General features: G+C 41.4%; 14 protein-coding genes across 28 annotated transcripts; 7 read left to right on the forward strand and 7 right to left on the reverse strand.

Annotated features, from left to right (window-relative positions):
* Positions 1–6,722: 6,722 nt before the first annotated feature.
* On the forward strand, positions 6,723–24,349 carry LOC136772881 (transcriptional regulator ovo-like). 3 transcript variants are annotated; one of them, XM_066726116.1, is made up of 9 exons: positions 6,723–7,319; positions 17,234–18,136; positions 19,124–19,664; positions 19,789–20,075; positions 20,171–20,394; positions 20,708–20,842; positions 21,018–21,317; positions 21,451–21,609; positions 22,030–24,349. In XM_066726116.1, exons 1-9 carry the CDS (start codon positions 7,163–7,165, stop codon positions 22,156–22,158), a joined length of 2,835 nt encoding a protein of 944 aa, XP_066582213.1. In that variant the 5' UTR covers positions 6,723–7,162; the 3' UTR covers positions 22,159–24,349. The 3 variants fall into 3 exon arrangements, with proteins under 3 accessions (XP_066582213.1, XP_066582214.1, XP_066582215.1); XM_066726117.1 differs by having other exon boundaries at positions 20,171–20,373; XM_066726118.1 differs by having other exon boundaries at positions 20,171–20,346.
* Positions 24,350–25,111: 762 nt separating this feature from the next.
* Positions 25,112–35,986, reverse strand: Nadsyn (NAD synthetase). Of its 7 annotated transcripts, XM_066726112.1 has the most exons (13): positions 34,913–35,044; positions 32,179–32,355; positions 31,931–32,088; positions 28,209–28,401; positions 27,881–28,136; positions 27,621–27,813; positions 27,067–27,547; positions 26,565–26,985; positions 26,281–26,489; positions 25,994–26,219; positions 25,751–25,927; positions 25,325–25,427; positions 25,112–25,253 (listed from the first exon to the last, which is right to left on the reverse strand). In XM_066726112.1, the coding sequence occupies exons 4-13, from the start codon at positions 28,352–28,354 to the stop codon at positions 25,225–25,227; spliced, it is 2,241 nt and encodes a 746-aa protein (XP_066582209.1). In that variant the 5' UTR covers positions 28,355–28,401; positions 31,931–32,088; positions 32,179–32,355; positions 34,913–35,044; the 3' UTR covers positions 25,112–25,224. The 7 variants fall into 7 exon arrangements, 6 of the variants coding, with proteins under 6 accessions (XP_066582209.1, XP_066582207.1, XP_066582210.1 ...); XM_066726110.1 differs by lacking the exons at positions 31,931–32,088; positions 32,179–32,355 and adding an exon at positions 35,150–35,985 and having other exon boundaries at positions 34,913–35,067; XM_066726113.1 differs by lacking the exon at positions 32,179–32,355 and having other exon boundaries at positions 34,913–34,959.
* Nna1 (Nna1 carboxypeptidase) lies at positions 30,544–34,930 on the forward strand. Its single transcript, XM_066725858.1, has 13 exons — positions 30,544–30,771; positions 30,840–30,992; positions 31,079–31,362; positions 31,442–31,591; positions 31,656–31,764; positions 31,835–32,080; positions 32,182–32,514; positions 32,589–32,816; positions 32,892–32,983; positions 33,066–33,294; positions 33,361–33,460; positions 33,534–33,921; positions 34,164–34,930. Exons 1-13 carry the CDS (start codon positions 30,544–30,546, stop codon positions 34,741–34,743), a joined length of 3,120 nt encoding a protein of 1,039 aa, XP_066581955.1. The 3' UTR covers positions 34,744–34,930.
* Positions 35,987–38,228: 2,242 nt separating the features above from the next.
* On the forward strand, positions 38,229–42,040 carry Cyp4g15 (Cytochrome P450 4g15). The gene is made up of 8 exons (XM_066725738.1): positions 38,229–38,379; positions 38,708–38,944; positions 39,031–39,228; positions 40,224–40,476; positions 40,574–40,778; positions 40,862–41,053; positions 41,133–41,370; positions 41,449–42,040. Exons 2-8 carry the CDS (start codon positions 38,716–38,718, stop codon positions 41,811–41,813), a joined length of 1,680 nt encoding a protein of 559 aa, XP_066581835.1. The 5' UTR covers positions 38,229–38,379; positions 38,708–38,715; the 3' UTR covers positions 41,814–42,040.
* Positions 42,041–42,175: 135 nt separating this feature from the next.
* Positions 42,176–44,198, forward strand: LOC136772733 (uncharacterized). Its single transcript, XM_066725859.1, has 5 exons — positions 42,176–42,438; positions 42,508–42,731; positions 42,802–43,221; positions 43,286–43,461; positions 43,817–44,198. The coding sequence occupies exons 1-5, from the start codon at positions 42,242–42,244 to the stop codon at positions 44,069–44,071; spliced, it is 1,272 nt and encodes a 423-aa protein (XP_066581956.1). The 5' UTR covers positions 42,176–42,241; the 3' UTR covers positions 44,072–44,198.
* Positions 44,199–44,441: 243 nt separating this feature from the next.
* Positions 44,442–48,961, reverse strand: LOC136772634 (protein starmaker-like). 2 transcript variants are annotated; one of them, XM_066725736.1, is made up of 5 exons: positions 48,357–48,961; positions 47,724–47,966; positions 47,506–47,646; positions 44,885–47,441; positions 44,442–44,749 (listed from the first exon to the last, which is right to left on the reverse strand). In XM_066725736.1, the coding sequence occupies exons 1-5, from the start codon at positions 48,459–48,461 to the stop codon at positions 44,721–44,723; spliced, it is 3,075 nt and encodes a 1,024-aa protein (XP_066581833.1). In that variant the 5' UTR covers positions 48,462–48,961; the 3' UTR covers positions 44,442–44,720. The 2 variants fall into 2 exon arrangements, with proteins under 2 accessions (XP_066581833.1, XP_066581834.1); XM_066725737.1 differs by having other exon boundaries at positions 44,443–44,749; positions 47,730–47,966.
* Positions 48,962–49,393: 432 nt separating this feature from the next.
* On the reverse strand, positions 49,394–50,801 carry LOC136772496 (uncharacterized). The gene is made up of 3 exons (XM_066725515.1): positions 50,541–50,801; positions 49,847–50,202; positions 49,394–49,585 (listed from the first exon to the last, which is right to left on the reverse strand). The coding sequence occupies exons 1-3, from the start codon at positions 50,607–50,609 to the stop codon at positions 49,489–49,491; spliced, it is 522 nt and encodes a 173-aa protein (XP_066581612.1). The 5' UTR covers positions 50,610–50,801; the 3' UTR covers positions 49,394–49,488.
* Positions 50,802–51,146: 345 nt separating this feature from the next.
* LOC136772734 (TWiK family of potassium channels protein 7-like) lies at positions 51,147–53,897 on the reverse strand. The gene is made up of 7 exons (XM_066725861.1): positions 53,562–53,897; positions 52,628–52,759; positions 52,361–52,550; positions 52,051–52,263; positions 51,789–51,938; positions 51,500–51,701; positions 51,147–51,421 (listed from the first exon to the last, which is right to left on the reverse strand). The coding sequence occupies exons 1-7, from the start codon at positions 53,895–53,897 to the stop codon at positions 51,238–51,240; spliced, it is 1,407 nt and encodes a 468-aa protein (XP_066581958.1). The 3' UTR covers positions 51,147–51,237.
* A 93-nt stretch (positions 53,898–53,990) lies between these two features.
* Positions 53,991–55,823, forward strand: LOC136772459 (TIP41-like protein). The gene is made up of 6 exons (XM_066725471.1): positions 53,991–54,265; positions 54,441–54,619; positions 54,691–54,870; positions 54,933–55,155; positions 55,221–55,379; positions 55,442–55,823. Exons 2-6 carry the CDS (start codon positions 54,441–54,443, stop codon positions 55,682–55,684), a joined length of 984 nt encoding a protein of 327 aa, XP_066581568.1. The 5' UTR covers positions 53,991–54,265; the 3' UTR covers positions 55,685–55,823.
* Positions 55,824–55,839: 16 nt separating this feature from the next.
* LOC136772460 (uncharacterized) lies at positions 55,840–57,863 on the reverse strand. Its single transcript, XM_066725472.1, has 5 exons — positions 56,926–57,863; positions 56,743–56,832; positions 56,500–56,682; positions 56,217–56,440; positions 55,840–56,152 (listed from the first exon to the last, which is right to left on the reverse strand). The coding sequence occupies exons 1-5, from the start codon at positions 56,987–56,989 to the stop codon at positions 55,880–55,882; spliced, it is 834 nt and encodes a 277-aa protein (XP_066581569.1). The 5' UTR covers positions 56,990–57,863; the 3' UTR covers positions 55,840–55,879.
* Positions 57,864–60,774: 2,911 nt separating this feature from the next.
* Positions 60,775–68,709, reverse strand: LOC136773058 (protein sprouty-like). The gene is made up of 2 exons (XM_066726418.1): positions 67,393–68,709; positions 60,775–65,500 (listed from the first exon to the last, which is right to left on the reverse strand). The coding sequence occupies exons 1-2, from the start codon at positions 67,436–67,438 to the stop codon at positions 63,693–63,695; spliced, it is 1,854 nt and encodes a 617-aa protein (XP_066582515.1). The 5' UTR covers positions 67,439–68,709; the 3' UTR covers positions 60,775–63,692.
* Positions 68,710–93,438: 24,729 nt separating this feature from the next.
* eIF5B (eukaryotic translation initiation factor 5B) lies at positions 93,439–122,766 on the reverse strand. 3 transcript variants are annotated; one of them, XM_066726412.1, is made up of 16 exons: positions 122,632–122,766; positions 121,745–122,232; positions 121,481–121,673; positions 121,065–121,397; positions 120,771–120,974; positions 120,245–120,702; positions 119,927–120,144; positions 119,645–119,847; positions 119,316–119,581; positions 119,155–119,236; positions 118,864–119,045; positions 112,738–112,814; positions 112,124–112,331; positions 111,669–111,764; positions 101,382–101,543; positions 93,439–97,111 (listed from the first exon to the last, which is right to left on the reverse strand). In XM_066726412.1, the coding sequence occupies exons 1-16, from the start codon at positions 122,663–122,665 to the stop codon at positions 97,004–97,006; spliced, it is 3,312 nt and encodes a 1,103-aa protein (XP_066582509.1). In that variant the 5' UTR covers positions 122,666–122,766; the 3' UTR covers positions 93,439–97,003. The 3 variants fall into 3 exon arrangements, with proteins under 3 accessions (XP_066582509.1, XP_066582508.1, XP_066582510.1); XM_066726411.1 differs by having other exon boundaries at positions 121,065–121,400; XM_066726413.1 differs by having other exon boundaries at positions 121,065–121,391; positions 121,481–121,675; positions 121,735–122,232.
* A 1,099-nt stretch (positions 122,767–123,865) lies between these two features.
* On the forward strand, positions 123,866–129,210 carry LOC136773057 (uncharacterized). 4 transcript variants are annotated; one of them, XM_066726416.1, is made up of 4 exons: positions 123,866–124,006; positions 124,330–125,430; positions 127,607–127,892; positions 128,094–129,210. In XM_066726416.1, exons 1-4 carry the CDS (start codon positions 123,995–123,997, stop codon positions 128,786–128,788), a joined length of 2,094 nt encoding a protein of 697 aa, XP_066582513.1. In that variant the 5' UTR covers positions 123,866–123,994; the 3' UTR covers positions 128,789–129,210. The 4 variants fall into 4 exon arrangements, with proteins under 4 accessions (XP_066582513.1, XP_066582512.1, XP_066582514.1 ...); XM_066726415.1 differs by having other exon boundaries at positions 124,330–124,711; positions 124,802–125,430; positions 127,607–129,210; XM_066726417.1 differs by having other exon boundaries at positions 127,607–128,365; positions 128,497–128,728.
* A 431-nt stretch (positions 129,211–129,641) lies between these two features.
* LOC136772289 (peroxiredoxin-like) lies at positions 129,642–131,180 on the forward strand. Its single transcript, XM_066725168.1, has 4 exons — positions 129,642–129,775; positions 129,974–130,075; positions 130,163–130,380; positions 130,464–131,180. The coding sequence occupies exons 2-4, from the start codon at positions 130,031–130,033 to the stop codon at positions 130,918–130,920; spliced, it is 720 nt and encodes a 239-aa protein (XP_066581265.1). The 5' UTR covers positions 129,642–129,775; positions 129,974–130,030; the 3' UTR covers positions 130,921–131,180.
* Positions 131,181–139,130: the final 7,950 nt, after the last annotated feature.

The raw sequence follows: 139,130 nt of genomic DNA on the forward strand, positions 1-139,130 counted from the left end.
GCCTCGGGCGTGTATTCCTGCCACATTTCCTTTGCTCGATCGCCTCGATCAGACGCGGCGGGGCGAGAGAGAAGGAGCTTCTAGTGGGATCTCGAATCGGCCCGAATTGGTCCGAGGTTACGCGAAGAGAAGTCGAGGATAGCCGAGGTACGACGAAAATCATCGACGAAGAACCGGGGGAGCCACCTTTCACCGTGAAAGAAAATCTCTCTCTCTCTCCCTCTCTCACCTCACGATTTCAACTCGCGCCAGGGTCTCTCAGGAAAAATCCCACGGCTTGCAAGGTTACGTAACCTGGAGGATGAAGAGGATGCACTTGTGCCTTGCTGCTGGCAGCGATTGAATGCCAAGTTTAATGGCGACGCGCTGTCCTCCTTTCGTCTATTTCCATTTCTATGAAGCGCTCGTGTCTTTCAAAGTCCATTCCCCTCCACTCTTCTTCCTCAGTCCACCAAAACACTGTCGATACACAGAGTTCCACTTTTTTCATCACCTCCCCGTCCTCTCCTTTTTTCCAAATTCTTGCGTAAGAGAGATCTTTTCTCGATTTGTTCTACCCATGCAGCAGCGATTTGCTTTAATCAATGGTTGCTGAAAGGCATTATTAGATCGTCATTAAGCCTCGAATATATTTCCGTTATGGCATACAAACTCGCAATGTCTTGGTTATGCACTCGGAAAAATATTCTCCGCGTAACTATCGGCCAATGATAACTTATCGAATGTTGACTTTTATATCGATTAACGCTTTGCGTTTGAATATTTGCAAACTTTCCAAAGGCGATGTGGGTAAAATCATGCCAACGTGAAAATCAGCTGAATATACATGTAATCTACGACTAACTATCTACTATATACATGCAGTGATTCTGATATTTTATTATCCCATTGGAAAGTTACTTGCATAATTTATTAAAGGACTGAATTAAGAGCCTGCACGCAATTTCGTTTATGAAAGGAATACTCGCGCGTCTTTGTATACAGGCACAAAACTATTATTTATGGGAGACGAGTATGCTTCGGTGTTTCGTCCACTGTTTTTCGGCTTGATTTTCGTGGGACAGAGTGACAAGTTTACGTTTGGCGGAGCGTCAAAAGCAAAGTATTCTGCGCGGAACGAACGACGTACCAGCCTATTCCGTGCTTCGTTATAGTCTATTATGACAATCTTGAAAGAAAAAAAAAGTACAGAGGGAGAGAGAGAGAGAGTATTACGCGATGCGACGCTACGTGGTTGGTCCTCTCGAATCATCGGAGTGTCATTAGTCTCGGAAGCTCTCTTTTTTTCTTTCCTCCTTCCTCTTTCCGCTCCTCTTTCTTCCCTATCCTAGAACCGGGAGTTCAGTGGCACTTGGTCCGAGAGTTCCGGTCGTTGCCCGTGTATATTTTTCTTACCACTCGTCTCTAGTGCGACTACCTCTTATGTCATCGGACAATTTTTTTTCGCCGTTCAATCTCCTTTCCGCCATTTTTTCCAGCCATTTCCGCCGCGGACCTCCTGGAAGAAAGAATAAAATATGAGAGTGAATGGACAGGAAAAGAGACCTAATTACGGGGAAAAGGAAGAGACGATTATTATTAGGAGGGTATTATTGGAATTCGATGAATTTTAAAAGGTGACAATTAGGGAGGGAAATGTCTGCAGTAGCGGAGGGATCCTCCCAAGGACCTTCTGGGCCTCTTTTAATGAGGGTCGTGCGAGGACGATTTGATTCCTTCAGAAATCCGCATAATTTATTGGCCGGCTAATCCTCGAGATGGCACGCCGGGTGGGTGTTGCACTGCTGCCTCTCATTGTTCGCCCTAAGACACAGGCTAAAGCTGTATTGTAAAATCGGTGCTTGCTTTGTGCCAGGGATACCGCAGGTATCTTCCTCCGACAGGATTATTCATCCTGCACGCGCAACAGGTAGTACAACACCTCTTGACCAACCACACAACACTGCACCTTTCTTCCCAATTCTCCACTCCACCAAATAACTATACTCCTTCGACTAACAATAATATCAATATAACCTGCATTTTTAATGTATAAATTAACCAACAACACTATTTCATTTTGATAACGAACTTTCCACTAATTTACCTTGATGGTACAATGACACTTCACGCGGTACTTTTTAATATAATTACTACATAAATAAATCTTTTGTACATATATACAGTGAAAAGAAAATGTTGGAATTCAAACAAATATTGTTGTGAATATACGTCTATTGTGATCTGTACTTAGTTTTGATAATGAACTGATTCAATCGACTAAATAATTATTTGAATAAAATAAAAAAATTATAATTTATTAAATTAAAGTCTTTAGTAACAAATAAATGTTCGTGAAGATACAGTACAAATCTCAATAAATCTATTTAGAGTAACATTTATTTGAATCAACTTTTCCTCATAGTTTAAGCTTACTTTTCCTTTACAACAGGCTTCTCTATTACTACAGATTCAATAGAACAAATTTGCTGGGTTTTCCAAGATTCACCCAAATATATTACAGTTACCTCTGTCTCGTCTACTATATATACTATACATATAGATATAGAAGCAAGCAAGAATGGATGAATACGTATTGTGATTTTCAGTAGTACAGCAGTGGGTTTTCAGAGGCAAGTAGAATAGTTAAAATTGCGAAAATGGATTTTTCTACGCGCAACGATCCGTCGTCGGCGGTTGGTCGGTTGCGTAAGCATCTCTCGCCTCGATCTTGACCTTGACTTTGGTTCTTGATTACGGACGCCATCGCAGGCACACGCGCCTCAAGTGCGCCAAACGGTTTCGCAAGAACGCCGACTATCCTGGTGCCCCCTCTGCCCCCTCCTCCTCCACCTCCGCACTAAGACCACCAGATGACTCTCGTCAGCCGTACTAAACAATGCACGATCATGCAACTATATCACTATATCCACTATAGGCGAGCACACGCTCTTCCCAGCAAAAGAAAAACATCCTTATCCCACCAGCATTTGCGCGATTAATTATAGCTAGTTCTCTTTATAAAAATAAGCCTGTTCCAAAGTGTCCCTGTGCATTACACTTTTCTTTTGACAGATCCCTAATTATACGATGAAACTCTCTTTATCCTTCTTCATCCGCATTGCCGTCTTTTCGAAATTTCCCTAAGCTTCGACGATTCGGCGCGAATCCTGGAATTTCAGGATTTTCAGCAGGTGGATTAAATTCCGATGCAGGCATAATGAGAGGTGAAATGAAATTCTAGGAAGAATGGGAGGGGTCCGATGAGACGAGACTTTACGAGAGACACGATCGGAGGAGAGTCGAGCGTTTCGAGAGGAGAAAGTAGGTTCTTTTCTCGCTGGACCACTTTTGATGGTACACGCGTACCTCTCGTAATTCCCGAGATCCTCCCGGACTCATCGATAACTTGGAATCCTCCACGCACGCGCTCCTTTATATATAATGTATATACAGTGCTTCAATGTGTAAGTGTATGCGTGTATGGGCATGTATATCCATCACCGTTTACCAGTCCGGTCATAAAATTATCTAATGGCACAGAAATGAATATTTATGTAACCGTCAATCACGCAAAACAATCTTAGTTTGGATTCGTAAGAATTTTCGACCGACGCTTAAACTCATTTTTCACGATTCCCCGTGTCTTGGAAAAATGGAAAATCCTTCTTCGAAGAATCGGAAAATTTGTCCCAATTCCAGCCGTGACTTTGAGAAATGGTGCCTGTGTGCGCTTGGCTTGAAAATCGGGACTCCATCTCGAGGATCTCCCCGCAGTCGTGTATATATATATATATATATATATATATATATATATATATAGGAAACTGGGGATTTCGGGAAAAACACCTTGCAGGTTTACGACCGTTCTCATAGTATGGAGAACTATATCTAGTCGATCCTATCTTGGTTATATGGGAAAGAAGAATTTATCTTTCCATTGCTAGAGCATATATATAGTGAAAAAAGGAAAACGCATTCTCGTTAGGGTGATTATCGTCGTCCGCCAATAACCGGAAAATTGTTGAACGCCGTGAAATATTTAAGCGTTTGTTTATCGTGAACTGATACAGGACACGTGGTTTTATTTATAGGCTGGTAATGTTAGAAGGAAAAATAATGCGAGAAAAAAGAAGCGCTGTCACTGTGAATCACAACAGATGCGACAAGTATATATCGAATATTGCGCAATAGCAACGAAGAGCTATTTCAGTTCTGTTATTACCACTTCGCAAGGCAGGTAAAATTGCATACGCAACTGCAAATCGTTGATGGACGCATCGCATGCAACTGGCTACCGCCGAAAGCTTTTCCTCTCACGAATCACCATTACTGGGGCATTACGAGTAGACCAGTTTTTGTGCGTCCGAAGAATTACTTATGGACGCATTTTAGGAAAGACAATGTGACTCCTCGAGGGGAGAGACTTTTGACCGGGCCGGAACTTTCCCTTTTGTGATTTGAGCCGCAGGTAGCGGAAAAGCTGGGCTAAACAAGAGATCAGCACTTTATTTTCCGCTTTTTCACAAAGTGTCCTTCCAAATACGAATGAATAAAACATTTTGCCCGCACAAAGCAAATAATAAGTGGCATCCAGGGACAATGACTTTTGTTGACAGAATATCATCATCAATCGCTCTTCGCAAGAGTTTTTGATAACTTCGATTCGATACGCTTGCGTGCCTCGATATTACTTTTATATATATGGAAGCTTAAAAATCGGACTGATGGACAGAGGTATAGCGTTGAATAATAAAACTTTAGCTGGATCGATAAAGTAAAATTTATAATGCTATAATGGTACTTAATATTTTTTATTTTGGTCGGTAATGTTCAATCATCTTGCGCTTGCCAAGGTAAATCTCGGTGAAATCTCCGTCGGCGTCTTTCACGGTGTAAGTTAGCATTGTACTTTGAAGGCCATGCACAAGGTGGACGTACCGCGAAGGTGATATGCAGCCAACAGAGTTATGGTGTTGAATCCCAACAAAAAGAAGTCTGCGCGAGCCTCATCCTATTCTCTCCATCTACGAAAGCTCTTGAAAAATCTATGGTAATAATCTTTCATTGTTCTTTAATGCGAATAATGCTAAACTTATCTTACCTTGTCCGAGCTGAGATCAAAGAGCCCGCTATCTCTGTTTAAAAAGGACTGTCTGAAATTTTCAGCTAAAAGAAAGAAAAAAGAGACGCTATTCAGGTTACCGAGGATGTAGTTGCTTCAATTAAAAGACGGTACGTGATGAGCGCAAATCGTTAAGGGAGCCTTGCACTAAACTATAGAAGCCCCTGTACTGCCCTGTAGGCGTACGTTAAATTTTCACGGAGGAAATTGCGAATTTGTTGCTTCGGGCTATGAAGGTAGGGAAACTTGTTACTTTTTGCACGGTTTGTGGCAGGATCTGCTGTAAAATTATCTGTAAATAAACTCGATTCTCGTTAAACCTTCCGGATGTCGACAATTTCAATATTTTTCTTAAAATATTATATAGTGCCAATTTATTTAATTATTGTTATATCTACACTATATCTACCGCTCAAGTTCAAGTAAATAAAAACTGTACTTACGGCAATTTGAGATACGCAGTGCGTAAGGGAAGGGAACGAGAATTGAATGGTTGCTTTACTGACATAAATGCGAGTTAGGTAGTGGGATTAATTATAAAAGCCAAAGGGAGCAATTAGGTAAAGGCAGACGGGTTCTATGAAATTCAGGGGAAGAAGAAAAGGATCGTTGAACCTACAAGAGTCTGGTAGTCGCGGGAGAGTGGTTACCGTAAAAACAATGCGGGAGTTCGAGGTAAAGTTGGAGTGTGTGTATAGAAAGAGAGCGAGAGAGAACGCCCGAGCTTGAGAGAGAATGAGAGGAAGAAGATGGATAGAGAGGGAAAAGAAGGTAGTGGCTCATCGGTGAAGAGCGAAAAGGATGAGAAAGGAGTAGATTAGCAGGCAGGCAGGAGTCTTCGTGGCTGCATGGCGACACACACCGTAGCGTAGAGGTCTCCGTTTACTCCGTTAGCCGCGCATGCGCAGTTTTAGCGGTTTGCTCCGATCATGACCGAAGAGTACCGAGTACCGCACGAATAACACGATCGTTCCCGAACATCGCCGAGTACCGCACGAATAAAGGTGCGTACAGACTTTTAAACTCAGCAAGACCTCGCACAACAACTCTCTGCATTTGCATTCGGCGAATCCATCCTGGAATAATTAGGCTATAGTAATTTATTAATTATCCAGGTACCTTACGTTGACCCTTACCAATTGATTTCGAATAAATGCAAATGAATATTTTAATGGTCCCCTGTGCATACGCACGTTCTGTCCATTTTCATGATAAAAATTGTTACGTTGCTGGAAGCTCTGCTGCTGGGAGGTTTATCATTATTTATCGCGATGTATTTATTAGAAACGAGTTTTGGAGAATGATGTTTCTTGGAGAAATGTGGATGGGGCTTTAAGATAAACGCCCAGCCAGGCAGAGAGTTGGCTTGGATCGGTGGACGAGCGGTGCCGCCGGTGCCGTGCCGTCGAGTTTACGGCTGCCGGCCCAATAGAGAAGGTGGGGGCTCGGACGGACTGTGGTTCTTCTGGGGGCCATAAAACATTCCTTGAAGTGGGAAGTGGGGGGGGGGAGGGGACCCGTAGGAAGTGGGGACCGCACTGCACGGCGCATGATTGGGGCCCGGAATCCCAACGGAGAATCGAGTCATACTAGTCAGTCGTTCACGAGAAGCCTTGCGATAGGTATCGTGACGAGCCGCTCTACGCGACTTAACATAACTGTAAACCCGTGATCTACCAAGAACCAACCCCCTCATCGAGCCCAACGATTCGAATGGCAAACAGCATTGGAGGCATGGATGCGGAGGATTTTTAATTTTCGAAACTGATGGAACGGTGACCAATGCAGGCTCCTTGTCAGCCTTTGGATTTCCGCATCCCCTTACGGTAGTCCCTAAGGATTTCAGAGCTAGCCGGCTCTGATATCTCGTGTCCGATCGAGATTGATCAGTGACAGTATTTCTCTTGTCGCGAAGATATTGAAAACCTTGCAGTTTTTGGATTAGCAGTCGTGATATTTCGTGGCGGACAGAGTGCGGCCACGGGATTTCCGTGGAATGAAATAGTGAAGTTTCGGGTGCAGTGACGTTCTTGAAAGGACCAAAGCTCAACCGGCAGGATGCCGAAAATCTTTCTTATCAAGAATCGGCTGCATCAGCAGCAATTACGTTTATTGGAGGCTCAACATCTTGGAAAGAGTCCGCCTCCTAACAGTGGCAAGGAAAGTCCACTTAGCAGCTCGGAACCTCTCAGTCTCATCGTCAACAAACACCAATGTAAGTTTTTCTTCCATTTTCCGCAGCGTGCTTCAAACTCGATCCGCCACTGTCACTTTTTCCAAACATATAGTGTCAGAAACGTGTCCAACGCGTTCCCGGACTCGATATGACGGGTTGGAGGAACGTTTCTGACATAACATCGGCCCTCTTCGACCGGACCTTGAAGATATGCGGTTTGATCCATTTTCTCGAAAGAATAAGTCGAAGATACAAAGGTTTGCCAACTCTTCAGGACTGGGATCGTCTCTTCGTGCAAAGGCTCGCCAAATAAAGCGAGGAACTCGCGCGCAGGAGGCGAATTCACCTGCAGCTGCCGGATAGCACAGGTGCCGTTGCAAATTTCAAGACTCGATCTCGATATATCAGCGTTAATTGAGAAGCGGACAAAAATACATGAAGCTTGCAATTGTTTCGCATATAAATCGCGTGCTGAGTTACCTTCGTGCAGCTATACATATGCCCACTATAGTTCTCTCACTTGGGTCATTGGATTATTTAATCTGGTAATTTACAACGGTTCATTTTGCTGCCAAATCGCATCAAAAAGGAGAGTCGCATTAATGAGACGCGCTGGAATGTGTCGAGATGAGGCAGAATAGAAAAAATATTCTTTTACTACTCACCACGTACATAAATCACGTTCGAGCAATCGCAACGATGCAATCCGAACGACTTGACCCTCGTGTCTGCCAATTCTCACTTTTTGCAACCTCATGCAAATTTATCCGTGCTTAAATTAATCCCAGCCAGGTTGAAACTGAAGAAATTCGCGAGGTTGAGAAGGCAGCAAAAAAGATTGTTAATGTAGGAAATAGAATGAAAGGCTTTTTATCGGTGGTAGTGCCTATCTATATAAGGCTGCAGACATGAAATTTATTTTTGGATGGATTTTTGTTGAATGGTATAAAGGATATATTGACGGAACAAGAGACATAATTCTTGTTTTTACTGGTACGGCAGAATATTTTCCGCTAGGTATCCACATGAGACTGCAATTGCGTAACTATTGACTTAGACGTCCTCAAACAACGGTCAGGTTTTTAAGCGTCTCGTTCGTCGATGAGCAACGGTATCCTGTGTTAGGTGACTCCATCCTTTTAAACGTACCGAACAATTTTATTTACCGTATGCAAATACAGAATATATCTTTCTTCCAATGCTGCGAGCTTCGTGCGATTAAGCAACAATCATTTTCCCAATAACTCCTCATCAAACATTCTGTTCCATTCTGCCTAAAATCATTAATCTCGCTGTTCAATGTTTATCTAACCATAAATGATTCGCCTCGTCGCTCGTATATTTTATCGAGGTGCTTGCTTGCAGTTTTCAAACTACAAATGCTCTTTTATCCAGCGCGTCCTCGGCCTTTCGAAATCGATCAGTCGATCCGAAAGATATGGTTTTCTCTGAAAGAAAAAGGCGAGAATCCTCACCTGTTACCTATTGCATAATTTGCAAGGATCCTCTCGTTAGGGTTTTCGTTCCAACTAGCTGAAGGATTCACAACGGTATAGTGAGTAGGAGGAAGGTGAGTGCCAAACTAAAACTGGATCCTTAAAACTGGTTTAGAAAACTGGACTCGGACACTCTTCTTCCTCTCCTTCTTCTTTTATTTATCCTTCTCCCTCATTTATTCCCACCCTTCCTATACTATCCTTTACCTTATCCTCGTCTCTCTCGTTTGCTCTTTCTATCTCTCGCATTTAATCGCGCCACGAGCTTCGAGAAACCAAAAGTCGATGCCCTGAAACTCGCAGGTGCTGCTCCCCAAACTTCAGCCGCTATGCAAGCGCACTTTGGAATATTACGATCATCCTGCTCAGGCGAATTTTTAAGCAAGAGTATTAAACTGTTACTTGTAAATATAATTACGCGATGAGGAACTTGCGACAAAACCTTCCAATTTGATCTTGAGGCGAAATATTCTTTTAATGGCTGGCGATCCGTTGAAATCACCCGCGTAGGAAAGATATTTCGCGTTGATATCTCCTGCACAAGCGGCATCTTTCTAACCATGCAATGCAGTACCACATAACGAGTCTCTTGAAACTCTTGACAACAAAAGAGAGTATTACAGGTTCGCTCCAACTCAATTCTTCCGGTGCTCGCAACATCATCTCGATCTGAATTTTCTTCTACTTCGCTGCTGGTTCTGTGAATTCGATCGAAGTAGAAGGGTCATCGTTAAAGGGAAAAAACCTGTGGCATAATTATTCGTTGTCTTTGGCCAGCGAACCATCAACGTGTCATAAACACGTCGATCGACGGGACCTTTGATGAAAATATTTACAAGTTTAGGGATTGAAACAGAAAATAAGGCGAAGAAGGATTTTGCTGAAAAAATAAATTTATAGAAAAGCATATAAATATAGGAATCTTGAAAGTACAGAACTTACGTGGAGAAATAAGAAACTTTGATGGGAGAACGAGTGATGCTGAACAGAAATTTGATAAGGTATATATTTATTATGGATGAGAGACGAATGATGAAACGACTGGTTTTCAGAGGCAAGTTCAAGTTGGATATTTGGTTCGTGGTTGCTCTTACGAATCGACGCAAGATTCTCTCGTTGTAGAAAGTTGCGCAACGTTATTGGCGAGTAACCTCAACACGGCAAGTAGTCTGGGGCCGTTCGCGCGACGGCCAAGGCGAGAGGAGCCTAGCGGCATTAGAAGCCAGCATCGAGCATGGCGTTGCACGGAGGCGAGAAAAGTGGGAGAGAAGGACGAGCTGCTTAATATAGCAGAAAACCTGAAACACTCGATCTTGCCTTTGCAGGAACTTCGATGCCAACAATCGTTGTTGCTTCTCTCTTTCCTACCAACCCTCAAAACCGATTCTTCTCGTATATCCGTCCACAATTTATTTTCTCTTTGAAAACTTGTGTACGCGAAGAGAAATATCAGCCAATATATCAATGTAAAAGCGGACTAAATAAATCAAATCAAGAAATCTTTTGGCACTGTGTAAATATCTCATTGAAAAAATTGTGAATATTAATAATAAATTAATCTTAATTCATTTCAATAAGAATATCTAAGACTAGTATGAAGAAGAAAAACAGTAAATAAACTCAGACTAAGAAAAAATGTTCTTATAACAATAACCCATTGATTTTCGTCCTATTTTTATCTCAAATCGAATTATTATTCAATTTTAGCAACCAAGTGAGTTCAACGACCCCACGTGTTATCACGGATCGCGAATGATCCAGAAAACCGAAGAGGGAATCGCATTTGTACGATTGTCGTGCAGCACACGCGCATTCCACTTATTCCTCGCGCGTATACCAAAAGCGGATCTCCAGCTTCGGGCGCAATGACGCGTTTTAAGCTCTCGTTCCTTTTTCCGTAATATACATAGTACATACACCTGGATGTCCTCGACGTAAACTGCTCTCGTGTCTAGGCGCCATTTTCCAACCATCCACCGATTCTTCGCGTTCCGTTAAAGCGACAAAAACGAGTTTAATCACCATCGAGCATACATTGTCACCAATAAGTTATATAACTTGAAAAATAATCGATTGGTGTCTCTTGCGTGCAATGAATGAACTGTGTCGTTAAAACTCGGCCAATCAGAGTCGCGTCATATATATATATATATATATATATACAAAGAAATAAAAACTCTTGTATAATTTCTACTACCATGCATTTCATGACTTCAGAGAAATTAACGAAAATATATATTCGTTGTGAATCGAAGTTTATGCGAGAGGTGGTTTACCATAAAGTGTATTTATATGTATAATATATACACATATATATATATATACAAGAGTGAAACACAGCGCGCGTGGCAGTAAAAATTCTTACGTCAGGTATAACTGTTTTGTGTCAGTGCTGGGATATAGCCAGTTGCAAAATTCATTGAAGCGAAGGCGGAATAGCGAGATGTGAAGTGTGTTCCGATCTAGGAAGAGAATTGGCTCGTACGTGTGTGCGTGTGTGAGCGTGTGTAGTAGCGCGCTACCTGTCGTTGACACGCAGGTAATCGCACGGCCGCTGACGTGCACCTGTGCCAAAGGCCACCAGGATGTGCAGCCATTGTGACGAATTACAATGCAACGCTGCTTCATCCTCTCCCCTCCCACTAAGTCTATATCTATATATATGTGTGTATATATACACACACATAGACGCAAGTCCCACCGAAATCCGCACGTCTTTTTACGCAGCCACTCAAATCCGAACCTTCGAAAAACTGTCTTTTTTACACTCTATAGAACATCCCCACCCCCACCCACCCCCGCTGTAACGTCGTCATTACAGAAATCGTCATCTCGACTTTACATAAGCTTCAGTTTCTACATAAGTCCGCAATACAGTTTATGCAACGAGAAAAATTCGAGCACGCGCTCATCTGGTTGAATAACTGTCTATACGCGGAGTATAGAAAGTTGTGGTGGTGCGGGGGTGGGGATGACAGTATCGATCGATCGGGATTGTGCAATTGGGTTTTTGTGAAAAACTTGAGGGACGTCGGTGGCTCTCGGTGGATAACCGTTCGGAGGTGTTCTCGTGTCGGAGGCGAAACCAAACGAAACAAACGAGAGCGGCCCTGCGTGTAGGGAACAGGTTCCTGTCGAAAGCAGGTATCGTCTGGGGAACAGGTACGATTACAGGGAGCGCTTCGTGGTGTGCGTTACTGCCTATACACATGTATATGTGTACACACGCGCCTTTTCACTCTCTCAGCGCACCGCGACGATGCGGGAGAGGCAACGCAAATACGAACACGAATACACGTAGACAATAACACACGTATGCGTGTCTGAATCGAGCGAGAGAGCCTAATGGCGCAAGAGGGCCGTGACCGAAATTCTTGCCAGGCAAGGGGGCCAAGTGCAGAAAACACTTGGATACCGATCTCTAAACTTGGTTCTCCAGCTACTAGATCGCATAAATATTTCATGCTATTACGCATATCGTCGGCTCTATTTAACCGATAAAAACCATCGACTAATCCTCCTAAAAATAATATTAGTTTGTCGATGGAGGTTAATCGTAAATATCTTTTTAAAACGCAATGTAATAGTTATGTACATTGTGTTATATATGTTGCAAGGAATGCAAATTATTGTTTTGCTAACGAGGTTAAAATTAATAGCACTGGTTCAGCGAGAGACATTGTCATAGGAGTAATAAAGATCTGTCAAAGGTGAAGAAAGCTAAAAAACAAAGCATCGTGCATGCGTTGACAAAATTGGTAAAAGAAAAGAACAATTTTCTGTCTGAAAAACTGTATACAGTGGGAAGAACCGTTTCACTTGGATTTCTTATATAAAAATGAACGATTCGACCTGAGAACAGAGACTACAGATCCGTTGACTGTGAAGCAGCGGTGTCGCAATTACTTGACATTGCTGAATAATTCAAGTTAGCTCAGCGTAGCACGACATACGACGTGATGCGACGCGACGCGCGAGCGTCGTTACTCAATAATTATTATACGAAGAGTCCATATGCATCGATATTTACTGCTGCAACGAACAACCGGTCCCCGTTGCACCGTTCCCCCCTCCCTTTCTATATATATACATATACATATATATATATATGTATATATATAGCTTCTGCGGCCTCCACGGCCCCACCATCTTTTCAACATCATTTTGTCTCATTTTACCTTCTCTCTCTCTCCATTTTCTCTCACCTTGTACTCTTCCTCGCCCAACTTTTATCCACCTCACCAACTTCAACCAGTACGAGACGCCATCGCTCCTCCTCCTCCTCCCCCTCCTCCTCCACCACCACCTCCTCTTCCTCTTCCTCAGCTTCTTTTGCGACTTTTCACCGAGTGCCAAGGTCAAACGTCGGCGTCACTGCCGTCCATTATCGACTCTACCTCGCGCAAACTCCTTTTCCTCACCAGAATCCAATACCAATTTTTTCAATTCTCTTATTTATTTCTGACTGCCGGCGTATCATTGATGCATGCGTATATTTTCACAATAATTATAGAATCTTTGCCCTTCTCGCGTATTTTCCCCAAGAATTTCTTCGTGATGAAAACTGAGACGTTTGTGCGGAGAAGAATGGAGAAAAAGGTTCGCTGGAGATCTCCCGCGGAGCCCTTTACCTGCTTGACAGGTTAGGTTTTTGATCCTCGCGAGCGAGGCGTCTCCCATGCACATATACGCTTGGTTATCCATCTGACAGAATCAGGGATGGCAGTAAATTTGTATTTCGTTTATTCTCGTATATATAGAGAGGATTCTATGAGGAAAATAGAGCTTTTAGGCGTAGTCTATGAATTTCTAGGATTCCGGAGGAGGAAAACGCACGCAGGAAGCTTCAAGGGTGTATAAATGATCGGATGGACTTCATTCATGTGTATAGTAATTGTGAACGGAGGGAGGAAAATAAGAGGTGATAAGCTTGTGTGCGTGTGTCCCAGCTACGTTAACTGGGTATCTACGTAGCGGTACCATGCGTGGGACGCATCGCACATCAAGGTGACACCACGTACGCACTCCATCCACCAGGTTAGGTAATCCACACCGCGTTATCACTTTTATACCTGGTCTCGCCTCATTGCATCTCGTTTTAGTCGTCCCTCTTTCTCGTATCAAATATTTCACCCTTTTGTTTATAACTTTTCTCATTTTATAAATACATATTTATTGATCAGTTTATTGTTTGTCTGCACTACTCCACTTGTGATACGGATTGGAATGAGAAAATCATGTTTTTTCTCTGTCCATCGGTTACCTTTCGTCACAGTCTTTTTGGGCGAGTTAAGAATGAAGCGTGCAAGTGGAGAAAGCCAGATGGCAAGGATTTCTGTTGATTTTGGTGCGGGGGATAGCCGGTGTCTGTGTAAATGATCCTGGTACCGAAGCCTCTGCGAATGGTGAAGGTGCTTTTCTGCCTCTGTGGTGAGGGAGGTAAAAGTATATTCGCCACTGAGGAGTGGTCTGGAGATAAATGATGTATCGAACGAGTGAAGATCTGAGAAGATACTTTTCAACATCTCTGCAAGCAAAGGTTAGAGTATCTTAAGCGGGATATCTGTTATAAATGACCTTTTATGCAGATTTTTTTATAAGATGGAAGAGTCTTTTATAAATTTAAAGAAAATATTTAACAAAATTGAATATTTTGTGTATAACTGAATTTCTTTGAACCAATTCAGAAAGAGGTAGCAACTGCTTAACCCAAAATTACAATGTGCAATGTCTAAGGCGCCCGAATATAGTCTGCGATTAAAGTTTAATTTTCTACCTTTAACAATCTTTTGCATCTCTGCAAAAATTATTCTGGGAGAGATAATCATTTACTTGAAAAGGTTCTTTAAAGAAGTGCTTATCATGCACCAAAGACTGATCTAGTGATAAGCGGTAGACATATATAGATATTTTAAAAATTCTAGTAGCAAAGATTACAAGGAATGATAAAGAAGCTTTAATCTTCCCAGGTGTGGAAAGACATTGAACAAATTCTATCCCTCGTTGAGTATTGGTCCAGCGTAAGTAGGTCGAGTATCCTTAAATACTCGTTTCATCTCTCTCGATTCAAGTATATACTCACAACTATCATTCTTTCTCTTTAAACCACTGTACATTACGATCTACGCATTAGGGAATTCGCGAAAATTCTGCACTCTAGCCTGCTATTTCGCCTTGTATTATTTCGAGTCATTGAAATGGCGATTGATATTTTTAGAAAAGGCTTGAAAGGGTTTTGCTGTTGAATCGAGAGGCTCCTGGGAGTACCGGTACCCGTATGAGATTCGTGATTGGGGTGAGGAGTGGGGACCATGAGGGGCAGAGGGGACTTAGGAGGGGACTCTTACACGCGAGAAAACGAAATGAGAAGCAGGACTCGCTCGTGATTGGAGCTCGCCCGTACCGAGGCAGGGACAAAGTATGTACTGCTGGCTTCTCTGGCAAAGAGTTCTATGTGTGCGAGAGAAATAGCAAACTGGAAAGAGAGAGAAGGAGGAGATTCACAAAGAAGAATGCGAAGATCGCGCTTATCACGAAGCGTCCGAGAACATTTTTGCAGACAGCGAATTCCCTCGGGTTACTCAAGGATCAGAAGGGGAAGATAAATAAGTCCTGAAAATTATTGGGACGATTATATGGGGGGAGAAGAGCGAAGTAAACGCTTTTAAAGTACAAGAGATTTTCGGTGTTCGCGTAACGAGAATTGCCTAACGCGCGACGGTCGGCCATTTTGGATCCTCCTCGTTGTTGACGCAATCCAAATTGCGCAAATCGAAAAAAAAGTCTGGGATTTGCCGAATTCGGGCTCAGGGCCGTATCCTTGAAGCCTCGCAACCTTCGCCTCCAACGTTAGAGAAAAATTGACGTTTCCCCATTTGCCAATTCCTTCATATGCGCAATCACGCTATAACCCCCCCCCCCTTCCTCTATCATCAAGTTTATACCATCTCGACTAATCAATGTAGAAGTCCAAATACTCTCGAAACGAGTTCGTACAATTTGCCATGTATTTCATCAACGAGTTTTCAAAGTGTCCCCGTGATAACAAATGCGATTTCTAGTCTATTTTTTTTCCAACGGTGAACCAGCTTTTAACATTCGCGATTACGATCGCTATAACGATCATTCTTGCAATTATCGCGTAGCCAAGATTTACGAGACACGCGGAGTGTTTTGCACCGGTTGAGAAATGGCTGACCCTGGTGGAAGCAAACACTATATATACTACCGGTCATCGAGAACTCTGACATTTCGAGAATTTTACTGGAACGTTTGATGGAACGAGCTCCATTTTGTTTCGTTGTCTCCTCGACGATCGGGCGATCCACGAGGGATCGGAATGATACGCTATACAAGGTTTTCCGGTGAAAAAGTCTTTCTCCATCGCGGCGCGAAAAAGAAATACGAGACAAAGCTGTTAATAATTCGTCGAGGAGCAAAAACCTCGTCCTCGAGGCCGTTGTTTCCTAGTTTCCGCACGAGCTGTTTTGTCCTCGTGCCGCATTCGCTCTGTCAAAGTCAAGAGAACGTTAAACCGGGGCTTTCCACGCCTTAAAACCAACCAATAAATTTCCCAACGACACTTAGACCGTAATCTATCCGAGACAGTCTATGCATATACGCGTTCAAGTTTTACATGCAAAAATCTCTCGATCTTTGCACAAAAAATTATTCGCGCGTTCATCGATAAATATATATGCCGCTAATCAGAAAATTTTCATCCAGTCGACACGGTGGAATAATAGAAAGCTTGGTTACAGTTACAGGGTTGCGAAGTACCGTTGTGACATTTCTTATCACTGTGTGCGTATGTTATTCGTATGGGCGCAGTATAATCGAATAAAGATTTAAGTATCCCTGGCAAATTTATTTATAGTTCACCGGTCCAACCGGTCCTCCAACAGCTTTTCCGAAGGATTAAAATCTCCCTGAACCGCACAACTGTTTCTTTCCCCATTCTTATCAATGTCGAGGTGGCGAAATATAAACCGATCATTCGGCTTTTTACGGAATTTTTTGAAGCTCCGTTGAGAAAAATATTGTTTTTTTTTTTCGGGATTAGAAAATGTCCGTTTGGGCGGAGCTGGAAGGACGAGTATTGTAGTACGGTTACCAGGTTACTCCAAGGCTGCTCGTAAATCGACAAGTATCTCGCGAGGACAGGGGTCGCGTTAAGTGCTGAAACGACGCTAACGCGCATTAAATATTCCGCAGAGCCCGCGGCGCTGGAATCCATTCCGATTCTCGGCTCGACCTCGGTAACTGCTTTTGCAACTTCTTTCCTTCTCGAAACCCACTGTATACGTTTACATTATCTAACAAAAAATATGTATACAATACACCGTGAACACGCGCGCGACTATGGAAATATTCTACACAAGAAGAAATAGAGTTGGAAATGAAATAAAGTAATAGTTGGATCAGAATAAAGTAAATAAGGAATTTCATGAATTTCAGATCGAGAAAAGACGGAGGATGACAGAGCGACGAGTCCGGAATCTCTACGTAGCAGCAGTCCAGCATCGACGCCACCCCCGGGACCACCCTCGGCGTCGACATGGCAAGGGACGCCAACGCCGCGACGCTTCATCTCCAGCATCCTCGGAGGGGACGTGCCTTACGGTAGCCGAGGTCACGTTCTCACGCGGGCCGAGAGAAAGGAGTACAGCAGTCCACCGATAGCACCCAACGATGGTCCCCAATTCCACGGGGAGAAGTTGGTTCTACCGAGGCCAAAATCGCCCCCGAAAGCACCACGGGTGGAGCCTCCCACGAGGGTTTCCGTGATCCAGAGGGTTCCTCCGCAAGCGGGCAGCTCGAGGCGGGACGAGGCGGCGGCGAAACTCGAAATGCCGCAGGAGCCGGAACAGGATCAGCCGATAGACTACGCGGTGCCCAAGAGGAAAGAGGAGGACGAGGAACGAGGACGCGAAGGTGCGAGGGCCTCGAGAATTGGGAATTCCATTGCGAGACCTTTGCTCGCCATGAGACTCTCGGGTCATCATGGTGTGTCGAACGCTGCCGCTGGATTGGGACGCTCGACAAATGCCGGAAATAGCGGTGGTAGCTCCGGAGGCGGGGGTGGAGGTGCCAGCTCCTCCAATTCTTCCGGTAGCTCGTCTTCCGGTTCTTCAGCGAGTGGTGGAAGCTACTCTGCTGGTGGTAGCGGGGGTGGTGGGGGTGGAGGCGGCGGGGCCGTCGGAGGTGGCGCTGGGGGTGGCATGAATCCTGGCGGTAACGGGGGCCGAGGAAACTACGGTCCCAGTTCTCCACCCACTGGCTCCCTCCCACCCTTCTACGAATCCCTCAAAGGTGGAAATAACCTCGCCAACTTCGCCAATCAGTACAACGGAACTCAAGGTAGTGATTTTTAGTTGTTCTCTCTTCGCGTACTCAGCTCTCCTCCTTCTCCGTCTCCATTTTTACCAGACTGATCGTGCTTCCCTCTAGATCCTAACCTGTGCCTTATCCAATCGACCCATCGATCCACTTAATTGTGAATTATTAATGATGCAATGTGTTACACTAGCTAATTCTACGATCATTGATAAACATTTACTCGGAGCGTAATAGAAACCATATACCAACACGTGTACTGGTATTATCCATAATCGCCAGGCGTTATATAATGCAATTACGTTCCAAGAAGTCACTGTTCACCGGTGGGAATGACTTTGAACTGATTTGTGCATGAATATTTATCTGATCGCGAGGAGAATTATGAATTCTAACAAAATTATACTCGACTAAAATTATAATTAATTCATCGATTCTTCCTCGCACTTGATATTATCTCTCTCGTGCTTTTATTTAATCGCGGCAAAAACAAAAGAAACCTTCTTGGAATAATTGCAGTACAATTAATAAGGAATCAATGCACACGGACAATTTACGAACCAACGGTTTAGCGCGAAACATTACACAGTCGGTGAGAATGTGAACAGACGAGCTCGGATTGTTTTTATTTATATTTGTATTAGAGCTCTCGCGCAGTTGACTAGCCAAGCATCGAGAGTCTAGATCAGTGTAGCCCCAGCCGTTAATTTTGAAACATTGAAAATCGGAAATTAAATTAATAACGAAATAACAAAATCATATTTTTCTTATGTGGAATCAAAATTGCTGTCGCCGCACAGCACAGCGATACACCATATTTCAATATACCGCATCATTTTTTACATCTTATGTTTCCCGTTCATCTACTGCAAACTGTACGTACAAAGAACAATTTTCCATCGATATAATCATTCGGAAAACCCCGTTCCTTCTTCTCTTCCGAGAGCCATCAACAAAATGATATATCTTTCGCTTCGATTCTTTGATAAAACAACGATAAAATTGTTGCAGGCAACAATTATTTGACGCCTTCTCCGGCGGTTGGAATGGAATGTGACACCGGCCAGCAGGATGTGAATTCTCAGTACAGTGCCCAAGAGGGGAAACAGTATTCGCTCCTTCAGAACGTGTGCGCCTCTTACGGGTTGACCTTGAAAGAAGAGGAGGATCTGTCAGCTTACAAGATCCAGCCGAACGATCTCTTGTCGGGCCAATACGGAGCCTACGATGTGACGGATTCCGGGATGATGGTGGACATGGTGACTGGTGCCGTGGTTGATCCTCTTCAATTTACGGCGACCTTGACCTTCAGTTCACCGTCGGATCACACGGCCCTCTTGGAGAGCCTAAGCGACGCCGCGGACCTCTTTCTACCGAGACTTCCCGCTGAGGACGGTGGCAATGATTTGCTGGAGGACTCCTTGCACTCGCCCGCCTCCGCCGGGAGCGGGATCGGTCAGGAGAACAATCAGATCAATGCTCCTGTCGAGCCAAGCGTCGATCCTTTCCCGGAGCACAGCATGGCTCTCACGAGGAGCTTCGACACTTCGAGGTAACCTTATACATATACAATTCATATCTCGTTTTGTCAATGACCAATCATGCTGGTTCATGGACCACTGTACTTTTCATAAATATTGCAAAGGATTTTATTAATTTGTACCTCGCTGTTTCAGGCATTACACGGCAGCTCCTCAGCATTTTAACACCTCGAAATTGGCCAGTCTTGCTTACTCAACCGCAGAAACTGGCTATCAGTCGTTGCAAAAGGAACGACCAGAACTGGCCCTGCACTTGAGCCAAAACCATCAGCACCAAGCAGAACCACAGCTGCAGCAATTACAGATTCAGGTGCAGTTGCAACAGCAACAACAGCAGCAACAGCAACAGAACACAGCGTCTTCGCCACATCACCAGCAACATCAGGGATTATTGAGTCCTGGACTGAGCTTCGCCGGAAGCGGTATGTTCTTTTTTTAATCAGAGCTTTAAGAGTTTCTCTCACAATGTAGTTTTCAGCAGAATTTGATCTATGTGTTCGTTTAATGCTAATTGCAGGATTGGAGCTGGACTCCGGAAGTAGCGTGGGTGGCAGTTTACCTAGTCCTGGAGGAGCCAGCTGCTCCTTGGACGCAGCCTCGACCAGTACATCACCACCTTGCGGCTTGATGGACCATGCGCCAAGTCCATCAGGAGGCGTCAATGGCAACTCGGTGAACGGAAACCAAACTAACGTAGGGGAACCACCGATCACCCAACGGGTCGGTGTCCTTCAAAAAAGGGTAAGCACCTAGGATTGATCTCGGCAAAAGCATATATGCATTCGACTCATTATTTTACGCTCTTCGAAGACCTTCGTCCCGGAGCGTAAAATAAATCAATTTTTTATCCCTCCACCCTAGTTTTATCTTGTTAAATTCTTTGAAGAATTTTATAAACAGTTTGCCTTTATCCATTTGAATGAGACCATTGTTAAATTATCTCACACTACACATTATGCAATGCCAATCAACTTGAGTGCTTCATCCGTAGAGTTGTAAATAGAGATCCAGGTCGGAGCGGAAATATCTAAAGTTTCTTTTTTTTCCCTTTTAGCTGGGGCTACCTGGTGACTGTCAATTGGAGTTTGTCAATGGTGGCCACGGGATCAAGAATCCTTTGGCCATTGAAGGCCAGAGGCAAGCTGCTACCCGTGATGAGGAGAGAACAGCGCGACCACCACCTGGCAAGGTAACTTTATTCAATTTTAATATATTCCTCAGCATTAATATTCATCGTATCTGGAATTCCACCAAAGCTCGCTTAACGAATTCATTGAACCGTCGAATTTCTTGGCATTTACAATTTTATCTTGTTACTTTTTCTTGAGAATTTAACGATTAATGTACGAATGGGTTATGAACAGGAGGATGACCCGAATCGCTTCACTTGCCGAGTGTGCAGCAAGAACTTCAGCCTGCAGCGACTTTTGAATCGTCACATGAAGTGCCACAGTGACGTGAAACGATATTTATGTACCTTCTGCGGCAAAGGGTTCAACGACACCTTCGACCTGAAGAGGCACACGAGAACGCACACTGGTGTCAGGCCGTACAAGTGTAACCTCTGTGAGAAAAGTTTCACCCAAAGATGCTCCTTGGAGAGCCACTGTCTCAAGGTTCATGGCGTTCAACACCAATACGCTTACAAAGAACGTCGTACAAAGGTACGATCATCGATAAACTATATTTTTTCCTCATTTTTATCTCTTATCGCGAGATTTTGCCAACTAATATCAACAAACAATGATATATATATATACATACATATTTATAAATCAATCTCTTTATCTGTATCAGGTTTACGTGTGCGAAGAGTGCGGACACACGACGCAGGAACCGGAAGTGCACTACCTGCACCTGAAGGACAAGCACCCATACAGTCCAGCATTGCTCAAATTCTACGACAAACGTCACTTCAAGTTCACCAACAGCAACTTCGCCAACATGTTGCTACAGGTGCGCACGTAGAATCCGCTAGACAACTCTCGACTACCGTGCAGTCTAATTCGCTAGGCGATTGATTAATTTCGGTGAGAAGAAACGAATCGTCCGTGTTATCTATAGAAAAGAAATCATGAGACGTTAGAAAAAATGCAGATACTGATTTTTAATGTGGAACGTTGAATAGAGATCAGACGAGAAAAAGAGGGAGTGATAATTGGGGATGGGGGGGGGGGGGGAGGGCGGTGATAGGACATTAGAAGGGTCTGAACCGAGCGACTGATGAAAATTGAAACGAGCGATAATTCTAACCAATAGGCATGTATATTAAGAAAGCGAAAGAGAGAGAGAGAGAGAGAGAGAGAAACAGGGAGAAGTTATCGAGAGATCTATACACCAGAGCACAGAATTGTTCTTGGTCAAATAACTCTTCAGGGCGGCCTGTTGCAACGGGACTCGAGGAGCGCGGACAGCTGCGTAAAATCGGCGTCTAAAGGACCCGAAGCACCGGCTCTGCAGTGTGCCTCGACCTTGCTGCACCTCGGCAGAGCATCCAGCTTCTGAGCTTCAGGAACCTAGGCTGCTAGGGACCGGAAATCCGCACCTCCAAACGCTCTGGATCTCGGTCGATCTTCTCATTGGCCTTCCATCAGGACTCTCGCACGTCGCTTCTCTTTGCAACTTCCGGTCCAGAGCCCGAGGATTCGCGATTCACGGATCAAACTCGTATCACAGTATTTTCGCTATGGAGTAGTCGATTCGTTCTGTAAGTTGTCGTTAGTTTATAAATAGGTTAGGTATTAGGCTATATTTTAAGTTTCTCCCTTCATTCCATCCCAACTTTGTCATCTTCTTCCTTCTACTCAACCCGAGGACTCGGATGCAACGTTTCAATAGCCTCCATGTCTTTCCTCGGCTCTTGCTTCTCTCGTGGGCCTGATTTGAAAATTGTTTTTGTTTATTGGGAGCTGGTCACGTTGTCTTCCGATTTCCAGGGTGGAAAAGAAGGAAGAGATGAATTTGTAGTTTTTCCCCTACTTTTCCTTCCCTTCCTTATACTTCACTCTTTCCGCCGAGCCCGAAGACTCGGTTGCAACGTTTCAGGAATGTCGATGTCCTCCGTTGGTTCGTACTTCGGAGGTGGATCCGATTAAAGATAGATATTTTCCTCGCGATGCACGGCTAGTTACGTTGCCTTCCGACTCTCAGGGCGATAAAGGACGAAGAGGTGATCGACGTTCGGTGGTGTTGGGGCTAGAGCCACGGGGATCCAATTCCCCCGAAGCTCGCGAACGTGGCTTGTCTCTTCCGAAAGGGGAACTTTAACTCGTGGGACTAATATTGGTCCGGCAGATTTTGTAAAATAAACCTTCGGTTCCTCGCTGACTGATGACCAATTGAAGAGGAGCTAGCGATGGGGTGACTGCGCGAGAAGTCCACCGCTTTTTCCGCTAAGCGTACCAGCAACACACGCACACACTCACACTCACACTATTATACTACATCAACGAAAAAAATCTACAACAATCCACACAATTCAATGTAAATCTGTGATATGACAAAACTCCACTTACACTTTCCTCTCTCGTTCTGCTCTCTTGCGAGGTAAGCATGCACATACACACACTTACACGAGAAACTGAAACACTTATACAAACGTAGTATCACAAATAAAAACGGGGTTTCGTGCAATTCTCTATGGTGGTAGAACACTTTATATAGGAGAGGCATAGACGATCGCTCCGCAGAAACCTGATAAATAGAGTGCGCGTCGTACAATCATTAACAGACAAATCGATCAGTTTCGCTGATTGCTTCGATTTTGATTTTCTTAATTTTAATTTCGTAACTACCGAAGAATTGGACTTTCTATTTCGTTTTTTTTATTTCATTTTAAATCGACGATTGGGTCAATTTGTACTGTTATGTAACATTGTTTCAACGATACTTTGGTCTTTCAATTGATTTTGTATGTGTGTATATGTACATCCGAACTCTTCTCACTGCGGAGTCGATCAACCGGGTTAGCAATGGTAACACTGGGGATAATTACCATTTTTAGATACTGACAGACGAGAGTAAGCTCGTTAATTTATAGCTATATAAATATAAATGATAATATTAATATATACTTAATTTTTTCATGTAAATACACAAATTTTTCTTATATATATATATATATATATATATATATATATATATATATATTAGTAAATGAAAAAATGAAAGGAATGCGTTACCCGACATTACGTCGAGGTTTGATCGATCTATTGTATATACAGACGGGATGTCGTTGAAAATTGTACATTATGCAAAATTAGAATGGGATCGTAACTGATTTTTTGATCCCACATTTGTAAATAGAATAATTAGTCGGGCTTTTCGAGGCGAAAACGGGTCATCGTTAGTCCGGGGTTTGTCCGTACCTTGTTTAATTATTAATCTTACGATTTTTATGATTATTACTATTATTTTTGTAATGGGCACAAAGAAGGCAAGGATTGTAGAGTTTACAGTCGAAGCTTTATGTCCGGCAATTGCGTACTTTTCTGGCAATACTCAAGGATGGCGCTACTCCTCATCGCGAGCGAACCCTTATTTTATTTCCATTATTTTCATTCCCAAACCTTATATTTTTTATTTTTATTAACTTTATCATTATTTTATTAGATTATATTCTTAATATTATCATTATGATTATCATGTATGCATATCCGTGGATATAAATGTGAAGATAAATCTATATGTTATTTAATTTACGTCCAGTATTCTCTTAAACGCACACGCATCCACATACGCGCAACCGCATGCACCTTATAGTGATTGCGCATCTCTCTTTTTCTATTTGAATTAATATTATTATTTTTACTATCATTATTAATTTTATTATAATCCTTCCGATCATTAGCGTTAAATTTATTATAATATATATATATATATACAGTACATAATTTATAACAGTTACTTTACTCTCGCTAATTTTTGCTCGAAAAAGCCTTCAGAATATTACCGCTATTACATTCTCGATAGATGATTATTGATATTTTCATCGATAATAATTCTGGTTATTGATATTATTATTAATATTATTATAGATATATAAAGAGATATATTATATATATATATATGTATGTATTTATCGTCGTTATCTCTGTCCGGTAGTGGCGAGCTTTTCTCTTTTCACGATCCTGATAAGGATACAGCGGGACAGGACGCTTCGAAATTTCTTTTAAAAACGAACGTGTGAGTGTAATTTCGAGAAACTGTGAATTTATCAGTGCGAATGTTGCTTTTGTGTACGTGCATAATTTGTGTATTATATAAATAAACCTACTTGAGAGAGTCAGTGATTGGCAGTGATGAAATTACTCGGAAAAGAATGTTTTAGCGATTAAAGTCTCATTAATGCTAATTGTAAGAAGCGATTTTACATTTTTCTGTATGTAGAGATCGAAGAGAATAATAAAAGTAATGTTATACGTAATAAAAAGGAGACTTTCTTGAATTTATTGATCCATTTGGTATTTATTATGATTTATAAATTGTATATCGTTTTACATAATGTGTCTCTTAAGTTCTCAGCGAAAGGTCTCATAAAAAAAGGTAAGAAAATTAAAATAATGGTGAAAATTAAACTACAACACCGTGATGGGTTTTATCTGTAAAGAAAAACATTATTGCAGAATTTAAAAAGAAAAATCGTCAAAGCGTTTTCTTTAAATTTACTTACTGCTGATCACGGAACTAAATGGCATATGTCTAGCTTTGGCTGGTACTTTAGGTGGAATCTTTTCTTTCTTCGATGTCGATTTCTCTTCATCTATTCTTCTTACCTACAATTATTAATGATAGGACACATATGATAATAAAGAATCAGTAGATTTCGGCTGACAAGCATTGAGACGTACGTATATCTTCCACCAGAATTCAAGCAAGACGAGAGAATAATACTTGGTCGGATGGGAAGAAAAGAGATTTATAAAGATGAGCCCAAGATGAGAAATTAGTCAATGAATTATTAATACCATTATCCATAGAACTAGACGGTTAATTCAGGAAACATTTAGGTCGAGTCAAATTTAAAACGTTTCCTTCTTTGAGAAGAATCCTCAGAGGTCGTAGGAAGCTCCGGATAGTTTTCTTGCAGTTTGCTCACCTGATTATCCATAGCTGCGAACTGCCACGTCCACTTGTGGTTGTATAAGAATTGTCTATGATCGAAACGATTATCGTCCGGACTGTAAGTGTCCGCATGGCAGGAGGGAGTTAAAACTGTCATTTTGTGACGATTTATGGCGTAACAGCGATAAAAGTGTTTTACTTTCTCAGCGACCTGCATTTTTTATTAGCGAAAATTATTAGAGCAACAGTAAAATGGATAAAAAATAAAAAATCTTACCTCGCTTGGCGTAGCATCATCCCACAAATGAACCAACCTACAGAAAGTTGTAAACGGTCCAGCACAATTTTGCTTTCTCAATCTACCAAATACTCCCAATTCCGTGTAAGTCATTCCCATGTCAACCTCGTCTAATTGAGCCAGTTGGCCAAACTGCAAGGGCTCCAATTCAGCAGTCGGTGGAGCTCCAAGAATCTCTCGCAAAGCACTTATCTTATATTTTCTTCTGCCAAAAAAAGCTTTATTTAAACCTCAATATGTGAAATCAAAGATGATCTTTCACTTACGTAAAGTATGATAAAAACTTTTTCAAGTCATTCTTAGCTATCCCTCCAATAGGATTTATATCAGCACTGCTACAATCGTATTTCGTCAGATAACCTCGGAGGGCCTCGTCTACGTTTCCGGTTCCAAGGACCAACAAACCTCCAGGTCTACCTCTTACCCACAACATCAGCTGTGCAAATAAATAAGCAATAACCATGCGTAGTCTTGCCTAAGAAGAAAAATCATATAAATAGGTTTTTCATTACGATAAAAAAAAAATATTCGATCAATGAGGATGACATACTTGGATATTTTGCAAAGCCAAATTTTCTCTAGGTGATCCACCCTGACTTTTGAATCTCGGGGTCAACTTGGTGACCTGTTGGAAAATGGCGAGAACCGCAGAAATTGCTGCATCCACTACAATACTGTGATGATAAGAACCAATTTGACTGGCGAGCTCGGCAGCACGGGTTTTTGTTGCTGCAGAGCTATTTTCAGTACCCATGTAACATGTCACCAAAAGAGTATTGCAAAGTTTTTTTGGATCGGTTGGATAATACTCGTAGTCCCCTACAATTTTTCTGACCTCCTTTAGCACCTCTGTATCTCCTTTATTTACAGCCTCTACGATCATTTCGCACATGGAATAAACTATGCACGCGGTGGCTGCAGAATCCACTCCTCCGCTTAGTGGCAAGAAAAAGCCACCCTGGCAGGATCGTCTAAGGACGTAATAATATTTCAATGCTTACAAGGCAATGGTGGTATAAGATATAAATTAAATTTTTTATCGAAAAATGAACCTCAGATAATCCCAGAGCCAACACGCAGGGGCCAACGAGATTTCTTCTTCCCTCGAGAAATAAAGAGAGTTTGTAAAGGGTTTTTCGTCCTCCGTAGAGATTTGCTCCGGTTCGATAGGAATATCGGGTACATCAGAAATTAAATTACTAGGCGTAAGGTCAAATTGCACTTTGACACGAGGGTAAGGCTGAGTTTTCGCTGCTAAATGGCTTCTAGATCTAATGTTGTTTCTGTAACTTCTAATGTCCTCCAGATCAAAGGTAGCAACGGTTACTTCGACCTCTTCCAGGGCGAATTGTTTACTTCTTTTCAAAATTCGCCCATTGAGAGTTATACTGGAACCACCGTTGAAGTAAACCCTTGCACCGTCGCATCCCCGCAAATTACTGAACAAATAACAGCCACCAGACTTGAACGTGGCAGATTTTACAAGATCCACAGTGACGTAAGCTTTTCCTAGCTCAAAATACGAGCCGCTACCTGAAATGGATTGATATTAGAATTGCATTAATGGGTTACTTCTATAGATTTATCTATAAATCTAATTTATTACCATTAACTATTATTTCCACTCCATCCAAGGCCATTGGTATATGATTACTCTGAGGATTCCAGAGCTCCTCGCAAATTTCAAAACCGATGCAAGTGTCACGCGTTGAAATCACTGCATCTCCAAATGGTACCACGCTTTGTCCAGTGATCTCGGAGATCATTCTTGGCAGGAAATAATCCTCCACCGTTCTTTCCTGATGATTTACAAAGAGCCCAGTATAAAAATGATTTACAGAAACGAATCGATAGAAGAGATGTTACCTTGGTCCACGGTGAGAACCACCTGCTCTCCCTGTAATTTCCATCCTCGCAAAGCTGCATCTTTGGTCTGATGAGCAATAATCGATGATTTAGAAAGGCCACTCGACAATTATAGGTGACATTCTTGTGCATAACAGGCATCCCTACGTCTATTAAAATTTCCTCGCAGGCGGGATTTTTCAACAGCTGTGCCAAAACTTCCCAGCTGTGCAAAAGAGTATCAGATTCATAGAAATGATCCTCGCAACTGTAACCACTAAGAAACAAAAGAACAATAATTAACAAATTGTGTTTTATATCAAAAGTTAAATATTTTAATTGTTATTACGTGATTTCTAGTTCTGGCCCACTTCTGTACGTAGCACCAGCGTCCTTGGCTTCCTGTATGCTTTGGATGATTCTTGAATAATTGCCAGAAAAATCCATGGCCCACTGGTTAAGGGTGCAAACCGCCACTGTTACTGTTCGTCCCATTTTTCCTATCTGCTGGTACCTTGTTTTCAGTTCTCAGCTTCTCTCTACTGCACAGAAAACACAAGATCGATTAGATAAAAGTTCTTTTTGAGCTTGTCGAGACTTCAAGGGCGGTTCTGCTACCGAGAAAAAATAATCGATAGCACTCGAGTATGAATTAAACTTCGATCTGACCGTAATAAGCAAACTGAGAATTTCGCCAGTCTTGGTTCTGATTGATCAATAATTTTGGAGCCCGGGAAACAAGAGTTCGACGAATGTACAGCGATATTATCACAGAGAGACTCTCTATCTATTAAATATTACTACCGAAATATGCAATATCGCTAATATTTAAACAAATTAATTTTTTATTTATTTATTTATATTCTTTCTTCCTTAAACTAAATGAAGTTACATTTCTTTCAAAAAAGAGTAAAATTTATAAAAATGAAGATTTCGAATAGTAGGATAAAATTTGGTATATTAATTCAGAAAGTACAAGATAAATCAAGGGGAAATCTAAAGAATCTTAAAATGTTAGAATTTGTATGAAAATAAAGCATTTAGAATGAATAATATTACTAATGAAGGATGATACGCGGGCGATTGGTAGTTATCGATAAGAGGACTTCCGGTGGCATATTATATGTACACTATGTATATATATATATATAGTATACCGAGGAGCAAGGATAAATCGAAGGAGCAACAAACAAATCACAATGGTTCTGGCTCCGCCCACACTGACGACCGTTGTCAGGCAAATCACTCATACATCGCGATTCCCTCGGTTTCCGGAAACCCCAAAACCTCCTACGACTTTACACGCTTCGAATCGCTCCTTCTCAATTCCTTGTATATACCGTCCCTTTGAAAATTACAAAAAATCCTTCCAAAATAATCCTTCTTAGTAAATTAGTTCATTTCTGTGAATCATAACTCCTTCCCGTTTTCCACCACAGTATTATCGATAAGGGTATATAGATTTCAAAATTTTAGTAACAAACATAATCGAACTGCACACATATAGAATTAATTGTGATATAGAGTGGGGGTGGAGACTGGATAAATCGAAGGGAAATGAAATAATGTACCATGTTAAAATAATAATAATAATAACAACAACAGAACAATTTTTAAAGGGAGTAGTCTCAGAAGTGTGCAGTTGTTTCCGTTCAGACTGAGAATCATCCATGGGGACCAGTGAAGAAGATTACCAAGACGCTCCCAGAGAGATCCGGGAAGAAGAGGAGGAGGAGTCGGAGAAAATTGTACACGAGGCAAAAGCCAGATAGCAGAAAATGATGTATTCACTGGCCAATAGTAAAGTCAAAGAATTGCAAGCGATGCTGTTTCCAGTTCAACCGATTCCTGGTAAGCTTTTAACAATATAAAAATTAAGCTGTATTAAATAAAATTCTAGATAGAAATTAATGCCTGTAGAAAGATGATTGAACGGTATATATATATACGAAAAATCTTTGTGAAAGCGTTTGGTCAACGAGAAAAATGTGTGGACGTTGATCGATTTTTATGTACATGTTTCGCTTGAAAATTCAACTAAGGTTGTTAATATGGTATGATTTCCTTTGCTGAGGAATCGCATCACGCGACTCGATGCACGTGCTTCTGATCGTTGCAAGTATTGATAAGGCGCGTACTATACACGAGGATTCGCCGCGAGGTCGTCAACGTCCGGACATTGTACTCCTGCTGTGGAAGCCGGTGCGGATATCGACCGAAACCCACTTCGTCTTCTCCACGCCACGCGAAACCTCATCGTTCATAGTCCTTTCTCTCTCCTCCTCTCTTCTTCAAGTCCGAATCTCTTTGGAAAAATAAAAAAAGTTTCAAAAATCTCACGACCACACTGAAGAATCGTCGAAAGAATCGCATTAATGAAAAAATAAAAAGCAAAAAGAAATTTTAGTATCATTTATTTCTAATATTTTCCCGCATTACTCGTTTATAAATACGAATTGAATAATAGTGCGATTCTTTGGGGCCCCTCTTGCGAGTGTTTTGATTTTGGAAAAATCTCGTGATTCATCGAGGGACTTTAGGTGCAACAACCGCGAGTTGTAAAATTCATTCAAAGCGTGTCGGCTGTCTAATCAATTTGGATTTCGTGCGGCGACCACATTATAATTTCAGCATGCGATACAAAGTGGTGGAAACCCGAGAAAGATCCTCCAAGTTAAGACGCGATGTGTAATTTTCACGAATGTGGGTGGTTGGAAAAGAAGATCGATCTGTTTGCAGGGGGAGTGTTGAGGAATTTGGATGGGATGCAAGAATTGTCCGGAAGATTTGGGATGTTTTCGGTACCTCTGAACGTGGCAAAGCCGAAGGATGCCATCCGAGCGATCCTGGACGCCAGGAGTATCTGTGACAGCGTAACTCAGGAGATACCAAGATGGCCGACCGAATGCCAGGTTACTACTTGTATCAATTGATTAGTTTCCGGAAATAATCACGAATCGTTTTTGCATCTTTCTAACAGGTGATACGAGAAAGGGTACGTCACATTGATTACACACCGGGTGTTCCGGAAACCTTTTATGTTCCCACGGGAAAAGAACCCAAGCCAAGACCTGTCGGGGACGAACTCGGTACGGTGATCTACCGATATTGCCCGAGCAGCGTTACCAATTATGTAAAAATAAATACAAAACTGTTTCGTTTGTTAAGAAGAGAAGAATTTTATTTTAATGTAAGATTAACAATTACATTTGTCGACAGTTTAGCAGATCATGCGTGGGTGGGAATTCGGCGGGCAGTCTGCCAGTGATTGACAGTTTTCCATTACTCAAGGTTACCGAGGAAAATTTCCTCAGCAGTGCCAACTTCTGCGAATCTGGCGATTTATGCTTTGAATCGAGATTCGAGTCGGGAAATCTGGGAAAAGTGGTGAAGATTACCGATACTTATTATCAGCTTCACCTAAGAAGGGATCTCTACACCCAAAGGCACACACAGTGGTACTACTTCAGAATCTCCAATACTCGCAGTAGAATAATCTACAGGCAAGACGAGTCTTTGATCATTTTTGTCCAAAGTAATCGATAAGATCTTATTAATGATTTTTTGGAACAAAATTTGTAGATTGTCCATCGTGAATCTGTGCAAAGAGGACAGTCTTTACAACGATGGACTGAGACCTCTTCTGTACTCAACCGAAGACGCCAGAACCAGATCCATTGGTTGGAGAAGATGTGGCGATAACATCACTTATTACAGGAATAACGACTATTCGTAAATATTTTTCGTAATTCACTATAATAAGGTTTTGGCGTACATAATTCATCGTTGTTTTTAGAGATGAAGAAAAGGAGAGATACACGCTAACGTTCAATATTTCCTTCCCCTACGATGGCGATACAGTTTATCTAGCACACTGTTACCCTTACACTTATTCCGACCTGCAAGTAAGTTCTTCCAATGAGAAAATTCTGAAAAATAAATAATTATAAATAATTGTTAGAAAAATTATTTCAGGAATATTTGGCTAATATCGTGGCTGACCCTGCGAAGACCCGATATACCAAATTACGTTTACTGTGTCGGAGCTTAGCTGGTAACGGGATTTATTACTTGACAATAACTGCACCGAGCTACGACGAGGACGCTCGTAGGAAACGAGGTATAGTGGTCACTGCCAGGGTTCATCCTGGGGAAACTCCTAGCAGCTGGACGATGAAGGGGATCATTGATTTTCTCACTAGCGACTCCGATCAGGCAAGGGTGAGTTTCTGAAAGAAAAAAAGAATTTATAAAAAATAAAACGAAAGAAACACTAGAATGAAGGTTTTATTATAAATCGAAAATATTGTATATTTTACCAGGAATTGAGAGAGAGATTTGTGTTCAAGCTGGTACCAATGTTGAACCCTGATGGGGTGATAGTGGGAAATAACAGGTGTTCCTTGTCGGGTAAGGACCTGAATCGACAATATAGGACGGTGATGCGAGAGAGTTATCCTTCGGTTTGGCACACGAAATTGATGATCAGAAGATTGCTGGAAGAATGCGGCGTTGCGATTTATTGCGATCTGCACGCTCATTCCAGGAAACACAACATTTTCGCTTATGGCTGCGAGAGCAAACGAAGTGGATTCACCACGAGGCTCTCCGAACAGGTTTTTCCTCTCATGCTGCACAAAAATGCTGCTGACAAGGTTCCTTAAAATTCCTATCCGTTCGTTACCGAGTTTCTTTTCTTATTTCTTACGAAGAGATTCTCTTTTTACAGTTTTCTTTCGAGAATTGCAAGTTTCATATAGAGAAAGGGAAAGAGGGTACTGGAAGAGTGGTGGTATGGTCTATGGGGGTACAGAACAGTTACACGATGGAGGCTTCCATGGGAGGTTCCACCATTGGCTCCAGATCCGGAACACATTTTTCTATACAGGACTATGAACAAATCGGCCGATCCTTTTGCGAAACTCTTCTCGACTATTTTGATCAGGATCCTACAAAAGTACTGATCACTGATATATTACAATATTAAAATCTCTCTAATAAATCAAATATTTTCCATTCTTTATTTAAACAGGAAAGATTGAGGAATAAGATAATGACAAGGCTGCTGAAGGAAGGTTCCAGTGCCGAGGAGCCCACGAACATTGATCTCACGGATTATTCCAGGTGAGGTTTTTTAAACTGAGAATAAATTTAAAAAGTTGCAATACTTTGAAACAATTTTAATTTGCTTCCTTTCGAACCACAGCGACGAGGGCGATACGTCGCAAGCTTCGACTTCCGATGAGGAAAATCTGGACTTTCTCGAGAACGCGTGGGAGAGCGAAAAAGGGATCGATATTACGAATTGTTCGTACCCTTGCGTGCCACCCCCCTCTCCCAGTTCTCCATCGTCAAGACCAATCAGCAGATTAAACAAAAAAGTTAAACGAGCAACTGCAAGCGAAAGAAATTACCTCCAACGCAGAAGACTTTTGGTAATTTTGTCGAAACAAGAAAATTATTTTCATAAACCTCCGAGGTTATTACTCTTTTGTCTTTAGAACCGAAGAGCAGTGATGGACCTGCCAACCACAGATCCTGGGAGCGATCTGTACGAATTCACGGATTCGGGTGACGAAACTTTCGCAAGAATGAAAAAGGGTGATTTAAATGACAAAATTAAGCTTTGCGCTTAATTGTTTATTATTATTACATTATTTATTAATTAACTTAGATGCAGCTGGAGAAAGATCGAAGGAAGCAGTAAGCGAGATTTCGGCAGAGAAAGAAGAATTTTTTTCGGAGTGCGTGATGCTTCCATCTATCGTCAGACCCCGAAGTTTGTCTTTCGGAGAAAATTTTATTGCTGAAAAAACTGCAGAGAGGGTCGCTCAAAGGTCACATTGTATACGTTTGAGCAGGATGCTGAGGAATTTGTCTCCTCCGTCCCCTGGCCGTACCGATATTCAAGCAAAACTAACATCCTTGAGGCAACAAATTTGGATGGGAACCAATATGGCCGCTGTTGGGCAGATGGATTCCTTCACGAGGGCTCCGATAAGTTGGGGAGTATCTTCTCTTGTTTCTACACACTGCCGTACTGACAGCGAAGTCTTACTACGGTAATTAACCTTCATTTTACCTGTGTGACTAGAAAGGATATCTATTTTTTGCATATTACCTTTTTGCATTTTAATAAAAATAAACTTTGAAAATGTGCTATACAAAAAATTAATATCTCGCTTAGAAAAGAGCTATACGAATGTTTTGATTTTTATATCCATACTCGGAAAAGACTAAAAGTAAAAATCCTATATATGATCTTTTTCGTAATGTCTATTAAAGTTTATTGAAACTTTTTCAGCTCGTGCTCTGAAAAATTACAAACACTGGATTATGTAGAGGAAAAATATGGAATTAAGAAGTCGAGAAAAAAATGGCGAAGGAGGCGAGTTTTGCAAGGAAATGACATAGAATTGGAACCGGAAGAGATTCCGGATGAGGAGGTGAAGGCTACAAAGAAGAAACGGTCTCGTATAAAATGGCAAAAGGCTGTAAACATGAACTCGAGAGTAAAGGATACTTGCAACACGAAAAGTTCTTTTCTGTCCATTAAAGCTGATTCCTTGAAATTGTTGAACTTGAACGCGTCGAAACAAGTGTCAAAGATAGAGACAAGAAGAAAATTTCGTAATGGTGGAATCGTTGTTGCCACTGTGAGTAGTAAAAAACAGTCGAGAATTAAAACAAAGGTAGATGATACAATAAAGATGGGATTGATTGAACCATTGTGCGATAGCTCCAGTACCGACGACGAGCTTCTATCCAATTCAAATAACAAAACTGCCAAAAAAAAGGATAAAAAAAAGAAGCAGCAAAGAAAGGTCAAAGTAGCCGGGAAAAAGAGAGCTTCTAGCGGAAAGATTTTGCAAGATGCATGTTAAAGTTCTTAAACTGCCGTACGTTTTTCAAGCATGAGAAATAATTTGCTTGTGTACAAATATAGTGTTGTAATCAACTAATTAATAATATATCACGGGCGCAGTGATATTGCAAGTAAAAATTCTTATACACGTTATGGATAAAAATTATAGATTCAAAATATACATTTACCTTAGAACTTTTATTCAATACGCGATTACGATGAAATTTATTGTTTTGAGAAAAATCACAGCACTACCACTTTAATCAAAGTTTTTGCGAATCCAATTTTTATAGTAAATGCGAAACCCGATCTTATCAGAGTTAGATAAGATATGTCACAAAAACTGAAAAACAACTTGTATCTTTAAAAGGTTTTACATAATAAGTAGGGCATAATGACCTCCAAGCAATTAATCGTCCACTTACTGTTCTTTTTTTATATTAATATCTCATCAAACGTTTTCATACACAATTATTTATTAATATCCATAGTTAGAAATTCGTATCAGTTGCATTTCTACCCCACGTGTGTCATAAAAATAGTTGTTATATTATCTCATAAACATAACCTCAAAATAAAATATCACTATTTCACCAAATACACTTGTTTTTTCTCTTGAGAAGAAACTATAATTAACCGTTTACACTTTATTGCCTCAACAAACCCAAAAAATATCCAAAGTGTAATGGTAAACAAATCTATATTTTTAATTGTCACTCTACAGTTGTCGTTGTTATGGCCAGTATATATACATATATACTTTCTAATTAGACTCTCGTTTATTTAGAACAATGATCTGCTCTAAACGTTAGTATCTTATTATTAACATAATCAAAATGTAAAGAACTTCGATGTAAAATTAGAATCAACAAAAATTTCATATATCTATCGTTTGGAAGCGTAGAGCCTGAATATTATATGTTCGTAAGAACAGCTGACTTACATTTTTGAACAATCTCTTATTATATATTTTATAATAGTCGATTCATTAATAATTCTTTGTAAAAAGTATATCCCAAACAATAATAACATAAAGTTTAACGTTTCTATTGCAATGAAATTAAGACATGTACATTGTTTATGTTTTTCGTAAAACTGGACAAAAACTGTTGTTTAAGCCTGGTTGGTGGCGCCAACTACAGGCTAGCTTTTAGAACTACATATGCAGATGACACTGGTGATGGAGGTATTCCAAATTCAAATTCAAAATTTAGTATTTTCTCCTAGAAATAATCATATGTCCTATTCACTTTCTGCGTTAATGAGTAGACAATATATTTTGCTGAAAAAAATACGTTCCAACAGAAAATTGAATTAAACTGGTGGATTAAAGAATATTAAATTGAATTACTTCGTTGGCGTCAATATAATTACGTATCTTGGTTACATATATAATTAGGTAAACAGTTGCATTCACCTGGAACATAATACTGATGTAATAAGTCGCATAATAATATGCAATGTTTATCGGTAATTCATAAAATTACTTTGACAAAATGTTTTTGATTAATTGATTATTTTGACTATTGAAAAAAGTCAAGTTGGATTGAATTTTTCTAAATTATTCTATAATTTGAACCGGGAATAAAAATAAAAGCTAAATAGAATAAATTAAGATGTTTTAAAGAGGGAAGTAGATTGTTATGTGACAAACGATTGACGTCATTGACTAAAGAGAAGAGATGGACGTGAAACTAATTTTTGAATTTCAATTCATTTATCGTCAAAGAACTTTCAATGCAGCAAGCATAGAAAGTGTTATTAAACGTGCCTGATCCTTTCTACGGTTGCACGTACACTATATTTGCTCTTGGCGAACGGGCCAACAGATTGAAAACGAATGGATTACGTTTACTTTTTTGATGACACCCTAGCGGGTCAGCCGATCACCGACCTGGATATCCGGCCATTGTAAGCGTAAATTTGCAATTTTTCTTTTTCTCACGCAGCAAATCCTACAAAAATTCGTTCAAGGATATTCCATGTAGGCTTCGCTGCGTCACTTCCGCTTTAACGACGGCCACTAGATAGGTTTTCGATCACCCGCCACATTTCTGGTTCAGCATCCATTGCAGACTTTTCGACTCTTAGGAAAATTAAAATACATGTTTAGAGAGTTGAGAGAAAGAAGTTAATTATAGAGATGTAAATTTACACTCGAAGTAAGCTTTGAAGTGAAATTGCAAAAATATCGTACAGCAGATTTTGATTGATTTGTATTGTCAAACATATTTCCCCAGGGTGCATCATTTAACGGCCAGTCTGACTAATGCGCGAAAGTCACGTAATTTCTAGGTTATGTAAGAAGCGTGAAAATGTAATCAACGGATATAGCACGCAGCTATATCCAATCGCTGCTGTTTGAGCACCAGTACTGTTCACTCTCTTTTTTCGTATATAAACAAACTCTTTCCAATGATAATTGATACTTTATTCATATAAAAATCATTATTGATATAGTGAATAAAAAAACCCACTTTCCTAGCTAAATAATATGCGAAGAATCTGGAAAGCATTTTTATCTCGGAATGTATGAAAGTATTTCTATATTGTTGTCATATTATGTATTTAAGTTTTGGAAAAAATATCCGAACGATTAGCGATGGAGGAAATTGTTTCCTCCTACGTATTGAATAAATCTGCATAAGAACAGAAGGAAAACAAGAGTGACCGCCCAAATCCAATTTGTCTGAGTCACACGAGCTTCGAGGATCAGCGTTTTTTCTGCAAATCATCATTTACAATTTAACTATCGATTGATCGATCACACGGAATTGCGTAAATGCTAACTAAGCGTAAAATTTTCTTGGTCAAATGACGCGATACCAAAAATTTCATTGCAACGTCTCGGTGGCCAAGGCCCTGATCGTTTGTATGCAAATCCATGCACGGTGCGTGCGTCGCCACATCCGAAAACAAAACGGCTATGATACGTGTCTGCTGGATCATGCCAAACATTAAACACGCAATAAACAAAGAAACCACCAACAACTGCTCTCAGATTTACGCAATTTTTCTCTACACGAAAAAATTGTATCCTTAGATCTAATCTACGCTTTCCCAAAGAAACACAAAACACATCTAGGACTGATGCAGCATTGAAAATAATGCTGAAATCGGGAGGAAAATTTTCCTAAAATAAAGTTTTACATAACTAGCTTTTAGCAAGCAAATCTATTCCGTTTTATTTTTCGAACAATATCGTTCTATGAAAATTAGCTTTGGATCGGAAATTCTTCAGTCACGGAACAAAGTTTAGAGCCTGATGAATAAGAATAACGAAAAATGTGAAAGATATGAAGTTAAAAGGGAGGAAGGGGCGAGGGAGTTTTGGTGGCAGCGATATGAAAAGGAGCCTGAAGAGTGTAAAGGGGGCTGGCGGGTGGAAGAAAGCGGGGGTAAGATGATCGAGTATCGGTGTGACCAGGTCGTGTTGGAATATGCCGAATAACGTCTATTAGTCAACAGGGTATCTATTACGGATTCCAATAGAATCGACGAAGCAAAGCTAATAATTATTGGCGTAAAAACCTTCCTTGGCCCCCCGCGAAACGAACGAGGGGCCCGCGCCGGTTATAAAAGCAACGGGCGCCCTGGACTGCAGTCAGTTCGGTGGTGTGTCATCGACAGGAACTCATCGCGTGAAATCTCCTAGGTGGGTGTTTCCACGCTTCCGATTTTTCCTTTTCTTCTTCTCTCTTTTCACGTTATTTTTTCTCTTCCTCTTTTTCCCCTATAAAGTCAGGAACCATTAATCTTAAAAAACAATTAAAGAAATAGAGAAAGAATAATTCGGTGCATGTGACAAGTGTTTTAAACTGTGCCAAGGACTTACATACACATATAGTGGGTTGAATCGGAAGTTGCAAAGATTCGTCTTGAAAGGGTTATTCCTGAAGAGGGCAATTGCGCCCGAAAGTGTTAAAACTATAATTAAAGTAATTTTTGGCTGGATTACTGGAGAGTGAAAAATCTGATTGCAGTAAACAAAATGTCTGCGGCTGGACCGGAAGTGGTAGTCGGCTCGGTGGCAGCGGCCTCCGCAACCGGATTATCAGCATCTACCGTCTTCTTCTCCCTCCTCATCCCAGCACTGGTACTCTACTACATTTATTTCCGTCTCTCTCGCCGGCATTTGCTCGAATTAGCCGAGAAACTGCCAGGTCCACAAGGATACCCCATCATCGGAAACGCGCTCGATTTCCTGGGAAGCTCAGACAGTAAATTGAACATTACCGCGATAAATATTCAAATTCCTCTCTATTATTAATATTAAATCTTTGTGTGAATCTTACTTCAATTATAGCAATCTTCCGTAACATCTACAAGCGGTCCTTCGAGTTTGACCAAGTCATCAGGATCTGGATTGGACCTAAACTGTTGGTATTCTTAGTGGACCCACGAGACGTTGAGGTTATCCTATCCAGCAATGTTTACATTGACAAATCCGCCGAGTACAGATTTTTCAAGCCCTGGCTTGGCAACGGACTTCTCATTTCCACTGGTGCGTATTTCAAATTCTTCTACGAAACAAGAAAGAAAAAAAAATGTCAGGTTATAGAAGGAATCGAAGACAGAGGTAAGAAGTGAGTATATAATAATAGTTCGAGTGTCTTAAAGTCTCCGTGCTGGAGGACAAGTCCGACAAGTAGACAGGAAAGCAGGCAGTAATCTCCGAGGTGAAACTCGGCAATATTACAAGAGTGCTTTAATGAAGTAATATTATAAGACTTTCTCGCTGGCTGCATCTTGCAAGTGGCGGGACAAGATGGCGCACAGCGATCAGCGATCTCTGTCAGGGAAAAGGAAAAATCCAAGTGTGGGCTGAGACTGGGTAAGCTGGATAAGCGCTGGGTTCCCCCCGAGTCATCGTGCACTCAGGCACGACTTTCTCGCTGGCGATGAACTTTTTTCTCAAACGACCAAACTCTCGCCGAACGTTATTCCTCGACGTAACAGGTCCAACCACGCTGCATGCAGCATGCGCGTAACGTAACCTACGAGGCTTCGAGTACTGGCAGCCATCTTTCTTTCTCCTATTGGGAGCCTCTACCTAACCTCGTCGCGAAACAATCTCGTGGAGAGGGAGAGTGAAATGCGGCCCGACCAGGAAGAAAATCTCTGTGCACACTCTTCTATCTCTCTTTTTATACTTTTACTCCCCTTCGTCCCTAACCTGCACTTTCTTCGATCTTGAGACTCGACCGTTACCCAATCGGTCATTCCGATACAACCTGCGCAATCCGCATTTTTCACCACCTATCCGTACAACTCGCGTCTCTCAGTTATCCGCAGGATCCTCCTTAAGATCTCTAATACAAGATTATCAATTTGCAAACAAATAGGCGTCAAGAGTTGACGTTGAATATTTCAATCATCCGTTGGTATTTTTGTTCCGGGAATCTTTTCCTGGGTAATAAACGTTTCTTCATAAAACTGAAAATATGCAGTAATATAGTAATCGAAACTGGTAGTCAATATCGCTTCTTACGTTCACAGGTCAGAAATGGCGAGCCCATCGCAAATTGATCGCCCCCACTTTCCATTTGAACGTGCTGAAGAGTTTCATTGACCTTTTCAACGCCAATTCACGCGATGTTGTCGAACGCCTCCGCAAAGAAGTCGGCAAAGATTTCGATTGCCACGATTACATGTCCGAATGCACTGTTGAGATCCTTCTGGAAACTGCCATGGGTGTCTCCAAAACCACACAGGACAAGAGCGGATTCGAATATGCTATGGCTGTCATGAAGTAATCCAACTTTATATCTTCATCCATGTTAATTTCATGCGTGCTCGTGTTTTTTGTTTTGATAGAACTCTGAAGCAAAATGTTACTATTTTTGCAGGATGTGCGACATCTTGCATCTTCGTCACACGAAAGTTTGGCTCAGACCCGATTGGCTGTTCAACCTGACGAAATATGGAAAGGACCAGATCCAGCTTCTTGAAATTATCCACGGATTGACGAAGAAGGTCATCAAGCGCAAGAAGGAGGAATACAAGAGCGGAAAACGTAACCTCATTGACACCAATGCTCAAGCTGAAGCCAAGGTGATCAGATTTATCTAAACGGAAGAAGAGATAATTGGATAAGATGGAATTAGCGATTAATGAAACTTGGTTTATAATTTTAGAATACCACTGTAGTAGAGGGCCTTTCTTTCGGACAATCAGCTGGTCTTAAGGACGATCTCGATGTTGACGATAACGACGTAGGTGAGAAGAAGAGACAGGCATTCTTGGACCTGCTCATCGAAGCTGGCCAAAATGGCGTCGTTATGACTGATGAGGAAGTGAAGGAGCAAGTAGACACTATTATGTTTGAGGTATGAAATCCTGAAATGGTAAATAGGAGTGCAATGAAGAAAATATTCTATTTTATTATCACCATGAATCATTTTGTAGGGACACGATACCACAGCTGCAGGATCCAGCTTTTTCCTCTCCATGATGGGTTGCCATCCAGAAATTCAAGAGAAAGTTATTCAAGAATTGGATGAGATCTTCGGTGACAGCGATAGACCAGCTACCTTCCAAGATACTCTGGAGATGAAGTACCTCGAGAGGTGCCTGATGGAGACCCTTAGAATGTATCCACCTGTACCCATCATTGCTCGTGAAATCAAAACGGACCTGAAACTCGGTAAGGATCTGAACGTTAAGAATTGTTTGACAAAAATCAAAAACTAAATAAAACTTAATTGATTGATGGAATTTGCAGCAAGTGGAGATTACACACTCCCGGCTGGATGCACCGTGGTAATTGGAACCTTCAAGATGCACCGTCAACCCTACATCTACCCGAATCCGGACACCTTCAACCCGGACAATTTCCTGCCGGAGAAGACAGCCAATCGTCACTATTATGCCTTCGTACCATTCTCGGCAGGACCAAGATCCTGCGTAGGCCGTAAATACGCCATGCTGAAGCTGAAGATCATCCTCTCCACCATCCTGAGGAATTTCCGTGTAAAATCCGACCTCAAGGAAAGCGACTTCCGGCTGCAAGCCGACATCATCCTTAAACGTGCCGAGGGCTTCAGGATCAAGCTCGAACCCAGAAAGAATGTCGCCGTCAAGGCCTAAATCTCAAGGTCATTGATATAGATTAGTAACTGAGACAAAATTAGAAGTTAAGCGAATTTGGGCTGTAGGTAGAATTGCACGGACCTCATACACTTTTGCCTTCAGCCCAGCTTCCGGTTGTGTGTACATGTTGTATATTACCATGTAAAACGTAGTCTTACACTTATCATTCAATGTTGATATTTATCCTATGCAATAAATTATGCAGTCAACCTGCAATACTTATATTTAATGACTCTTCTTTGCTTATTCTTCACGTTCTCCACCTAGCTCCCCCCTCCCTCTTAGTGTTTCATCCAACTTCATTTAACAACACACTTTTTGATTCTTTTGTTTAATTCACTTCACCTCGCTTTGCATCCAATTGAGTTGAGTTGAGTTGTGACTGTGGCTTTAATCGCTCGACGTTTACTCCATCTTCAGCCGGGATGGAGAAAAATATCAAGCTCGATTGGTATCCTTGCGAGGAATTTAAAAAATCAAGAGTAATGAGGAGTAAATCAAGTTTGATACTTCGTCCCACTGGTATTAAAACTTTGCCTGAATCTGGTTTGCGCGAGATGAACAATGTGAAGAAAGAGCTAAAGGCGCTTTTGCCTTCGTTGAATCGTGCTGAGATTCGAAGGTTAGAGATCAATTGTTAAAAATCAATCCTTTACAAAATTTAAATAAATAATAAATACAACTCGCGCAGACTCCGTATTCCATACCGAGACGCAGTTTTATACGAATTGGAGGAAAACCATTATCCTGATAGTGCCAAGTACTTGAGGAATCTTTTCTCGTTGGACGAGGAGATTAGGCAATTTTTCGGACCGGATACACTGGAATGGGAGAAGCCTCGTTTGGAGAACAATAAAGAACTTATTGACATTTTGATCGATGGTTTGAAAGTGGTTGAGGAAACTAAAAGAAAAAGTATAAATTAAATAATCAAAAGTGTTAATTACTTCCTGAATCTAATAAAGCATACCGTTTATTTTTCAAGGGAAAATAATCCAGGAGGCAGTTCAATTATTGAAACTCGCTCTTTTCTTTCAATCCCAAAGCTCGGAATGGTGGTGGATCGCGGATGAATTGTACAAAAGTTCATTAACTGCTGGAAAACGAATTTCCGGTGATGAATTTCGTACAATTACAGTGATTCGTTATTTGTACGGGCGATTTTTGCTGGGTTCGTTAAAGAAGCCAGAAGTGGCGTTAGATTATTTGAATTATGCAAGAAATTCGTCGGAGGGAAAATCTTGGAGCGCTAGCAAAATTTTGAATGAACAACAGGCAACGATCTTTACAGAATCCAATGGATTGTTATACAAAGCTTTATTGGACATTGGAAAAAATACTGATAAAGAAAATGCGGAAGATGCTGCAAAGATTTACGAGGAGGCCTTACATAGGGCCGTGGACAGTTGGTAGCAAAATGTGGATTAATTTTTTTACTATAATTGATCAATTCTTTTTCACATAATCAGATGGCTGCAAGAATTACATTGCAAAAGCACTTCAAGAGCTTGGAAGGTGCTGTTTAGAAATTGGTGAGGTTCAAAATGCTCTACGTCACTTTTCTAAACTGCTTGCCATGGCAAAGAGGATCCCAGACCCGGATGTTGTCTGTAGCGCTTATATGGGCTTGGCTTTTACCCACAAGGTAACAACTAGCACCGACCTACATCGATTTCTTAAACGTAATCCATGTTAAAACGTAAATGACCAATGCAACAGCTATAGTATATGGTTTCGAAATACATCTCTTACAGAATGAAATTGAATAACTTCTTAATAACTTACTGTTATTACTTCTAACTATTGCCATTTTTTCAATTGACCAGTTAATTTTAGTTTACAATTAAATGACAGACTAAATTTACAATGAGTTGAATGACATCGGTATTTTATATCGTCTAACGCATTATTTATCAAGAAAATCAAAATGCAAATTATTACATGAATTTACCGAAAAGAATTGGTCAAATCAGTCGCTCTTCTCATTACTAAATCCATAGGAGCTTGGCGATCATTCGGGAACTGAGAAATATTTTCAATTGGCAAGAGAGACCGCTTTGGAATTTCAGCTATTAAACAATCTAGCCGATGCACACTACAGTACTGGCAATTATTATTTAAACAAAATTCCGGCTAAACCAGATTTAGCTACAAAACATTTGGAGAAAGCACTGGAGCTTTATCAAGAGTTTGGAATTATGGATAAAGCTGAGATAGCCAGATTTTCTGCTGCAGCGGCGAAAGGTACAAAGTAGTTGTTCCGACATTTGAATTGATTTAATTAATTTAATCATTATTTTTTCACAGGGCAACAAGTCATGGAAAATTATTGGAATCTTGTTGTTCAATGCAAGAAAGATCTTCATAAAACTGGTAAATTTTGCCTTTGGAAAAATTCCAGAGTTCCGTTCTGGATAAATGAGCTCGATGAATGTGAGGCAGAAGGCAAGTAGAAATATGTTTTTCCTGAAAATATATTTAAGTGATTAATTATTTCACGATTAATTTATACAGCCATAAATTCGGAGGAAAAAGTAAAATTTTCACCATGATCTAACCAATAAGCTTACGACGTCGGAGAAGGTGTATATTGATTATTTATTTACTACAATCTAATATTACAAAAATTCTTGCTGGGCTATAAGGAATTTAATTCCTTGTCATTATTTAGAAGTAAACGAAAAAACTGTCTTAATTAATTTTAAAATGAAAGAAAGAAGTCTGTAAGATTTATTTTTTAAGGTATTCAAACCTTCACTTACATATATTATATATACAATACTCGTATGAATATTTACCTGACATTTATTATTAAAACTTATTTATTTGATTGATTATTTTTAATACGAAACTGATAAACCTTAAATTCGCATGACCTTATTCCATACTTATTCTTAAGTTACGTTACGGTGATTTTCTTGATGATGAATCTTCTGAAATATATAATAAAAAGCAATGTTTAAATAACAGAAAAGTAAATAATAAAGATTATGCTTCTAAAGAAGGCATGTCTGCACTATTTCGAATTTCATTTGCAATATTTTCTAAAGTCTCGTCAATTTCATTACCATTTTCCAGCAAATTTTCTTGACACCGGCCATTAACATTCTCCACCACCATGTCGAAAACTTCTTTTAACACCTCCTCTGCCACATCGTGCGACTCGTTCCTTTCAGTTAAGTGGACTTCTTCCTCGACCTTTTCTTCTTTCTCATTTATATTTATCACTTCGATCTCTTCAACTTCTTTCTCGGAAGAAGTTTTCGCTTCAGTTTCTTCTCCCGGTGTTACTTTTTCAGTACCCCCTTCTTTCAAACTTCCATTAATAAGCTCTGCTTTTTTCGCTTTCTGATTTTCCTCGGATTCGCAAATTACAACTTGTTCACTTTCACTTTTTTTTGTCTTTAAACCTTTATCCATAGAATTTTCTTTATTTTTGGTAACCTTAGTGGAATTATCACTGCATTCAATTTTGATCGATGTGTTGTCCAAATCGGAATGGCTACTTTCAATAATTTCTAAATCATTATCGCTCTCCGTCACCAAATTAATTTCGATCTGATTTTGTTGCTCATCCTCAGAACAAATTATTGTTACTTCGTCCGATAGCTTATCTTTTTCTTTCGTGCTACCCAATGTTGAAACATCACTTTCTTCCGCCGTTTCCAAGTGTTTAGCCTTTTCTATTTCTACCATTAACTTATTTTCTGCATGGCAAACTTTCTCATTTTTGTCTTTTTCTCCGGTGTTATTAAGTAACGGCCTTTCTATCTCGGTATTGCTATCTTTATCCTGATATACTACAGTTTCAACAGACGATTCAGCGCTTGAAACAATTTCACTGTGGCAATCTTTTTCCTCGGTATCTTCAGTAGATTTTTCTTCAGAAATTGCATCTGATTTTTCTTTGGAGACCTTGTCCGATTTTTCTTCGGAAATCTCATCAGATTTTTCTTCACATATTTCAATCGATTTTCTGGCAGAAATACCATCAGAATTTTTTTCGACTTTCTCGTTAGATTTTTCTGTAATTGTCTCTTCAGCATTCTTATCAGACTTTTCTTTAGTTGTTTCTTCAGATTTCTTGCCGGACTTTTCTTTAGCCGTTTCTTCAGCATTCTTGTCGGAATTTTCTTTAACCGTTTCTTCAGTATTCTTGTCGGAATTTTCTTTAGCCGTTTCTTCAGCATTCTTGTCGGAATTTTCTTGAGCTATTTCTTCAACATTCTCGTCAGATTCATCTTTAGCCGTTTCTTCGGCATTCTCGTCAGGCTTATCTTTAGCTATTTCTTCGGCATTCTCGTCAGACTTATCTTTAGCTGCTTCTCCGATATTCTTGTCAGCTTTTTTATTAACTGTTTCTTGAGATAATTCTTCAGATATTTCCTCATGCGTGTCTTGATGTTCCGTTTGTTTTTTATTTTTATCTACTTTAACTTCTGTCTGTTTTTCAGGAATTGAAATTTTCTGTAATTTCAACGACAATTGTTTAAAATGTGTAAGTTCGTGTTTCATTCCTATCAATTTATTGGTGGAAATTACCCCGCACTCAGTGCAAGTGTGGGTATTAATTTCCAAACTTTCTGAAATCCTTGATTCTCTTTTGCCTTTAGTTTTTGATAAGCCACTTGTAGAAGGCTGAGGTTCAAAGGGTTTGGTTTTAGTTATCACGTCAATATCAGAATCAGTTTCAAGTACTATTACCGGTACATCTTTAACCTCGGATTCATGATCAGTATCAGAATCCGACAAAGGCTTTCTCAATTTCGTTTTCCTTTTAATATCACTAGACGATGATTCCCCATTGCTATTATCTGATTGATCAAAATTTCTTTTTCTAGAATTTCTTGCTTTTCCGGGAGGTTGTTTCTTTGACAGTTCTTTTAAACTTTTCGTCTTTGTTATAACATTCTCTTCGCTTACCGGACTTGTTTCAGAAAGTTTGTTTAGATCTTTTTTCGATTTTGATGAGTTTCTAGTAACTCGTTTCTCAGAAACTAACGACGAATCACTTTGAGCTTCGTCATAAAATTTCACTTTTTTCGGTGTTGACTTTTCGCTGTCCGTGGACAGACCATCTCTTTGCGTCGGCCTACGTTTTCGATTAGTTTCTTTGTTTTTAAGTTTTGAATTGATTCGCTTTTTGGGTTCAGATCTGGATTGTAAACTATCAGTATCATCTTCGCCAGAAGTTAAAGAAATTACTTTACTTTCATCATTTTCCTCTATCTTCATTGGTGACTCAGCTTTTACTGATGAAGTTATCAAAACATCTTCTAGAAACACAGAGCATACTTTGGTTGCCTCTGCGTTCTTAGATCGTGTTACTGGTCTTTTCTCATTTTCCTGATTATCCTCTACAACCCAACAATCCTTACACAGAACAGTATTTTTTTGGTATGTTTTGTATGTATCATCTTCATTATTCACTGGTATTTGGCACTTATCGCATACTGTGGCTTTCTTATTGTTTTTATTATTCACATTGCTGGATACACCTTTCTTATTTAACTTTCTCTTTTGTGGCATTGCAGATGAATCAATGTCAGAATCAGCTGAATATATTTCCAATTCTCTAGAAGCTAGAGGTTTTGTTGTTGAACGATGTAACACAAGAGTGTCTATCTATAAATGTTTAAAATATACTAAAACACTAAATAATGTCCGAAATTAATTAAAAAAATGTTACCTTTAATTGAATATTGGAATTGTCAATATTTTCATTTTTACATATTGCTGATTTGATAAACTTTTTCAAATCTATTATGAGATCCAATGTATATCTACAGTTCAGGCATACTCTTAGAGATGTTTTATTTACCTTTTCTGACTAAAAAGAACAAAAGTTAGCATTATTATGATTACAAATACCACCAAAACCTTTTATTAAATCATAATGAGCTTTACCCTTACAAAATTTGGATAATATTCATGTATTCTTTGTAGAAGTGCGTCAATAGCTTTGACTTTCTTTAAATGAAAAATATGTTCCTTACTGCTCGATGCTCCACAGAAATGACAACAATTATCAAAATTCACCTTATTTTGGTTCAAGAAAGATTTAATCTTGTCAAGAAACAGAGAGCACTGGTCCAACTCATATGCACATCTATGACATATTTTCCTAGAATTATATTTTTCAACTGCAGCCTTAAAAAAAAAAGAGGAAAAAATAAAAATAGAAAAGGACATTTATATTCATTTTATCTGTTGCATTGTTTGCCTTTTTAGAACAATTAATAGAATAGTGAAAAATGTGTAAACAGTGCCATATAACCTACAAAATGTGCCCTATTTTTGTAACGGATTCACAGAATGAAGAGGACTGTTAAAAAAAAAACACAAATCTTAAAAAAAATAATTATTTAAGTTATAGGGCAATGAAAACTATATTTCAAAGAAAGGTTAATTGCTGTAAGGTAATTAAACTTCTCATACTAGTTGCGATTAATGTTGTAAGTTTGGAAGGTCGCAACTTTATTTTTTAAGACTTGTTAGGTCAGTCTGACGATTTTGTTTAAAAAAGAGGAAGTATAATACCTTAATGGATAAATTGGCTTGCAGTTTTTTAAGCTGATTATCGATATCTCTGATCTCCAAAAAGACTCCTTCGTCGGACTCGCAAATTAAACAAAAATTAGGCATTTTGCAATTATAGCGAAAAAAACATAATTAAAGAAAACTGTTTTGTTCAGACTGCTATCGGCTCTTTTTCGTTTTATTATTTTGCTGTTTGACTTTTTTAGATAATTCACAGAATGAACAATAAAATGGAAAGCTTACGCAGACTGGACGTAAGAATATTTGGCGGCAAGATTAACCTCAAGTAACACATCTGAAGTCTGAACTTGATATTCCTGATCTATTCTGAACTGATCTGAATGTAGTTACACTACACACACACACACATGTCTCTTTTATGGATAATTTTACAGATATGCATGTGTGTTCTTCAAAAATATATAGAGATTTAGAATTTTATCGATAGTCTCGAACGAGGCCGAATTATTTAACGTGAATATATAATATCGATAGCGTCAGGCGTCAGTCCATTAAAAACGTAGGTTATGTGTACAAAATAAAATTGCATGAAGTGTAACGTTATTCTTATACTATGTGATACGAAGAATAATTGTTTAATCTTATATACTCCACCTAACAATTGCTTTTTCCAATTGGCCAGCTTCGAACTCTTGAATTCTGATGTAAACAAGCTATTTTGCGGACAACTCTTAATATAACAAAAAATCTTGGGTTATGTCGTTCTCTAGACGAAGAACCTGTTTCAAAAGGGTCCATTTGGAAAATTGCGCCATCTGGATAAGCAGAGAGAAATTTGTTGAAAAGATCAATACGATTCCCTAACTCCCTAGCATTTATGCTTATGCGCGTTATATTGGTTGAGAAAACGGCGGCGAAAATATTTATTGACACTTTAATTCATAAACTGGATGAAGGTCATATATATATATATATATATATATATACATTAAAAAATATTTTAATATCTTATTTTTTGTATAATAATTTAAAGAGATATATTATAATCTTAGTTTAAAGGAAGAAAAGATATCCGATAAATTTAAATTATATATTTATCAATATATTTATATATTTTTTCTACCAAAGTAATGAGAGGTACATAGACACATTAAACGTTTTTAAACATAATTTATTGAAAACTATTTTCCACTTTATGCGTTTTCTCTGTCACTTGCCTTATAGCATCTTCGCACGTATAGGAATCTATCCCTTTCCAAATGGCTCTTCTAAAATATATAGAGAAGTAACAAAATAATATGAATTATAATCAAAATGTCAATAAGAATAAACATCTGCGCTAAGATCATCTACGTACAGTAAAATATGAAAGAGAAATTTTTGTGTAGATTATAAGCAGATGTGAACCAAAGGAAAACGAGAACTTAAAATTAAAAATATAGAGTAATGTGCCAAAATAAAAATTCGTTTTTATTAAAACAGCAGCGTCTAAATACTACAATAAATAATTTCCTATAAGAGAAATTCACCTGACTGAATTAGTTATAGCGGGCAGTTTGACTTCGAAGAAGTCAAAGCCAGCACAAACAAGGTTATCAAATAATTTTAACGGCGTTTCCGCCACATTGGCATAGGGCTGGACGAGCTCAATTCCTTCCTTAAGACGATTTTCCACGTTATCCAAGATCAACTGGACAGTCTCGTTTGATCCCTTAACAGTTTTGTACGCTCCGCATAAAGTTGACGAAATAAATAAGATAGGTGGAAGTTGGAAGAGCCTTCTTGTACAGACCATATTAACCCCACAATTAGAATTCGCCTCTTTATCATTAATCGGTTTTGGAATGGCCGTTGGATCTTCCATTCCAGTCATCATACTGAATTGCTAAAGAAACAAAAAAATTTTAGTCCCAAGTAATCCCTAGTGTCAATTCTAAATGCTATACGCCATGTAATCTATATCCATCAATTGCACAAACATATATTTTAACAATGAAAATTCTCTAATCGCGAATCTTTGCTACATCCACAAGCAGATGAGGGACACCGCGTGATATTTGACGTTAGGACTTGTCAAAAATAGCTTCAAATATAATGCTCTTTTTACATAATTCGCACATAGATGCCTACAGGAGGCTGGGAAGTGACATTTGTCAGGGGGTTTGGGTGAGATTTAATCAGATAGGACTTAAGATTTGTTGGGCTATATGTTGAAATACGCACGCGATAAGCGATGCAAACGATCCTCGCGGGAGTCTCTCTGACATCTTGCTTTCCTTCGGAAGTCTGCATATCCGTTGTGTGGACGTTCAATCAACGACGATGTGAGAGAGAGAGGGATAAAGACGATAAAAAGAAAGAGAGAGGATAGCAGATGCTTTCGCGCCGAGAGGAGATTAAAGAATGTTGTTGGCGTCTCCTTCCACAATACGAAGCGCCATTGAAGATGAGGCAGAAAGAGCTTCTCCGAATCCGCAGACCGCAGTAAACAGAAGGAAGCTTTCTCGACGCTAGGAGTCGCCAGGTATGACCGGAGTGGAGTTTATCGAAAGCTTGCCATTTGTGCACTTACGCAATTGACCGCCAACTTTGAACCACCCTAACCTCCTCTACACATTTAAATCAATTTAAATTAATATTCCTTTGCCGAGATTCGTATACGCTTTTATGTTATTATTATAATTTCGACTTTCATTGACTGCTTAATTTCATATATAATATAATATATAGTAGTAAGTATCGATATATTCTTACGACTCGTCAACTCATCGATAAACAAATAAACTATTATAACAGTTTTTATCGACAAATAAGCGCAAAAGATGTTCGAAAAACTTTGGCGGTTTATTATCAATAAAAAAAGTAAATACATAATGAATAAACGTGTTATATATATGTATCTTTGATTGCGTAGTTATTTCTAGACACTGGATTCGTAGACGACTATTTGAACAATTGGTTTTTTAGGAGGAGGTGCTGTAGCGGAATTGGCGATGTCCCTAAGAACAGCCTCCACAGCTTCTTCCCATTCTTCATCTTTGGAGTCCCCATGTCCCGAGCCGGACCATTTTAAGCGCGGCATCGATATCACAGTCAATACTTTTCTAAAAATAGAGAAAAGTTCGGAACAGCTGCTTATGGGAAGGTTGAAGTGTGCAGAGGAACTGGAATAATCTCGTCACCTGAGATCAGTTTGGAAAGCAGACATATCACCACCAGCCTGTTCACCGAGTTTCCGGATGGTCTCGGCGAGGGGTCCGCTTAAGGCCTGAAGCCTTCGCCAGGATTGAGCGTACTGTCTCCGGACCAGCTCTATTATGGTGCCCGTCAAGGCCAGTCCAACCAGGATGTACATGGTGCACAGCAACGTATACTTGGGCTTCTCTGCATAGAAGCGACCGAATCCACTACTGCATCAGAAACTGACGCCCGTTACGCCATAGAGGAAAATAAAGGAAAATCGGTACTCACTTGGCACAAGATCACCAAAACCGATCGTGGTCATCGTTACAAAACAGAAGTAGAAGCCTTCAAAGAAGTCCCAGTCGTCTTCCCAAAGCATGAACATTCCGGCTCCGCAGGCGAGATATAAAAATAGAAGCGCTATAGCCGCGAAAGCCCCTGCGTCGTTGACGAGACGTTTACGGGGAAGTGCGTAAGATTAATTAGCCTTTCATTAATCGTTGAATGTGGAGTGAAATTGATATGGAAAAGGGTATATAAGAGGATTTACCCAATGATCTTCGACCAGCTAGATTGGTAGGTAGCGCGAGCTTTGATGAGACTGGTAATTTTGACTTAAGGATCAAAGCTATTTGAACCACAGCCTCGGCGAAGAGCTTACCCCAGTCGGCTATAACTATGAGGGTCAGAGGGATCCCCACTATTGCAAAGAGAATGCAAAATATTCTTCCCAGATTGGTTGATGGCACCACGTTTCCATATCCTGCAAAGATTCATTTTACACCTTTATTTTAAATGCTATATTTTCTTTCTTTTTTTTTTTTTCTTATATTAGACAATAGTATTATTTAAATATATACCTATTGTAGTTAGGACCGTACTGGCGAAAAAGACAGCTTGTAGAACGCTCCATCGTTCGGTGGAGATCGCTGGTAGACTCTTCGCTCCTCGATTTTCCAGGTCCGTAAGTTCGCCAATTAGAGTGACCAGAAGACCTGCCTGAGCTGCTTCCTGTACCGATTCCTCGTAATTGCGAAGTTCCACGCTCACCTTCCAAATGATTTATTATTATTATTATTAATCGTGCTCTATTCTAGTGGCAACGAAATTATACAAGGTTCACCCACCAAGGTTTCTAAGTTGGAGACATCGGTATTGTTAGAAATAGATTGGATGAAGTGACTTCTCTGGATTCTTATAGTGTTGCGGAGTCCCTCCAGTTTGGAGAGCTCAGCCGGAAGCTCTATATGTCTGAATACCTACACAAATCGTTAATAAATGATTGCGGAATTTTCGAGGAGCTGGTAACCGCAGGCTTTGGACAAACTGATGAATCAGATTCGCTAAATTAAGTTGAATTTGATTTATCAGTGGCAGATTGTTTTGAGAGTATCCAGATACTATAAGTAAACGATATTTTCCAGTAGGGAATATAAATTGCTGAGCCTAATACATTTGTAATTTTCTCGCTCGAAACAATAATCGACAAGATTTAAAGAATTGAATAAGTCCATTGAAATCATGTATTTTAATAGAAATTCGTTCATTCTACCTTTCTACTTTAGGCTTTTAATATACATGTCAAACAATCCTTGATGTTTAATTTGATCTCGTGGAAAGCCAAAGTCATACATCCCCCCGATAATCATCAATCTTATACATCAAGCATCTGTTTACAGTGTCCGCAACTTCATTTTTACAAATTTGTTTGAAACAGCTTTCCGCCTCGTACTTTTCAATATTACAATATCCATAAAAACCGATGAATTTATTTTCTTAATAAATGGTCGATCTTGTATTATTTATTTATGCAAAAATCATGTAAAACTAACAAAAACTCTTGGCGCGAGTGGTGACCTTAAGGCCATTACTAAAAATAGTTCCTATCGCTCAGCATTATTCCCAATTGTTTATAGCTTAGATAAATATTGATGTTAAATTTATGATCTATGCAACCGGTAATAAAAAAACAGCATGATTTTCTGATCGATTCCCGGAAAATGAATAATATATATAATAAAGTTAGATTGTGTCAGAACGAGTAGAATTTATTTAACTTACTAAACCACCTATCGCTGTGTACAACATTAGTGTAACCAACAGCCCAACGTGGCCGGCGATAGATTTTAATTTATGGACTGTATTTTCTTTTAGAAATTGTCTCCTTTCTTCTGATTTATCCTTTGCAATGGTTTCGCAATCTTTAAATCTTCCATTACAACGATCATTAACCACAGTGGTATTCACTTTCTTATCGGCCGTCATTTTTGATGAAAAAAACTTAGTACGTTGCAAACCCCGCAAAGATCCGCGGAAGACTAAATTTATTATTCGATCTTGTTTCATCTTTATCTCTGATTTTGAATTCTTCTCCCGCCACTCCCCACCATTTCGCATCGACCAATCTATGGCTCGCGACCAACTTTGCTCCAAACAAAATTTACGGAAATTCGTTTTGGCTAGTTTTATTTACTTCAATCAAATTTTCTCCCTTTTCCTTTTTGGAATAATGCTACATGTATATGTTGTTCTTTTTTAAATTAATTTAAACGTATATAATACTGCAATAATTTTTTAACTTTCATCTTATCGATTCATTATGATTAGAAGTCGAACTTCTCGTTATTCGAGAGTATCGATCAGTGTCCAAAAAAGTTCTAAAAAATTCATTGAAGCTTAAAAAGAAGTAACTGAATTTTTGCTTTCGCAATGCTTTTAATAAGCTTCTATTCTCCGTGATATTAAAAAAAGAGGTTTTTATAAAAGTAAGCTCGTTTTGGTATTATAATTTATTTACATATATAAATATGTATAGGTTATGTTTCGCTCAGTTAATTTACTTTCGACTTCAATTTGTTTATTACTTGATATAATATTTAGACAATAGCTATTTCTTAGGATATGAAGTATTTGTTTATTTTACCAAACTATTTTTTATAGATGACCACTATTAAAGTTCAGGGTGGAATTGACATTTTACGGCTTCCTGTTAATGAGGAGGAACATATTTTTCCACCTTGGTACGTAAAGTATACACAGTCCCATATACTTCATTCAAAATGTTCTAAGAATGAAAATGGCTGTGATGATACCGATCAAGATGCATGCCAATTTTGTGTGTAAGTTATAAATTCAATCAGTATTTTACCTAAAGCATTATCCCAATAATAAAAACAGAGTTATCTACCAGTTATAGCAAAACTCTGGACTTGCCACACATGCCAGATATGGTATTCCCTAATAACATTTTGATGCTGAAACACAAAAATGGAGCAACTATTGAATTTAATGCACTAGATGCTTTGAAACGGGTTTCAAATGGCAGAATAAATATACAGTTAGCTTGTGCAGAGGCTTGGAAAGAAGCTAGGTAAAAAAACACTTTTTGCTTTTAATTCTTATATGTACTAGCTTATATTTTCTCCACAACAGATTAGAGAGCAAGGAATATTTAGAAGAAAAGGTGAGACCATTCGATTGGACATTTACAACTGATTACACAGGTACCATAACAGGGTTTATGATAGAAGAGACCACTGAAAAAATTAATTTAGAGAAGCTTAAGCAAAAGGAAAAAATAAAATTTTATCATGATTTAACATTATTTGAAGATGAGCTGCATGATAATGGCATAGCTGTTATGTCAGTCAAAATTGTAAGTATTAATGGCATAAGTAGTTGTTCTACAAATTTTTAACATATTCTATATTTATTTTAAAGAGGGTGATGCCCAGCAGTTTCTTTTTACTTTTAAGATATTTTCTAAGAATAGATAATGTTATGCTAAGAATACATGACACTCGACTTTATTACGAATTTGGTCAGGACTATTTATTGCGTGAATTCACATCACGAGAAGCTCAAGTCAAAGATCTTCATGTGAGTTTTACATGTTTTATAATTAAAGGATAATTCTTTTTATACATTACATTGTTATTTAGGTTCCACCTGTACTCTTTGTTGAACCAAGTGAAATTGCACCACATTTACCTTTGACAGGATGCTACTGCCATAAACTAATAATATTACCTAAAGATGCAGATAAACTAAGTGATAAAGTTGAAAGTGAAACTTTATCCACAGCAGAAAAGACATCATGTATTAAAGATAAATTGAGTATAGATGAAAATGACCCGACTACCACATCTAGTATTAATTCTAATGCTGGTGTATCAGAAAAATGAGTCACATAAAATGTTGAAATGGCAAATGGCACAACAAAGCATCTATTTACAATATAGCTGTATATGGAAAATTATCTAAAAATTGTAAATTCCAATAGAGGAAAATTATTTTTGAATTAATTGCAAGACATTTTTTTGAAGTATATTTTGATTCCTTTTTTAATAAATACTTTTTAAAAAAAACCATAACTTATTTCATTTGTGCCTACGATATCTGGCAGGTAATACTTTGTGCGCATTGTACAGAAATTTCTTATTATATTCATGTTCACTTATAATAGAAGCTTCGAGTGCAAAAATAACTAGTGTTCCTATATCTGCATCTTCTATGGTAAAGTCTTCTATTGGTTTGTCTATCACTTCATATTCCAGATTACATTTTCCTTTTACCTCAATATAATCAAGAAGTTCCAAAGGTTTTCCTAATAAACCACTTCTAGTTTGAGAATGCCAAAGTGATTCTACATACTAAATGGAAATAAAGTTATTAGAATACAGTAAAATTAAATAATAATTCATTTTTTTAACTTACAGCCATGAATCTTTTTGTAGTGTTCTCACGATAAGTAAGAACTGGAGCTTTCAAAGGTGTTTCACTTGGCCAGGTCATTTTTGCACATTCTCTCAGATGCTCAATTGTTGGAGGAGTAAGAGCTATATGTCTCAAGTTTTCTTCGATTACCTCTCTTTGAGTCATAGTTTTAGTGTAATAATCTTTTCTCAGAATAACTGGTACTGCACCAGTACCATCATCAACTAACAACGTTTTATTAATTAGAATATAATTTTTAATGGTGCTAAGTAGATTGGCTTACTTTCAAATTCAAGAATGTTTGGTTTTGAATCATTTAATTTAGTAATACATCCAATAACAGTTACAGTTCCTATCTTTACATTTGGCATTTTCCAGGCATGGAATCTTATAAATTCATCATCCTTGTATGGTTGAAAATGAAGAAGCTCATTAATGAAAAATACATTACATATTGTAATAGTATCTAAAACATATTAAAGCTTAATGTAGCTTAAGAGACAAAATGTAACAAAGATAACTATACCATCCATTTCGTTGTTACAAAAAGCTGTCACCTCTTCTTTGTCACTTGACTGAAATTCATCTATCTCCTTTGCCTTTAACGGATCATTTACTGTAATGTTTTAATAAATATTAATTTGTACGAAAACGTATAAATTATACAATTATACTTAAAATATAATAAATTTGCAAATGGTTTTTGTACCAGAAAGTTTGTCATTGTTCATATTTGAAGGTCCTGTTTCACTGCTTTCGTTTGTTGTATCCATTGTTCCTTATAAATAATTGCATGAAATTGTTTATGAGCACTAGATTGCACTAGATAGGTTTTCGTAAATGAAAGATTATCCTAAATTAGAATTGACGAAATCCATTCAAATGATATAGAAAGATGGCATGATAGGTTAAAACGCATGCTGTATTCGATTGGCGCCATAATTCTAAAAATCTTATGTTTCGGTTCAAGATAGAGGGCAGCACATTAGACAAAATGCCGTGGGGAACTGGGGACTGGGGGTAGTGGCGGTGGTAGGGGTAAGGCCTACACAGTACACACGGTAGCCACCACAAAATTTGATCTCGTTGTATTTTGTTTTGGGACCGTTTGGGACCAGCTGGCCAGGATACTTGATGGACCGAATAACGAATAAAAGACTATAAATTTCTACAATTGTAATCCCTTCAAATTTAAATCTAGCATGTCTCCCACGAGCTTAATTAAGAAAATTAAGATTTTTCTTTTGTTAAAGGTAAAATTTAAAAAAAAAATGCTGGATTTAAATGGTTTAAACCGTACTCAACTAACCTGCACGTAAAGGTATTATTTTTTATTTTCTTGTAAAGATATGTGTTTAATTAAGATACTTTGTTCGTTATTCAAGTATGTGAAAATATATATATATAAGAGATGGATCGATGTATAACAATAGAGATTATTATAGGTTATGAGAAAGGATTAGGACCCTATGGCATTTGGAAGAAAATGCATTCGTCGCGGGCTTATCGCTGGAAAGCGAAAGAGTTTCACTACAGTGAGGCAGACTAACGTAAGTTGAGTCGGGCCCTGAGCATTGTTCCCTTGTCCTGCCTGACCTTGGGAAGGTCACGTCTGTTACACGCACCTCACATTCCTCGAATCTCCCGCGTACCGTTCTTCGTATAAGCTGTTACGCACGCGAGGAATATGAAATGTAAAAATCGGCGTTTTATTAAAAGTCAACAAATCTATCTAAGTTGTATTGTAACACGAACAGAGAAGGCTGATGAGAGACAAGTGCCTCAATTTAAATGAAGCTAAAAGTTTGTTCAGTACTATAAGAAAATAATGATAGAAAACAAGGCCTATAGGAAAAGAGTAGAATTCCTAATATAACGAGGAGTATATGTTTGAAGCCTCTTGAAAGAAACACGAAGAAGTGATTTAATTGTCTCCTATCCTCTATTAGAATATGAAGAGGAGAGCTCGTTTCGGCATTTTTTTCTTAATCATTTATAGGTAAGTCTGTTACAAAAACAAAAGATTAAAGAGATTCTGACAATTTGCGGAAATAATGTTTACATATGTTGATAGTAAGCGAATTTTCATTAGTGCAGGACATATTCTGGCATTGGACAAGGATTCTCTGGGTGATGGTGGTGTATTTGTAGAAGAAGCCAGGAGTGCAAAAACTGCGATGAACTCTGTGAACGAGGAGCGACGATAGGGAAGGTGGTGTGGAGGGGTAAGAGGAGGGAGGGAGAGAGAGAGAGAGAGAGAGAGAGAGAGAGAGAGAGAGAGAGAGAGAGAGAGAAGAAGGAAAAGTAGAAGGGACGGCTGACGGCGACAGCGGACTCTCTTGTGTAGGCTATGCAGCCTCTTTCCCCGCGTGAGGCCGTCCGCTAACAGAGTGTGCGTAGGCGTTTCCGGCCGGTCGAGACACGGGACTATTCGCTTTGGAGAGGGAAGCCGAGAGAGGGATTGACCGAGGAGGATGAAGAGAGACAGTCGCTCGCAGCGAGAGAGACGGAGAGACAGAGTGAAAAGCAAGCAGGAGGAAAAACAGATGAGAAGGAGAGGAGATAAAAAGCAGCGAGCGTTTGCAAAAAGGACAAAGAGAGGGAAAGAGAGAGAGACTGAGCCAGCTGGTCGAAGAGAGACGGAATGGATCAAATACGAGAAAGAAGAACGAATTCATTGGGAAAAGACGTGTAAAACATGGATGAAATTAGAAAAGTTGGTTAGAATGAGAGAGCAGACTGTGGATGAGACAGAGACAGAGACAGAGACATAGAGAGAGAGAGAGAGAGAGAGAGGGTCGGTCGGAAGCAGTTACTCGTGCGATGCAACGAAAATATCAGGCGTCCGTTTCGCAATCGGCCTACTAGCGTTTGCAGAGTTTAATATAGAACGCTCGCACGCCCTGTCGCGAAAACATCACGCCAACGACGTGCTTTCTCGTAGCAAAATATCCCGTTCCCCGCCATTTCGACGTTCGTACCCGCGCCACGACACCCTCGCGCGGTCAATTTCTCTACGAATAGATCGTGGCTTGGAGCATGCACGAGCAAACCTAACCATAATAATGTACGATGGATAATATCCCAGCCAGCCTAATATTGCTCCGTTTTAACCTTACCATCCATGCAGTTTTCCAGCCTTCCCTCGGCAGGAAAGGAAAGAACCAACGGAGCAACGCTATTGGCTGGCCCGATCGGAAATGACCAATAGCAGGCCTCCGTCGCGTCGATTTCTGTCGAGTGGCTCGCTCGAGCTGGCAGATCAGCAGATGCAGCAGCTAGCAGCTCCCCCTGCACAGAAACCTGGCGTCTTCACCGATCATTCCTCCCGAATGCTCAGCGATCATCTGCCAGCCGAGAAACACTGGCCACTCGGTGATTTAATTGGCCAATATTTTGCCAATTTTCAATGAATAAGCGTATTGAATCGATAGGCAGCATCGTTCTCCCGTTGGTCGTGTTTTTATTTGATCTGTCGTTGGAAGGGATAATTATTATTCCGGGAAAGAGAGAGAGAGAGAGAGAGATAGGGAGAGGAGCGATGGGAGAGGGGAAAGAAGAGTAAAGGGATCGTATGAGCCGTGGCGTTCGGAGGAGCTGGCTGGTGGGACAACTTCCGGTCACGTGACACCACTGGACCAGCCGGCCACTTTGCTCTCTTCTTATTTTCGGCTCGTCGCGTCCCCGCACATCCCCACAACGCTTCTATCTCCCGTGATTATCGTACCGCGTCAGAAATTGGTCACGAACGAACGGATAGCGTTCGGACAAGCCCCTTTTACCAAAAGATCCAGCGGCATTTTTTAATCGAGATTCATATCTTCCTCTACACACTATGCGCAGATCGTTTTGTCCATAAAAAGAATGCACGATTTTCTCCTGCACTTGCCACTTTATCCTAGGAAAAAAATCCTTTCGTAAACTGTCACATTGATCTGCTTTTCTTGAACGTCTCCTGCTATTTAAAATATCAGCAAAATCGCCAGCCAGCTGAGCTATATACCTATATCGTTTTGGCAAAATGCTAGAATGCGTTTCCTGTTATTGACTCGAAAAACAAATCTCATTAATGATTCTCTCGAACGTCTCAATGAGTTTCATGAATGCCTCATATCCCGCTAGATTTAATTCGAACGATTCATGACAGTAAATCTCGGTACATCCTGCACTTCCACGCTGGACTTATACATCAGGCAGAGCTAATGGAATTTACAGATGGTCGTCGGCGTCCAGCTATTGTAGAATCAGATAATTGAATATCCGTTTATACGCGCGGAGTCACAGATGAGGAAGTAACGAGGCAACAGGATGTCTCTATCTAACTAACGCCATATTGCTGCTATGGACGGTATAAATGGCTTCTTTAAAAAAACTTTAATCTCTTTTTATCACCGACCACAACGACGATAAGTAATGAAAAAATCAAATAGTTATTATTATTATTTAAACTTTTACGACTTATTCATGCGATGTGAAATGTGTCTTTCCTCATTATAATCTATATCAATTTTGAAACTAGGAATGTATGTAGAAAGAAGTACAACGTGCGTATCTTGATAGAAGGATAATATTATTGTTAATATTTGGCTGTTAATGTACAAATAGACGAATATGTATATACGTATGTATGATTTGTTTATATATATATATATCCATTATATCTAATATATTTATTATATATGTATAATATATATAATAAATATATATATTTATATATATATATGCGTGTATGTATATATTTACAAGACATATACAGAGTTTATAGGCTTAAAGTTAATGAAAACTTCGTTTTCTTTCGCTTGGCGAGTCACACGCACGCACGCACGCACGCACGCACACGCACATCGCACATACAATTACGAATTTTTACGGACCCAATTGATCTTTTTCGTGTACCCCCTCCCCCCTCCCATCCCACGCTAGAGAAATTTTCTCCTTGTTGTCCCGACGAAAAAACGCGTTTATAAATTTTTGTTGCTTCTCACCGCTCGCGCTGGCAAGATTGATAAAATAACAGTTTTCGCTCAACGAAATAGAGACGCTGAAATACATCATAATACAATAAGAGTCGATTTGATAAGATTTGGTTTAGGATAGCTTAGTAATCAGTATATCGCACGTAACAGGAAGCTACCAGTGAGGAAGCGGTCATTTTTCCTTCATGAGCTGCTGAAAGTCTCTCCTTCGTGGAGAAGGCGAGCGATTTCCGGTCGGAGGTATTCTCCGCAGTATCCTGTAACCTCGTGCCCTCACTCAGAAATGTTCATCCCTGTTACGTACGCAACCGCGTTACGTAGTTAAAAAATGAATTCGTATCGAGATAGGAGCTATTCCAGAACACAGTAGGTCAGTGAAGCCAGAAAGTTGAGTAGAATTGTGCACTTCGCGTTACCATTATTCCCATAATAATAATAATAATTTAAGGAGAATCGTACGGAGTGGATAGATAATAATGACAAGCATAAAATGGCAAAATAGCCGACTGGAAATAAGCGTTCGGTCACTTACTTTAGAGAATCTCGCATTTCGGGCTTCATGTCGAATTTTTAACCAATGGAATTCTCTGTTTCTCAAGCGGGTCCCTTCTCGTTGGGCCAACCGAAGAACTACCGGTTGACGCGCGTGTTCTCCGTACCGTTCATAGAAAAAACGTTAAGCGCTCGCACGACTAGATAATACTGGAGAAGAAATTATAAAATTGAGGACGCTCTATGTTTTCAAAACTTTCCAGGCTATAACATTTCTTTCCTGCCTTCTCCTTCTCTTTCTCGGATACGCACTCATTTCTCCCCTTCTCTCTCTCTCTCTTTTACTCCCTTGCACGCTCTCTCACGCAACTCACTTATGCGCACGCATACTCGCGCAATATTCTACTTCAAAGACGCACACGCAGGCGTAAAGGTATGCACAGAGCTTTTTTTTTCTCCAGCGTTCGCTTAACTGCTGATTGATTGCATATGGAAAACTGCGGTCTTGTACGAACAGGAAGGTAGGTAGTATCTTGCTACAGTAAGTCCTAATAATTTTTAAGGTTTCGGGGCGACAATGATCTTCGAAACAAAAGAATGTGAACTACGATTGGAATAAAATTGTAAAATACTAGAGAAATTGTATCTTCCGGTCGAAGATCACGTTCCCGCCTTCCTCCCTTAATGTACTGAGTCCCGCTGTTGACTAGTACACGGCCGAAAAAGGGGACGTTTAGACGAGCCCTGCGTTAATCGTAAATGCGAGTTCCATTCGCACATCGCAGATCGCTGCTCGATTATAATTGCGTGTTCCATCGTGAGATCGGAGGCGAGGAACGTTGCTGAATCTCGAATACTACAAAATCCACTTAGGCAATATGTTACACATAACCATACATATATTATTTCGATTGTTAAAACGAGATTCAAGGCACAGGAAACTCTAAGATTTTACTACAATTGAAGGAATTACAGAGTTTGATGTAGCTTTGAATTATTATCGTACAGTATTACCAAAGACGGAGAAACGATTTAATGAAACGAACATTTTTCTGCTGAGCGATCTGCAGCAGCTTCTTATTTATCAGACCTATTAATTTCTCCATCTTTAATAATTTTTCGTTTTAAACCTCTCTAGATTCTTTCTGTATTTCTTATAAATCAACGTCACGACGGTGTTTGGTCGATTTCAACATCCTAACACGTTTCTCGCCTCCGAAATTCTACCTCTCTACTTGCGATACATCCGCGAATAAATTAACCGTAAAAAAGTTTGTTTCATTTATACAAACGTAATATACAATATCTATCTATATATGTATAAGTTCCGAGATTAATCCTGGTAAATCCGAAAAATTTAAAAGGAGCAGGAGGAATTTTAAGAAAAGAAAAAAAAATATGAAGAACTCTTTATTTCATTTCAATCATCTCAAGGTTTTTTACGAGCGAGCCGATTGCTCGACTGATCAAAAGCCTTAAATCAAAGAATTTTTAATCCCCGGTAAGTCTTAAATTAAGGGTTGGCAAAACTAAACAAAATTTAGCAGTGTCTCTTAATAACCCTTTTTCCCCTTAAATTTTTCCTGTTGATTAGGATTAATCTCGGTTTGGGTACATACACATATATAATATACATGAATGTTTACTCTGTGTTTGTGCGGACACTATTCGCATCCAGAGTACGTACAGAAGAAAACTGGATATGCGTAAGTGGTATGTCTGCGAGCACGCACCGCGGGTGCACGAAAAAGACCTTTAAGCGTACCTCGAAATGCGCATAGAAGTATATATATATGTATATATATATATATAGCAATAATAAATAAGCACTCGCGCGACTTCGGACGTTTCTTTCTCAAACTGGCTGTTCGTCAAAAATCGATATCGTTTCACGACTAAATGCAATTCTTGTACTTGATGCGATGCACTTTGCTCCTATTTGAGAATCAAAAGACCTCGGAGTAGTTCGTTAACGGGCACTAACGATCACTGGAAGCGCAAGCTCTGCTCAGAGCTCGGGTGTTACGGGATCGAGGAGTCTCTTCTCGGGATCCCTGGAGTCCCGGATGTCCGCTTGGTTCGGATGGTGCCTGGACGAGGCGGATCCGGGATTGCAGCGGCATCCCTGAGCCGCGTATCTGGCATAACAGGTCTCGCAGAGAGCGACGCATCCCTTGAAGGGCCAATAGCAGAGGAGGCAGGGTAGAACGAGAGCGAGGGCGCTTAGACAAGCCCACCTCGTTGCCTTTTTGTTACCGGTGCAACTGCAGGGCTCGTCGGCACAGCTACCCGCAGCTTCTCCGTCGACTCCTCCTCCTCCGCTACTTCCGTCCCCGCAATGATAGAAGAGACCCTTGACGCAGCAGAGGCACGATGCGTAATCGAGTACCGTCTCCGCCGAGCAGAAGCAAGTGTTGTTGCACAGCCATTTGCTCGGTAAAGGCGGAGGTTCCCTGCAAGATTCGCACCGGCATCTGCCGCAAAAATCGCACATGATCGAGAGGCCGGCAGGGTCGTAGGGCCTGGAACCAAGAGTGTTCGCGGGCTCCTTGGTAAAAGATACAGGTTGTTTCGTGACGGCCGTATTAGCGATGGCCCTGTTCGAGGTAACAGTCGTTGGAGATGGTAGCAAGATTGAATTGGAAGATCCAATGGGCCTGAATGTCTCGGTCCTTGCGTTGTTGTTGTGCCTCCTGTGAGTAGCAGCGAGATTGGACGAGGTGAGAAGGTCCTTGTGCCGGTGCCTCCTGTCGATCTTCAAGCAGTCGTTGCGTTTGGCATCAGTGCCGTTCAGTCTGCGTTCCTGGGCGCAGCAATGCTTGAACGGTGTCTCCACGTATTCGTTAACGATCCTCTCGCCGTCAGGTCTAGGAACGGTCAGGCTGACCTCGCCGACGGGGCTTCTCGGTGGCGATGAGAGATCCGTCGCGGTTCTTCCAACGTTGCTCACGGTCGTTTCGCTATTCTGCTGCCTCCTGATGGAAGGTCTGCTCCGGAAGGAGCTGGATAAGGAGGTTAGGGGCGCCGTGACCGGCGCCACTCGAGTGACGGTTGAGCCGCTACTTCTGCTCGTGGAGGTTAGAGTTGACGATGATGGTGGTGGCGGAGGAGGTGGTGGTGGTGGTGGTGGCATAGACGCGGGTATGCTAGTCATCTGGTTGAGGGGTAGACGCGGTGGAGGAAAGGGTCGATTGTGGTCGTGGACTCTCGGTGCTATTATAACAGCGTTCCTAGCGTCGAAAGAGCTGTCGTTAGCTATTGCAGCATTGTTGAGGTGGTCGTGGCGCGCGAAGGACGAGTGCCGTGAGAGCGGCGCAATCCCATTGGACTGAGACATGGGCCAACCTCTCAGTTCCAGACGGTCGCTCGGGCCACCGGGAGAATGATGATCCTCCTTCTTCTTCTCCTCCAGGTCCTCCTGGTGGCGGCGAGCTCTCGTAGATGGTGCTGGCCGGATCCTCGGTGAGAAGACTGCAGGGTGTGGCACGTTTGTTGCCGATGGTGGTAAGGGCGAACTCGAGGAACGATGGTCCGACCAAGTCGTGGGTCCTCGCTCGACGTTAGCCCATCGTCCCTCGGTGTCGCTCGAGTTCCCCGACGATCCAACCCTGAATTCCGAGCTTCCTGCCGATGATACTGCTGCTGTCCTTGGGGATGCGCTGGATGTCGACGGTGACGTCTCGCTTCTTGTCCGCACTGCCCAGCCCGCGCGAGGAGGTGCCGCCGCTCTCGACGAGGACGTTCCATTAGCGAGGATGCTCGAAAGTGCTCCGCGTCCGCTTCCTCGAGCCCTCGCAACACGCGCTTCATCCCCACCTGAAACAATAAAAAAATCCAAAGACTTAGTAAAGAATTTACAGTAGCTCATCTTGCAAAGTCTCGCTTATTCCCTCCCCCCGTAAGTTTCCTCCAAAAAGGCGCTTCATCCACTCGAAACTTTTGGAGGAGCAATTTTTCTATCTTCAAAGCCGGTGGGTGCGCGCGCGCACGCGACCCACGTAAGTCCGTCGGTTGTTCGTAGGAGGTGGAGGAGGAGAGACGGAAAGATTCCAATGTGGGCGAAGGCGAGTGGGCGCCGAACTCTCTGCAATGGGTTCTCTCTCGATCCAGTGGGCATATCAACCCACTCTCGGACGGGGAGCGCCCACATTTCCAAAGAGGAACCGAACCGACTCGCCTCTTTCAAAACTACCAACCTCTCCTCCTTGTATATCCAAACGACACAACTAAAAAACTTAATCTATGAATATATATATATATATATATATATATATATATATATATAAACATATCTGGATTGTTCTCCACTTTTTTTGTAATATGGAAAATTTAAAGACTTTATTGATCCCCCCTCCATGCAAGATCTAGTCGGTATTACTCCCCGTTTCATCTTTGAATTCTCACAATATTTCATGCTCAGTCGATCGATTATTTTCATGTCTAATCTATGTGGAACGTGCTAGAATAGCCCGAGGACCTAATGTTCTTGCTTATGGGCGAATTTCATCCATATGCGATATTTTAGGCACGCGTCTCCAAATACGGCGAGCAAAATCACCAATTTACGATTAAGATTTGAATTTTCTCCGTAATGAGAGAGATTTATGAGGAATTTTCGTGAGTGGATAGTCGGGCTGAAATTGAAATTCAGGAATTAAAGCTTTGATCAAGATGTCTTGAAAAGCGTAGGGAATAATTTGGTATTGTACACACATAAAGCTGTCCGTAAAAAAAATTCTTCTTGAAAATCACTTTCGGAGAGGTTCTTCCCACTCGCGGCGCCCACAAACCACCAAGGGACTTCGATCTTACGTGGTATCGTGACGGCGAACGAGTTTATAATACGTTTTCAAGCGAAGATAAATTCTCTTTAACGCGTAAATGTTTAAAAAGTGTACGGCGATGCCTTCCGAGAAATTTCCAATTCGCGTCAGAAATCGCAGGGAGTTTCTCGCTTTATCTTTCCTGAGGAGGGGAAAGAGTTTTGTTTTGGAATTCTTGCTCGTCGGTAGGAAAAATCACGCACCGATGAAAATTAGCACCACGTCAATTTTTTCTCCACGACGATTAAACATTTTATCATTTTGAGATTGAGCTAGCTTTGTTAAGTAATATACGCGTAGAGCAGCAAGCAGTGAAGTGTGTACGCAATTCCTTCGCACAGTCCTTGAAGGCTAAAAGTGACATGAAACGTAATTGCACGTGAGTTTCTAATATCAATTTATCCTAGTAAATGATCCGTAACGCCTTTAGAATTGAAATATTGAAAAAGAAACAAAAATCGAGTGGTTTCATCTATAATGGATCGAATTGATAATCTTGTACTAGTTTGAATTTGGCAAACGATTGTACAAGGCTTTGTTGCTGAATAATTTAATATAGCTAGTGGTCATGGTGAGAGTCGGAAGTAGCGTTGATAAGGATATAAAAGACCGGAAGTCTCTTTTATGGTAGACCGCGATGGCGATATTGGCCCGAGTAAACGATATACGCGTTAATTTGATATTGATCGATCGTATTTCACGTTTCTCCCATGCACACACTAAAATCAGTTTGCAGCAAGCAAATTAACAACTTAATATTATATCTATATTAACGACTTTATCGCTTTTAGAGTAGAAGAAGGATCAGATTTGTTAATTATTTTGCAGATTTATTGCAAAGAGTGTTTCTCAATAAATCAAAGTTTCAATGGAAGGAAAACTCACTTGTTTGTAATTTTTCCACGCTAAGTGTCAAACCATCAGAGAGCATGAATCGACGAAGAGAGAATTGCTGGGTAGAAGAGTGTAGCGAAGAAATTCCAATTGCAAGGAAGTTCCTAAGGCGCAGAGAGGGAGGAGGAGGAGGGGGAGGAGCAGAAGAAGAAGACGAAGGGCCGCAGTGTCAGTGATCCGACCGTCTCGGTTGCTCGGCCATGCTCGGCCGAACTGAACCGAAGTAAGCCGATGTTAGCCGACGCTACGGAACAACGATCAGCGATGTGTGTGGATGAATGGGCCAACTCGTGTTGGAACGAAATCGGCCTTGCTTCTACCTCGTGTCATCACCACCACAAATTCCACCGAACACTCTCAGTTTCCCCTTAAAAAACTCACTCTCTTTCTCTCTCTCTTGACTAATTCTCACCAAATCTCCCACCACTAACAACCACTTTGCCAATAAAAACAATTCACTTTTTTGCCCAACTAGAAATTCTTCAGCACGTTCTGCTTCTATTGATATGTAAAATAAAATAATTCTCAGCGATTCCTCGTAGCATGGATGTATCCTCTCGGAAATTCATTCATTCATCCATTCCCAACGATTCTCTCTCTCTCTCTCTCTTCTCTTCTCTATTCAGTATCCGCTCGTCAAAAGAATTTCCTTTCTTTGTCCGAGTATAACCGACGTTTTACATGATTTTCACAGGCCTCTTTTTCCTTTGGAGGAGCTTTTCGCTTCTGAGAATGGCGCACAATCTGGAATTTCTTCGAGTACGAGTCCCGAAGGAGAGAAAAGAGAAGAGGAGGAAGATTCGCAGAAGTATCCTATCCTGGGGTATATATCCGGCGCACACAGACAGTGGTAAGGTAGAAAGAGAGAGGGAGGCACAGAAAATAGTACGTTTATTGAGTGTGAACGTCCGAAAATCACCGGAGAGTGCCGATGCGAGCCGAGGAATTCCGTGCACGAACGATCAGGAATGAATGGGCCCCGATCGTCGTACGTAGAGCGGGCCCGGATATAACTCGCTAATAAACACAATTTCCCAGGAAAGTTTGCTACCGAGTCAGTACCAAGTCGGAATTGTATCGTCGAGTGTCGCATGGATTCCGTTAAAATGGCGGAAAGAGCGACAGGAGTGGCGAGCGAGTGGCTGCAATATGTTCACGTTGCAGGTCGATAAAATAAAGAGGCCGTTATTAAAGTAGTCTCGAGCGTGGAATCCGAAGCGGCACGAGCACTGGGCGAGGAACGGCGGAGACCGGAGTGTCCGGAAAGAGCCGAGAATACCCGAAGTTTATGCAGCAGCTGCTGGCTAACAACTGACAATGAGCAGACTGCGCGCGACTTTAGGCTTGCGAGAGGGGGTAGGTGAAGCGGGAGGGGAGGGAGAAGTCAGGGCGAGAGGGAAGGGGTAGTAGAGCCGCGGTTGGAGGGGAAGGGACAGATTCGCTGTAAAGTTCGTTCTCCGTCCTCTTCTCTCCTGGTAAGGGGGTTAGAGGGGTCGGGAAGGGGACGGAAGCGGGCAGAGGGGTGAGAGCCGAAGCAGGAAGAGAGAAGGTGGGAAGGAAGCCATGAATGGCGACAAGCGGGGTCGGAGGGGAAGAGACACGTTGTTCAACACTCTCGCAGCACGTAAATAAAATATTTTTATGAACGAACTAAGCCAAACTCTTTTCTCTTACTCCGCCTCCCCTTTCCCCTTCGTTCTATCTCCCACTCTCTCACAGAGAAACACGCACGCTCTTCCAACTCTTTCGCAGACGGCGCATCTTTGATCGTCACGCGAATAAAGATAGAAATTCTCATTTATACGAGCTTGTGAAACGTATCTCTCGGGTCATTTTATAATCCGTTCAAAATTGTTTACGTACGGGAGACATGTGCACGATATAGACAAGGCATAAGGCAATCGGACAGTTGAATGGATTCTCATCGGGAGCAAAGTAAAAGGGAATATGAAGGTTTGGGAGGAAATTGTCTGTAGTATTATAATGTTGGTAGGAAATCGGGAATTTTTTGCACCTTTTGGTGCGCGTGCGGAGAAGGTAGCAGGAAGGGAAGGAAGCCATGAATGGCTGGGACGGAGAGGGGGAATAAGTTTCGAACAGCGACGAAGCGAGCCGAAGTGGTAGATCGGGACGGCTCGTCGAGTCTCGGCTACGCTCGGGAGAGCGTCGCCATCTGGCGATATCGTGCCGAGGTACGCACGAAGCTTTTTATGAATGGGCGGAAGCTATCATTGAAGCTTCGGATTGAATGAAAACATCGTACCCCGCGGTGAAACTGTGAGTACACTTTTTTTTTCTTTTTTCAAAGAGCCTGTACATGGAGCGAAATGCGAATATCGTCCCGAGAGATTGCAGCATTTGGACGATAAGCAATCTAGAATTGAACGAAGATTTCCGTGAATTCTTGAAGCAGTCGGACTCCTAGCGAGCGAGAGAGCCCCGTTCGCTATACCGGGAGAAATATGTCGCTCGAGCCCGAGTTGCATTTTAGCACGTATACATACATAATAGCGGATGTCACGTAACAATTTCAGCAAAATCATTTTGCAATTAGCGTTCACTCGAGGGAATTCGTGTCGATTATTACGTTTTGTAGGTTATTCGAATTACAATTGGACGATCTAACCGAAGCAACTCTGGTTTCTTAAATTTTTCCAATTCTCACGAGTTCTCTCGTTGTAGTTCCGTTAGTTGCCCTGTCGTCGCGCAGAGTCCATCAATAGAGTTGGATACGTTGGAGTGGGGAGGCTATTCCGTGGATGGATCATTAAAAGACAGAGTTTTTTGCTCGGTGACGGTCGATAGTCGCAAATGGGCGCCATCTGGTGTTATTGTAGTCAGCAAGTCAGGCGACACGAAGCTTTTTATGAATGGGCGCGGAAGAGCTATATCATTGAAAGTTCGCATTGAATGAAAAGGCTAGCTCCGGCGGAACGCGATGACGTCCATGTTTTCCCGTCATGATAACCGCACGCCTATTTTTCTCCCACCTGATCGGAGCAATCCGGTCTAGCGAGTATTTCCCGACACGGCCAACGAGCAAAATCTCCGCGATAAAAATAACTGTCCTACCCAACTGACCAATCGATTCGATCCTAACCTCAAATCCGAAGAACCTACACTAGCGCTCCGACGGTATTTTCCCGTGAGAGAAAATGTTTGGCGTGGCATTTTGTCGCGCGCGATTGGTGAAATATAAACGAAGGCCATGATTACACAACGTTGTTATTATGTCGAGCGAGCTTCTTTATCAGATACTATATCAGCCGATATATAGCATCAGAGACGGTAAGTATCGTGTTTAAATTCCGCGGAGCGTAATATATGCATTTACAATATTGAACATTCAACAATTAAACTGATAAGATAAGCTCCTTTCATTCTTAACGTTCTACTGGAAAAATTCAACTAGCAGACCACGAACTCTTCCGCGATAAGCAGTAAACCGTCTGCTGCCGGATTTTCATCGCCACGAAATTCGCCAAATCCGTTCCGTTTAAAGAGCAATCACGAGAATCTGGATTCCAGTTAATATCTAAGTATCAGAAGCTTACGTCCGACGGTTAAATGGCCTAAAATCAAGCCACTCTCGTAGAGGCTCGAGTGGAAAATTGAAGCGCTCGACCGGTCGATCTCGAAGCCTCTTATCCTCTCTCTCTCTCTCTCTCTCTATATATATATATATATATATATATATTTATACACACATTACGGGAAATTGAATCCTTTACCATTTGGCTAACTTCACTCTGTACTGTTATGAAAATTGATATACTACACTATAGCTGAACTACACACAAAACAATATTTTTACTGTGTACCAGTGTAGCTGCAATGAATGCAAAATTCGGACCGGAAGTTACGAGCGTGCATTTGGTCAAATGAAAGAAATGCGGGGAATGGAAAATTGTGGAAGCTGACTCGTAAAAGCTCGTTGGCGCGACGCGAGTAAGGTTGGAGGGGGAAAGGGTGGAGAAGGGGAAGTACTTTTGAGCTTTGATGAAAATGAATAGAACGGAGAGGAAATTTCTTGCCGGAGGAAATGAATCGAGAACGTTGGAAGGCACGAATTACCGCTTCCTTTTTAGTCAGTCACGACCCGCGTTTGCTCCTACGCACCACATCGTTTATTTTTCTCATTAGCTTACGTTTCTGATATCCAACGCGTGCTCTTGCATGTGTGAGTACGTGTGCACGTGTTACACGAAAACAGCCGTCGGGCGACCTTCCAGGGGGGCCTTGCGTGCTATCCACGGGCCTGAAAACATCGACCCTAACCTCAACCAGTTCCACATCGATAAATCAAAACTGGAAACTACTCGTGGAGGGAACGAAAAATCCACTTCCGCTGATGAAACGACAAATTCGTGGCGGAATTGCTCTCTCTCTCTCTCTCTCTCTCTCTCTCTCACTATTCTTCTCTCGTTGAAATTGAGAGGAATTGGTTGAAAGTTGTGACAAGGAAGCGAAGCAAGAAAGAAAGAAAGTAGCCAAGTGAACAAGTTGATAAAGTAGAATGAATGAATGGTGCGAGACGAGGATAGAATTAACGAGTGGGACAAAAATAGAATCGTGTATATAGTATAGAAGTTTGGTTTTCGGAGATGGCTCTAGCTTTTCTTGACCCGCATATTTATTTGATTGCTTGCTCTTCTTTGAGGAAAGCTGCACAGTAGCGCCATCGAACAAATTTTTCAGTGAAATTGTGCGATACCGGAAGCTGACTATCGCCATCGGTAGTCGGCCCGGGGAACGTGACACGTTCATTTATCTAACCAATATTGAATGTCGTAACGCGATATATATTATTTGTTGCTGGCCGATATCGGCTATCTCGGAGCGCAAACGGCAGTCGGACTTAATGAGGCAGAAATTATTTCGCGCCCTTCACGAATTTATCTTAATTAACGAGAACGGCTACCGTTAATTGAGCCGTAAACTACTAGGTGTTCCTGCGCGGCTCGTATTTAAAATATTTATACTATACACACACGGTGTATTGTATTGTACGTGTGTATTCAGTAGCGATAAATGTCCTGTTATTCTATTCCAAGGTTTAATCGATTTAGACTGCGTCTCTCGGCTTAATTGATTTATTAGCCTCCTCCTCTTAATTTATTTATCATATTCCCTGACCAAATCGTCCTCGTACTCCCATCGTATTTCATCGTTTTTTTTATCGTACGGTGGAACAACGAATCATCATCGGTCACAGAGGAAGCTGTCGTCATTGAGATAGACCGATGAATGGTACATTTATTATACTGGAGTTACAATTCCACCAGCATGAAATACAAAACGGAGGAGAATGCACGAGAGAGAGAGAGAGAGAGAGAGAGAGAGAGAGAGAGAGAGAGAGTGAGAGAGACCGAATGAAGTGGCATATTCGTTAGATTGGCGTTAGCGTGATAGATATGGATGACAGTACATTTATTATAACATGGAGTCAGAATCGCGCGACAGTATATGAAATAGAAAACTGAGAAAGATGTATACGGGAAAATAAATTAGGTAGCGTATTCGTTAGATTCGCGTTAGCAGGTTTTAACAGCAATTAACGCCTGCCTCAACGTTTGCATAATTGCAATTAACGCTGCGCGTACCATTCATTCTGCTCGATAAGCAAAATTTGCTTCTCATTTTCAAACAGGTAAAGAGCTGGACTCGCACATGAGATAATAAGACATATAGCGACTGATCCGCAGCGAAGGAACCAAATTTTCGCGTTTGGTATAGTTCTAGTGCTAAAGCTACCAGAGGAGCGTCAACTTAGCAAGTTCCACTTGGCCACGGCGAAACTCTGCAAACATCTGTCGCGAGTCTCGTTGCGTGGGGTGCTTCGAGGCAAAAACTTTTCACGCTTTAGAAAATGGCAGCGCCTTTTCTGACGCAGCTTGCGAAGCTTCGATTGTCCCACGTTGCTAACTTTATTTTTAAGAATATCTACGAGCTGAGAATGCAGCTCGGATCTGGAAGATTAATGAAGAAACATTTAAAAAGAGAGAGAGAGAGAGGGAAGTATGAAGAAATAAACGAAATCCAGAAATGGAAGAAGAAGAGCACGGAGACACGCAAGACCGGATATCCTCCAGACGACACCCACGCACTCCACCAATACACTTTGATGAATAAGTGTACGTGTTTTCCAGTTTGGGCGTCGGTTCTCTTTCACCCTCGTGGGGAGCCTTGGCCGAATTAATTGGTAATCCAATAATCGGCTAATTTTCATCCCCCTTTTCTTTCGCCTTCGAAGCACTCAAATATAATTTGTACACCCTCGTCCTTTCAACCAATCATCGCTACAGGGCGTTGTTTACAGCAGATCGTACCGTACACGGTTCGCCGTTAAAAACGCTCCAGAGCGAGCGAGAGGGAAGATATCCCTTCCCCTCCCCCCTCTCTCTTTTCTCCGTAATTGCAAGAAAAATTAAGTTTTCACGCAAGAGTCCTATCGAAAATTTGATATCTTCAGCAAGAACCGTGCAATAGATAAGATACACTTTTCTTTATGTAGGTATATACATTTATATTCTGTGGAGCAGTGTCGAGCCCTGTGTATTATACACGCATTCATTCATCGATTTCCGGCGCGATGCAGCCGGTAAGAGGGAATACCTGGGAGATATCCGATTTGCGAATAATCCCACCCTCCCCCTCTCTTCTATTCTACAACCTGGTACCCCCACTCCTCTAGACTCTGGCCCCATTCTTCGCTCGCTGCCAGCGCACTCTAGCAGTTCTTTTTCCAGGCCAGCTGCCAAAGTCGCCATTCGATAATAGAACGCGTGGTGTCACGTGCTCGCCCATTGACCAAAGCCCCACCGACTTCCGGCTTTTTTATATTTCCGACCAATCCCTTCCCCTCCACTCTCTGCCTTCCATCATCTACACTCTGCTCCAACCTCCATTCGGAAACTCGTCTAGACGAAAATAAGCGAAAAACAAGATTGGGAAAGCCACTTCCGGTGGATCGATATACTATATCCGATGTGTATGTGTGTGGGTGAGTTTGCCGCGTATGCGCGTGTCGTGGGCACAGCAGGCTGGTGTGTGGCAGGAGAATCGCGTAGGAGCAGTCGATGTGAATTTAGACGAGAGCGTCGCGTCGGTGAGGGAGCGAGTGGGTGGTTGAGTAGAGATCCCGGCCATATGGCGTCCACATTCCATTTCTCGCGTCTTACCAGTACGTGCGAGGGATCTCCCTCGTACGTGTATTTCCCTCTGCTCGCGTCTCCGTGACTGCCAACTAAACTCCTAAACCTAAATGCACGCTTGATGTCCCCCTCCCCTCCTTCCATTCTCTTTTTCGTCAGAATCGAAACTTCAATTTGCTCCTTTGAAAAGCTATTATATTCTCTATGCATTGTGTAAAAGAAAAAATGAAAACAAACAGACTTGTAATTATCGTCATCTCTCTCCCTTCTTGGTTATGGTTTTTTTTTTTAGAGAGAGAGAGAGAGAGAGAGAGAGAGAGAGAGAGAGAAGCGCGATTTTCGCGAATCGATCTTAGAGCAGCGAGCGAGGTCGATTGAACAAACAAATGGTCGAAAATCATTGAACAAATGGAAGAAAAAGCGGCGTGTGTATTTTCGCGCGTGTACTCCTACGCATGCGCTGGCGCTGCCGCTGCCGCCGGGTGGGCTTTCGCGAAAAGCCGGACGCACTCTCGCGCGTACGCTAAAAAACTATTTTCGGCCTGACGCTTGTTTACGGAGAAGAGAGAAGCAAGCGCGAACCCTCTCCACCACTCCCACCGTCCTCGTGTACTCTCTCTCTCTCTCTCTCTCTCTCTCTGAATTTAACCGCTCTCGCTGGAGAGAATATTCGCATTGCAAAATCAATCCAACTGAACGAAAATAATTACAACGCCTAAAAGATGTCTTTAAGTCATTTGGTGCTCTATGGGATGAGCTACTGCGCACCCCACCTGGTATAAGAAATAAATATCGAGAAATGTGCAAAGCACGTCGAATCCAATTTGACTTCCGGTTTTGGATGGAAGCGAAAGGTCGACAGGAATTTGGCGATTAAAGGTGGTGGACGGTATATACGGAAAAGATTAGCGCGAGGCGGCAATTTTGCAACGCCGACACGGTCCAATGCTGAAAGTTCGATAAACCTGCGCGGCCGCTATTAATATAACCTAGACGAAAAACTGAGTCTTCTATTTCAAGATTCTCGCGCGTTGGACCGTGTTATCCACTTCTATTTATCTATATGCACTCTCCTCTCTCTCTCTCTCTCTCTCTCTCTCTCTCTCTCTCTCGGGCAAGCTTTTTCTTCCGTTTTGCTTCTTTCGACGAATCTAGCACTCCCCGCAGACCGCGCGCAGGTTCACCGGACGAAAATAATGAGGGAGAAGGGAGGAATTCGGGAGATTGTGTTCGGAGAGCAAAAGTGCCAGGTCCCCGGTGCGTTGCAACGATGCAATAAAATTGACCATGTTTTTGCCAAGTAGTTGCCATTTGCGAATTTCGCAAGGCGGGACTCTCCTTTCGATAACCGACGACTCGCGAATATTTGCGCTAAACTACCCACTTGCAAAAAATTCTTCTTTACCCAGGCAAATTCTGCGACGTTTTAAAAAAGGAAAAAAACCGAGAAAAATAAGTCGGAGACACCGCGAGGAAACGCACCGTGCACTCCACTTTATAGGTGCGCCATGAATGCATCATTAATTCTCGAAGAATGAGCCAAGTGAATTTCGCAACTCGCTTCATTGTTCTTCATTCTCCATTCTCGAATGCCAGAGGCAGTGTTTTATTGCACGATAAAATGCTTATTATCATTTTTGAGCAGTTCGGAGGAACGCGCGCGCGCCTTGTTTGGCTGATTAAAATCGGTCGGGGGAACAAGTTGCCGCAAATCATCGTCTAAGAATCAATCCAAAGAAAAAGAATAACGAAAAAATGTGATAAATCGATGAATGGAAAATTTTGCACCGATTCCTCCCATATTAGAATTTTGCTTGCTTCTTTTGGCACTCTATTGACTAAAAAAGTTAATATCTTTTATCATTTGAAATAATCGTGACTCGCTTAAAAATTACTCTCAACAATATTTTTAAATTGAGGTAATAGTAAAGTTGCTGATTCTCTATACTATTTTTTATTGCGAGAACAACAATAAACGATAGTTCATCCAATTAAAAGTAACATCGTTACGTATACTAATAATTTAATAACGCATTAAACTAAAAAGCTGCAATTAAAATTACCAACAACTACACATCGAGCTGCAATTACAATAATTTTCCTTAAATCAGCAATTTAATTCCACCTTTGATAAATTAATTTCCACGTGAATAGACGTTGTTGAGAATGAAGGTGAAAAATAGAAAAAAAAAACAGTGGAGAATCGGATGAATGGAAAAATGATAGAGGAGGTGAGGGGAGGGGTAGTGAAAAGCCGTGCGAAGGTAGGTAGAAAGATTGAGACTGTTGGAGAGGAGTCGCGAGGAAGAGAGGTTGATCGATTAATATTTAACGAGGGACATAGTCGAAGGGCTTCTTCTTGCTTGCGAGAATGGTGGAGGTTGCAGGGGATCCGGGCGTGCGTGGATTCCCACGTATTTTCCCGGACTCGTTCCACCGCGCGATTCGCCCGTCATTCTTCATCGTATTTATCGACAAGTCCGCGATGCGTTCCGAATGAAAGTTCGCTTCGACGAGCATAGCGATGGGACGGACAGAATTGTGGATGGACGCTCGCTCTGGCTCTATAGCATCGCTCAAAAGTTCAACGTCCCCCGTCACTTTGCACGGAGAATCGTCCGAGAAACGCGAGGAAACATCGCGAATTCCAAATGACTCGTAGAAAAATAAATGCTCTCTTGCTCCTTTGATTCTCGATTTATTTATAACAATGAACCTATTCGCGTGCCTCTGCATATGGTATAAGTATAAAAAGCGATAGTCACTTCCGTCGTAGGAAAATATAAAGGAGAAAAAGCCGCAGAGTCTAAAAATAATAAGCCAAGGCTCTGGCGAATAATTTTCCAGTTTCACTATTGTAACGTTGGAGAGGAGGGGGGATCATCGAAGAATATTTTCCTCGCGTATACATATACAAGCGTATAGGGGGAGCAGTAGTTCCGAGAAGCAAGCGGCTTTCGAAAAAGTCGGCAAAGATGAAAAGAGCGAGGACGGGTCGCAAAGAAAATTTGGATTCCGTTCGCGGCTGCGTGGCTTCCGGTCCGTGGCGATATCGACGCTCAGATAAACCGTCGACGAGTTCTTCCTGCTACTCTCGACTCCTCCTCCCATCCCTTCCACCACTTCTTGCTGGAAGAAAAAAGCGAGAAATATCTTGGCGAAAAAGAAGTCGGCTGGCAGCCGAGTTAATCGCATTGTTGGAGGAAGCGAGTGTGGGGAGCGGACCGGATGTGGGACGAAACGATTAATCGCTTCGACCGGGAGGAAAAAATTAACGAGCAAAGCATGGATAATGAGAGAGGCTCGAAAAGGGAATAGAAAAGTTGTCGGTGGTTTGCAAAAAAATGGAAAGAATTGTCGAGCAGCGCGGGGAAGGGGGGTGGGAGGAGGAGGGGGGAGATAACGGGGTTCGCAAACACGAAGATAGCGTTGCGCGGCGGTATTCCCGGCTCGAACCAGCGCTCCGACACTGCTCGAATCCGTATAGCTTGGACGTCCTGGCGCAGCAATAAGATAAGTTATTGGTCTATGGAATCGATGCCTCGGAAACTTTGGACGAATCGCGACGCTTCTGCGAGTGTGTGTGGTAGAAGGACGCAAAGCACGATAAAGTATCGATATTCGCACTGATATTGATACAACGATCGTTATCGACTCGCGGAACGAATTGGTGGGCGCGAGGAATCTTGATAATTCGAACGGTCTTTGGAGGCAACGAAACGGGAGCCGAGCGAGCTGACTAGAAGATGAGCGACACTTCCGGTGGCCGGAGAGCGCGCAGCAGCCACTCGGGCCGGGCCACTCCTCCTCCTGCTCCTCCGGAGTGAGAAGACCTCGGACGAGTTTCTCGGAAGCAACGGGCCAGCAAAGGAGCCTTATTACAATCGCTGATTATACAGCCAGACCACCGCTACTTCGAAAAAGCTCCCCGATAATTTTATGCTTAAAAGCAGAAAATTGCAGCGTCCAGTTTTCCAATCAATTTTATTCACCGGTTCAGCTCCTCCCCCAGCGTGCAAACATCAGATGTCCCACTGATTTTTACTACAATGGTTTTCTCGGGACGATAATAAAGGAGGAGATGAGATTTTGCACTTGCCCGGCTGCTGAGACGGATCGCGGGGCCATGGTATATGCATATACGCATCTGTATAGGTATATATACAGTGTCGACCTATATATTATGGAGGCTATTTCGTGTCGTGCACCGAGAACAGGCAGGCGTTTCACAATAATTGGACCTCGAGAGCTCAGAAGCTGTACGAGCTCTTACGCAACTCTCTCTCTCTCTCTCTAGTATCTTATAGGACGCGTGTATAAGTACACACGTTAGTGTCAGCTACTCCTTGTGAACGAGCACAATTCACTCGAAGCTTATTCAGTCTCCACGTTGAACAAGCCGCTGTCACTACTGATTCTTCTTCTCGCGGAATTAGTTCATCACGAGTCTCTCCATCGATTCGCAAACTTGCCAATACATATATATATATATATATATTTTCTCTTGCAAAATCTTCCAGCGAGATCGAAGTCGTTCCACGGAGAATCGATGCGGAAAGAATTTGGGATTCCGTGAATCGTACGTCGCCAGCACGTGAGTTTTCGCGTAATCTCCGTCGCCGGAAGGTTTATATAGGGAGTATCCGGGGATCTCGCCGTGTGCACGTGTGTGTAACGTTGGCCACGTTTAGAAAACACATTCGTCAGCGTTACTTACGTCAGCAGGCACATTTCATCTCGCCAGAGGAAGTTGTCGACCCGACGAAATAACAGCTCGGTCTGTTCGAGCTCGGTTAACACACACATACGCACACACGTGCGTGCACTAGTATCGGAGTATACGTTAAATTCACGCCTGTTACACGGACAGTCACAGAATTGATGGATCAATTCGCTCAACGATCGGTAATTGTGTTTCATTCCCCTCGAATCGCCCCCGCGGCTCAACTTTATCCACACCTGCCTGGAGCAGCCTCGACGTAACTTCCGCTTTGTAAAATCTCCGCAAGCTTTTCCGGCCGGCCGGATGGATCATCGATTCCTACTGGAGAACGTTGCTTGGGTTTGCACTTGCGAGGAATGGACAAGTTCTGTTTCGAGAGAAAGGAAATGTAAAGAATTGGAGTGGAGAATTTGACGGGAAATTGTAACGGTAATTTTTGGGAGGATAAAAATTATCCAATGCGAGGATCGAGGGGGGAAAAAGGGAAATGTGTATAGCTGGTAAAACGATAGAGGCGTGACGTGAAAATCTTGTTTTCGACTCAACTGCCAGTTCTGACGTAAGACTTGACATCGGCACGGCTCGGTGGAGTCTGTTGGATAACGGACCGGAAGGAATTGGCCAACTATAGCACCACTCTGTTGCAGCCGATACATGAATGAAGTAATTTATGCATTTAACCCCCCCCCCCCCTTCCCCCATTATAGCTACACTCCTACACAGAAATTTCTAAAATTGAATCCGCGTTCGATGATCGAAGCACCCTTACAATCCACCCCTACTATTTTTTTGCAGTTCGACGTTTTGTTCAATAATTATTGCGAAATGAATATTTATTTATACAAAAGTTGAATTAGCGCCAGATCGGAAATATTTATGAAGATAATTTAATTGCACATCGCACGCCTCATTGGAATGCCATTAGGATTGCCATTAAATGAATCCGAGAGTAGTTTTTACGCCAGTCAAGGTCCTGGTTAGTGTTCTGCGTGCAAATATCGAAGACACGCAGTTGTTAAGTTAGTAAGAGGTGAGATCTCACCGAGAGAAAAAGAAAGAAAGAAAGAGAGAGAGAGAGAGAGAGAGAGAGAGAGAGAGAGAGAGAGAGAGAGAGAAGGGTAAAGGCAGTGTATTCACGGATAAAAGGCAGCGTGCTGTATTGCATTTCTTCGATTAAACTAAATGTCAGCTGGAATTTTCTCGCTTACCATTTCGCGTCGTGTCATTCCAAAGTTTCTTTCGTCGAAGGTCGAACGAATTTTTGTTGGATTAGTGAAAAGAATTTTTCGTTCGACGAGAATCTTCCACTTCCGGTTGGATGGTTCCCTCTACTAGCAGAAGAGCCTCGGTATTGATGTGTCACGCGTGGAAATGGCGATTTCATTCATGCCACTTCCCCCCTTCCCCTCACCTACCTTCAACCAGCTTTGACTGTGAGCGTGCTAGAGCGTGCAAACCGTGTGTGTACACACATTATACCTCCCAGCCGTTCGCCACACAATCGATATCTAAACTCCCTTCCTCTCCCCCGCGCTACCCTCCTCTCACTACATTTCTAACTTTATATACACGTCCAATCAACCCAATTCTACACACGCGCGTCATATAATTCCTTTTCCCAAAATTCATTCGTCCTCTCTTCATTCGACATTAAACAAAATGATAGAGAAAAGCACCGGAAGTCAGCTGACAAGGCGAATATTGATTTTCTATGTAGACGAAGAATAAATTCTGTACAATTAAAAGACTGCTAATAAACTTTCTTGATTAAAATTTAAAAATTGCCGCTTCTCGCGCTCGACTTTCCAATTTTCTTCGATTCTTTCCACGCGTGGGCGCTATTAAGAGAAGAAAAGCTCTGGAGGACGCAATTTGACTGTTTAGTCATCGATTAAATCGATTGCAGTTGAGAAGAGTCGTGTGTGTGCCTGTGTGTATGCGTGTGCGACTGAGATGGAAACGCCGAGCGAATTTTCTCAATTGAAATTGGCAAAGGGACCGAACGGCGCGATTTTCCGAGTTTGTTCAATGAATTCCACACATGGACACGTGCGAAATAAGCGCGAGCCGCGAGCGAGACGTGAACGGCATGCCTCGAAAGGATCCTTGAGTACGTTCCATATTTGGTGTGCGAGTGTGTACGTGTCGAGATGCACGTGTGCGCGCGCGCGATATTCATCGTACGCTAGTTTCCAGGTAGAGGACGATAATTGTGTATGCGTGCACGTAAAACTGGCCTTAAAAGTATGCGTGTCACGTATCGCGTCTCGTTGGTGTGTCTGTAGCGCGCACGCGCACACCAACGCTATCGCTGATACTGTCTCGATGGAAAATTGGGAGGGGTATTCTCTCTCTCTCTTTCTCTCTCTCGCTCACTCGCTGTACTACGGGCGTAAATGCGCGCGCGAGCGTGTATGAAATTTACGGTCGGAAAGCAGTAGCGACTTTCTCGCAAACTTTCTACACCTGTGCATTTCATTCACTGCTGGCCTCTCCCCGTGAAAGAGCTTCGTGACTCAACTGTGCGAAAGATCAGAAGAGGCCAAAGACGGAAGCCCCTTGGGCTGGGACGTTTTCGTATCAATAACGTAATTCGTTATAGGGCCTGATAAGGATTCGGTGTATATATATATATATATATATATATATATATATATATAGGGTGAAGAAAATTCTCATTGGAATTATATATGGGAGCGTGGCGAGCGAGACTATTCGTCGTGGGCTGCGCGATAAGACGTTGCTTTGGTGAAACAAAGATAGACTTTGGGTGAGGGTGGGGGGAGGGATAAAGGTCTCTGGTAGAGGATAAAAAAGACGGGAAGCCGGCAAACAGTGGAAAAAAGTGATCCAAAGAAGCGGAAGTTGAGCTCCGACTCGAATGTACATATCCATAGTATACATAGGTCACAGAGGAATGGTAGATGCTCGAAAGCGTGAAACTGCGCTCAGCTTTCCGTGCGTTTTCAGTGCACGCGTGTTGGTTACACTAGCGGTGGCAACGGGAGCCGGGAAACGCTAACTTCCGTCGTATCATGCATCGCGGCCTTCCTCTCGCTCTTTCGTGTATTCCTTCGTTACAGCCCCACATGCTCCCTCTACCGTCAATTTATTCCACTTTGCCATCCTCCGTCAAAATCATCTCGTTTCACTGTACTCACGAGACTTCCGCCCAACGTAATATCTATTATTTTGCCTGCTTAATCCTTCGGACTCTATGGAATCACCCGACGATGAATATGTAATTCTCTTGCTTCCAAATGTGACTTTTAAACGCGAGAATAATTAAGAGGGGTCATTTTTTTGTCAAATCAGTTTCTATAAGAAGATTTGGTAATCCCAACAGGAACTGTTTGGGACGGGGTCGAAACGGTTGCTTGGATAAACGTGTTGTTAGAGAGTTTCGATAGAGGATTCGGTAATACGCGACATCTTCGGAGTGTCCGACGTGACATAATTGGACGATCGTAGCGTAACGAGATGGATTCATTGATGACAAAGTCCTCCCGTGAAGCAGCGGCGATGACTAAAGGCTCCAACCGGATGTAACGTTCCAAATGGACGATGCGGAGCAATCGAGGGGGCAAAGGAAAAGGTTTGTTAAGAATGCGAGAATGCGGGAGACTCATCGTTACGACTAGGAGACGCAGAATACTGTGGGGCGGTGTCGAAGATATCTAGTGGATAGTCGACTTCCGGTATTATAAAATAAAGGTTTTCCTTCCACAGGAACGATGCAGTTGTATAAAAATATGAAAATTGGAGACTTACCGTTTCGACTAGGAGGCCGTGGTGGCGCAGGATATTGGGGCGGTGTCAAGGGTATCGTGGAGGCCTGACTTCCGGTGTTGGAAGGGTTTTCGTTGGTGAAGAGCGTCGTCCTCGTTGTCGGCGTCGTGTTCGACGCCGTTTCTGCTCTCGTGGATGGCCGGTTGTCCCGCGGGAGCTGCCGGCTAATCAGGATCGAGGCGGGGGTGGCTGGTGGGCTCGGCAAACTCGCGGCTTGCCAGGGCGGGCGCCGCGGGGGCAGCGCCGGGGCCGGCGTGTAGTCCAAGGTATCCACACTTTCGCACTTTCCAATTCACCGCACCCAACACCCGTCTCTTACTCTCTCGATCTTACTCCCTTTTCTCTCTCTCTCTCTCTCTCTCTCCCTCTCTTACTATTTGGCTCCCTCTCGCATTCCTGAATCTTTAACCCCCGAAGCCAATCGCACGACTTCCGGTCCCTCGAACCGGCGCTCTCCTCTTACTACCCTCTCAGCCACACACTGCAACCCGAACACTGCCGATAAATCCTGCACTGGTTCACAAGGTCACAGCACGCCACGACGTACGAGAGGAAGATGTCTGGACGGTGCCGAACCGGCTGCTAAATCGCAACCCAGTTTCCTCGACTATACGACGGCGAGGCTTCGCATTTTCGAGAAACACAGACCGAATAATTCTCTTAGCAACGGGTAGACGCGCTTTTCGAGCAAGTTTTGCTCGCGGAGGATGCAATTTCGTTGAGGAAAATCCAAAGGGAGGAAGCGAAATCAAGTGGATCGGGCTAGCGCGAAAACGCGCCGATCGTTCCTCCGCGGTGGCTCCTCGCGCACTGCCGCCGGGACTGTTCGACCGACCACGGCTCGTTCCTTCTCTCTTTCTGTATCTCTCTTTCTTTCTCTCACTCTCCCTTCCCTCTAGCTCTTTCGCTCGCGCTCACCGACCAATTCCCCCTCTCCCGCGAGCAACCATTCTCTCTCTCTCTCTCTCTCTCTCTCTTTCTCTCTTTCTGTCTTTCTCTCGCAGCGTACGCTCTGCTAGAACCGTCGCTGCTGTTCGTCGCTTGTTGAGACAGACGAGAAGGAGAGAGAGAAATAGAGAGAGAGAGAGAGAGGGAGAGAGATAGAAGTTAAGGGGTGGAGTGGGGGGATTGAGAAGGAGAACGATAGCAGTCGGGCGCTCTACTACAAGCAGCGTACGGACGGGGAGGAGAGGAAAAGTCTGAATCTCGCGTAGGCCGACCGCCAGTAAACAGGCTCCTTCATTCACTGCTTATTTTACACGGACGGCCTCTCTATGCCCGCTAAAATAGCACTTCACGCTCTTCTATCTCCCTCTTTCCTCCTCGGCTTTCCGTCACGTCCACCAGCCCGAAAGACGACTCGTCGTGGGATTTACTCGTTCAATTTCTTGCCTCACCGTCCGTCCGTCCGTCGGTCCGGCTGACAGACTCGGTTTGTTGACGCTATCGTTGTCGCTTCCGATTCCCTCACTGTTCCGCCGTGTCCCTTTCTCTCCACATTCGTGTCACGCGGCACGCACCTCGCGTCCAAACTCGTACCACCTTTCGACGATGACGTTCTTTCTCGAGTACCGCGCAATGCATCCTCGACGAGTTCCTGGTAAGGAACTCGCAATACGTCTATGATCGTCCAGGGAAATACCGAGTTACGTTTGTCGTCGCCGGAACTCTTCCGCTTTCCGCTCGAGTTTGGTTTAACGTGTGCGAACACAGAATCCGGGAATTTTTCTCCGTTGTATCGACGCACTATTGGCAGTAGTAGCGTCGGTAGCCAACGTAATATAATCCAATATAATCCTAGGCTGGTTTCTCTCTAATCCAATAAGCGAGGGATCAGTGGTGACGAGGTGAGCGATGGAATTGCGGGGGGGGGGGGGGCGGAGGAAATCGAGACTACGACGAGGCGAGAGCCGGTGAACGGTAAAACCGAGCAGAAGTAAAACGAAATTCATCCGGCGATGCTGGCTGGTGAATGGTGTAAAGACCTCGTTCTGGGCTTTGCGTAAGAAAATGCGTGCGTTTCCTGCCAGATCGGTCGGTATCTCGCGGGTCGTCACGGTCTTGCGCGAATTCTGCCAAATACCACGTTATTTTCTCTCAGTCTGACGAGTCTTCGTACACAAGAGAGATAGCGCAGTTGATTCCACTTCTTTTTTCTCCCTTTCTTTCTCCCCCCTCCTCAAACTCTCTCGCTCCATCCTTTACTATGATGGACGGATAGCTGGCGATTCTCACCGTAGGCTTCGATTGTACGAAGTAATGCAGAGTTTATTGCTGAACGGGCATATATGAGGATGGAAAACATTCGTGGCGGAGTCCTCTGACAGAAATGGATGCAGAGAGAAAAGAGTGGAGGGAAGGAGAGGAAGCTAAAGAAAAGTAGATGGACCGAAAGAGAAAGATTGAGCGAGAGAGCTGCAGAGGATGAGGTGCTAGAGCAGGAGGAGAGAGGGGGGGGGGAGGGCAGAAGCGGACCGAGCGAGATAGCGCTGAAGGAAGACGGTGGGGGAAACGTGGCACGAAGACAGAGAGAAAGAGACGCTTTCCGTGAACGAAAAGAGGACAGAGTGAAAAGTTCAGCTGGCCTCGGCCGCCATGTCGGTGAAGATCGTGCGGTTCAGTCCTGTATTCGCCGAATCGTGGGCCACCAGTCTTACAATTTTCCACCTTTTCCTCTCTCCTCGCTCAGCCGTTCTTCCATATTCTCCCTCCTCTCTACCTAAAATGATATATTCCCTCAAAGCCTTTCTTTTGCTACTCCTCAGTTTTTTACCGCACTTCTCACTACGCTGCCAGTCTACCTAACCTCTTTCCACGCTCCTTTATACGTATCCCTTTTTTTCTCCCCCCTACCCTCCCTCCCTCTCTCTCTATTTCTCGTTCTCTCACTCACGCCGATTTGCACACGATCGGACAAACCGATCTGCATATCTTACCTCCTCTCGAAAGCTCCACCAATCGGCCGGATCGAGTAACGCGCACTCCGTGATTCTAACCTCGTGAAAAATAGTGAGCCGAGCTTCCAGTTAACCAACTCGGGAGTTTTGTTTAGAGGGCCGTATTCATGATGGCGTCCGGTCAATCGTGTTGTCTTAGTACACGGAGTTTTTGGCTGCGCTTTGGAGTTTCGATATTTGTTGCTGCAGCCGGTCGCTGAATCGTAGCTTTCGTTGAACGGTTGTGCATCCTGGCAGCTCGGTCTTCTCCGTGGGTGGGGTGATATTCGCGCATGCGCCACTCCTCGACTACCAAAGATACTGCACCCACACGACGAAGAGAGACCTAACCTCGCAAACACAATCAGCCTCAACCTTAGAGCCACGAAACACCGTGACGAGGCCTGCAACCCTCGGTCTCCTCCTTCCCCTCCTCCATCCCTCTACAGATCCGACAAGCCAGACGCGATACTTCATTCATGCTCGTATTGTGCTCTCAGGGCCGGCTCTACTCCCAATGGCGCCACGCTCTCTTTCTCGCACCGCGACAATTACGTTCTCTCACTTGTAATACTTGCCTCGACATACCTCTACTATTCATTCGATCGAGCCTTTCGACTTTTCTACCTTGTCCCTTGCACTCTCCACCACAATTATCGACAGAACTTTTGCCATATTCTTCTCGACTCGGACAAACTACATTTCTCATCCGACTCGATCAAACTTCTCCTCGGCTCTTATTTATTAATCAACGCTCGCTTCATTCACAATGTTAGGTTCGAGTTCGTTGGCACCCAGGATCGTCAAGATGGATCGAGATCTCTCGTCCGGCGCCATGTTCCTTTTTCACCTAATGTATTTAAGTGGCTTTCAATGTCGATCGCGAGCCTTTATCGAAATCCCAGTTTTATTACGATTATTATTGGTGGCGTGAAAGCGTGTGATTTATAGGTTACGTTCGGATGATTCCTTTTCTCTTACATTTATCCTATAGGAGGGAGATTTAATTAGACGGTGAATAAAATGTAGGAGAGACTCCCACTGAAAACGTGCGTTGCTTTCTCCGAGAAGTTTGAAAATCTTCGTTTGGATGGAACGTCGTAAACCGATCCTATACCACGGTCTCCCACACATCGGAACGACTCGGATCAGTTCGTAAACGTCCGTCGACTACATCCTCCTTCATCTTTTTCTACCACTGCTATAGGCTTTTCGCTCTCTCCTTCTCTCTACACACCCGATCCACGCTCCTCTCTTACACAAATCCGTTTTCCCTCTCGCTCCCTTCGACTGACAATTTGCTCGTGTTCGTAAATCCAGCTCCTACCGCAAAAGAAGCTATCGAGCCCCTCTTTCCTTATTCATCCAATTGCTTTTCCAATAAACTTTCTTTTCCTCGCTACGCGAATCAATGAAAAAAAGAAAAACACTATTTTTTGACATCAACGTTTGCATGGATAACATAACGGGGAGCAAAGAGACGCGACTCTATAAATATACATTTTTATTCGAGAAACAATGAATAATTGAGGCGCGGGTTTATAGAGCGGATGGCCAAATTACGTTTTTCACCGGATGTACCGAGAATAGAAGAAGCTTTTCTCGAGCACGAGTCATTTGAGATTTGTATATAGAGATAAGACGATGATGCTGTACCGTGGTAATAAATCATTTACATAATCCGTAGTAAATATAAAAAGTACACGGGCCACGGTTGGTATAGGAGGAAGCATAAAGCTCGTTTAAATAAACAAGCGCCTCCGGGAAATGGCATTATTAAGCTTCCTCGCGAGCGAGGCGTTCTCTGTTTTGTTATTGTTTTTTTTCCCCTCCTCTTCACCGAGATGTTGTCTTGGGACAAGATTTAATTTTGCGGTCGTCGATGGTCCGTATACTCATCGATTTCGAGGGTCCGTTCAGAAGCGTCTCAACGACTTCCGGAGCCCTCATCGCTGTCGGAGGGACGTCGGTGCCACGCCAGCGATAAAATTCTCCGGATAATGGCCGCTGCTTATTTACATCCGCCATTTTCACTTACACCTAATCATAAAATTCAATCGCCAGGCCAAACCATAACCTAAAAAATGACTGTGCGAGATTTCGAAATTTTTGCAGTATAAAAAAAGGAGATTATGCAAATAATAGACTACGAGAACGAAATGAACGGGGCATAAATTGGTGAAAGAATTTCTATATAGTAGGAGGAATAATTAATACGGGTTTGGGATAAATTTATGCGATTAATTTATGAACGGTTCAGTTATATGGGCGTATACAGTCAGTCACGAATCACGATCGTTAGTATTATCAGAGCTTGAATAGATAAGAAGCCCTCTGTTATCAGACAAAATGTATAGACGGCTTTATATTTAATGCCACGCTTTAATTTCGTGATGTAACTTTACGGCTAATGTTCTCCACTTTGATTCCACTTAAGTGTACATGAAACGCGATTTTCGCTATTCGATAGGAATCTACATCTCCTTCGTTTTAATTATTTGACCGAAACAGATTTCTATTGCTAAAGTGTAAGAGAGACACAGTGATGGACAAAGTTAAAATCGAACCATTCAATAAGCGATATCTCCTGTAATGAGAAAACGCGTACGTGCTGCATATCTACTGTAATTTCCAAGCGCGCGCGCGCGTGTGTGTGTGTGTGTGTGTGTGTGTGTGTGGGAAGTTATTCAAGGTCCCTCCGCACAAGGTGTCGGGTTACTCTAGTCTTAGCGAATTCGATACCGATTCTCGCTCAGCTTTCTGCCTGCACCTGTCCAATTCCAACCGAAGCTCGGGATTCCACGACTTAACTCGCGCACTTATTCGCGTTAATAAAGTGAATTCTGAGAGTGTCTTTCGGGCTTGGTCCCTCTTACAGGCTTTACGAAGCGTATACGTATAGAGTAATCGGTGTAGTACACAGCTGCACGTAAATATACAGAAAGCGGACTATCATCAACGAGACAAATGGAGAATTGGCGTAGAGAATCGATCTTTTGGCGCGCGTCACCACCGGGGCTTGCCGCGTTTACCAAACAAACGGCAAAGCAATTAATTAATTTTCAACGAGCAGCCTCGCTAATGAGTGAATTTTAATGAAGCATTCGCCTTGCCTCCAACTGATAAGGATTTTCTCATTCCATTAAGGAATCGCGAATCTCCAGTGGGTTTCACCTGTCCCACCCTAGAGTATCGTTTCATTCACGTGAAAGTTAATTACGAAATGCAACTATACTCATCAGTCGGTGGAATCTCGGAATCGCCACGCATGAATTGTTTCACGCACAAAGCTGACCCGTGGAGTTCCCAGTATCAATTATGAGAATAATTCACGTTATACCCTTGAGAAGCGCGCTCGTGTCACGCGTCCGAAATTAGTTCGGCGCCAAACCGGAAGTCCTCTGCGCAGCGGTCTTCCACGATCGATGCGGCGGTCCCAATCGATTCATCTCGCTCTTGAATTTTCTTGTTGCGAAAGGCGTGTTTACCGCAGAAATTTTATAAAGCACGGTGCTAGGGTACGACGCTATTTTGGAAGATTCAATGCTGCAGCATCCAAAACGAGTTCTCCGAGCGATTGCGCGCGGCAGCGTACAGCGCGAAGATGAGCGGAAGACGTTGAGGCTAGGGGAGAGGGGTGGGGGAAGAGTAGGTTTCCACACCGGATATCCTCTCGAAGGAAGCGGTGCACACGATTCGCAACGCCACGCCCGTCGGCGTAAACTTAAATGTCGTCGACTCTCGATGGTTAACTGCTAAATCGCAGGAAACGCACATTTATTTAATAATACAACCGGATTTTCTCATTAACGAGCTAATCGAACAAATGAATTACTTCATATTACACGCCTGATCATAATAAACTTTATCTAGCCGCTCTTATCGCGTATAACGCAAACTGCAGGGTGTATTCTCCTTTCACATAGTGGATATTTCTTTTTCCAATTAAAACGCTGTGGAAGCGACTCGCGCATTAATGACTGTTGATGCTACGAAGAAAATTCATTATTCGCGCGAGATATAGCGATGGAGATACGTCGTGGCTGTAAACAATTGCAGTATTTATTCTTGGTTCTTCAAGGAACGCAACTGTGTCAGTTATGCTCGTTCTTGGTAAACCGATTCTAATTTTCCATTCATCAATCTCGCGAGGATTAATTCGAGGCGTTTTTCGTGTATATAAACTCTGCGGAGACATAACCTAAAAAAGGAGGCTGGATATCGTTTCTCATAGAAAGTGTGACAAAAGCTGGATTTTTTTTTGGAGAGGAACGATGATCGATTTTGTCCGTTCCTTTCCGTCATGTCCGGCTCGACGCTATGCTCGTTGTGTAGAAGCGCTTTTTCAGCGTGAAACCAACGAGAATAAATTCTCATTGAGAAGAGGACGGTTCGCTGATGAAGCGTTTCATTCCGCTATCTCCGCTCAGAAATAATTTCCCCGTGGCGAGATTCTGGATGATCGATGAGAATTCTCGCAAACGAAGATTCCTCTATTGCTTCTCGGAACGGAGAAATGCGCGGGAGCAGAAATTTCCCAACCGGCATCGCGAATTTAACCGATTAATCGCGAACTTTGAGGTTAGGTTTAGTAAACCGAGACGAATTATAGCGAACCTATCGGAGGAATCCTTAAGTTTTACCGTGAAATCTTCCGAATGGTATACAAAGTCGGGGGCCAAAGCTCCGAAACTCGTGGAATTTTCTCGTTTTCGATTAAAAGGGACGGGAGAGTCCATCGAATCTCTTAAAAATGGTTTTCATGGTTTTCACAGTAAACGCCGACGGTTCGCGGTTGATTATCAGCGTGTCGCTCCTAACAATTACTGGGGTTAATTGACTAATTAGCTAAGAAGTTGGACGGTAACCGGCAGAAAAAAGCTTTGCACGATGGATAAAAGCGGCTTTTACCATCCTTTTTGGAATTATCGCCGTTTCTATTTTCGTATGCGTTAATGTGCCCCACGCGAAAATTTCAATTAACCAAATTAAGCCGATTACGTTGCATCAACGTTCTTACTGCGTTTCTCGGTTCTCCATTTCCAGACGCGTCTGCTTCTATATACATGGCCCTTGTTAATTCATCTGTAATTTCATCCATTCAAAATCCTCGCGTCCCAATCACCGTATATATTCTCCTCGATCGGTTTTCCCTCTGCATCCAGTTTTGCTTTCCTCCATTCCCCTACCTCCCCACTCCCCTCTCACTGTTTATCTCTCCGCGTCCGCTGAAAATCATTAAAAGACGAGAAAAGAATAAGTCGAGGAACCTTTGCGACACGATTCGCGTCTGTCGGATGGAGAGGGTGGGAGTTGGAGGCGGAGGCCACGTGAGTCCATTGAGAACGATTTAGAAACGTGGATCCATTGAGTGGGTATATGTATACGGAGTGTGATTTTTACGAGGAAAGAATCGCGACAAGATCGTTGCGAAGGGGGAACGTCGACGTGTCACGTGAGTGACAAGGACGGAAGATACGGAGTGAAAAAAAGAACAGTGGAGGCGAGATAAGCGGGAGAGACAGAATAGGAGCAGGCGGGTTGGGAGGGGAAGGAATCGTGATGGGATGGCTGGGGAGGGGGAGAGGGATTCTTAGCGCGTGTGTTCGACTATCTACGCGATCTCTCGTGACCCAACATGCCCCCTCCCCCCTCTTCTCTTTCTCTTTTCTCATTCTCATCATACTTGGAAGTGTGTGAATTTGTTTGCCTTGCAATCTATGTGTCTAGTACATTTGTGCTTGTATTTATATATGTATGTGTGTATTTGTGTGAGGCAGAGAGAGAGAGAGAGAGAGAGAGAGAGAGAGAGAGAGAGAGAGAGAGCGCGAGGACAAGTTGCAAGATGCATGAATGACTCGAAGTGACGTGCGTTCATTGAGCGCGGCCTGCCGTGTCGGCTGCTACCAACAAGGACACGGCATATTTTCTGCCAACGTGTACGTGCGACCAAAGGATTCCTACCGAGGACGCCCACAATATTCCTCGGAGCCCACCGCAACAATTTTTCCTCTCTTTTTATCGCCCAGCCTTTTCAGGTTATGTCGCGCGATACATGGTCCGCGCCTCCAACATCCACAACTGTCATGGCGGCCGAAGCGGCCGAACGATACCCCACTCACGGCCCATGGCTTCCCATATTTAAAGAAAATCACTCCAGCGCTACCGATAAATCGATCCTCCGGCCAATTTCACGCAATATTTCGACTACCATCCGTGGCAAACGTCTCGTCTTAATTAGGACAAGGACTGGGAATACTGGGAAGCCTGAAATTCGGAGTATACCGAGTATGTCCGGGCACGTCCAATTTTAGAGCCCACATTGCGCTGCCATATTTAGATCCACGCTACATTGTTCGACTAAGATATAACCGCTTCATCCTATATTAGGCCTCTTAAGTTTATACAATCTTTTTACATTTCTCAATGAAGCTTATTCAGATTCGTTCGCGAGAAGCGTGACAAGGATACGCATTGTGAAACAACCGAGGTTTAATCGACCTGAAAAGATATCTTTGCAAATTTGAACACCATTAATTGACTCCTATTTTTAAATCTACTAGCGATGATCGTAACTCTTTATAAAAAATACTGTAAGAACAAATACTACTTTCTTTAGGAGCGAGAGAATATATATCTAAGGAAATCGTATCTCTATGTATAGTTAACTATACACAGAAAAAATTGCGCATAACTTTTCAACCTATTAACAGTTTTTCGTGACATCAATAAACTAATGTTATTAATATTATCAATAATTCATTATTTAACGAGTTATTCATAACACCGATAAATTTAGTTTATTGATATCACGAATAACTGTTAATAGGTTGAAAAATTATGTAAAATTTTTCTCAATTTAAGAGACGTTCATGGGACTGGATATATTTTAATTTGTAGGAGAGCCAATTTAGTGAGAAATTAAAATACCAAAATTTGTCTCTTTAAATTGGAATTAATTTTTGATCAAATTACTATTAGATTTTCTATACGACAAATTTAGTTTAAACTCTATGGGTCCATGTTGCTAATTCGAATTGATGGACTCGATTAGATTTCGTTATACGTCGAGTGGTGTTTAACGAGGTTCTCGCTGGGCTATAATGGAGTTATTAATGTTGAGCAGAATCTTCTCCTGAATGCTTTATCAGTTTCCGGTACAGTTGAGACTTACCCAGAATTTCTTGATAAATATATATATCAGGTGGTGGTTTTATCGTTTCGTTGTACTTTGAGAGTCCACTGGATCCGCTGAACTGATGGTAAACGTAACCTATTAACCTCTACTCTCTTTCTCTCTCTCTCTCTCTCTAGTTATGATAATCCATCACGAGAGAGATTAGACGTCGCAATATAAGAAAAACAAAAACAGGAAGAAGGTCAGAAAGTGGAGGAAGCCAAGAGCAGAGGTTAAACCCAGGTGTTCTTTTCTTGCGAAATGTGTAATCTTTATTTTCTTATTTCATTCTTTCGATTATCTTATACAAAGAAGATTACATATACAAAACACACGAAACTCTCGTGTCTCATCCTTTTAGGTAATACATATATCACTCTTTTCTCTCTTTCTCTCTCTCTCTCTCTCTCTCTCTCTCTCTCTCTCTCACTCTCTCACTCTGTCTCTCTCACTTTCTCTTACGCAATTCGTGTTTTATATTACTATTTTACCACTTTCCAAAATTCCCCTGATTAATCTATATTGTGCTTCCGTAATTGTCTCTCCGCATCGAATCGTTTTGAGCACGGTTTAAAAACTTTTGAAACATTAAAAGATTTGGAAAAGATCGTTTCGTTTGGAAGAGGATAAGAGCGGAAATCGTGGAAATAGTTCTGTTCCCAGAAGGATCTGGGAACAGGAAGAAGGTGTCCAATTGAAAGATGTAACTAGCCGGATTCCTTTTTGCTTGGAAAGTGACGAGTGCTTCGAACTATCCATTTTTGCCCGAAATTCTCGTCATTCGTACACCATATGGCGGTGGCAAGGAGGTCTCAAAAAGTTCCCTCGAGGCATCGAAAGCTCCCAGCCTTCCGTTTTGCCTAAGCTCATCCGTCGATCAACAACGAATCGCTCCGGAGGGAATTTTACGAACCTCGCAAAATTATTTAAAAACGGATACTGATATGACAATAACAATTATAAATTTGTGGATCGACCTATATGAAAATTTTTGCCTATACCGATAATTGACCGATAAAATATTTTCAATGGCCGATACCGATATCTATATCGGCTTACCGATACACATGAAAAATCATTTTAAATACATACAACATGGAACATTATAATCTGCATTCAATATTTTGGAAACGGAATATCCTTGTAAGGGATCTTTCAAATAAAAGTCATTACTTTATGAAAGATGGGTTACGCAATACTGATACTTTCTTTGATTAGTACCTAACTTGAATTTTACTGAAAGCCTCTTAAAATGTTCAAATGGAACGACCAATTGTGTTTGCATTTTTTTGTTCAATTCTAAACTCTAGTATCTCTTGAAAAATCGAACAAAAGCAAATAAAAATTAATGCTTTGTGTTCTGAAATTTTAGTAATCTCACATATTTTATTTTAAGATAAATAATTCGTTGGGAAAGAATTTCGCATAATAAAAATTGCTATGTTTAGTATAGAATGATATGATCTACTTTAAGAAAATAATATGTTAACCTTTTATCTAATATTCTTCAAAAATCAGAGAATATATCATATGGTACTAATATCCAACCCCTAATACGTTAAATCGTTTTACACGAAATTATAGCAGTTGAAATGTTATTTTCCACCTGGTTAAATTATGTATTAATATATTTTTTTGGAAAACACTCAAAATAAACTAATAGGAACACACAAAATATGTAGTGCTTCGTTTAAAAAACCAAAAATGTGACCTTCTTAATATCTTTGAGTGATTCCTCAAGTTCGATTAAATTAAAAGTGCGATCCTGTATTTTTCAAAGTATAAAAACGTTTTTTTTTTTGGAAACAATTGTCTTATAGAAGACTTTGTTTCCAAAATACTGAGTACATTAATTAATTAGAATGCTCCACCTTGTATTTATTATTGTAAGCTATATTTATTTCTAGAACAAGAATGTATTCAGTCATTTCTGTCCATGAGTGAAAACAACGTATCTTGAAGCCGGTCTAGATCAGAGATGCCAAGTGATGGGAGCTTTGTTCCCCCACTATGACTCTCTCGAGTTTACTAAGAAGGCAACGGGAGGAATAGAAGGGAGACAGAATTCCCACTATATGGCTGTGCAAGCCTAAACTTGTCGGACTTGCTCATTTTTCACAAAGAGAACTGCTGCAGATAGACCGGACATACGTTCCAATAGTGAGTAGAGAAGCATATAACATTAACAATAATCCCGATTTGTCTGACCTACCCTATCAACAATGGGAATTAATTAATAATATATTAAATTTATTGAAACCTTTTGAGGAAATTACCAAAATTGTAAGCCAAAGAGACAACTGCAGTTCATAAATTATTCCGTTCATTTGTACACTACGCAAATTCTTACAAACCGACAGTAAAATATTTTCTGGGATAGGGATTATGAAAAAAAACTTACTAGAGAATATTGATGAGAGATTTACGGAGAATATACGATATTCAACAATAAAAAATGTTTAATAGTTACATTTTTGGATCCGCGATTCAAAAATAAATTTGTCGATAGTGAGGTAATGTTGAATGTCATTGTGCACATGACTCAAGAGATCACTAATATATAAGATAACACAGAACAGACACAAATTGCTTTGAACCAACCTCCACGGTGCGAATCTGACTCTGAAATAGATTCACCAGAAAAATTAACAGATTCTGCAACTCCTCCAAAATGGTTAAAAACTGATTCTCTTCTTTGGGACAGCTGTAATCAAATTATTAAATCAATAGCATCTTTGCTAGAATCCGGCGATGACGATTCTTTAACCGTTTGACCGCTGAGGAGCGGTATCGCGCTCTTGTAAATGCGAAGTTTCTGTAAACAATTGGTATTTTTTAATTTTTATTGTTGCAATGCAATACAAGTGAGTTTATTGTATGAAAAGTGTTTTACATATTTTCCCATACACACGCAATTAGTGCCGCAGTTTTGGCATATGTCCGAAAAAATACGTCAACAGCCAAACGGTTAAAGACCAAAATTAAAAGAGAAATTAGGCGATATGAAGAACTCCCTTTCATTGAAAGGAAAGATAATAATTTTCACTGGTGGAAAAGTCAACATGATATTTTTCCACTTTTATATAAAGTAATTAAAATATATCTTTCATCGCCTGTATCAAATGTTTACAGTGAACAAGTTTTTTCAGAAGCAGGCAATATCTATGATGGAAAACGTAATCACATGAAGCCAGACCGTGTGGTGTCATTTTTATTTCTACATCATAAGAGTTACCCAGATTAGATTTTACTCATTAATTTTATATATCGTTTGAGTTGTTTTAAATTTTAAAGAAAAATGTTTTATTAACTGTTATCACTTTCATGCAATTTTATGTTTTAGCCTAAAAAAATGATAAACCCCATGAGTTAAAAAATTATTTTTTGTTTCTATAGCTATGGTTATTTTATTTTTAATAAAATACGAAGTAATATTTTTATTTTTATGTACATACTTTTGGAGGAAAAAATATCGGCCATATATCGGTTAAAATGACCGATACCGATTATTACCGATAATTTTATAATTTGCCGATACAGTCGATAAATATATCGGTATCGGTCGATCCCTAAAATAATAATAATAAAAAAAAACGAATAAAGGATATTTAAGACGCAGCAAGAGAGACGAATTCGGATTCTCGTTGAAAAAAAAGTCTTGGGATACGCGTAGTGTGGCCGGAAGAAAAGGAGCAGAAGTACGTTGGTCGTTGATCGTTTTCTGCAGAGGCAGGAAGTAATCGAGAGTGTTCGGATTGAGTCGGCGCAGCTCGCACGGACGAAGGCAGACGGGCTCTGGCGAAAAATCGGAACTTCCGCTCTCTTACAGGATCTGGAAGAGCTTCTTCAGTTCCACCATCAGCTGCCAATCCGTTTTCACCAAGTCGTCCCTGAAGTACTCCTTGCAGGCGTCTATACTCTGTCTGCTGATCTACGAGACAAACGAACAAAAAAGCAATGTCAATCCAACCTCAATTAGTATATCTTTTGCGAAACGCGTTCATTCATTGTTATCGCGTTTTCCAGCTTGCAATAATGAATGAACGAATGAATGAGATTGGTGAAACTATGAAAGATCGTGCAATAATTTATTCGTGGTAGGAGAAGGAAGTGAGTTCACCAACTGTCACGAGACACGGAGTAAAGGGGGCACGGAGTAGGGGAGGGAGGGGAAGGGGGAGGGAGGGAGAAAATTCAATGGAGCTTTCTCTCTTGGCCATTTTCAGGGTGTAGAACGAGCGAATGAGATAGAGAGTTTGCGTGAGAGAGAAAGAGAGAGAGAGAGAGAGAGAGAGAGAGATAGGTATAATCCCCTCTGCTTCACTTTCTCTGTTAGTTGGCAAGAGGAAGAAGGGGCCAAATAACGAGGAGGAAAAAAGAGAGAAAAACTCCCTCCCCTGTGTGTTGTGGAAGGGGTGAGGAAAGGGGGAGGGAGAGCGAGGTAGGAGGCGTGGCGTCCTCAATAGCCGCGTAAAACCACCATTGTGACCGATCCATGAATGAAACGGGACTTCCGGCCCCTGGAGTGGGGGCGGAAACAGTTGTAGAGTGTTACGTTACTGAATGGACGTAGCTCGCCCTCCTCGTCAAAACCGATTCGATCGGAATTATTTTTACCGCTCTACAACCCACTTACAACCCCCACCCTCCTCTCTACGATCCACCATAGCCTTCTACTCTGCTTCTTCTTCTTCTTCGTTACTCGCGATATATAGTATCAACGCACACACACACACACACACAGGCTCGAGTGTGCCTCACTCACCAAATCCGATCCGGCACTTCCGAGTCTAGCCACGTTCGCTATAAGAAAGTTTGCTATATATTTCTGTTTCGTTGCTTTCAAACGATTTTTTTCCAGGAATCTCCAGGAAATTCAGCGTTACGCCCAATTATCCAATGACTCGTGAAAATTGACACGGGAAATAAGCCGTATGGTTGCAACGCGAGAAGGAGTCGTTGAATAAGTTGATAAATATGCACTCTGTATATAGCAGAGCCTTTTTCAAGCGACTAATGAAAATATCCGCAAGGTGGGAGCTGAATATTATACACGGTGGATTTGTAATTGGACCGAGTCGCGATGAGGAGGATTTCCTAGTGCGCCAGGGGATTATCGTGATTGAGCAAGCTGCCATTTCTATAATTCGTGGCCCGCGCAATGAGAAAGTTGAATGCACTCGAGAGTGCAGGCTGAAACCGCTCTCGACAGTTTCCTTTTGTTCGGCCTCTAGATTTCTTCGAACCGGCTCTAATCGGCGAATATAAACTAGTTACGAGTTTATCTTCCGGCTGACCGGCCATAGATAATTATCGATAATGATTCTGATGAAATTAGTTTTATAAGGTTTTTATATATAGTAGCTTTGATCGCGCGCGCGTGGTCCACACACACATGTATATACACAATATTATAAAGTATATAAGATCCGTTGGATGCAGCTTTGTCTCCCTTTATACAAATCTCCATCAAGATTCTCTGTATAGGAAAAGGGATATGGGGCATCCGAAGAAGAAGAAGAAGTTGGGAAGTCGAGAATTTCACGTGATTTATACTCTCGAGTTTTCCTGGAACTTTCAACAAGCTCCCTCGTTATTTAAATAAATGATATTGTAGAATTGACGGGTCTTTACAAATGCGGGCGTAACGAGACCATTGTGTACCACGCGACTGTTGATTCTGTCGATATTTTACTGACAACTTGTAAATTCCAGGCCAGGCTTATTATTGCGCGTGTCAAGACTCGGAATACTAATGACACCTTTACACCATCCCTCCTTGTTCATAATTCAAATGGATTAACTCATACGACAGGATAAACTCGACGCACCGATCATTATATTTCCCATGAATCAAATGACTTTATCCCTGCTGTCTCATCACTCTCATTCACTTATATATATATATATATATGAAGATTCTCCCAAAGTGTTTGGGATTGGTCAGAGACGTTACCTCCCCTCTCGCAATTATCAATTGTTACTTCACGGTGGCCCGACGACAAACGTCGGCGCGTGTTTTGAAGAATGGACCACCCTGCGAAGACTAAAGTGAGGAAAAAGGAAGGGATATGGGGGAGGAGGAGGAGAGGGGAAGAGGGGAGAATAGAGATCGAAGGGAAGTGGAAACTGGAGAGCTCCTCGGGGTCGAAAACAGCGCGCCACTCGAATCATCGTGGGAACGAGCTACTTCCGGAACAGCTTCGCCGAAGCAAACGGTAACGACGACTTCCGTTCCAGCTACTGGAATTGCTGCTGCTGACGCCAAACGAGGCTCTCTTTTCTGTAGGGCAAAATCAAGGAGATATCCACCAATGAGACCGAGAGAGAGAGAGAGAGAGAGAGAAAGAGAGAGACCAATGGAATATCGAGAGAGAAGCGTCATTCATCGGTCTCTTTAAATAAAAGCCATTTGAACTTTGAAATTGCTTATTTACCATACGTCGCGAGAATAACGAGTGGAAGATGCTTGGAATTTCTTTCGGTCGATTCAGAGGGAGGCGGTAAAGAATGGAAATAATTCGGCAGTCACGTTTGGCAAAGAAATTATACCGACGCTTATTTACCGTTCGAGCGTGTTCTATAAGAAAGAAAAAAGGGGAAAAAAGAATGCAAGTGGCGGGCGTCGATTGATACATCGTTTGCTTCGGGCTACACCGCTACGCGACACGTGCGATTCTTCAACGATCCTCGCTCAGGGAAGTGATCATCGTGAACGTTGATCGTTTTGCATGAGCTCGCAACCTCGCATTCCTACATATTAATCGCATGCGCCACTCTGTAAATCCATGAATCAGTACAGAAAGTAACACGAGGGAATAACTCGATGCTGAAGAATCATGTGGGAGAATTTTGGAAATTGATTGATTTTCTTTTTTGGAGTCCGGAAAAAGGGATGACTTTGTAGTTGGAAAGAGAAAGACTGAGAGAGAGAGAGAGAGAGAGAGAGAGAGAGAGATTGCGGAGTTAAATAGATATATCTGTTTATGGTATGTGGGGAATTTGAAGAGAACAGTGAAAAAGTGCATTAATTAGGATGGATAAAATTGACAAAGAGCGAAAAGAAGAGGCTCGGCTCGCTGGGCGAGAAGCAGTCGATTTGGTATGCGAGGCCTTGATCGAAAAAGGAAGATGCACATCCGGTGGCGATTGGCCGCCGTCAACTTCCGGTCTTCGCGGAACCCCCTCTTTGAACCTCTTCCGCCCATGGCACGAGTATCGACTGCAGATATAAAATCGACCACCGACCAATTCCAACCAATTTTTCTCCTACACTCTTCATGGTCTTTAAGCTTATCATCCTAAATATATACATATACATGCAACATGTTTCCTTATCCCTCCTTCTTCTAACTTCCCCTCGCTCAATTTGACAAAATTACGGAAAAACGACAAATGCTGAATTCCATCCGACTACGTTTTTCCAGGTAATTCTTAGGTGGAGTTAGCTGGCCGCTATTGGATTGCAACGCGGACGTGATTCAGTGTAATGCGACTCGACAGCAATGCGGTGATTCAGGATAATCCACAGGTAGACACTTAAATTTCTACAAAACTCTCGCCTTTGTCTTCCAGCAGATATAATTCAAGTAGAAATAAATTTTCGATGTTTCTCAGATGGAATTCAGACGCGACTCGAGACTTGCCTAATTGGATTTCTACTGCAAAGATCCTTGAGAAATTCTTCTTCAGACGGGATCGAATTTTGCCAATTGGAATTCGAGCAGACCACGATCTTTTCTTCAGAGTCTCGCTGTGGAATGGAACTTTGATATCTGTAGACTCTAGAGTGATTCATCCGTCGAGTGACTATATTCCATTCTTTTGTTTAACCCTTTGATGCATGCTGCTAATCAATCTTACTACCTCAATTTCTTCACACTTTTGTTATATAACGTTAGGTTACAGCATTTAGGTCGGGCTCTTCGCTTTATTCTGTTATTATATTTATAAGTGAAAGAAGATAGAGAACTAGTTAAAATTATATATTGTGTGCAAATTTAATAAATTATAAAACTTGAAAAATTTACGATTTGTATAAAAAAAAAATCATTATTCACGATGTTTTACGAGTCGCTGATCATGAATCTGGTTTCAGATTTATGATCAACATCCATCAAAAAATCATGAGTAACAAATTTCAACTAGTTTCCTTTAACAGAAAAACATATGCATCAAAAGGTTAATTGAAATTTATTTACCTTGCTAATTATAAAGTCTTTTTCGTCAAAATGACGTCCAAACATTTTCGGCGCCTCTCCAGGAATGGGTTCAATTTTTACGCAGACCTCTTGACCTTTCCTGGCCGATTCCACCGATTTGTGATTGTATTCTATGCTGGTCACCACTCCCAAGTCGACAAACTGCAAAATAACATGAAAACAACAATTTATGAGAAATCTTTCATAATTCTTAGGTACTTTGAAAGACAAAATATTTGCCTTTCACATATTTGTTACATAGAATATTTGTGTATGGGAAATTCTGAAACTTCCCACTCAAATAACGTAAACGATCCTCGAAAATTCCAGTCCACGACATTCGTAGCTGGCCAAATCGCTCGTTCGATGCTGGAGAATAAACTTACCGCAAGTGAATCACTCAACTAACGATTCAACCAAGAATATTTTCACGCACGATCGATTGTTTGGTAACCACAATTTATAACGTGACAGCAATTATTTCAATTTATCGTCGAGAATTTTTTCAAATAATTTTTGAAAATTTATCGCTCCAAGTTTATATAATATATAAGAGAGATATAATATTCGGTCTGGAATGCTGGATGATCAATTACGGTAATTTGACGTGTTGTGGGATGGAAATCTGAAATTTTTTTGTCGGCGTGTCTCCTCGCGTGGGTATACGAGCCGCCTATGCATACGGAACGTGGCCGGAAGTCGTACCTGAGCCCGACGCCTGCCAGGAAAAACTCGCCACTACCAAGAAAACATTCTAGACTTATATCGTAAAATGCGCACAGAAACTTCGTATTTCAGCCAATAAATTTCATGGAAGGAAACACAGCGCTTCCTTTTTGAGGAAAGGATGTACGTTTTCATAAGGGAAACTCGCCATTTTCCTACATCTATTGATTTATCCTTTAAATTCCATACGATTGATTCAACTGTACAGGACTTTTCTCTAACGGTGGAGTATAGTAGCTAACTTCATGTCACTTCACTGTAGCACTTTAATATTTTATATTTTGTTTAATTTAACATTCACTGATGCGATTGTGTTTACAGTTAAGCGAAAATGAAACTCATAACGAACAATGAATGTTATTGAACGAGAACAATGGAAAATTAGTGACTTAATATATCAATTAATTTGATACTATAAAGTGCCATAGACAATCTAATCGAATCCTATGTTTGATCATTAGAGAACAATTCTGTATTTTTTTAATTTGACAAATGGAACTTTGAAATCATTACCATGATGATTCTGACTAAAAACTTTAAATTGACTCAAGAAATTTATCATTTAAAGCGTGTAATTAACAATTTGAATCAGAATGAATTTCACAGGGATGCTACTATTATTATTTTAGTCCTTAAATTTTAATTAAGAAAATACAATTTCCATTGTGAAGAAAAGAAGGTGATTTTCACTAAGGAAACTCACAATTTTCCCAGATCAATTGAATCATCCTTCAAGTTCTATACGATTGACTCAATCGTACATTTGAATCGACAATGAGGAGAGTCCAAAATAATTGCCACGACGATTGTGAGAAATTGTAGAGGATTGTGACAAAAACATCCTCATTCGCTCGAAGAAATTCGTCGTTTAAATGTTGGCCAGCAATTTGAGCCCGAGTAAAATTTGCGCCAACTTGCTTGGCCGCGTGTGCCTATTAGCGAATAAATGTCCACTAAAGTGACGCCCACGCGTCCAACTTTTTTATTCCCTTCTTTCGCGCCTTTTTTCTCACCGCCACTTAAATGGACCGCGTTTATTAAACGAGTTGTTTTTCAAACGAGAATGCCGTCCCACGCGTTCAGCTGGACGCTGTTGCAATTCGCGGGACAAAAGATTAAATTTTTAACGTCTCGCGGCGTTTCTTCCAAACCCCCCCCCCCCCCGCTTCTCTCTACCTGCACGAGAAAACGCGTTGTATTTTCAACGGAATTATTCTCCAAAGATCCACGTCCGAAATTTATATATCAACTATATTTTGTCAGAAAAAAACTTGGCTTTTAAGGATCACGAAGAGACGAATAAATTGAAGTTCGATGGTTGAAGATTTTGATGGGAGAATGAAGTCCCTAAGGAGGCAATAAGCGTGGGTTTCGGGACACTGGGAAGAAAGCAGCAAAGCAGAAAATCAGGCAAGCAGGCACGCAGACATTTCCGACCGGTCATTGTCCACTGATCAACCCACTCTCTTCTTTGCTTTGCTTCGGTCCTCCGAGAGACTCGTTTCAACTCCCAATCACCGTACTCTCTCTCTCTCTCTCTCCCTCTCCCTAAAAAAGCAACAGAGATAAAAAAAACACTTTAACAAACCTCCAAAAATTTCCCCAATTACCATCGAACGAGAGAGACGGTGCCTCGAAAGCCTATGATTTTTTCTTCGAACGCGCGGAGAATTTTAGAGATTCGCGTGGGACAGTTTGGTCGGGAGTAAATTTATTTCTCGGTATATAAGCACGCGGTACACGTGGGTGGACCGAGAAAGGTGCGCTTGCATGCTTGCACGTTGGAAAAGCTTTTATCTCTATAAGCCATCCAATCTTAGCGTACTCTCGCTTCACCCACGCCTCTTCTCTACCCACCTCCCCCACCTTGCGCCAGTCTCGTTAAAATAGTTCGAATATCGGCGACCGATTCGCCATTAATCTCACGCAGTTTCATCAATTATCCCCTTACCATCCAATCAATAATTCTATATATATATATATATATTTTTTCAATTTTATTTTCTAAATTTCCATGACCACCTTCTATATATATACAAGATCGTTTCTAGTTTTAGAGCGAGGGCAAATTAAGAAGATTCGTTGTGTCATTAAAAGTGTCCTCGTTAAGCAAACGCGCAGCTTGATTTGGCTGCAAGAACGGAGGGCCTCGACCTTGTTGCGTTCGCAGCTCGAAGGTCGAACCTTTCTCGCTGTGCGTTCAGGCTACAGAAGCCAAGATCCGAGTATTCACTTGCAGCAGCGTATACGTACATTGCATAATCCAGAGGAGATTCCTAGGACGTACTACGGAGCTGCGCTCGATTTTATTCAAGATTTCTTGAGGGGAGCAGCAGCAGCCAAAAGTGGGAAATTCGTGGGTGTGAGTAAACACGAGTTCTTCGGGATCAAACAAACCAACGGAACGAGAGCCAAGCACCCGTTGTGTTTCTGCTGCTTGTCACTGTTTATTTGCCTGTTTGAAAAGATGAGGAGCGAAGGAGAGAGAGAGAGAGAGAGAGAGGACACGGAGACTATCTCGTTAAACTCACCGCTCTGCATAGCTTTAATCGAAAAACTTCCAACGGGAGTTAAACCTGAATTTATGCACAAAGCAAATTTCGCAACGGGACAGAAAAATAATTGCTCCGCTAACGATCGTTGATGGTTCGGGTTGAATTGCTGTGGAAAATGTAATTGGAGAGGGAGCAGGAAGGAGGGGGGGATTTATGCGACAATAACAAGATGAGTCAGAGTAAGAATGAAGAAAATTCGGCTAGACAGGTATAACGCGTCGGGAATGGGGAAAGTAAGGAGGGAATTTGTCGCGGAGGGAGAGAAATTTTGTTTTTGGCAAAGAGACTGGCAGACGCGACGAGAACTCGCGCGAGACGGGAACCGGAAGTCTATTTTCGTACGACGTACGGATTTAGAAAGCTTTATAGTTCGTAGGAGCTTGAGGGCCCAACAGCCAATCGCCGCTTGCCGTTTTATATACATATATATATATATATATATACATATACAAAAATCTAGATTCGAAGCGTCCAACAATCCACACGCGACTCCTCTCGTACTCTTGCGATAATCGATTTCTGGTACGTGTTTTTCAAGCTGGAAAAGGGAAAGATCTCTAGTACGAGGGGGAGGGGGGATGGAGTAAGAGAGGGGGATCGTGTAATGGTGGAACCAAGCGGAAGTTGGATAGAAAAGGTATAGAGAGAGGAGAAGGGAATCTAGTGCTTACTCAGCAACCACATCCCGTCCCTTTGGGCCTTCCGGTCTATGCGTTGCTTTCGTGGAAACGCCTCTGGCTTCCTTCCGGTCGTTTATCAACGGCTAGACGTTCCCAGCTAAGATACGCAGCAGACTGCACCGAACCCACTCGGACAATAATTGTCTCTCGGTCCCTAACGTGCACCACCAACACCACCACCACCACCACTCTCTTCTTCAGCTTCGACTTGCCATCTCGCACCACCAGATTCTCCTTCTCAACTCTATCTTCTCTTAAAGAGAGAGAGAGAGAGAGAGAGAGAGAGAGAGAGGGAAAATCCTGCTACCCTCCACGTGTCCTTTTCCATTTCAACCCTCGATGACTCGACCCAAGAAATTTCATTGAATTTTACGGCGTGTATAACAAATCCTCTCGGCTAGCTGCTCCTCCCGCGCACAGTCAATGCTTCTGCACGCGCGATAAGCGTTTTCCGGTAAAGTAAAATTTACCGAATGAGAGAGAAGAGCGGACAGAGGCTCTATCGCACAGATATAGAGTTCGCATGCTCAATTGCGAACGAACGGCGGAACAGCAAAACAGGAAGAGCGACCGAGGAAGCGAGGAAATCAGAGAGAGAGAGAGAGAGAGAGAGAGAGAGAGAGAGAGAGGTAGAGCGAACAAGGCGAGCATTATTTGTCGAGATGGAGAGCGGAGAGGAGAGACTGCAAAAAATACTGGCAAGAACCGCTCAAAAGTAACCAGCTGATTTACCATGAAATAAATCATTAACTCCTGGAGAAATCCACTCTGCCGAATATCCCTCGAAATATCCTATTCGAATCGTCCATTGAGATTCGTTGAAAAAACACCAACACTTCTCCGAATCACGAAGATCGGAGTGTTGATTGAAACGGGAAAATGTAAAATTAGAAAAATCTCCAAAGTTTATTACACGTATATCGACAGAGAACAGTGCATTATACAAGAAAATTTTACAAGGGAGCGATTTAAATTTTCATACTCCCAACCCTCTTGTACGAATCGTCTCGGAGATGAGGTCACACGTGACCCGTGACTTGGTTTTATCAATGAACAGCCTGCCTATTATATTCGAATTTAGTGACCTCTTCGAGTCGTGCCTTGTGCCTCCGGTTAAAAATAGTAATAAAACGAGGAAAAACCATACGTGCGTCCACTAGATTTTATTTTTATTTTTTCTTTATAATATTTAATCATAACTCTATTTCTTCAAGAGTGTGTTTATTTAAATGGCTGCGATCGATCGTTACTGGTATTGACGAGGGTATGGGAGGGGGGGGGGGGGGGGGGAGTTTGCGACGTTTCGTCGATACGGTAGGAAGACGGAATAAGTTTCCATCTCGAACGCGAGCGATCCTTCACACTCCTGGCAGGAACTGGAAAGACTCTTGGGTGTTGTACACGTGTCAGTGTGCGTGGTTCGGTGTGCGTGCCTGTGTGGGTCTTCTTCCGGCGGAAGAGCGCTCGTAATGTTTTTCCTTTTCCTCTCCCCACCCCTCCTTTTCCTTTTTACCAGCAACCGCTATGTAAATTCACGCGGTCTCGGCAGAAATGTGTGTATATACATATATAAATATATGTATATTTACATATGTATTATATAGCTAATCCGATAACTCTCCGGCGCAGCCTCGCGCCGTTCCAAGGCTGAATTCGACTGGTGCACGCTCGAATCGCCACTTTTATACCTTTGCAATAATCGTCCCTGTACGGAAGGAGGAGGGGGGGGGGGGGGGAGGAGGACGCGTGGTCGCGAAATCACGACGAAAAAGTGGAGCAATTTTGATAGAGAAAAAGTGAAGAAGAGTGCCGTGTGCTGCTCCCCTCTAATAAAATAATTAATTAGAGGCTTATTAAATGCCATCGCTCTCACAATTTACTTAATTGGTGTCATTATCATAATCATTATATTGCGTGGAACTATTATAATAATTAGCCGGCGTAATCAATGCAATTGCATTGGCGGATTATCAGCGATCGGGCAAATTAGAGGGAGGGAATGATGTTTTTTACCTAATTGAAAACGCACGGTGCACATGTGTAAACTTTACCGTATCGTCCTTCCCTCTCGATTATTAGGAGCACCGTGCGAATTTGTTATTTCGCGCTGAATATCCCTGCGAGGACTCGCGCGTTTCCCCTAGCTCTTTATCTCGTGATTTTGGCATTTGTCGGCGTATCTGGCGAATGGGCCAAGTGTCGAGAGGACACGCACAGCAATGCCACTGTTGAGATTGATTTAAAGTCGATACTAGAGATTCGGTCGACATCTGGCACTGGCAAAACTGCCTGTAATCTTTCGAGAAGGTTCTCCATCTCTTTCTCTCTCCTGGGCGAAGCACGCGCGTTGCGAGATAGCAGCAGAGGCAGAGAAGAAAGACCATTATAGTATATACAGGGTGAGGCACTTAACACGCCCCAGAGCATGGAGGCATTAATAGACGTAAGCAAATATTATCTCGTTAACTATAAGAGATATGAATTTTTTCATAGGACCTTTTCGAAGCTCCTTTCTATTTGCGTTCGAAGAGGTCTTGAACAAAAAATTTATATCTCTCAAAGTCGGGCGTAGATAAATGAATTTTTACATCCTATCGATGCGGGAGCGTCGCGAGCGACTCACCCTGTATAGTATATATATATATATATATAGGAGAGAGCGGTAGCTGTTATGGCCATATAGGCAGCGCTGCGTTGGATTCCGGGTGCTGCAGGGCTAAGCCAGAGGGGCGGAGGGGGGTGGGTGGCCCTTTATCGTAGCAAGTTCAACAACACGCTATCATCCAACGGCAACAACGATCAATGTCGAATCGAAAAGCTCCAGCTACTCTCACTCTCTCTCTCTCTCTCTCTCCACCTCCCCCATCTTTGTCTCTTTATCACCGCTTCTTTCCTCCTGTAATATCTCCATTTCAGCGACGACAGCTCGCAACTGAGCTCACCTGAAAGAAATAATGGAAAAACCTCGTTCGGGCGAATCCCAGGTGACTCCCCACCTTCCCCTCACTCCTCTCTCCACACTATAGCAAATTACAGTGATTTTCAGTTTCCGGTGGCTTCCCAAAAATGAGAACGTAATTTCGTCGTCCCATTCCGGGAGAAGCAATTTTTCGACACGGCCGATTACGGTGACCGCCGCCACCGTCGGTAGGAGAGAGAAGATTAGACAAAGATTAGGAGGATCCTGGAAGAGGCCTGACTCTCTCGCTAATCGGTCGTAATGGCGCGTTCCACCGAAAAGAAATCAGGAGGAACAATAACAATCCTATCGACGTTTCAATCCTATGGCGCTATGGTAGCCGATTCTTCAATTTTTTTTTGTATTAAGGGGATCGTCGAGAGCGGGCTCTGTTTTACCGACCGAGCATCAGGCGCTAAATCGGAGTAGGCCGGTGGGGAAAGGTGGGGAGCCGTGGCGCTATCGCGGTACGCGTCGTCGGGTCATCGACGTTGGGGGAAAATGGTGGTGGAGGAGAGGTGGGAGGGGTTCTCGCGAGGGGCAGAGGGAAACGGCAAGAAAACGGCAGACCGAAAGAATCCGCCGGATTTCCGCTCGGCGTTAAGCGCTATCGAGGCCGTTGCGCAACGGCTGAGTCGATAACGCAGCTTGGGAGCCGAGGAAATGCGCCGCCTCCGCCTCCTCCTCCGTTCTACAGCGGGGACACGGTCTTAGAGGTGTGGAGGAGGGGGAGGGGGGGGGATACGTCGCTCCTAGGAGAGAAAAAAACTTGCGAGAGAGAGAGAGAGAAATAGGCCGATAGCAGCGGGCTCTCCTCTGATCTCTCACCAACGCCACCGCCTTACAATACATTCATCATTCGCGTCAAAATAAGGTATATATTTATCCCAGCCGACTATCTCTCATTCCCGAAATTCCCAACGAAAATAAACCGGCCGCTCGAAAAATCATCGCCGGCAAACTTTCAGCCGTGAATTTCCACGCAAAGCTGGAGACACGCCGGTGCGATCCGAACGATTTTTCGAGGTATAGCCGAGATGTTTGCGAGATCACGTACCGCGCGTAATCCGTGTATTTTTGTTGTATTTTTATCTCCCTTCCTTTTCTCTCGACGCGAACCATTGAACGTCCATTGAGAGAACTGCATCGGGCGTCCCGACCTGAGCCAACCTGGATTTCGTGAGACACGACTTCCGGTCGGGATGATCGCTAGCCAATTCGCAACTACCTATTGTTATTCTAGGCTTACAGGCTTCCCAAGGCATCGCCTATGAATGCAAACGGCCACCGGTGCAACTCTACCAACCACTCTGATTAACGAGCAGCGACGACCAAATGGAATTAAATCGCTTTGTGCAACGAATAAGCAATGGGACAACAATGATCCATTTCGGTCCATTTTCAGAACAATGGAAACATTTGAAATTCCAGTCAAAGTCTGTATAACAGGACGGATTTCCTTTCTCGCTGCGTTATACCAAGAAGCAATCGTTAACGAGATAATAATGGGTTACGGTCCATTTGAAGAACGATTGAGACATTTCTGCGGACGAATATTCTATACTATATAGTTATATATATATATATATATATATAGGGATATACGCGCGTGCAGTGTAGTTGGAGGGCTCGTTTATTTTGAGAGATTATTATTTTTTGGGAAGAGAGCGAGCCCAGTCCTTTATTTAGAGGGTCACGGATGGTTTTAGGGTGTGTCGTGGGCTGTAAATTTTGGTGGCTAATGCATCCTTGCATTCTCGAGGATGGCTCGATGCGAGTGAGACGTTCGGACGAGCGGAAACAAAAATCGTACGTGTCACGGCAGCGGACAAACGTGTATGGGCTGGGCAGATTGTGACTTTGGTGCTGAGCGTGGGCCAACTACGTGTGGTCGTAGCTGCTTTCTACGTGCGGGCGAGAATTCTCTCCTCTCCTCTCCTCGTCCTCGAACCATTTTCCTCCCATCATCGTCCAACAACCCTACGTGGCATCCAACAATCGACTCGATTGAAAAAGAAAGAAAAGAGGTATACACGCACGTACACACGAGCACTCTTCAGGTTCTATCCATCGGAATAAAAGTGACAAAGTTTATCCCGTTTTCCAAGTTCCCGATGATACTCGCCGAGGTAAAGGAGGATTGATTTCGAAGGAAACTCGTCGGAAGGTTTAAATCGATGAAATCGGTTATGGCGAAAAGGCAACATCGTCGTCTACGTCGAGGAGTATACAGAGCGAGTGGATTTTCGAATCTCCATACTGGATTGTCTTTCTTCGTCTCGTAGGCCGAAGCGAAGAAGTCAGTGGGTAGCTGGTCTCTCCGGCCTCGCCTTACGTGGTGGCACGCAAGCGTTACAGGTTGCCCAGCCCTGTCCCGCTGTCCCCGGTCCCGTAGGCGTCGCGACGCGATTAGCTTGCCGCAAATTCCCCACCAGAGGCAAAAATCGCGCGTCGAGCACACCTACGTTCGACAATCTCCTCGTAAACATCAACAAAAATTATCCGACTCTCGATCATTACACCCGATAAACTTGCAATTGCCGCGCGCAGCTTTATCCATTTTTCCACTCGACTTGGATCATGAACCAGATCAGATTCCGAGATTTCCTCTGGATTCATTTGGATAATTCGCTCGTTGGCTGGTCGCGTCCGCTTGATCGATTAACACCAGTGGCAGACTCTCTCGTACAGTCGTTCCATTTATCCAGCGAGACGATATTTTTCAATCGGATTCCCTTCTACGGGATTCCTCCCCCTCTGGACCCCCCGGGGCTATCCCGTGAAACGAGTTCTCCTACGCGAGAGGACCGAAGTCGAGAGGAGACGTTTGGGCTTCTCCAAACGGACCTCTCTTTGTGGTCGTGTCGCGGATGGATGGGACTAGAAACAAGTGGAGCCTGAAAATTTCACCATTAACTGGATCTGCTCGCAGCTCCAAGTGGCTCCATTCTCCAAGTGCCGCGGGAATCGAGGCACATCCGGTCGCTGATCGGCCAACTGGATCGCTAGCATTTCCATCCAACGAGTTCACCTACGCTCCAGGTCCAAGCTTCCTTTCCTTTCTTTCCCTTCTTTCCTTCGTCTCTTCATTCTCTTCGGGCCAGATCTTCACTCTCTCTCTCTCTCTCTCTCTCTCTCTCTCTCTCTCTCTCTCTCTCATTCCTGCCACAACTCTTATTTTTCTTCAGCGATCCTCCCGATCCTCCGTCGTCGATAATTCGACCACTTCACGGCTCTTTCCTCCGCTAAGAAATATCATGGAAAACCTCGTCTCGTCCAGATACGCGATATCTCCTCAAAGCTCCGAGAGACAGAGGCGATCGTCCTGAAACGCAGACTCGAATTGACAAAAGAATAATCTACTCACGTCTTTACTTGGAACGCAAACTGGCGTGCCTTCCTTGACGATTCCAGCTTCTACCATTACTCCCATGACAATTGGATCCCTCGAGTTGAAGATGTACTAAAATCAAAGTTACTCTCGTTAATCCAATCTGCCTTATAATACAACGTGCCATTCTTATTTCCAGAAAACTTTCTTAATGGTTCTCGACGATTTCGAGATGACTGGACAACGGCGCGCTCTTAATTAATTTCATCAAATTTTACGACCAATTAAATGATTCATGGTCACCGACGTTTAAGGGTCGGTGAGAAAGTCTCTCTGCACCATTGACCAGAGTTTTTGTACGAAACTCAATTTTCGCAATAAAGGAGCCAAATTATTGTTCCACGCAGGAATCAGTGAGGCAGATTCTATGATAAAATTTGAAGACGCCGGAGAGTGAGGGAGAAAGGGAACGGATGATGATAAAAGCTAACCTGTGGAAGAACTTTCAATTTGCAGGGGAAGACGGCAATGTGCTTGTGCTCGTCCCGCTTGCGTTGTTTCAATTCTTCCCTGTAGGCTGTGAATTTGTCGAACAGATGGTAAATGATGTCCGCCTGGAAGATCTTGACGCCCAATGAATCAGCCAATTCTTGAGCGTCCCTCTCGATCTTCACGTCGAAGGCCAGGATCGTGGCGTACCTTAAACCAATTCATTCAATTATTGATCGATCAAGCATATGTATCGTTATTATAGAAATTCATTAAAAAACGATTCCACGCGATTGCCGGATAATTCATTCGAACGGGGAACGATGCCACTCGTAATATAAGAAGGATGACGGAATATTTAATTTGATTATGCAGAATTTTATAGACCAAAGTAGGTGGCTGAGCAATAAAGCTTATTCGCCATTATCATTCAATGGGTTTTACTGACATTCCGGTATAAATACCAAAGCGTATACCGAACCACACCTACAATTCGTGTCCTAAATAACGCTCTAACTCAGCTTTTGCACAGCTATTGCTACGATCCTCACGTTTCACATGTACATAAACCAATCTATATCTGCATTATTAATTTAAGAAGGACAGTAGTACGTACTGGCTATCGTGCTCCAACATGATGGAGGCTCTCATGACGTCCTTCTTGACAACGGGACCAATCCGGATTCCAGCGTACTGCAACAGAGAAAGCCAATCTTTCTTAGTGGAAGAAACGGAAACGATAAAGCGCGCGAGTAAGAAAGGGGGAAGCGCGTGTAGTGTGTTGGTGCACGTGTGTGAGAGGGGGAGGAGGATGGAATGGCTGCGTAAGGTGGCCCTTAAGGTCGAAGGTCGGTCGTCGTCGCGAACGTTTCCTCGACTCCTTTTCAGCCACACACACACACACACACACACACACACACGCACAACTGGTCCTGCAACTACCAACCCTCCCCCCCCCCTCTCCTTCTCCCGCATAAAATCGTCCATTTCCAAAAGATTTTTTCCTCTCCAACATATCTACATCCATCCCGCTCCGTAGACATTCGTTATATCAATCGAGTCACAAAGACTCACGAATTCTCGAGAGGCGAGGAATTCGTGGAATTCGCGATACCGACCGGTATCACTCGAATTCGCGGAATTCACCCGTGTCCCTGTGGAATTCCTCTCGAGTCCTCCGTGTATAATCCTCCAGGCGAAAATTTACAAGTTTTCGGGCGATCCTAGGATCCATCTGACGATCTTCATCGGGACCAATGGTTGATCCCGTTTCCAGGATGATCCACGGCGCGCTTCCTCAGGGGGTTTCGCGTTAACAACCCTCTGGAGCGCGGTGGGACATGATTAATGACGGTTTGCTCGACCCCATCCCTGCACTGTTAACGCCGGTTCGCGTTGCTCGGCTTGTTTGTAGGTGCGCGCCCGTTTATTTCTACGTGTCGCGCCCGCGTCTCGTCGCAATCCGAATCCGGACGGCATGCGTCACAAGTTATTTCTGCCCGGTCCCTATATAAGCGCGCACCCCGTTTACGCGTCACCAGCCCAAACACCAACTGGAGGAGAGACCAAACTGATCTGCCCAGACTCTGATAAGAAAATCCCCAGACTGTTCTCCACACTTTTCCCTTAATCACATATGAATAGAGACAAAACCTCCCAAACCTCTCCTTTCTCTTCAAGGTCTCTCTGCGAAATTCCCAAAGTTACGCTCTAAGAAAACGCTAAACGCAGGGAGAATTTAGTCCTTCGTGGAAGATCGAGGCCCTCGCAACGATTTCCGTTCAAGATGGCGGCGCATCCGCCCTGAAATATTGACCGAGCTTTATTATGCCGTAAATTATATTTAAAAGCACTCCACTATCTGGTGCGAACTAATGAAATCCTCGACGGTTCTCACGCCGCTTATTTTAGCGCTCTGAAAATATTATCGGCCACGAAAATAATCCACTCACTGGCCAATCATGAATTCTAAATAACGTCCGCGCTCGATCCAGCGTCGAGACGCGTAAATCTATGCACATCGCTGCAGGTTTAATATATATATATAGTAACGGTATTCGGCCTAGAAATTCATTTTCTGCCCGACGGGCCGATACTTCGACTGCTTCGATGCAGCAAAAAGGGGTTAAGGACGCTTTGCTGAATTTGTCGAATATTGTTCTTGGCTGCTCGTTATATAATGACGAATGACAATTGCAGTGATCGTCGCGTTCCGGAGGTCCGATGTAGGGTGGATCCACGCATAGGGACGCGATGCTGAAGACTCGCTTTGCGTTTGTACCGTAATGCTGAGAATATTCATATTCGTCTGGTATTGTATCGCGTCGATATATAAGAATAAAACTGAGAATTTTTACGCGTCGCTAAGTGTAAATCCAGCTATATGGTGTACCATAGCCCGGCAGTTGCTTGCTTCGGGAGTCTCCTGCTGTAACGATAATTGCGCGCAGGTACTGGCCATGTAATGGGAGCTGTATTTACGAGCTAATTTTCAAGCTGGTATAACCAGAGAGTCGATAGCCGGCCACTGAAAGCGGAGAGAGAGAGAAAGAGAGAGAGAAAGAGAGAGAGAGAGAGAGAGAGGGAGAGGGAGAGGGAGAGGAGAGCCCCTACCTCGGGGGCAGGAGTGGAACGGAGAGGGGCAAGAGAGGCAGGGCAGAAGAGAACAGGTCAGCCGAGAGAGTCAAGATCAACGGAAGATGATACCTCCAGGACTAAACGAGATAAGCTGCGCGTTTTAGGACTTCCGCTGCAAAACATTCCGCAGTCCAGATGGCTCTCGCCTTATTCCAATTTTACCGACAATTCTTTGTCATTCCCGTAGCAACTAGTGCACTGTAACGAATTCTGTCAGGTTCATCCACCTCGATCCACACCTTCCTAAAATTTTAACGATCCCTGCGATGGATCGCTCGATAAATGATTCGCGAGGTGGACGAGGTGGACGCTACGCTGGGCGCCATCTTGAATCAAGATGGCGCTCGAGTCCATTGTGCAAAGTCGGAAATTTAATTCCAAACGGAACGGGAAGGATTTCCTTTTTTCCGCTTCCGGTTTTCGGTAGCTTGGCGTAAATGCTAAGCGTAATAAATAGGTGTTTCGTTCTTGAAGAAAAGCAGCAGCGTTGCGACGTCGTCGAGGGGAGAGGAGCGGCTAAAGAGGATTTGTGCCCCGCGAGTTGGGTTAAAATGCCGGAAGCGGCCCCCCGGAAGCCCCTACCCACTCTCTCTCTCTCTCCTTTTCCTTTCAGTTTCCTCCCGTTTGAGGCAACGATTCTTTCCACCGAAACATCTGCCGCTTATCTTTCTCTCTCTCTCTTTTACTCTCATCTTTTTTGTCTCCCCTTCGTCTGCTCGTTTTTATCTTCATCCTTCTCTCTCTCTCTCTCTCGGCATTAGTCCTCGAACGTACACTGTGTACTCAGTCCCCTTGGGATCAAGAATCAAATGCAATTAAGCCAGCTTGGACTTTCGAGAAAAAGACCAAACATCATATTTCTTCTCTCTTTAGTGACTATAATCTGAGATAAAGCATTCTATCAAAATCAAATCATAGAGATAAATCATTACACCTGCAAAGGCTGTCGTATGAATAACGGTCAAACCGGAAACCATTGATAAAACCGTGCTGAGAAAACGAGTTCTGTAGCATTGAACGAACCAGCTATTTCTTTTATAGTACTGTTTCAACAAAAATTTTAATTTTCTCTTATAATTTCCAGTTTGACGATTATTCAAATGATAATTTGAATGATTATTTGCGATAGTATTGTATATTATGAATTGGAGAGAGAATAGTATTGCTCAAAGAGAGAAAGAGAGAAAATCGATAAGTTGTAGACTGGTTGGTGATAAAGGAAGCGAGTAAGCAGAAGGCAAGCAGGCAAGCAGGCAGGCAGGCAGGCACAGTGCAAGCTGCATCGGGCTGCTACACAGACAGCCGGCAGAGCGTGCACTTGCGTATCCGCATATCCCGCATCCGCTCCCATGTCTCCATCCATGCCTGCCTGCCTGCCTGCCTGCTTGCTAGCTGCCTTCGCGGCAAGACTACATTCGCTAAAAACAATGCAAGGAAACGAGCCATCTTTTCCTCCCTCTCCTCTCTCCGTTCCTGCACAGCCAAAGAATCCAGTCAATCTACTAAAATTAATCTTTTCCTTTCTTCGAGATTTTCATGAATTTCCTGCTTGATTAATAAATTCCCACCCCTCTTTTCCTACAAAATACCCCCTTTCCCCTTGCAACACACATTCACAGAATTGTCCCTCTCTCCCCCTCGCTCTTTCCTTCTCTCTTTTGGGAGAAACCAGACCGTGCAAAATGGAAAATTTTATCGTGATTTGTTTTTTAAGGCTTTCCTTGGCTTTGAGCAAGGCAAGCAAACGATAAACCTTTCACGTTCACGCAGGCGTGCACGCCGGAATGGATAAGTAGCAAATCCACAGTGCAATGCACACTGTGCATTAACATTAGCTCATACCCAATAATTTCTTAACTTCCTTGTGTTACACAAATCAGTATACGTGACACGTGATGCTCAGACATTGTTAGGAAATAATCCACGATTTTTTTGTTCAAAGTAAACTACGTTATAGCTATCATAGCAGAATGTGATACAATGAGATATGACAAATTCCCACTTGGCGCAAGATTTATGAGAATACAACGATCGTCGGTCCAGATAATCAGGCGTCTTCGTTTATCGTATACATATATATATATATATATATATACATATATGATCAGACTAAACCAGCTTGGCCATTGAGTGGGTACAGCTCAGACTTTGTTATTATCATTATCACAAATGTTGGAGTGACAGGTTCCTTTCATCGAAACACCGACTCGTTTCCATTGAGTTCCTTCATGATTTTCATTGGAAGATGCACGATCATCATCATCGCCATCATCATCGAGTCTCACTTGCGTAATCGAATGACAGCACGTTGATCGACGAACAATGGTGTCGTTGAATTAACAATTCTTACAGAGTTTCTTCCTGTCCTCGTCCTGTTTAAACGAACAGGATCGGAATAAGTAGCCGGACTTGCCATCCTTCTTGGAACAGATAGTGGCACGCGTCACGACTTATAATTACTGGATTACGATACTTTTGCGAGATGCACACACTCGACATTTTTCCTCCAGTTTTCATCAATCTCCTCCCCCATCTTCGTCCTCTTCCTTGATTGTCATTGAAATGAGTCCTGTGCACACTCCAGCTCCTTTTTCCGAATTTCAACACGACTCTTCCAAATCCACATCCTCTTCTTCAAAGTAACCCAATTCCCATCAGTTACATGATTACACGGAGCATTGATAAATTTTCGCATGAATTTTCTACATAATCATAGTTTTTCTCAAGAACAAAAGGGGTGTGTCGAGTGAAACATCGAAGAGGCGTAAGTTTCGTGGCTGGCTAGGCCATCGAAGCTTCTCTCCGTGTCCGTTCGTCCACCCACGGTGCTCTTGCTTCAAGTGTGGGCCGTTTCCTGTACGGCGGTCACGTATTTCAGCCCAACGCATACTATCACGTCCCTCTTGCCAATCTCTGCCTCCTTAGTAAGCTCTGAGAAACTCCTCGCATGACCAAATTTTACCTCAAAACTCTCCATTCTCTTTGCAAACGTCAACAAAAAATATGAGGGAAGCGTTCGTAGAGTTAACTAAAATTTGAAAACTATAAATCAGTCAACTCAGAATATTATGATATTACAGTACATTATTCAGATTTTTGTTCGTTTTTTTTTTTTATATAAATGTATTGAAAGGATATTAATTGAATAAAGAAACAAGCACGCCTGTGTATAAATGTGTGCAAAGTCCCCGCCCTTTAACCGAAGCTCGTGTGGATGTCGCAGAGCCAGCTCAGTTGGCATGTGCGTAAGTATGTGATATGTGCTTGTGTGTGACGTTACGAGGCCACGTGACCCACGGAAACGGTGGGGAGCTCATTCATAACCCGAGCAAGGACGAACTTAAGGCCGTTTCGGGCGAATAGGCTTCTTCGACACTCCTCAATTCTTCAAATTGTATTTTTCAATTAAGTCCTATTCATTTACAATTCTCCCTGTTATCGATCAACCGCTCCTTTACATTACTTTGATTAAATCATCGCACATATTTAACACCAATTCTTGATATTCGTGCTAATTTGTAATCTTGCTACTGTTTATATATTTTTTCGTCTAATAAATTATGCTTGATTTGGATTGAAGAAATGTTTTTTTTTGGGAGAATCGCTGTTTTATTGCGAGGGAAAGAAACCAGCGAAAAAGAGGTACGAGAAGAAAAATATTTGTTGGAGCGTTGCAGTTAGGTAGATAGGCCATAGGCACAAATCGAGACGTGCCCTCGGATGAAGAGAGCGGCTGATAGCCCGATGGATCACAACTACAAGCATCGTACTTGACCAATGAGCCGTATCCTGCTAAACTGTTAAGAAGGAAGTGGTTCGTTGCTGTTTTCTCTCTCCCTCTCTCTTTCCCATTTGCGTGCACTTTTACTCTCACACTGATCGCTGTCAAGCTTTCATTACACTTATTTTATCCCTTTACGCCACCCCAGCTTTGACCAAACGTCCCCAAGACTCTGTTAAACATTTTGCTACACCCCAAATTACTCACATAATTATCTCATTTCTTCAACAGTCTCTAAATAGCCATGAAATAAATGTATTAAGTCGCAACAGCAGTTACATTAATGGTTATATTTAAATTTCGACAAATAACATTAGCACTTACTGGTATTTTGCTATTTTTCAGGAAATCTAAAAGGGCCTCTAATGCACCCAAAGTCGAAGCTTGCACGTATACACCTCGCTCTGCCAGTCTGATATTTCCTAGAGCACTGCTAAGCTCCTTAGCAATTTCTTCTCTAAGGATATCTACTTCATCCGGTTTTTGAGCTACTTGTAAATTCAACCCTATAAGTAAAAATAATATATATATATATATATATATATGACGTTACATTTATTTGTAAGATTAAAGTACGTTATTACTTTTTCCATTTACATGTTTTTTTTTATTTACCTGCAATAGCTTTCTCCAAATCCTTAGCAGCGATTTTTACTCCTTGCGCTGCTTTAACTTCGCGATGTTCAATATAAGCATTCTGTAAATCATAATAATAATATGTAATTCGTTTACTTGCAGTTTTAAGATGACTGCTTACGTTACAGAGTTTGATTTACCTTCACTCTTAATTCTTTGAGTGGCTGTGGCATGAGGAGCGAACGAATTTGGGTCACAATTGGCCCATCAGTACCAGCCACTATCATCGTATCACCTTCCCTTAGCATTCCATTGACTAGAATGCAATCTATAGTAGTACCGAGCCCTGGCAATGCTTTCACCTCTAGCACTGTTGCTTGGAGCTCTTCGCTATACATAAGTCTTTTGGCTAGCGGTCCTTGGCAAGCATTGACTATCAATGCTAACAAATTTCCCATGCCTTCGCCTATCGTAAAATAATGTATATATAATATGTTGTACAATTAAAAGGATAAAATATTTGTCTAACCTGTAATGGCACTAGTTGGGACCAAAGATACATAACTCCTTGGATCTGGATTCTCATAATATAATGCTGCATTTAAACCCTGCTCAGCAAATTGTACTATGACATCTTTTGATCTCTTATCAAATTCACGCTGAGTATTTACTGCTTGGCCCTTAATAATGTCCTGAACATCTTTTCGATTCATTGTTTGCCAGTCGTACAATCTACATACAAAATTTAAATGATTATGCTTGTTTAAAACAGGGAGCAACTAATTTTTCTGTTCAAAGTTTGTAGTCTTACCTATCAATTTTGTTGAGAGCTACTACAAATGGGCATTTTTTTTGTTTCAATAAATTTATACTCTCGATGGTTTGTGGCTCCAAGCCGTGCATAATATCCACTACCAAGATTGCAATATCACAGAGAGAGGAGCCTCTATTCCTGAGATTGCTAAAGGACTCGTGGCCAGGAGTGTCAATAATCAGAAGACCAGGTATCTTAAACTTCTTATCAGCAAACTAAAAAATGAAACAGAATTATTAAACAAATTTTTGTGCATATTTTGATTTTAGTTGAAACTGGTATTAACTTAAGACTGATAGGTAAATTATAGCTCACCCCTTTAACATGTTTAGTGGATTCTTGAATAGCATCAATCGGTACATTCGTTGCTCCGATTTGCTGGGTGATTCCACCAGCTTCACCATCTTGTACATTAGTCCTTCTCAACTTATCAAGAATCTTAGTTTTTCCAGTATCTACATGACCTAAAACACAAACTACCGCAGCACGAAGATTATCCAAAGATTTCTTTTTTTCAGCTTCAATTCTTCGATTCTGTATTCTTTCCTGTGCCCGCTCTTTCTTTCTCACGCCATCTGAAACTTTATCTTCCACTCCACTGTCATCTTCATTATCATTCTCAGATTCTGACTCGCTCCCACTTTCACTTTCAGATTCACTCGTCGAAGATTCTTTCTTTGACAAATCCTCTTTGGCTTCCTTTTCAGACTCGTCGGGCGCAATTATTGCTTGATTTGACTTTTCTGTACTTGTTACAGCATCATCAGATTTATCTAAAAATTTGTAACGATGTAATCCTAAATATTTCACATATACGTTACAAATATATTTTTTGTCTTACCTTCTTCTTGTTCATCCCCACTACTTTCAGCATCCCATGAATCTTTAATTTCTTCTCCCTTTTTATCCTCACCATCTTTTGTCTGTTGATCTATGATTTCTAATTCGACTCTATTCTCATCAGTATCAGCATTTTCAGTTTTTTTGTCATCCTTACTGTCAGTGCTAGTTTGCTGTTTCAGTTTGTTGGGTTTTATACGAGTTCCTATAAAGTATTTCAAAAATGTAAAAATATAAATTATGTGGGTAAACAATTTTTCTACAGTATGTGTGTTACATAGTAAATTAAGATTACCTGGTCTTGGCTTTTTTTCTCCAACGTCAGGTAAATCTAAGCCTTGAGCTTTGAGAGCTTCGATCATTGCTTGTGCTCGAGCCCTATCTTGCTTTTGCTTTGTAGTAAGCAATTTTCCCTCTGCTTTTAATCTTTCTTTCCTCTGTTTTTCTTTTAACTTTTTCCTTTCCTTACGTTCTTGCTCAAGTTGAAGCTGTTCTAGTCTTGCTTTTTCTCTTAACTCTTCTTGGCGTATTCTCTCTTCTTCCTCACGCTTTAGTCTTTCTTCTTCCTCTTTTATTTTTTTTAGGGTCTCCTGCATAGCTGCAATCGCTTTTTTCCCTGGACCTTTACCTGCTGGATAATTAAAAGATTATTTTTAACAAAAAATGCTAAAAAAATATTAATCGATATCTAAAAAACTTGAATATTTATACCTTTGTCTTTTTCCTTAGCATCTTCCTTTGCACCTTTTTTCTTTTTCTTCTTACTATCTTCTAAATCTCCCTCTTGCTCTACTACAGTAGATTGTGATTTTTGTTCTTCTTTTACCTTTCCCTTTTTATCTTCTAATTTCACCTCTGTTATATTATTTGTTATTTCATCGACATCTGCTTTCTTGGCCACTTCCTGTAAAAATAATTTCAATTAATTAATATTTTATAGATTTCTTCATCAAATTGAAGTATATTAATACTTACTGCTTTCTTCTGTGCAAGTTTTTTTTGTTTCTCCCTCTCTTTTTTCTCCCTTTTCTTTTGTGCTGCAGTCTTTACTGTACCACCATCCATATCTTCATCCAATTCATCCTCTATCAAGTTATTTATCTTACTTTTCTCTTTCTTCTGATCTCTTTTCTTTTTCCTAGTGTCTTCTTCATCACCAATTTCATTTTCTACCGTTTCCTCAGATTTATTTTGCTCATCTGTTTGCTTTTGCTTTCCCTTCTTCTTAGAGACTTCTATTTCTAACTCCTCATTATCTAAGGTCTCTGTTTTATTTTTCTCATTTTTATTTTTATTCTTTTTCTTCTTTTTACCTTTATCTTCCTCCTCCTCATCTGGTTTCTGAGAACCCTCATCTTTAAGACTTGGTTCCTTTGCTTCCTTCTTCTGTCCTGAATATTCTAGCTCTAATTCTGCCAGCACCTTTTCAATATCATCGTCACTATCATTGCGCTTTCTTCTGGCTTTACAAAAATGATCTCAATTATTATAAGAAATTATTATACTTTTTAAAAATAAAGGTTTAAAAAGTACTCAAATTGTTTGAAAGCATGCACATTCGCTAGTCATTATGTAAAGTAAAATATAAACAAGGTTTATAGCAATTGTGCCAAAACAAGATGAATTAAATTTTTAAACAAAATAAATAAAAGTTAATAATGCGGATTTTAAAGTTTATAGTTTATTTGCATTAAGCAGCAGATGCCAAAAGTGTAATTGAGGTTAGGATAAAAGCAGACGACGTTTGTTACAATCAAGTGAAATGTTAAACTTGGTCATTTGGTACAAGTAGACATATGGATAAAGAAATGTAGCTTATAAGAATACAATGTTTTGTTAAATGTTTAGGGTATCCTATTTACCTTTTTTGCCCTTTTTCGGTTGAGGTTCCTGCATCCTGCTAGAGCTAAACACTAATACCAGAATTTACACACACACATAAACATCCAATTCTGGGATTAAGAGGGCTTCTCGAGCCAACTTTGAACTATTCTGAGGAATAACAGATATGCTAGGTATATATACTGAATACTATTTTGTAGACTGTTTGTAAAATAACTAAATATAGATTCTTCTTAATTGCATTTATTTTGTATTCCTCTTCTAATTTCAAATTTGTCCTATTTCTGATTTGTGATCTGTACTGCATGTGATGCTGCCTCCTAACCAGCGTGGTTCCTGCCGTTCCTGGTGCGGGTGCGTGCGTGGTTATATAAAAATGTAATAGTATAGTATGTGTATTATATGCATGTGTAGATGTTAGTGGAGACTGGGGAGCTCGTGCCAAGTCTGCATTCATATTGTCAGATGTATAAACCAATGTCTACTTTCTTTGCAGCACTGCTCCATTAGTGCATACTAGTTTAATAAATTCGCATGAGAGAAAACATTTAAAACATATTTCCTTTTTTTTCATAATTTATACCAGTCACGCAGTGCAGCTAAAAAATATACCTGTGTATATGTAGTGCCTACAGTCGGCAACTCGGCAATCGGCATTCGACAACCCAACCGGCATGCCCAAACTGCCCCAAACTCAACACGGAATAAGCATAACACATACATTGAATATACACGCTACACGCGCGGCTGGAGGACCTAAAGCGACTGGCTTAGATTTTGACGATTTTGGTAATACAGTTCACGTAGTTAGTGTCGCAGTTTACCACATTCTACTTTAAAATTTACTTGAGAATCACAATTAACTCAAACTAAACATTTAAATTTAACACAATCCTAACAATTCATTAAAATAGCATCAATTTTTGGAATATCATATATTAAAGGTTATATTCGTTCCAAGAAAAGAAGAAGAAGAAAGTTTAAATGTTTTACTTTTTATTTTATTATTGTTTATATCTACATTGTTTGGTATTGAGAATTGGGACCTTGCAAACCTACACGGTAGCTAGTCAGGTGAAAGAAATGAAAGAATATGTAGCTGACACATAACAAAGTAGTCCGACAAAAGTGACAAAATTGAGCGATAGCAGCGCTGATATTATGTATATGTGTACATACACATCACTACACATTCATAACCTAATGTTTCTGTGTAGGTGTGCAAATAGCGTATAAGAATTTGAAAGCTTACAATTCAAAAATTAACAACACAGAATCTACAACAAATATTATGTTATTTTATCTAAATTTGTACTCTTTTCCGCAACAATACTTATTATAACACTTCAAATACTTCAATATTACTCAATAATTATCATTAGGATGGTGAGAGAGGTGAGTGATCATTAATGATGTATTGTATTTTTAGAATAAGTTATTACAGAAGGAAAAGAATGTTTTTCATCATTCAAAATCTGCACTCCTTCACATTTACATGACTTTATGAAATTGATTTGATAACTGATTGCAAAATGAAATTATATAAATTATAATTGTTATTTAATAATATATTTCTTTATTGCTATTTTAGTTTAGTTTGTTTCACCAAAAAATGTTCATCCTAGATACTTAATTTTCAAATTTAACTTGTACCTTTTTGTTCAAAAAAAAAATGAAGATATTTGTTAATAATGACCATTTTTATTTTCAACTTTCAGACACTTTTCAGACCAAATTGCTGTGGTCTCATGTCAGTTGTAAATGAGATTTGTGGAGAAATTTTAATTAATAGTCCTGATTTTTTTACAAAACAGATAACCCCAGAAGCTATTCGTTATTATGCTACTGGACTATTATGGCTTAGAATAATAGAACTTAAAGTGCATTTACAAATGCCAATAACCTTTGAGGAAAAGGAACTTAGATCCAAATTAGATTCTATAGAGTTCATTGTACCTGAATCAATATATAATTATTTGAATAATTTAGGTAAGATTCAAACGAAAGGTGGTGATTGGTTATATCCAGATTTCCCAGTTTTACCAACATATGTGATTGAGGGACAAGGTGGCTATTTCGGACCCTTAATAGAATCACCAGGTGCTAAAAAAGGCCAAATATTATCAGATCAGGAAAATGTTAAAGATCTGTATAATACTGTTAACTTGTATACTGAATACCCATGCCTAGGTGTCTGTGCAGAAGCAATTCGGCAAGCCGTTTCTAATGCTGAAGCTGGCCCTTATCAGTCATTGCTTGTTCCTGCTGAGCTTGGAACTGCAACACGAAATCTCCAAGGATATGAAATTTTATTGTACAGAAAAATGGAAGCAAAAAATTTCTATCTATATTTGGGAATTGCAAATGACTATTTTCCAGAGGATATACCTAAAACTGGATATTATCATTCCTTAATGATAAACATTTCTCATTATATTCAGACGCTCAAATGTGTCAAAACCTTAAAGATTACGAAGGAAGATACTTTTATGAATAGTTCTGGCTCAAAGGCACAAATAGTATTTACAATACCTGTAGACATTAACCAAAGTCCAAGATCATATATGGATCGTGTTGTAACGCCAGTATCAATGGAGAACTATAGTGAAAATAATAATTCAATCTATAAAACTGCTAAAATTTATGGGTTTCAATTATTGAAGGAACCGAATCTCCAGGATCATACGAATTGGCTTCCGGTAAAATTTTATAGGCATGTGAGTATTCCACAAGATTGGATTGAACGACGCAATGAAATGAGAAACTTACCGAAAAAATTCCACGAGAACATCTTCATATGTTACAGTATAGATAGAGAGGTAAATTATGATGTGATATTGCTTATTTTGAAACATATATTCTAAATAAATTCTTTAATATTCGCTCGTTTCGACACCGGTTTATGGTCATTGCATGTAGAAACGTACGAATTTCAGAATATAGCAATGGTATTTTTGCAAGTAAAATGTGTTAAATAGTAGAAAACACAAGACTTTCATCGCTACAAACAGTCAAATCTTTTTTGGTTGCGGGAATACAAGATTTCAAAGTCAGTTTTTTTTCATTTTAACCCACAACTAACATAACTTGTAAATCTTGAACATTCATATCTCCGAAACTAATAAAAATACAAAGGCCAACGATTATAATAAAACTGTTCTACTCCAAAGATTGTCCATTTTGACATGGAATAACTCACACATAAACGAGCATAACTAATAAGAATAAAATATTATTAAACCTAGTTATCTACTCTCTGAAAGCTCATAAAAATTTAATTGTGCGGAAAGACATTTTTGTTTAACACTACTCCGAATTTCATATAAATTTAATTTTTAAATCTAATATATGAAGAACTCTTTTAAGGTGAAATTGTGTTTTATCAATATATGTGATATTTCGTCATGTAACGAGCCGCCAAATTTTCGGGCTTCTCCGTCGCTCTTGTTTCTAAGTTGTTGAAAGGGTGATGGCTGGGTGATCTTCACTATTTGGATCGCTTACTCAATCACTTATCCTTAACGTCCGTTTCCGCTATTGCAAACGCTTAGGCTTCTCATTCTGTCTTGCAAGGCAATATAGTTATGTAGGCTAGGGGTAAGAGTATGGGGCCTGACCGCCTGCATCTTCTATACACACACACACTGAGAAAAACTGTACACAACTTTTCGACCTGTTAACAATTGTTCTTCCTCATATTAATGAACAAATTTTATTGGTATTATGAATAACTGTTGATAGATTGAAAAATTATGTAAAATTATTCTCAGTGCACATATATACATACAATGAAGTTGGTAATGTGACGAGTTTATCCGTGCCAAATGTTCACATTTTAGAAGGGAGGGACTGATAGTACGGGTAAAACGGGCCTAGAAGCACTATTTCCCTGGTATAACGTGGATACTTGTTTACCGCATTACAAAGTGCATTATTGCATTGTAATAAGTTCATCGTGACGGTGTTAGCTCCAAAGCCTACTTTTAAAAAAACATTACAATATTGAAATTTTTATAATAAAGTTCAATTACTAGGGCCTAACAATTTTTGTACACCAATGACTATGCAGAATGTATAGGACTCACCGTTAAGGGGATTCCCTGTGTCGATATTACAGATCTCAAAGCAATGGTTAATGATATGACATTGTTTTATATATATTATGACAATGATAAGTAAATTGAAAGAATAAGCGTTTTAAAGACAAGTAGAGGTTTGTTTTGAATCCAATAAGTCTAAACAGAATGAAATTGAATGAGAAATAACACCATACTGTTGTTCCGCATTTTTAAACAAATAAATAATTATTTAGAAAACATAAGGCAGCTATATGATAATTATTTATCACCCGATTATATATATATTTTTCAGATATTTTTTATTATTAAAGAATTTCTCTTAATCTTAAAAATTATCGAGTCTTCAATTTATTCATCGTTTTTATAATGCATAAAAAGGGAATTATGATAGATTCTTTGAAAAATTTGAAGTCCTTAATAAAATTGGATATTCCTGACCTCACGAAAATACTATTATATGAAATTGGCGTTGGTCATTAAATAATGGTTTATTGTTGATTATAGCATTTTCGATCTGTAATGTTGGTATAAAGGATCCCGTTTTGGACTTACAAAGATATTCCAATTTTTGTTTTATTTTTTTTTAACGAATCAGTTTAGTTTTTAGATATTAGAAGCAGATTTCTATTAAATAGCACGTACATAATTTACATATGTTTAACATTATTATATCCGTTTTAAAATATTTAAATTGCAAGATAATCAAACCACAAACAAATTTCTATAATAATTGCGTATTGACGTTAAATAGCTCGTATAAAAATGATTTGCTTATTATTTATTACAATTGACAATTCTTCACGTCCGGAGATTTCAAACTATATCAAACCATATCATATCGAGCTTCATAATAAATGACAATTTTTTTAAAATGGATAATGTTTGTAAAATAACTGTTTCTTTTTTTAACTTACAGCCAAGATCGAAGATTACTTATTTCACGCCAAATTGCCGCAACTATATGTTGCTTGTAAATGAGGTTTATCATGTACTTAGAAACAGAGATTATAAGATTTTTGAAACAACTTTAAGTTCAGAAATGATTCGATACTATGCCACTGGCCTATTGTGGCATAGAATAATACAAATTAAAAAGAGTGAAGTTGGAGGGTTGACACCTGAAGAATTGGAACTTGAAACGATGTCTGCCAAAACTGAATTTTATGTACCCAAATTGATTTACAAATATTTGGAAAATTTAGGTAAGTTTCGAATGAAAGGAGGTCAGCCATTATGTCCAATTTTTCCTGATTTACCGACGTATGAAATCAATGGACATGGCGGTTATTTTGGACCTTTACTAGAAGAATCTGCTCCCATTAGTGCCCAAGAATCAAAAGATCAAAACCCAACTAAAAAATCATATAACATTGTAAACATGTATACTGAGTATCCATGTTTAGGTGTGTGCGCAGAGACGATTCGTAAAGCTGCTTCAAGTATTAAACCTGGCCCATATCAGTCGTCACTAGTTCCTCCTGAGATTGGAACTGCAACACGAAATCTCCAAGGATATGAAAATTTATGCTTCATAAATGATGAAATAAGGGATTTCTATCGTAAAAACAATATTACAAACGATGAATTTCAGGAAACCATATGCAAGACTGGATATAATCACCATCTAATGCAATACATTTCCAGTCGTATTCAAATGGCCACTATTTTACCAAATGTAAGAGTTATTATGCAAAAAACTTTTAGAAATACGTTTGGTTCAATGGCGCAAGTAGTAACTATACAGGCAATGCAGCCTGCATGTGCAAACCCAGAAAAACCAGTGGTACCACTATATAATGATTTCAGTGCCCGGGTGACCTCGATGGAGGATTATACAGAAAACAAAGATTTTATTACGACTGCTATACATTATGGTTTTCAATTATTTAAAGAGCCTATTGAAAATGACCATAGCAACTGGCTTCCTATAAACTTTATAAATCGTGAAAACATTCCCCAATTTTGGATTGAACACCGCAATCAAATGAGGGATCTACCAAAACAATATTATGAAGATATTTTTACATATAAGGTCATTTACAACTTGAAAGGGCAGATTTCTTTTCTTATACGTAATTATATAGAGGAGAGCCTATAAAGTTTCCTACGACAAAACTGATGCAAAATGTCGTAAAAATTAAATTATGTTAATTTTTAAATGGATTATATTGTTTTAATATGTATTTATATAAACGCCATCTGCTATAAATACTATTTTTTACGTATTAGATAACAAATATATCATAAGAATATCTATAATCAAGATGTTCCATTTTTTATTTATCTATTGTAAAATCTTCACAACTACTTATAATACGCAACGAAAACTGTTATTTCTGAATTTGAAATCTAGATTCTAAGGTCACAGACGTCACAGTGCATAGTATCATGCATGAGGAATGTAGTATAAGGAGATCCAACTCTGTGGTGTTAGAGCGTGCCAAAAACTGTTGTGGCTGCATTCTATCGCAATAAACTGTTCCAGTACTGCCTCTTTGTATTATCTGATTCCAACAACTCACATTTAATACCTTTAAATAAGCTATTGATAGCTCTTACATCGCAAGATAGACTCCGAGCGAACGATTCGTCATTCCAACAATAGATAATACAGCATTGATCATTTTTGTCTTTAACATCAAAATATCCTAATATATCCAGCACCAATCTAATTTCCTCATTAGTATGAAAATGTTCAAATTTCTAAAGTTGTAGAAGATAATTTAGAAGTTTTTTTTTCGACACTCAATGCACCCCTTCAACAAATCTAGTAAGTAATAAACCAGCACATGAGTTAGTAGGTGTGCCGTAAGCTTTTAAATTTCGCGGTTCGCGGTGTTGGATCAGTGATGGATTTAGAATGCTGATAGCTGATTGGTTATAACAATGCTAATATCCAATCAACAATCACCAGTCCAAATCCAACAAGTAATCCAATTCCAGCTTCCAGCATTTCCAGATCCAGCATCCAGCACCGTAACGTGTGACTGCTGCCGGCTTTGCTCAGATCTATAAAATTTTGTCTTTCTTTAACTAGAAATTCTAAGTTGACATTTAACCTATTTTACAATTTTAACGGTAACTGGTAAGTAGTTATGTACGATATTCTTGGTAGGGGTTATGCATTTTGTTTATTATTATTTATTGCATGTTAAACATTCTTGGTTTTCATTGTTGGTTATATAACCTATAAATAATGCTAAGTAATTGTTGATGTAAATTCATTATACTTGGTTTAAAGGAAATGTTGAGTCCATTGAATTAATATATTATTAATTTTTAGTCGCACTAGAGCCTTTGCAAGTTAAGAAGAACAAAGATTTTGAAATTGCCTATAAACATGTTTCGTGCATTAGCATCTATTTGTCCACAAATGAGACATGTGGTATGTAATGTTTAACATTTATTTATGTAATTACTGTAAGAAATGTAAGAAAATAGACATAGTAAACAAATTTGTTTATTTTTACAGGTCAAATCATCATCTGTAATAAATACTAAAAAACTCCTATTACCAATGAATTCTCATAGTTTTATGGTTTCTACAAGATTACTTGGAGAATATCCGGTAATCCAAAAACCAGTAGCAGATTTCTCAGGAATTGCTGTTGTGAATGGTGACTTTAAAGAAATTAAATTAAGTGACTACAAAGGAAAATATGTGGTAATATTTTTTTATCCTTTGGACTTGTAAGTAGTTATAAAATTATTACTGTCTGTTTCTTAGTCTTCTTCTTATTGACATTAGTTGTTGATTATATTTTTTTTTATAGTACATTTGTCTGTCCAACTGAGCTTATAGCGTTCAGTGAGAAGATTTCTGAATTTGAAAAACTAAACACCCAAGTTATTGGAGTTTCAACCGATTCACATTTTAGTCATTTAGCTTGGATGAATACACCAAGAAAGCAAGGAGGCCTTGGTGGAGATCTAGGTTATCCTCTTTTGAGCGATTTTAACAAAACAGTTTCTAAACAGTTCAATGTACTTTTGAACGACGGATATGCTCTACGGGGCTTATTTATCATTGATAATGAAGGAATATTAAGGCATTTTAGTGTTAATGATCTACCTGTAGGTAGAAGTGTCGAAGAAACTCTACGTCTTATAAAAGCTTTCCAGTTTGTAGCAAAGCATGGAGAAGTGTGTCCAGCAAATTGGCAGCCTGAATCTAAAACTATCAAGCCAAATCCAAAAGACAGTAAAGAATACTTTGGAACTGTTAATTAAATCCATAATATTAGGTTACAGTATATTAATCATGAGCTCTAGTAATGTTATATTTCAAGGATAATAAATTGATGAGGGCAGGCTGTAAATTATGAGATACTGATATATAATTATATCTTTTGTTGAGTTTAGTCAGTGGCTGGGGGTCTCTTGTAGCATAAAATGTACTGATATTTTTATTTTGTGATTCTTTGTATACAACTTAAGTAATTATGTACTATTAATATTTTTAGAATTGTTAATATAAAATATTTTATTCATACAGTGTAATATTTACTCCAGATGAAGTCTCAATGGTTCATAAATAGTACACAAGGTACTATTGCATAGAAATATAGATCATTTTAGTTTTCTAAGCTCGAGGAGATGTTTACGTTTGGCTGAATAGGATGTAGAGGGGTAGATAGATATTCGTATAAGAAAAATCTTTGAATAAAGATGTAGTGCGGTGAGAATAAATGAATTTCGTTTGCTAATGCAATACTACCCGTGTTTTATGAAAACAATGGGGTGTATTGCAGAAAAATCAACTAAAATTTGTGTGCTAGCTAATTTAATTCTTCTCGATGAAGTTTATAAGAAATTGGTTTGAATTATTAGAGAGCATGGTTTGTTGAACATATTTCACATGAATATTTGAAAAGTTTGTTAATTTATAACGCGTAGTACAATGTGATTGTCAAGGGTAACCAATAATACTCTTCAACAAAAGGTAAAATTGAACTGACATTATACAATTATAGTATGTGTATGGAGTAAAAAGTTTTATTGAAGGGAAGATTTTTGAAGGTCTGATAAATTTATGAAAGAAGAGGAAAGACGACGGGGTAGTAGTAAGGGTGGGTGAGAGCTTATTATACCGCGAAGAAGGTACAGAGGAGAATGACGCCAGTAACGCCCTGAAAGACGGAATAAAGTAACCAGAGATGAGAGTTCCGGAAGCAGTAACGGTGGGATGAGTCGAAGGGGAAAAACTGAAAAGCGACGCCAGAGATAAACGGCTCATCCTCTCTCTTACCCCTCTAAATCCAATCCTGGCTCGCGCGTACCAAAGTCTCTTAAGACTAATCATATTCGAGCTCCACTGCAGTATGGCTCTTACCACCAGTTCCTACCCTATGTGAGTCGAGTCGCCATGCTCCTTTAGGATAATTTAGTGGTGATAGTAAGTAAGGGCCTCTATGAAGAAGATACGATTTACGCATTAAGATGAAAATACGCCTTACCCTCTCAGCATGCTCCCCCTCTTAATTTTCCATCTACCTATATATTTATATCACATGCACATTACATATACTCTGATAATATATAACGAAGTGGATTTTGCAAAAGGATAAAAATCAAGGGCTCCCATTGAATCGGGCGATTGGTTTCGAAATTAAGTACTTTTCCCTCGGTTCCAATCTAGCTGGGAAAGATCAAGAGAGAGAAGCGGGAGAGCGGTGAGGGGGTATGGGATATTAGTGATTTTGAAGCTTCGGCTCTTTGAAAGAGGAGCGTTTTCTTAAAAAAGTAGCGAGGATAAAGGTCGATGACGAGTTTGGTCAAATAGAAATAGGGATAGGGTAAGAGTCTGGGTGAAGGGGCACAGGGAGCGTACAGCACAGGCAGCAGAGTATGTGGGTGGTTTGGTTTGACTCAGGAGACGACAAGATGAGTAGAGAAAGTAGGAGGAGGAGTGGGAGGGGGAGGGGTAGGTAGGTAGGGGTAGCTGTGTGCTACGGTGGAAGGAGAAGAAGACAGTACGATAGCGACGGGTGGAGTGTGGTGGGGGTTGAACGTGCATCCATCCACATCCATCCGGGGGTGGCTACCGGGGCTTTGATTACTTGTTTTAATCTTCCGACTGCCGCCGACTGGGCGAGCATCTGTCACTCAAAATCTGTAATTGCAAGCAGCCAGCCACCCTTTTACTTTCGATCTGTCTGGCATCGCTATTATCTTCTTATTGGTCGTTTACCGTCATAAGCCACCAAGACTACCAGAGAGATACTACCGAACGCTTAAATGCGGAAAAGGAATCGTCGTCTTTTCCCATTTTCTGAAATCGAAAAAAAATCAACAAATCCCACAAAGCGTAATCACATCCCACCAACACCCTTTTTCTCGAGTGCAAATGTTAATTAAAATCTTTCCGCGTATCGAGTTTCCTATTTTCAGGTGGATTTAAGAGAGACTCTCGGAAAGCTACTTTATTTAGCGCGCATTGCCTCGCCGAGTGTATTATATAAGAGCGTATTAAAAAATACAGTGGAATAATAAGCTGGTTTATTCATCTTTTGTGCAACATTCCGTCGCGCGCATTGTTCACGGGAATAATTTTTCCGCTTGTAGCGAAGGCTAGTGGGGAGGGTATAAGGGAGGGTGGAGGAAGGTAGGTGACGCCAGGCGTGTCCTGGGAAAAGTAGATGCGCGTGCTCGACGCTTAAAAAGAAGGCGAAAGAGAGTGGAAAAAAAAGAGTATTAAATGGACGAGAGGGATGCGTTGATGGTGGATGAGCGGTGAAAGGGGTGGACTGACTGCAGGACGTGGGGGAGGGAGGAGGAAATGGCGGGAAGAAGTGGAAAAATGGGGAGGATGGAGTTGGTTGTATATATATATATGCTAGCTGGTACCGTCGGTACTCTACGCTAGACTCTCATATATAGAGACGCAGTTACAACGAATTGTCCGCAAAGTACCGGACACATTGCGACGTATTCCCCCTCTTAACCCCTCCCCCCCCCTTAGAACAAGCCATTTCCCCTATACTTATACCTGCCACGCGAACGAAAGAGGTAGCCTCCTAGCCTGCTCGTCAGATCGATGAGGAGGGATTCGCGACACGTACACGCCATTGCGGTTACATCGGCGCTGTAACTCGTCGAGGTTCTCTCGTCCATATTGTGCCGACGATTGATCGAATCAATCCGAGCTAAACGAAAATTTCTGAATGATTCACACGTCCTTCAGCCTTACTCATTATTATGCGCAGAGAGGCTGCCGAAGATCCGAGGTATTTCGCTATGAGCGGAGCTACGCAAACGCTAATATAATCGCGTGTAAGCGCGAAGATGTAATTGCGCATGTTTTGGTTGCAGGAAAGGGGGTGTGCGTGAAATTAGTGGGTGAGTAGTCGGGGATGAGAGGAAGCAATCTCGACAGATCTAATCGTCGTTGTATCTGGCCGCAGTCGACTTGTTGGATTGAAGAAGCGTGTTGGGGGGGAGTGGGGGAGGCACGTGCGGGCGCGAGGGGGTGTAATCTTGGCTGGGCCAAGGGGAAAATTGGGGGGGGGGGGGGGGAGACATGAATATCGGAGAGCCAAGCAGAAAGGAAGAAGCACCGCGTATACGCGGGACTTTTGTTGCTCGTCTAATTGTCGGAGTCATTCGTTCTTTTCCGAGGGAACAGATGCAGCTCTCTGTATAGCGAGGCAGGGATCCCGTGGGGCTCGCTGCGTCTCTTGGGGTTATTTTCAGTCGATTATCCGCTGAACGAAGGGTCAACGCTGGTCTATATTCCGGCCTGCTTTGCTCGGCCAAAAAGCTCTGATAAATGCGAAACAGCTCGTACAACGGATGCTCGTCTTGCTCCTCTATCATCCCCCCCCCCCCCCCCACTCTTATATTCCACCTCAACTTACTGCCAAATCTCTGCTCGCTCTTCGCTCGGTTGCTCTCCTCTTCATCAGGGACCATATACCAATTCCCACCGCTTCTGATAAACTTTTTTCCACCACGCGACAATATCAGTGACCCTGTGTTAGTTTATCATAGAGTATAGCTCTCTCTTTCTCTCTCTTTCTTTTTCATTCATCTATAATAGAACTATGAAAGGACCCGAAGCGCAGAGTATCAAAGCTAGAACATAAAAATGTATAGCGAGGACCGCCGAGTGCATGAAAGCAACCGTAAAACTTCCATAAAAGAAATTTAATTAAATGACTTGCCAATCGCGATGCTTCAGTCTTTTATTAATCTATGCCACGAAGGCATTTTTCATTTTTCCTCTCCCAGTAGTAATTAAAGAAACCTTTATTGTTGATTGTAAAGAACGGAATCGTGTGGGGTGTTAATTATCTACTTTAACGTTATTCAATTAATGCGTATAGAGCGGAGATCGTATCGCATCTGTGTGTAACTTTCAGATGGTATTGATAATGATTGCTTGTCATGACCAAAGTAATTTAGATCAAACGAATAGATCCATTTGCATATTGCCGCTTTGTTTTAGGGATTATGACTTATAGTTTTCTATAATTATGCAGAAGCAATGTGATAGGTTGGGAGATAAACGAGTGTGACTCGAATAAAGATCCGTCGTGTAATAAACGGACAGAAACACGTATACACATAGGAGAATGTGGATGTTTCGGCAAGTGGGAAAATTGAATGGACAAGCGTGCTTTCTTTTGCCGCGGAAATGATTGTTTTTACTTTGGCCATTGTGTTTGTTGTTTTTCATATATATATATATATGTATAAGACAGATCGAAAGAAAGACCAAAAGGGAGTCGTCCTGATTGACGCGAGGCAAGACAAGCTCTCTAAAAGGATATGGTATAGAATCCTGCATTTTTCCTCCTACATACGCGTGTCTCAAATGCACTGGATCTCTCTCCTTCGGGTATTATGTGCATAGGACGAGAAAAAGGAACTGTCGACTGTTTGGTTGCGCGCACTGTCGAGAGAGCTGCACGAGCGAGGACCGGGTATTCCCCGAGGTTTTCCCCACGATTGTTTCAGTCTCAGTGCAATATCAAATGCTCAAGTTGCGCCGTGATTCTTCCGTATCCGCGAGATAGCACAATGTGTTGTACCTTTTGAATAAGGCCACGTTTACGGAGTATACCTTTGCACAAATATTATCCGTACCAAACTTGAGATACACTATAAGAGGACGTAAATTAAACAAACTTTTTTTTGCAATTTATATCCTCCTGCATTTTGAGTTATAAAATTATTTATCTGTGTGTTTGGTGAACGAGACGATCGATTTTCAATCGAGAGAAGCACTGCTACCTTCGTCTGTGTGTATATATATATAGAATAAGAATTGGATAGTGCGTGAAATAAATAAGGCGAATGATTTGTTTTATCTGAAGTGATTTTTGATTAAGTCTTGGAGGAAACTCGGATGAAGTGGGCACTTGCAATTAAACGAATATCACTTGTGTCGAGGGGAGTATTTTCGATATCGCATATGTATTGGGCAAAGGTGGAGCGACTCTATCTTATCTCACGTTTAATCAACGTTGCTGGGCCCCCGGCATAGACGCTCCTAAAGCTCCGGTAATTACTTAGATGGACGCTTCGGAGCTTTTCCGCACGAATGAAAGGCTGTACGGTGAAAAAATGTGCGTGCGTCAGATAATATCGTTGTGCGTCGTCGAGAGCTTCGTTGAGCTTGATAAAAAGCTCGCCTTAGGACTCTCGAGCTTCGGGGATAATTTTGCAATTCGATTGGTCGGAGGAGAAGTTGGCGATAATCAGTTATGCATTTTTGGGTAAAAGGTACATAGAAGTGGTAGTAGGAGGGGGGGGGGGAAGGGGAGAGGAGGGATTGATAGGAAGGGAAATGTGCACGATCAATTCGCAATTGAAGCGCGTGGAAGGAGAGGAGTTGAATCGCGAATGAATCGAGAGGTAGACCGATAGCTAAGTAGGATGGTATCCGTCTATTAGCCGTTAGCCTGATATTGGAGCTGCTGATCCTTTTGCGGCCCCCGGGCGAGTGCTTCGTTAATTAATCTGCCAGCAATGGACTCGCCAGCTCAAAGCCACCCTTTTTCGCTAGGTTCATCCATCCATTTACCAACAGACGCACATTCGCCTACGTTCTTATTCTCCGAGCTCCTGAAACAATGGGACACCCCGCGGTTATAATTCATCGATTCACTGCCCAATTAATTTCGATACTGGATATTACATTTATGCTAGCCTTTCACTCATTAAAACTGCACAAAAAAATACATTCCCCCCATCCCAACGCACATCCACGAATTTTGCCAAATTCCGCACTGCAGTTTTCGCTGGAAAAATCTAAAAACTGTCGCTGCTGGGATTCTCGTTATTGACATATGCGCGTGCTTCCTGGCAATTGGACCCAACGCGTTAATCTCTGACATGCTGAAACGTAATACGATCGCGGAGAATTAAGAGGCCGACATATGGAGCTTCCAACGGTTAAAGCCATAGCGGACACTTTTCGATGCACGGGGTGCATTATTTTTTAATCGTATGTACGTACAAAGAAATGGGGGAGGGGGAAGGGGAAGTGTAGAGCGAGCGATGCATTAAGTCGAAGACAAAGTAATTGTGGATATTGAAGGTTTGCTCTGTGTATGTGTGTAGAAAAGCGTAATGAAAAAAGGAGGTGGATGCGCATGGAGTCAGTGGTTGATCGAATTGCTTTTCCGTGCGGACAGTCGCGCGAGATATCGAATGCTCGCTCGAATGCGAGGCATGGATGGGACGTAGCACGTACACACGTCGGTTGTTTCCTTTCGTTGGCGTGTGTTGGATGCTCGGAGGAGGCAGAGAGAGAGAGAGAGAGAGCGATGATGTGTGGGGCGCGGCGCGCACGGCATAAAAGAGCAAGCGAAAAAGGGAGCCTCTTTTTAATCTAGCGACGATTCGCAACCCCCGGCTCCTTTCATAGTTACGTGCTTAGTGCTTATACCCATTGACTCTTGCATCTCTCTTGCTTTTACACTACCACCCCCTCCCCCCATGCACAGCAAGCCTCTCTTTATACTCGCGTCACTGATGGTCCTGAGTTCCCCAGAGCCAGTCGCGCTTTTCCACCGGCAACTCCTTGCTTGCTCCTATTATGTGCCGATCGCACACGTACATCCCTGTAACAAATCTCTCCCATATCACCAAAGCCCATTTTTTCCTCTTAACTTTCAATTTCCTGGCTGTCTTACGTACCGCGCGATTAATCTCCGCGCTAATCGTTCCTTCCAAACGCTCGCTCGGTTGTATAATCCAGCGATATACACTCCCACACTTTTTCCAGCTGCCATTTCTGCCCTGTCAATTACCAAACTTCGATTTAGTGATTTCATATATCGTCCGGGAATCGCTGACCATTTTACGGTTAATTGACAAAAAGCGAGATGGAAAAATAGAGTTTTCGATGTCAGCCGGATTACGTGACGTCAGTCACAATGATTTTTTGCAGGTATTACTTTGTATCCGTTCCGTCGAAACTCCACTGCAGCGCTTTACCATTTAAGCCATCGATACGCCAAACAATTTGTCTGCCGCTGTTTTTTTGCCCCACGTTTCAAAATCAAATACACGATCGTTGTCGCGCGACAAACGTGCCTTTAAACACACATACACACACACACATATATATATATATGAAACTGCAGTTTATTCGTTTGTTGGTTCGCAAAAGTGCATGCAGACGTATTTATATAAATATACAATGGAATATTTTCTTTCGCAGAATGAATAATATGGTTTGCACATTACCGCGTTAATTGGTAGTACGAATTGCGTAGGATTGATTGGAAAAGATCGTACAAGAATGGTAAATGAGCTTGCAGAGTTTCGAAGGGTGTGGTATTTCTATGGCGCTGTTCGTGCGTTCTGCGGAAGACGATAGATTTTTCCAAAAAATTATTCCATTAGAGTAATTATTTGACCGAGTCCTGTCGAGCAGGTAATAATGGTCACGGAACGATCGCGGGTGTGATAATAGCCTGCGATAAATTGGCTAGACTCAACGAGCGTCATCTGCTTGCCCATACTCGCTGTGTATTTACTCCACGCGCAGCTGTTGCCTGTCCGACTCTACTTTTACTGCTTTATTCCTCGAGTAATTAGTCGATTAACTCTCTCTCTCTATATATATATATACGTTAAAGTGCTAAACCTGCGACCCCCACTCTCATATACCACACTCATTAATTTCCTTGGACGGTGACTATTGTTTTATCAAAAAATCCGGCACGAACGCGACTCTACTTTATAAATCAATTAGATTCTACTCTACTGAATTTCTCAATGTCCTCTCTGTAATTTCGTCCGATCGTGTGTATAATTAAAATGTATATATTAATCTTAAGTAATATAGTTTCGCTGAGTTTATTACTCACGGTTTTGTTACTAGTTAATTATATGGATGAAATCAACAGTGAAATAGTCATGCTACCTACAAAATCTCTCGCATCAATTTGCTCCTTTTTGTTCGATAAGATTAAACATTTCGTTTT

Source organism: Prorops nasuta, unplaced genomic scaffold (genome assembly GCF_024137725.1).
Source record: "Prorops nasuta isolate Cenicafe-Biocafe unplaced genomic scaffold, Cenicafe_Pnas_1.2 PNAS00004, whole genome shotgun sequence".
In the NCBI taxonomy this organism is placed as follows: Eukaryota; Metazoa; Arthropoda; class Insecta; order Hymenoptera; family Bethylidae; genus Prorops; species Prorops nasuta.

What these genes read in the sequence shown, in the direction of transcription:
- LOC136772881 (XM_066726116.1), top strand. Translation starts at nt 7,163, where the DNA reads ATGCCGAAAATCTTTCTTATCAAGAATCGGCTGCATCAGCAGCAATTA. An exon ending in AGGAGCTTCGACACTTCGAG is followed by an intron (nt 19,665 to 19,788) that starts GTAACCTTATAC and finishes TCGCTGTTTCAG; the next exon opens with GCATTACACGGCAGCTCCTC. An exon ending in CGCGACCACCACCTGGCAAG is followed by an intron (nt 20,843 to 21,017) that starts GTAACTTTATTC and finishes GGTTATGAACAG; the next exon opens with GAGGATGACCCGAATCGCTT.
- Nadsyn (XM_066726114.1), bottom strand. Translation starts at nt 28,354, where the DNA reads ATGGGACGAACAGTAACAGTGGCGGTTTGCACCCTTAACCAGTGGGCC. An exon ending in AGTGGAAATAATAGTTAATG is followed by an intron (nt 27,548 to 27,620) that starts GTAATAAATTAG and finishes AATCCATTTCAG; the next exon opens with GTAGCGGCTCGTATTTTGAG. An exon ending in ATTTAGTTCCGTGATCAGCA is followed by an intron (nt 25,254 to 25,324) that starts GTAAGTAAATTT and finishes TTTTCTTTACAG; the next exon opens with ATAAAACCCATCACGGTGTT.
- LOC136772496 (XM_066725515.1), bottom strand. Translation starts at nt 50,609, where the DNA reads ATGCAGACTTCCGAAGGAAAGCAAGATGTCAGAGAGACTCCCGCGAGG. An exon ending in TCGTTTGCATCGCTTATCGC is followed by an intron (nt 50,203 to 50,540) that starts GTGCGTATTTCA and finishes TTGTTTCTTTAG; the next exon opens with CAATTCAGTATGATGACTGG. An exon ending in GCTATAACTAATTCAGTCAG is followed by an intron (nt 49,586 to 49,846) that starts GTGAATTTCTCT and finishes TATATATTTTAG; the next exon opens with AAGAGCCATTTGGAAAGGGA.
- LOC136772733 (XM_066725859.1), top strand. Translation starts at nt 42,242, where the DNA reads ATGGAGAAAAATATCAAGCTCGATTGGTATCCTTGCGAGGAATTTAAA. An exon ending in AATCGTGCTGAGATTCGAAG is followed by an intron (nt 42,439 to 42,507) that starts GTTAGAGATCAA and finishes CAACTCGCGCAG; the next exon opens with ACTCCGTATTCCATACCGAG. An exon ending in GCTTGGCTTTTACCCACAAG is followed by an intron (nt 43,462 to 43,816) that starts GTAACAACTAGC and finishes CTAAATCCATAG; the next exon opens with GAGCTTGGCGATCATTCGGG.
- Cyp4g15 (XM_066725738.1), top strand. Translation starts at nt 38,716, where the DNA reads ATGTCTGCGGCTGGACCGGAAGTGGTAGTCGGCTCGGTGGCAGCGGCC. An exon ending in TATGCTATGGCTGTCATGAA is followed by an intron (nt 40,477 to 40,573) that starts GTAATCCAACTT and finishes CTATTTTTGCAG; the next exon opens with GATGTGCGACATCTTGCATC. An exon ending in ATGCTCAAGCTGAAGCCAAG is followed by an intron (nt 40,779 to 40,861) that starts GTGATCAGATTT and finishes TTATAATTTTAG; the next exon opens with AATACCACTGTAGTAGAGGG.
- Nna1 (XM_066725858.1), top strand. Translation starts at nt 30,544, where the DNA reads ATGTGTAATTTTCACGAATGTGGGTGGTTGGAAAAGAAGATCGATCTG. An exon ending in GATGGCCGACCGAATGCCAG is followed by an intron (nt 30,772 to 30,839) that starts GTTACTACTTGT and finishes TCTTTCTAACAG; the next exon opens with GTGATACGAGAAAGGGTACG. An exon ending in TCCAACGCAGAAGACTTTTG is followed by an intron (nt 33,295 to 33,360) that starts GTAATTTTGTCG and finishes TTTTGTCTTTAG; the next exon opens with AACCGAAGAGCAGTGATGGA.
- eIF5B (XM_066726413.1), bottom strand. Translation starts at nt 122,665, where the DNA reads ATGCAGGAACCTCAACCGAAAAAGGGCAAAAAAG. An exon ending in TCAAAGAATTAAGAGTGAAG is followed by an intron (nt 119,237 to 119,315) that starts GTAAATCAAACT and finishes TATGATTTACAG; the next exon opens with AATGCTTATATTGAACATCG. An exon ending in TTTGCGTTCCAAGTAAAGAC is followed by an intron (nt 101,544 to 111,668) that starts GTGAGTAGATTA and finishes GTTATTTTGCAG; the next exon opens with TTTGTCGACTTGGGAGTGGT.
- LOC136772734 (XM_066725861.1), bottom strand. Translation starts at nt 53,897, where the DNA reads ATGCGAAATGGTGGGGAGTGGCGGGAGAAGAATTCAAAATCAGAGATA. An exon ending in TACGGTCCTAACTACAATAG is followed by an intron (nt 52,264 to 52,360) that starts GTATATATTTAA and finishes GAATCTTTGCAG; the next exon opens with GATATGGAAACGTGGTGCCA. An exon ending in GCTTTCCAAACTGATCTCAG is followed by an intron (nt 51,422 to 51,499) that starts GTGACGAGATTA and finishes CTCTATTTTTAG; the next exon opens with AAAAGTATTGACTGTGATAT.
- LOC136772634 (XM_066725736.1), bottom strand. Translation starts at nt 48,461, where the DNA reads ATGCCTAATTTTTGTTTAATTTGCGAGTCCGACGAAGGAGTCTTTTTG. An exon ending in AAGCCAATTTATCCATTAAG is followed by an intron (nt 47,967 to 48,356) that starts GTATTATACTTC and finishes TTTTTTTTTAAG; the next exon opens with GCTGCAGTTGAAAAATATAA. An exon ending in ATTCCAATATTCAATTAAAG is followed by an intron (nt 47,442 to 47,505) that starts GTAACATTTTTT and finishes AAACATTTATAG; the next exon opens with ATAGACACTCTTGTGTTACA.
- LOC136772460 (XM_066725472.1), bottom strand. Translation starts at nt 56,989, where the DNA reads ATGGATACAACAAACGAAAGCAGTGAAACAGGACCTTCAAATATGAAC. An exon ending in GAACAATGACAAACTTTCTG is followed by an intron (nt 56,833 to 56,925) that starts GTACAAAAACCA and finishes AAAACATTACAG; the next exon opens with TAAATGATCCGTTAAAGGCA. An exon ending in TTGTAACAACGAAATGGATG is followed by an intron (nt 56,683 to 56,742) that starts GTATAGTTATCT and finishes AATATGTTTTAG; the next exon opens with ATACTATTACAATATGTAAT.
- LOC136772459 (XM_066725471.1), top strand. Translation starts at nt 54,441, where the DNA reads ATGACCACTATTAAAGTTCAGGGTGGAATTGACATTTTACGGCTTCCT. An exon ending in GAGGCTTGGAAAGAAGCTAG is followed by an intron (nt 54,871 to 54,932) that starts GTAAAAAAACAC and finishes TCTCCACAACAG; the next exon opens with ATTAGAGAGCAAGGAATATT. An exon ending in CTGTTATGTCAGTCAAAATT is followed by an intron (nt 55,156 to 55,220) that starts GTAAGTATTAAT and finishes TTTATTTTAAAG; the next exon opens with AGGGTGATGCCCAGCAGTTT.
- LOC136772289 (XM_066725168.1), top strand. Translation starts at nt 130,031, where the DNA reads ATGTTTCGTGCATTAGCATCTATTTGTCCACAAATGAGACATGTG. An exon ending in GTCCACAAATGAGACATGTG is followed by an intron (nt 130,076 to 130,162) that starts GTATGTAATGTT and finishes TTATTTTTACAG; the next exon opens with GTCAAATCATCATCTGTAAT. An exon ending in TTTTTTTATCCTTTGGACTT is followed by an intron (nt 130,381 to 130,463) that starts GTAAGTAGTTAT and finishes TTTTTTTTATAG; the next exon opens with TACATTTGTCTGTCCAACTG.
- LOC136773057 (XM_066726414.1), top strand. An exon ending in GTTACAGTATAGATAGAGAG is followed by an intron (nt 125,431 to 127,606) that starts GTAAATTATGAT and finishes TTTAACTTACAG; the next exon opens with CCAAGATCGAAGATTACTTA.
- LOC136773058 (XM_066726418.1), bottom strand. Translation starts at nt 67,438, where the DNA reads ATGCTCTCTGATGGTTTGACACTTAGCGTGGAAAAATTACAAACAA. An exon ending in CGTGGAAAAATTACAAACAA is followed by an intron (nt 65,501 to 67,392) that starts GTGAGTTTTCCT and finishes TTATTGTTTCAG; the next exon opens with GTGGGGATGAAGCGCGTGTT.